At 40.3% G+C, this 131,609-nt stretch overlaps 1 protein-coding gene across 1 annotated transcript; it reads left to right on the forward strand.

Moving 5' to 3' along the window:
* Positions 1-35,760: 35,760 nt before the first annotated feature.
* LOC308643302 (uncharacterized protein) lies at positions 35,761-119,044 on the forward strand (the record flags this gene model as incomplete). The annotated part of the gene is made up of 5 exons (XM_081283203.1): positions 35,761-35,961; positions 44,652-45,089; positions 115,127-115,253; positions 115,466-115,523; positions 116,255-119,044. The coding sequence occupies 5 exons, from the start codon at positions 35,761-35,763 to the stop codon at positions 117,501-117,503; spliced, it is 2,073 nt and encodes a 690-aa protein (XP_081139329.1). The 3' UTR covers positions 117,504-119,044.
* Between the last annotated feature and the right edge of the window lie 12,565 nt (positions 119,045-131,609).

Consider the following 131,609-nt stretch of genomic DNA (forward strand, 5'->3'; position numbering starts at 1 on the left):
CACTGTGGAAAAGCCTTTAGTTCTTCAAGTTACATTAAAATCCATGAACGAATTCACAGTGGAGAGAAACCTTATATATGTAAACAATGTGGAAAATACTTTACTTTTCTCAGTTCTCTTCAAATTCACGAACAAATTCACAGTGGAAAGAAATCCTATGTATGTAAGCAGTGTGGGAAAGGCTTTAGTACTTCCTTTTTCTTTAAAATCCATGAACGAATTCACAGTGGAGAGAAACCCTATGCATGTAAGCAGTGTGGAAAAGCCTTTATTTCTTCCAGGTACCTCAAAAGACATGAACAAATTCATAGTGCAGTGAAGCCCTATACATGTAAACAATGTGGGAAAGCTTTCAGTCGTTCAGATTCACTCAGAATACATGAAAAAAAACATACTGGAGAAAAGCTGTATGTATGTAAACAATGTGGAAAAGGCTTTAGTACTTCCAGCCGCCTGAAAACACATGAACAAATTCACAATGAAGAGAAACCCTATACATGTAATGAATGTGGGAAAGCTTTCAGTCATTCTTATTTAGTCAAAAGACATGAAATAATGCACACTGGAGAGAAACCCTAGGTGTGTAAGCAATATGGAAAAAGCTTTAGTTCTTCTAGCCACATGAAAACACATGAACAAATTCATAGTGGACAGAAACCTTATAAATGTAAACAGTGTGGGAAATCCTTTCCTTTTCTCAGTTCCCTTCAAATTCATGAGCAAATTCACAGTGGAAAGAAACCCTATATATGTAGGCAATGTGGAAGAGGCTTTAATTCTTCCAGCTACATGAAAAAACATGAACGAATTCACAGTGGTGAGAAACCTTATGTGTGTAAGCAATGTGGAAAAGGCTTTAGTTCTTCTAGTTACATAAAGACCCATGAGCGAATTCACAGTGGAGAGAAACCCTATATATGTAAACAATGTGGCAAATCCTTTACTTTTGTCAGTGCCCTTTGAATGCATGAACAAATTCATAGTGGAAAGAAACCCTACATATGTAAGCAATGTGGAAAAGGCTTTAGTTCTTCCTATTACATTAAAATCCATGAACAAATTCACAGTGGAGAGAAACCATATACATGTAAACAGTGTGGGAAAGTGTTTCATTTCCCCAAATCCCTTCAAATGCATGAAATAACACACAATGGGGAGAAACCCTATGTATGTAAGCAATGTGGAAAAGGCTTTAGTTCTTCCAGCTCCTGTAGAAAGCATGAATGAATTCACAGTGAAGAGAAATCCTATACATGTAAACAATGTGGGAAAACACTTCATCTCCCCAGATCCCTTCAAATACATGAAATAATGCACAATGGAGAGAAACCTTATGTATGTAAGCAATGTGGAAAGGGCTTTAGTTCTTCCAGCTCCGTTAGAAAACATGAACGAATTCACAGTGGAGAGAAGCCCTATACATGTGAACAATGTGGGAAAGCTTTTCTTCATTCCTGTTTACTCAGAATACATGAAATAAGGCACACTGGAGAAAAACCCTATGTATGCAAGCAATGTGGCAAAGCCTATGGGGAGCCCAGTTCCCTCAGCAAACATAAAAGAATTCACAGTGGCATGAAAACATGCTTGTGAGCAGTGGGAAAGCCTTCAGAAATTCCTGTACCCCCTAAAATACATGAAAGAATGCACACTGGAGAGAAACTGTAAAGAAAGTCATGAAGCCTTTACCCCATCCAGTTACCTTCTCAAACATCAAGGGACTCACACTTGAGAGAATCTTCATGAGTGCAAGCAATATGAGAAAGCTTTTACTGTTTACAGTTCCTTTTGATAATATGAAAAACTTCACAGTGAGGAGGAACCTTAATGATGTCAACAATGTGGGAAAGCCTTTATTCTCCGATTCTTTCAAGTACATGAAAGAACACACTGGAAAGTAACCCAGAATACAGGAAAAATGGGAAGTCTCTTTAAAAAAAAATTTTTTTTTAGTTGTAGATAGACCTTTATTTTATTTATTTATATGCAATGCTGAAAATAGAAACCACATACCAGGGAAGTGCATTACCACTGAGCCCCAACCCCAGCCCAGGAAGTCTTTATTATCATGTGAACTTGTTAGCAGACACGAGTATGCAGTTGCAATATCTTATATTATTGCAAAGGATCTGGGGAACTCATCAAATTGGTTCAGTGTACCTACATAAATGAACACGGTATGCAGTGGAATCTACAATAGAAGAGATTTGCAATGATCTCCATTTGGTTCACATGTAAGAAATCACAGTTGGGCTGGGGATGTGGCTCAAGCGGTAACGCGCTCGCCTGGTGTGCGTGCGGCCCGGGTTCGATCCTCAGCACCACATACTAACAAAGATGTTGTGTCCGCGGAGAACTAAAAAATAAATATTAAAAAAAAATTCTCTCTCTCTCTCCTCTCTCTCTCTCTCTCCTCTCTCACTCTCTCTTAAAAAAAAAAAAAAAAGAAATCACAGTAAATAAAAACCCTGTGATTGTGAAAAATTCTTAGAAGGGAGTTGTCAGTTGTAACATAGTTTCAGAGGCCTATGAAAATTCCTCCTGTAGCAGAATCCTAAAATGTAATGAGTATGAAGAGCTTGATGCAAAATAATTTCTTTAGAAGTCTCCAGAAAATGTACTACCTGGAGGTTTCCCACAAGTTTTATATTGTGTTCACTAGTAATTTATTCTTCAAGTAGATCTCTGCACTGTGTGTGTGTGTGCGCATGCGCGTGTGGTTTTTGGGTGGTGAGGGGTACCACGGATTGAACTCAGGGGCACTTGACCACTGATCCACATTTCCAGCCCTGTTTTGTATTTTATTTAGAGACAGGGTCTTACTGAGTTGCTCTACCACCTCACTGTTGCTGAGGCTGGCTTTGAACTCAGGGTCCTCCTAACTGAGCCTCCAGAGCTTCTGGGATTACAGGCCTGTGCCACCATGCCTGGATGCACTGCATGATTCTAATTTAGATTCTTGTAAACAAAAGATTCAGGTGAAATACTTCTGTGAGTTTTGTTTAGGCTATACTATCTGAGTTTAATAGGTAGTATATTTTTGATTAAATCAGGTAGTGAGCCTTCTAACATATTGACCCCAGCCCCATCAATGTGTATTTCTAAGGTGCAATTAGGCTTCATTTGTATGTAGTTTTTAAATACTTATGGTTAATGGGCCAGGGAAGAATGAGGTTTTGTTCATTGTTGTAAATTTCTGACTGGCCTCACTTAATGGGTTATGCATACCCTTTTATTTATATATACACTCAGAGGTATGCATATGTATGTGTATGTTTCTTTTCAGGGGAAAAATGACAATTGTTCATGGATTTTATATTTTTCACAGTTGAATGGTATATCTTTCCCATATTACTGGTGCATTATAATTACACATAATGGTGAAATTCACTCACATATTTGTCCATGCCCATGATATAGCAATGAATGTATATTTTCTTCAAACCAGATTTCTGTGCATTACTTTTTTAAAGTTTCTTAAATATTTTCTAACAAATTACAGATTAACATATATTAGCTTTTTCTTTCAAAAATTTTTATTGAAAACTTTGTAATAGAGTACTTTGTAATACCAATTTACTACTGAGAAGAATGAAATTCTTCAGTGGGACAGCAATTTTGTTAGACTTCCATATTGAATTAATTACAGCTATCATCTTCACAACATTTTTTTTTTGAGAGAGAGAGAATTTTAATATTTATTTTTTATTTTTTGGCAGAAACAACATCTTTGTTTGTATGTGGTGCTGAGGATCGAACCTGGGCCGCACGCATGCCAGGCGAGCGAGCTACCACTTGAGCCACATCCCCAGCCCCACAACATTTCTTATAGTTCAAGGCCAAGCAGAATCAGATTGCTGTGTCAGCCCTCCAGACTAGTTCATGACTCAGAGACTTTTTCCTTTTTTTTTATTTTTTATTTTTTGCAGTTCCTGGCTTGTACTCAGGGCCCCACACTTTCTGAGTACTACTCAGCTATATCCTTGATTTTATTTTGATAAAGGGTCTAAGTTGCCCTGCCTAATGTCTTATTTGCCATCCTCCTGCCTTAGCCTTCCAGGAAACTGGGATTTTAGACTTGTGCCGCTCAACCCAGCTTATTAAGAGACATTTTACTAGGGGCAGGGAAGAGTTCGAAAACAAAAGAAAACAAATACATTTATACTCTGCTTTATATCACATCCCAATGTGCCTGATCTTGTTAGGCCAAAGGCAATCTATTTGCTTCAAGATGAATTAGAAATATTTTACAAAAGTCTGGGAGAGAAGGAATCTGTGACTCGACTTCCAAAATAAATTTTTTAAAATTTCCCAGTTATAAGATAGTATTTAAGTCTATCAGGTTAAGACCCTAACTATTTTGGGGGTAGGGAAAATACTGGGGATTTAACCCAGGAGTACTTAATCATGTAGCCATATCCCCAGCCCCCCCCCCCCCCCCTTTGAGACAGGGTTTCTAAATTACATAAGGCCTCACAAAGTTGTTGAAGTTGACTTTGAACTCAAGATCTTCCTGCCTCAAAATCCTGACCTGCTGGGATTACAGACATGCACCCCAGCACCCAGCTTTGTAAGATCATTTTAAAAAGGTCATTTACTTTGAGGTAGTGAGAGCCTCAGGGACATTACACTTGGGGTCAGCTTGACTTTTTTGATAGAGATATATTTATTATGCTTCGGATTTTTATCAGAAAAATATTTGGCTGGATCAGTCGGTGGTGGGGTGGTTGAGTGAAGAGTTTCCCATGAAAGCAGAGGGAAAGGGAAGAATTCACATCTGGTTAGTCGTTCCTTTTATCAGTTTATGAAAATAATAATATGAAAATAATAGTTTGATTGATGACATCTTTCTACTTTCAGAGGAATAATTGTCAGTTTTTAAAATCCATATAATGTATCTTGGATTTTTTTTCATATTAAAAATGTACTGTATTCACTATCTGTGTCATTGAACTCATCAGTATTGGTGTGAAGCAAGTGAGTGACCTGCAGGCTCATTTCAGTGGTCAGCTGGTACTGGAGTTTGGGAATATGTTTGACCTTCTGAATGGGGGGTCTTTGTGACCTTGGGTGAGGCTGGGGGCCTGTCTGAGCCATGTCAAGTATTTACATTTTTTCCTTTTTATTCTTTACAGAACATTGCTGCCATAAAATTTCAGTTTTTGTTGCTGATGTCGTACTAGGGATTCAACCCAGTGGCACTCTACCCTGGAACTACATCCCTAACCCTTTTTTGTTTATTTTGAGACAGATATTTGCAAAGTTGCCTAGGCTGTCCTTGGACTTGCTGTCCTCCAACTTGTCCTCCCAAATTGCTGGGACTACAGGTGTGTGGCATTGCATCAAGGTGACCCCAGTTTCTCCATGAAGTGAATAATAGTTATATAACAACAAAGGATGGGCAGATATAGATAGATGATCGGGTCAAATAGGGAAGATGAGGCTGGTTTGAAAGGAAAGAAAGAAAATGCTACTACCTTCAGGACACTTCCTCGCCCCTTTCAACCTGTTGCCAAGTTTACCTGCCTCCAGTGAAATGTTCCTCCCCAAAATTAGTGTGTGTTTGTTGGTACAGGGAATTGAACTTAGGGGCACTCGACCATTGAGCCACATCTCCAGCCCTATTTTGTACTTTGTTTACAGACAGGGTCTCACTGAGTTGCTTAGTGCCTTGCTTTTGCTGAGGCTGGCTTCTCCTGTTTCAGCCTCTGGAGCACCTAGGATTATAGGCGTGGACCACCACCCTGTGCCCCCAAATGAGTTGTTATTGAAGTACCTCCTGGATGGCTCCTTTCCTGACCCTTTCAGTAGACAGAAAGAGGCACCCCTGGATGATTTCTTTCCCAACTTGGGGCCACATAAACAATACAAGGGAGGTTGGGAAGTGAGAAGAAAGGATAAAAGGAGTAGGACACCCTCCTCTCATGGATTCCAGCTCTGGATCCTTTTCTCCGCCCCCACGAGCAGTCTGTCTCTATTCCTTTAAATAAAATCTCTTCTGTGCTTTAGTTGGCATTTCTCAGGGATTCATTCTTCCACACCAGGGGAATTGGGCCCTGATGGTTAGATCTGGACAAATGAAAACTTCACAGATCAGCTCAGTGCTTTATTCAGGAATGAAGTTTCACACAGGAGCAGGGAATGCAGGGATGAAATGACACCTTGGTGGGATTCATTTTCCTGGTGGAAAATGAGCCCCTGAACAAAGAAAGGGCCTGGGATTATATAGATTATCCTGAAAGGTGGTCTTGTAGATGTTTCAGTTTTCTTGGGCACCAAGGAATTTGGGGTTTGTTCTATCAATCAGTGAAGGGGTCAGTTTGAGCAATTAAGAACTTGAGCTCTTGGGTGAGGGGTCTGTGCTGAGCACCTGGAGAGGATTTACTCTGAGGAAGGTCAGTGCCCCTCAGTAGCTATCACTTTAGGTGTAATGAGACACTTCCTTCCTGCCTGCAATTAGCATCAGGAAAACATTTGTCTTGGGGGACGAAAGCTATCAGTGCATGGCTTTTTTTTTCCTCCTGTTTTTCTCAGGCCACATTATTTTGGGGATTTAAAATTTCCCATATCTATTACTGATCGGATTCACAATACCGGCATCATCTCTGGGAGCTCCTCCAGGATGATCAAGGAGATAAGGTCCTTCACGCCCACCGCACACCTTTCTGAGCTTTCTGTCTCTTTCTGGAGGACAATAATGGGTACCCCTCAACTAATTAAATGCAGTTAGTGCAAGCCACCATTCTACAAGACTCAGGTGATAGGATTCAGGGCCTAGGGGGTCCCTAATCACCTTTCCTGTGTGTCAGGCATGTCGGGTTTTGCCAAAGCCATTTCTCACTATCCTATCCAGGCTCAGAGGGCTTCTGGCATGAGTACACAATGTCTCTAATCCCAGTCTGCCTTTGGATGCATGGTGATGGATAAAGGGGAAAAACTGCGAGGTTTTGGCTGGGACACTCCCTGGTGACCCTCTAAGGTTCCTTCTCTAGTGCATTAAAATAGGTTGATTTCCATAATCTAGAGTTTATATATTATCACATTAACTAATATTAATTAATATAATTATATTATACAATCGTTCATTATAAAATTATATTTGTACTCTAAGTTTTTATAGATATTCCACATCTAGGATGATGGAACAAAATGGATTAAGTGCAGTAATCGTGGATGAAGTGCAATAATCCTTGGGTTAGGTCAGGTCCAGGCCCTGAGAAGAAGCTCATCCGGGAAGGGCTGTAGCTGGAAACGATTCACTTGGGTTCCATTCAGCCAGGTAGAGGTTCTATCCTGCTGTCATTCAGGGTTCAGGGGCGGGGCCTGGATCGCTAGCCAATCAGAGAGACGGAGTAGGGCTGCATGAACTGTCCAATCAGCACGGCAGCTGGAAGAGGGCGGGAACCTTCCACATTTGTGGAGCTTCCTTCTAGGCACCACCATAGGGTGTCCAGGGGGTCCTGTGAAGAGAACTTCTGAGTGGCTCAGCCTCGTCGCTGTGACCTCCACCCTCTGGGGGCTGAAGCGTCCCCGGGAACCCTAGAAGGCGGGCAGTGGTGAGTGTGGAGGGCGCCCTTCCCGCAAGGGGAGCGGGTCGCGGTGAAGGGGACGGATGAGTCGCTGTGGACGGACCCGGGCCTCCCGCGGCAGCTGCGAAGACTGCGGTCGGAGTCCGGCCGGGCCCGGGTCCCGCGCGGCGCTTTGCCGGCCGGAGCGTTCTGTGGGCAGCGCGGCCCCGCAGCCCCGCGTCCCCCCCTCTGCGGTGGCGGCGGGAGGGTCGCGGGGAGACTCCCGCCGCGGGTGAGGCGGGGCCTGGGAGGGAGGTGTGCGCGTCCCAGCCCCCCTGCTCCTCGGGGTCCCCCGGTTACTCCGAAGTCTGCAAAACTGGGGAAGCCGGTTCCCAAACCCACGCTCTGTCCCCGTGGTGCCAAGTTTCTTGAGGCCTGAAGTGATGTCCGCATACACAGGTGTTTCCCCGCAGCGCCACGCGGATCGGAGGGGAGATCCACAGGTACGTGTGGGTGGGATTGGAGGAGAAGGGGAAAGGTCTTGTCCTCTCTGAAATTATTGTCGTCCTTGGGCTGTTTGTAGGTATTGTTCTAAAGCAAAATGCTGATTGAGGTGGGACATGACTTGATTTAAAAAAAGTAGAGCAGGAGGAGGAAATCCTCAACTGTAAGGTCTGCACGCATTCAAGAGATAGAAAAGTGGGTTTTCCTTATAGAGAGGAACAAACAGGATCAGAAATGTCAGGGGACAGAGAGATGTGAGCGGTGGGACCATGAGATAAGGGCATCATGTTATAAAATGGGCCCATTGTGCAGACCCCCCACATGCTTTCACTTTTAGAAAGTAATTTACCTGCAGCCAAGTCTGGCTTAAGTTGACAGGATGTACTTTCCTCAAGGAAGTACCTGTTATCTTCAGGGGAAATGCTCATAAGAGGAACACAAGTTACCCTGAAGGGGGTGACGTTTGTGACCCTTACATCAATCAGGTCCTGCAACTCTGAGAAAATTCGGATAATTTTCTCTACCCATAAAATCTGTAAGAACCTGTTCCAATTAGAACCAGTCAGCATGGGCCAAAGTGACTTAGACTTGTCATGGAAGTGGGGACTTGAAAGTCTTATGTCGAGGGGGGATAGTAGGGGATAGGAAAGGTAGCAGAATACAACAATTACTAATAGGGCATTATGTAAAATTGTGGATGTGTAACCGACGTGATTCTGCAATCTGCATTTGGGGTAAAATTGGGGGTTCATAACCCACTTCAATCTAATGCATGAAATATGATATGTCAAGAGCTTTGTAATGTTGTGAACAACCAATAAAAAAAAAAAGTCTTATGTCATCCTGCTGTCAGTCAAAACTCAAGAGATGGGGCTGGGATTGTGACTCAATGGCAGAGCACTTGCCTCATTTGTATGAGGCACTGAGTTCAAACCTCAGAACCACATAAAAATAAATAAAAGTATTGTGTTCATCTACAAATTATATAATATAAGGAGATGGGAAAGCCTTGCATGATCCCCAGCGTTTCCAGAAGCATGAAAGAACTCACACAGCAAAGAAACCCCATGTGTGTAAGCACTGTGGAAAAGCCTTCAGTTCTTCCAGCTACATTAAAATCCATGAACGAATTCACAGTGGAGAGAAACCTTATAATTGCAAACAATGTGGGAAAGCCTTTACATTTCTCAGTTCTCTTCAAATTCATGAACAAATTCACAGTGTAAAGAAACCCTACATATGTAAGCAATGTGGAAAAGCCTTTAGTTCATCAGCAACGCTAAAGCACACAAACGAATCCACAGTGGAGAGAAACCTTATAAATGCAAACAATGTGGGAAATCCTTTACATTTCTCAGTTATCTTCAAATGCATGAATAAATCCACAGTGGAAAGAAACTCTACATATGTAAGCAATGTGGAAAAGGTTTTAATTCTTCTAGTCATGTGAAAACACATGAACAAATTCTCAGTGAAGAGAAAAATTATATATGTAAACAATGTGAGAAAGCTTTTCATTTCTCCAGATCCCTTCAAATACATGGAATAACACACAATGGAGAGAAACCCTTTGTATGTAAGCAATGTGGAAAAGGCTTTAGTTCTTCCTATTACATTAAAAAACATGTATGAATTCACAGTGGAGAGAAACCTTATAAATGTAAACAATGTGGGAAAGCCTTTTGTTTTCGCAATTCCCTTCAAATTCATGAACAGATTCACAGTAGAAAGAAACTCTTTGCATGTAAGAAATGTGGAAAAGCCTTTAGTTCAAAACACGAACGTACTCACAGTAAAGAGAAACCCTATACATGTAAGCAATCTGGAAAAGCTTTCATTCATCCCTATTTAGTTAGAAAAAAATGAAATAATGAACGTTGAAGAAAAACCCTGTGTATGAAAGCAATGTGGCAAAGCCTGTCATGACCCCAGTTTTCTCAGACAATAGAAGAATTCACAGTGACATGAAACATGCATGTGAGCAGTGTGGGAAGCTTCCAGCGATTCCTTCACCCTTAAAATACCTGAAAGAATTCATAGTGAAGAAAAATCCTGAGTGTGTGTGTGTGTGTGTGTGTGTGTATAAAGAATGCAGTGAACCCTTCACTCCATCCAGTTACCTTCTCAAACATCAAGGAACTCACACTTGAGAGAAACTCCATGAGTGTAAGCCATGTGAGAAAGCCTTTACTGCTTACAGTTCCCTTTGATACCATGAAACAATTCACAGTGAGGGGGAACTTTAATGATGTCAGCAATGTGGGAAAGCCCTTATTCTCAAATTCTTTCAAGTACATGGAAGAGCACACTGGAGAGTAACTCTGAATACAGAAAATTGGGAATTCTTTATTATCACATGAACTTGTTCACAAACATGAGAATGCAGTAGTAATAACTTATATTATTACAAAGGATGTGGAGACACTTATCATCTTGTTTCAGTGTACCCATATAAATGAGCACAGTATGCAGTAGAACTTGCAATAGAAGACCTGTGAAATGATCTTCATTTGGTTCACATGTAAGAAATCACAGTGGATCAAGACCCTGTAATGTGAAAAATGCTTAGATGAGAGGTGTCAAATGTAACAGTTTCAGAGGCCTATGAAAATTCCTCATGTAGCAGAATTTTATACATGCAATTAATATGAAGAGCTTGGTACAAAATGGTACAAAATAATTTGATTAGAAGTTTCCAGAAAATGTACGACCTGGAAGAAATGTTCCAAAACTTATATTGTGTTCGACAGTAATTCGTTCTTAAAGTATATCTCTGCACTGTGTTTCAAATGTGAATTATTGAAAATAAAGATTGAGGTGAGACAGTTCTGGGAGTTTTCTTTAGGCTGTACTATGAGAGTTTAATAGGTAGTGTGTGTGTGTGTGTGTGTGTGTGTGTGTGTGTGTATGTATCCTTTATTTTATTTATTTATTTTTATGTGGTGCTGAGGATCGAACTCACTGCCTTGCATGTGCCCGGTGAGCACTCTACTGCTGAGCCACAACCCCAGCTCTAGGTAATGTATTTTTAATAGAACCAGGTAGTAAGACTTCTAACATTTTGAAGCATGTTGGATCCAAAGAAAATTGATGTGTATTTCTGATATGCCATTAGCCTTCTTTTTATGTAGTTTTTAAATAATTGTGATAAAGTGGCAGTGAAAAAAGAGTTTTTGTTGTTGTCAATTTTCTACTGACCTCAAATAATGTATTATGCATATATATATATATATATATATATATATATATATATCTGTATATGTATGTATACATGTATGTTTTTTTAGAGGAAAAATGAGATTTTTACATGGATTTTGTCACAGTTTGGTGTGTACTTTCCCTATTATTGCTGTATCATAATTAAGCATAATGGTGAAATTTATTTACATATATATTTGTACATGCCCATGATATAGCAATAGATGTATATTTTCTTTAAAGTAGATTTCTGTTCATACTTTTTTAGGTTTTCTTAAATGTTTCAAATAAATTACAGATTAACATATATTAGCTTCTTCTTTTAAACTTTTAAATTTGAAACATTGATAATTTTTAATATAGTACATTTTTTTATAATACAGATCTACTCCTGAGAAAAATTCTTTTTCATTTGGATACCAATTGCCTTTAATTATAAATTCAAGTTTGACTTATATATTGAATTAATTACAGCTATCATCTGTAGAACATTTCTTAGAGCTCAAGTCCAGGAAAACCAGATTTCTGTATCAGCCCTACAGACAAGTTCAGGACTCAATGAGACTTTTTCCCTTTTTTTTGCAGTTCCTGTCTTTGAATCCAGAGCCTCACACTTTTTAAGTAATTGCTGTACTACTAAGCTTTATCCCCAGCCCCATTTATTTTATATTGATAAAGGATCTAAATAGCCAAGGCTAATGTCTAATTCACAAACTCCTGCCTTAGCCTCCCAGGAAACTGGGATTTTAGTCTTGTGCTACTCATATTCAGCCCAGCTTCTCAAGAGACATTTTACTAGGTCCAGGAAAGAGTTTTAAAATGAAAGAAAACAAAGACCAGCAATAAAGTACCTTTTTTCCTGAAATACATGAATATGCTGCTTTATCTCACATTCCAATTTACCTGATCTCATTTTAAGCAAAGGCCTCTATTTGCTTGAAGATGAATTAGAACTATTTTGCAGAAATCAGGGAGAGAAGTAATCTGTGACTATTGACATTCAAAATAAATGTTTTTAAGTTCTCAGTTATAAGATAGTATTAAAAGTATCAGAATAAGACATTACTTTTAAAAAATTGCTTAGAGCCTTGCTGTGTTTCTGAGGCTGGCTTTGAACTCAAGGTCATCCTGCCCCAATCTCCCAAGCTGCTGGGATTACAGGTGTGCTCCAGTGTGCACTGTGTAAGACCATTTTAAACAGGGCATTTACTTTGAGAGACCCTCATATGTTAAATGTGGAGCCACTTTGACTTTTTTTGATACAAATATATTTATTATGCCTTGGATTTTTAATGGAAATTTATTTGGATGGATCAGTCAGTGGTGGGGTGGTTGAGTCAAGAGAGTTTCACAATGATGAGCAGAATACTTCAAATCCCAGGCAGAGAGCACTGGTGACAACCATCAACTGGGAAGATGAGGAAAGGATGGAAGCAGAGGGAAAAGTATTCACATCTGAATACTTGTTCTTCTTATCAGTTTGTTACCATGAAAATAATAGTTTGATGGCATCCAAATGATGAACAGGATGCCTAGAAAATTAGATATTTCTGGACATTAATCCTTAAGACCCTCAGGAAAACCAAAAAATAACCTATTACTTATTCCAAGTTATCTGAGATTGTACAAAGCCTTAACAAAAGTCCCAATATTTTTATGGAGGAACTCAAGAGAGGCAAAGAGGAAAACACACCACTGTGGATCTTGAATCTACAGAGGGCCACCTACCATTAAAAGATAAATTTAGGACTGGGGTTGTGGCTCAGTTGTGGAGTGTCTGCCTAGTATGTGTGAGGCACTGGTTTCAGTCTTCAGCACTGCATAAAAATAAAGGTTGTGTCCATCTTTAACTAAAAAAGTATTTTTAAAGAAGTTAAATTTATCATTGCCAGCCCCATTCGGTTGAAATTACACAAATTGGCATAGGGCCCTCATCAATCCTCAGATGATATCCTCCAATTTGCAACTTTCATGTTTTCTAACAGAGATCAGGAGGAAAAGAAGGAAAGGGAGCCTTGATACATGAAAAAGGCTGAGGCACTGGTCATGGCCCTAAGAGCTTCCAGATAAGAGAGGAAAAGAACAGAATGAATCTTCAGCCACAAAAGGGATTTGTTTCCATTTTTAAAAGAAATGCCCGCAGGCCAAATTGCCATCTATGGAGCCCATCCTCAATGTCAAGGCAATCATTGGAGGAATGAATATCTGCAGATGTCCTCCAAGGTATGGGTTCTTGAGGCTGGATTCCTCTACACAGGCCTGATGAGGCTTAGAGTGGATTCTAAAGGCTGCCATAACTCATCACCATGCATGAGCCGTGGATATGGTTCTGCATAGAGAGTGAAGAGGTCAGTTTCCTCTTGGATACTGGCACTTTTCTGTACTCACCTATTACCCTAGATCTCTTTCCTCTAATACTATAATGGTGCAAGGGATTTCTGGACAGCCTTTTACCAAAAAGTTTATTCTCCCAATAAGTTGAGTGGGATGTGATGTTTTCTCATGTGTTTCTGATAGTCCCTGGGTGCCCTACCCTTTCATTGGCAAGTGATTTATTTTCAAAGCTCCAGGCTTCCATCATGATGAGTTTAGGACCACTGTCTTTACCTGTATTGGAATGCAATATAAACCCTGAAGTATGGACCACCGAAGGCAAGATTGGATGGGCAAAAAGTGCAGTCCCAGTTAAAATAGTCTTAAAGGATGCCTCTTTCTTCATCAGACACAATACTTCTGCACCCAGAGGCAAGAAGGGCTTATTGCAGATCATTTAGAACCTCAAAGGGCAAGGACTTCTAGTGCCCAGCAACAGCCCATGAACTACACCCTCTTGGGAGTTTAGAAGCCAAACATGGAATGGTGCCTAGTCCAAGACCTTAGAATGATTAATGAAGCAGTCATTCTCCATCCTGTAGATCCTAACCCATATATTCTGTTATCTGAGATCCCAGCTGCTGCTGCTTGGTTTACTGTATTAGATTTAAAGGATGCCATTTTGTATATACCTCCAGACTCTGAAACACAGTGTTGTTTTGCATACAAGGAAAAAGATAGTGGATCTCCTTTAGCCTGAACAGTGTTGCCTTGGGGATTTAAAGGTAGTCCTCACTTATTTGGACAAACCCTAGCCAAGAATTGAGAAAAGGATCATCTTGATGTTCTCCAATATGTAGATGACAACATCCTGTGTGCCACCACTCAGGAGGAATTTCAAAAGGCTACTACAGAACTCCTAAACTTTGTAGCTGGTAGAGGTTTTAAAGTCTCAAAAAGGAAAGCTCATTAGTGAGTTCAATACTTAGGATTAAAGATGTCTCATTGAATCTTCAACCTAGAAAAGGAGAGGAGAACCCTCATAGGGTCATATTATCCACCCCCAAACAGGAAGGCAATGTAGAGGCTTCTTAGGAATAACTACCTACTGAAGGCTTTGGATTCCTGGGTATCGGGTAATTAGCTAAGCCTCTTTACAGCCTCCTTAAAGAAACTACATCCTGGATCAACTGTCCTGATTTGAGACCAAGACCAGAACATACTTTTTAATGCCTTTTTGGCATTAAAAGAGGCCTTACTTAAAGGCCCTACCCTCAGCTTACCTATGTGTGGTGAGCCATTTTGCTGCGCTGCCTTGTGTGGGTGTTGGCTTAGTTCTTGGACAGTGACTCAGTTCCTTGTGGTCGGCCAGTTCCTGGAACAAGCCGATATGATAATGTGCTGAGTGTTCTAAGAACCGGTAAAAACTGGTAAGAACCGGTTGACCTGTACTTCCTGGCTCTGGGCGCCAGTGCTGAATTCCTTGCCTTATTGGCTGCTGCTGTGTTGCTATGCGCTTTTGTCCAATCGCGTGAGACTTAGGCCGCGGCTCTAGTATATTAGGGGTGGTCTTTTCGGGCTTGGGGTCCTTTCTCTCAACGAACCATAATGGATGCTCCCAATAAAGCGTGCTAAAGAAGAATCCTGTTTTGTTGTCGTCATTCCTGCTGGCGGGTAGACGCGACAAGTGGTGCCGAGACCCAGGACTTGTCATCTGTCGGCTACGAGGGGACCCCCGAAATTTTGCGGGAGGATTCAGAACTTTACACACGGAGCGGTGGCGCCGGTAAGTAATCCCCTGATCCGGTGGCTCTGGCTTAGTATAGTGCTCTGTCATGGGTCAACATCAGTCTGTCTTCTTGAAACCACTACATGAACTTTTACATCAGCATAAATTACGCGTCCCAGATTCTGTTATTAAAAGTTTTTTAAAGGAGGTGGAGGATGCTGCCCCTTGGTTTGAATCCACAGGCAGCCTAATGGTCCCTTGCTGGAACAAATTAGGCAAGGATATAGACCTTTTAGAAGAACAGAGAAAGTTACGCCCTGGCACAAAGCTGTTGTGGCGTTTAATTAAGGCATGTTTGGAGGATGTTCGCTGTGCTGATGTTGTAAAAAGGGGACAGGAGATTTTGATGGAGCATCAGGATAGTAGGTCAGAGTCAGAGGAATCTAAACAAGAAAGCCATGAAACAAAACAAAAAAGGGGAGCTAATGCAAAGTTAAGTGAAAGTGCACTCAAAGAACAAAGGGCTGTAACTCCAACACTAGGAGCGCGCCCGAAACTTTATCCAGATTTATCTGCCTTCCGCAAAGTAAAGATAGCTGATTCAGATGAGTCTGAATCGGAAGGCGAGCCAGAAGGCCTTACCCCAGGAGAAGAACAAAGCTTAGAGAAAATGGCGGCTGAATATGAACATGGCCGCTATGACGCGGCAATGGCCGCCACCCTTCTTCCTCCGAAGCCTCCAGCGTATCCTGTAGCCAAACAACTGTTGCCACATAAAGGGTCTCCGCCCACTGCTCCAGGCGGATCTTGCGGATTCATAAAACGCAGTACTTGGAGGAAGCTGGAGGAGGAGGGTGCATACCCTGTTGGTGCATATCCTGTTTTTGAGGATGCACAGGGACAGAGATATTTTGAGCCCATTCCTTATAAATCAGTTAAAGAAATAGCTGAATCTGTAAGGACAAATGGTGTCACAGCATCTTTTACAATTGCATTGCTTGAACGCTTACATCTTAGTGCTATGGCACCAATGGATTGGTATCATTTAGCAAAGGCTTGTCTCTCCATGGGGAAATATCTTGATTTTAAGGCATTATACTTGGATGCCGCTACACAACAGGCTCATCTAAATGCAGCTAATGGTCAACAAGCCTGGGATGTGGATATGCTGACCGGGACAGGTCAGTGGGCCCAAAATCAAAATGTTTACCCATTATTAGTATATCAACAGATTAATATTTTGGCCTTACATGCCTGGAAGGCTCTCCCTAATAGAGGTGAGACAACGGAGAATCTTACAAAAATTATACAAGGCCCTGCTGAGCCGTTTTCAGATTTTGTTGCCCGTATGTTTGAGGCAGCCTCCAAGATTTTTGGGGACATAGACCAGACAACGCCATTAGTACAACAATTGGTGTATGAACAGTGTACCTCGGAATGTAAAAGGATTATAACACCAATAAAAGGGAAAGGGTTGGATGCTTGGATAAAAGCCTGTCGAGAAATTGGAGGCCCTTTGACAAATGCAGGGTTGGCTGCGGCAGTAGTTGCGGCAACCAAAGGAAACCAAAATTTCTCTTCTTGTTTCAATTGTGGTCGTAAAGGACATTTAAGAAAAACTTGTCCTTTCAAAGAACAACCAAAAATGTCATCTCCTTGCATTCCAGGGCTATGTCCAAAATGTAAAAAGGGAAGGCATTGGGCTAGTGAGTGCAGATCTGTTAAAGACATACAGGGAAACCCACTTAATCCTGTGGCCGAGTCAAAAAACGGGCGTCGGGGCCCCCGACCTCAGGGCCCTCAAATATATGGGGCGCTGCAAGCGAATGCACAGTATCAACCATCTTTTCGCCCGACAGAACCCCGAGGAGAGCAACACAAGGGTCTGCAGGGTTGGACATCTGTGCCACCACCAGACTCGTATTAACACCAAGTATGGGAATTCAGCCAATCCCTTCTGACCTTAAAGGTCCATTGCCCAAGAATTCAGTGGGACTGTTGCTTGGTAGGTCATCATCAGCATTAAAGGGATTGGTCGTTACCCCTGGGGTGATTGATCCTGACTTTGACGGTCAGATAAAGATTCTATGTTCTGCACCCAGAAATATGATAGTCATATCCCCAGGAGATAGGATTGCTCAACTTCTTGTGTTGCCTAGTCTTCATGATTATTTCCCTTCTCAAAAGGATGTGAGCGGGGATAAAGGGTTGGGCTCTACAGGAGTACAATTAATAAACTTATCTTTACAACTAGAAGAGAGGCCAATGTTGGAATTGATCATTGAGGGCAAACAATTTCAGGGTCTCCTAGATACAGGAGCAGATAGAAGCATTATCAGTGCAAAATTCTGGCCACAGTCTTGGCCACTGCAGTCATCCTCCCATACATTACAAGGATTAGGCTATGCTAATGCCCCTCTGATCAGCACTAAGTCGCTTAATTGGACAACGTCCGAGGGACAAAAGGGTACAGTGATACCATATGTTATAGATGTACCCGTTACATTATGGGGACGAGATATTTTGTCTCAGATGAAATTAGTATTGACCAATGAATTTTCTCCACAAAGCCAGAAGATTATGAAAAATATGGGACATGTTCCAGGTAGAGGATTGGGAAAAAGGTTACAGGGACAAACAGAACCATTAATGCCTAGTGGAAACAATGGGACCCGGGGGCTGGGTTTTTCGTAGGGGCCACTGGGGAAGCAATTCCCATACCTTGGACCACTGATACTCCGGTTTGGATCCCCCAGTGGCCCCTATCCTTAGAAAAACTCAATGCAGCCAAACATTTGGTAGATGAACAATTGCAGTTGGGACATTTAGAACCCTCTTGTTCCCCTTGGAATACTCCTATTTTTGTTATCAGAAAGAAATCAGGTAAATGGAGATTGTTACATGATTTGAGAGCGGTAAACGCTCAAATGCAGTTGATGGGTTCTATTCAGAGGGGCCTGCCTTTGTTATCTAGCCTGCCAAGGGAATGGCCTATAATTATAATTGATATCAAAGACTGTTTCTTCTCTATTCCTTTATGCAAACAAGATTGTCAAAGATTTGCGTTTACTTTGCCTAATATTAACCATGAAAAACCTGATGAAAGGTATCAATGGAAGGTTTTACCTCAAGGCATGGCAAATAGTCCCACTATGTGTCAACTTTTTGTGGGAGCTGCCATACAACCTATCAGAGACAAATTTCCTAAGCTGAGAATATGTCATTATATGGATGATATTTTGCTTGCAGCACCTAATGATGCTTTATTAGAGGAAGCCTTCGCCTCTATGATTAAATATTTGGAAGGAGCTGGCCTTCATGTAGCACCCGATAAAATCCAGCAGGGTGCTGTTGGACATTTTCTAGGAGCTACAATAGACTCTAAAGTTGTTAGACCTCAAAAGATCACTATACGTACTGATCACCTGCAAACTCTTAATGATTTTCAAAAATTGCTTGGAGATATAAATTGGATAAGACCTTATTTAAAAATATCTACACATGAATTACAACCTCTTTTTGCCTTGCTAGAAGGTGATTCACAACTTTCCTCTCCGCGAGAGCTGACGCCTGAGGCTCGAAAGGCTTTACACCTTGTTGAACAAGCTCTTCGCTCTGCACATTTACTCCGAGCAGTGCCCAACCAACACATTCAACTATTGGTTTTGCCATCAAAGAATGCTCCTACTGGAGTTTTGTGGCAGGATGGGCCACTGCTCTGGATTCATCATTCTTCTACTGCTCATAAGACTATAGCTCATTATCCAACCATGGTGGCTAGTATTGCTTTACAAGGAATCAAATTGTGTGTTACTCATTTTGGTGTTGCTCCACAAAGCTTGGTGACTCCTTATAATGCTCACCAAGTAAAAATTCTAATATCTACTGTGGATGACTGGGCTGTTCTTGCTTGTTCCTTTTCTGGAGTCATTGATAATCATTTTCCTAGACATCCTTTGATACATTTCATGTCAGTTCATCCTGTGATTTTCCCAAAAATAACAGCCATGAGCCCGTTAAAGTGTGCTTTAGATATATATACTGATGGATCTAAGACAGGCATTGGAGCTTATGTAGTTTCTGGCAATACGCCGGTAACTTTTCAATTTACCCCTGACGCTCCTCAAATTGTTAAATGTCAAATTGTTTGTCAAGTTTTTGAGACTTTTCATTGTCCTTTTAATTTGGTGTCTGATTCGTTGTATGTCGTCAATGCTCTCAAGGGTTTGGAGACTGCTGGTATGATTTCTAACCACAGTCGTGTAGCTCCCCTCCTAAAATACTTACAGTCTCTCATTTGGAACCGAACTGCTCCTTTCTTTGTTCAACACATTAGAGCTCATTCTTCATTGCCTGGACCTATGGTATCTGGCAATGCTCTAGTTGACAAAGCCACTCGTGCCTTTGCCTTTATATCTATGAGTCCTAATGATAAGGCACGGGACTTCCATAGCCTTTTTCATGTTCCTGCTCACACCTTGCGACGTCAGTTTGTGATTCCACGTGCAGTTGCACGAGATATTGTTGTGAATTGTCCCGATTGTGCCCCCTTTTTACATCCGCCCCATGTTGGTATTAATCCTCGTGGGCTGCGTCCAGGGGAATTGTGGCAGATGGATGTAACTCATATATCCTCTTTTGGAAAGCTACAATATGTTCATGTCTCTATTGATACTTCTTCTGGAATTATGCATGCCTCTGCGTTATCCGGGGAACGTGTTAATAATGTCATCAGCCATTGTTTAGAGGCTTGGGCAGCGTGGGGTAAACCACGTATGCTTAAAACTGATAATGGTCCTGCTTATACATCTAAATCTTTCCAACAATTTTGTAATACCATGCAAGTACAACATTCATTTGGTCTGCCTTATAATCCTCAAGGTCAGGGCATTGTGGAACGAGCACATCGCTCTTTAAAAGAATGTCTAACAAAACAAAAGGGAGGAATTGGATATGATCAGACGGCTAAAAATAGGTTGTCTTTAGCCTTATATACTATAAATTTTTTACATCTGGATAATAATAATAGATCTGCAGCTGAACGACATACAGCAGAGGTTCCCTGTCATTTTGATGATGTGAAATGGAAAGATGTTTTGTCAAACTCTTGGCGTGGCCCAGACCCGGTGATAGCCAGGATCAATTGGAGCCAATTTGGGTACCTGAGAGACTTACTAGACTCATCCAAGGATCTTCAGAGAAGGAACAAGATAACACCACGGATCAACATGCAGCTGACTCGGTGGAGCCTCCTGGTGGGAACTCTCCTCCTGTACCTGAATTTCCAGGCGCAGGGGATTAAGGAGTATTATTGGGCCATTAGTAGAGCATGGCCGGTACCTGTTCCTGTACATTCTGACTCCCGAGTGCTGCCTGCATTTTTTTCTACTAATTGTCAGGGAGAGGTGCCTTGTGCACCCAAAATTGCATCTGAGCAAGGAAGATATAATGTTACTTCCTTTAACCTAACAAAAACCTTGTGCCTGTTTTGGGGCTCCCGATCTGACGCCCCTCCGTGTATTGTCCTGCGCAGAAAAAATATCAGTGCATGGAATGACCCCACGGAGTCCGCCAAGGTTTTACCAAGGGTCTTGCAGGCGGTCCTCTCACAGGTTGTCACTGGTCAACAGTCTGGCTCTGGAATTTCCTCTGATGGAGGATGTGTTGGAGTTACGACCCTACTTATGGTTAGTTATGTAACTGTTCCAACATATCAGGGGACACCAAATGCTACCAAAATGAGGCCTGGGCCACGGTGCTCACCCGATTATTCCTTTCCGCCAGAGTTTACTCCTTGTCAGAGTCCTCTGGTTCCAGAAAAACAAGTTGCCCCGGGGTTTCAATTGTCCCCTCCCCTCAAGGGGTTTTCTTTTAATATTAGTGGAAATTCTACTAGGACAAATTTGGCAGGATGGCCTTGGTACTCTTGGATATTATACAATGAGATGGGGGCGGGAACGGACTTCTCCGCTGTAGCCTATTTAAATGGGGGAGTTCATTGGATTAAGAATGTTTCTGGAAATACATGTCAGTCTGGAACCAAAAAATACTTATCAAATATCACTATCAATGAAGAATATCATAATACCTCCTTCCCTGCTGCTGAAATATGCGTTCAGCCGCCATTCATGTTCTTACTTGTTAATCATACTGATAATTCTACTATAGTTAATTGTACTGTAAAAGAGTGTTACTTAACCCAGTGTTGGAATACTTCCTTATCATTAGCTTTGGTGGTAAAGGTTCCGACCTTTGTGCCCATGCCAGTTGAGGCCAATCCTAGTTCTTTTCCTCTGGTACAGTTGGTCAGGGAGAGAAGAGATTTTGGCATTACAGCTGCTATAGTTACAGCCATTGTGGCGTCTGCCGCAGCAGCTACAACTGCAGCCATAGCTATGGCCTCTCAAGTACAAACAGCTCAAGTTATTAATAGTGTAGTAGATCAAACAGCTAAAGCTTTAACTACAATAGAAGAAATTAATAGACATCTTACTGCTGGTATTCATTTACTTAATCAAAGAGTAGACATAATACAAGAACAAATAGAGGAAGTTTATAAAATTACTCAGTTAGGATGTGTATCTCATTATAAGTATGTGTGTGTTACTCCTTTACGTTATAATATGACTGCTTCTGTAGAACAAAGTAACAGATTGTCTAGATTTTTACAGGGAAACTGGACTAAGGAAGGAGAACGGCTCACTCAAGAATTGCTGTCTCAGATTGCCAACTTGAATGGAACATGTGTGGAGCCCCTTTCTGTTGCAGACTTTGCCTCCTGGGCCTCTTCTATATTTTCCTACTTTAAAGAGTGGGTAGGGGTTGGGTTATTCGGTATTATGCTTCTTTTTGGCCTTGTCTTATGCCTTTGGATGATTTGTTGTATGCGGCGCACGCAGCAAAGTGATAGGGTCAAGGTGGTTCAGGCACTCGCTGCATTGGAAGCTGGGGCCTCCCCACAAATTTGGCTCGCCAGCTTGGCAAAATCCTAAGACCCCTGTTTTGATGTGGATGGCCTTTGCACACCCAGTGACCTTGTTGTCATTGCACCTTGGAAGGCTTCCATGTCTAAGGAAGACAGCCTTTGCACTCTGAAGGGTAAATGTTGCCCATTGCACTCAGAAAGGTGACTTCCTTGTTTGGCCTTTGGATGCCACCCTTGATCGGAGGGGTCATCATGAGGACACTTCCTAGATCGGGTGAATTTTAAATGGTTCAAACAAAATAAAAAAGGGGGAACTGTGGTGAGCCATTTTGCTGCGCTGCCTTGTGTGGGTGTTGGCTTAGTTCTTGGACAGTGACTCAGTTCCTTGTGGTCGGCCAGTTCCTGGAACAAGCCGATATGATAATGTGCTGAGTGTTCTAAGAACCGGTAAAAACTGGTAAGAACCGGTTGACCTGTACTTCCTGGCTCTGGGCGCCAGTGCTGAATTCCTTGCCTTATTGGCTGCTGCTGTGTTGCTATGCGCTTTTGTCCAATCGCGTGAGACTTAGGCCGCGGCTCTAGTATATTAGGGGTGGTCTTTTCGGGCTTGGGGTCCTTTCTCTCAACGAACCATAATGGATGCTCCCAATAAAGCGTGCTAAAGAAGAATCCTGTTTTGTTGTCGTCATTCCTGCTGGCGGGTAGACGTGACACCTATGGAGCAAAAATTTAACCTGGTTGTCATTGATAGAGAAGGATAGTCCTGGGAGTGGTCACACAAAAGAATGGACAGCTCAACAACCAGTGACATAGCTCAGTAAGGAGCTTGACAGTGTCTCAGAGACGGTTTCACTGCTTGGGAGTAGTGGCAGCAGTTGCCTTGCTAGTCCTTGAGGCAATCAAAATCACCCTGGGAAGACACCGCATTGTCTATGCCTCTCATGATCTCTCAGGGATTTTAAATACAAAAGAGGGATTATGACTCTCAGTCTGTTGAGAGCCACAGCTGAAGGGGCCCCAGCAAACTTCCAGCTGCCAGCAAACTTCCAGCTGCCAGCTGATGATTGGCTCACAGCGGGCCCAGCAAACTTCTAGCTGCCAACTGATTGGCTCCTCTGCGGTGATGCTCATTGGGCTATTTCCTCGCCCTTTCAGACCACAGAGCTGCTCATTGGGGGACTTTTTTTGGCTCTGCCCAGGAGACCCAGCCAATCAGCCTCAAGAGCAGGAGGAGTGTGGGAGGTTGAGAGGCTTGTGGGAAGCCGGTGGTGGCAGTTGGGCTCTGAGGGTTTTTCCTGAGGAGCTGTGTGGTGTGGTGTGTGTGTTCTAAAAATAAAGTTCGTTTCTTTTGACAAGTGGCTCCTGAATTGTGCCCAGCCAGACTGCGGCACAGTCGCTTCCTGAAATGCCAGGCTTTTCTTCTGGAAGGACCTGTAACTCAAATAAGGACTTGCTCTAATTGAAACCCATCCAAGTTCCTCCCAGAAACACAAGAAGAAAATCCTGAACCTGAGTCCTACTGAGAAACTGATGTGACTCCATTTTAAAAAATAAATAACAGCAGCTTCTACCTCAAGGCCTGTCCTAAGGAAGGGGACGTGACCCATGTCCTTGGAAAAACCCATAGAGCACTCCTAAGCACATTCCCACCCTGCTGAGTTGTTTGTCTGTAAATAACAGGAGAGGTCTGCAGCGCCAGGTGTCCCTGACTCAGTTAGGCTAGGTGAGGACCCATAGCAACTCCCCTAGCAACCTCCAATCAGCATGAGACAGGGAAAATACCTGGAATGCCAGATGACCCCCAAGTAGTTTATGGTGGTTGATAACATGTTGGAAAACCATGTAGTTTAGCACGTACACCCCTCGTGGCCTAAACCAATTAGTTCAAACGAATCCCCATCTTGTACTAACCAATCACCCTTACCCAACTTGTTCCTACCATTGAATGTGCTAATCAATGTTAAGAGTTGTTGTTTGATTTTCCCACAGTATGGAATGATTTGCTGTGTGATGTTGTGATGCATAGAGTACCCCCTCCCAAAACCTATAAAATCTCATTGAACAAAGGACCGGGACTCACTCCCTGGGACCACTGCGTCGGGAACAGTTGTGAGTCCAAGCTCCAGCTTGTAATAAAGACTCTTGTGTGATTGCATCGGATTCAGCTTCTGGAGGTCTATTGGGGTCCCATGAATCTGGCATTGCCCTACAAGTCCTAGCTGTAAACTACTCAGCCTGAGGAGACAGTGCTGTCCAGACAGCACCTTGTTTACACATGGGAGTTCCTTTATTGAACAAGTAATACACAAGGCTTGAATATGCCATGGTGACATGGTGACATTACATGATACTTTAGAGGCACAATCTTTACCCCTAGGCACAAGTGCACAGCTTGCAGAATTGATAGCCCTAAGGAAAGCACATAAACTAGGGAAACAACAGAGTTAATGTTTACATGGACTATAATACACCTACCTAATGCTGCTTGCACATGCAACAATTTGGAAAGAGGATTCAAAAAAACTGGGGGAACATCCACAAAAACTTTGAACCAATCTTAAAACTGTTAGAGGCTGTTTGTTCACCTAAAGAGGTAGTAGTAATGCACTGCCAAGGGCATCAAAACAATAGACAAGCAGATCAACAGGCCAAAGATGCTTCTAAGGGAGCTCTATGCCAACTGACAACCTTATGCCCTCTACTATGGACAGGGTCTCCCCCATAGATAAGATTTCCATACAGCCAAGAAGAGTCACATCAGGCCTTATATAGGGGAGACATTCTCTTACTTTCTGGGTGGATTCAGATGGAAGATAATAAACTTTACTTCCCACTAACTCTCAATTGAAAATTTTACACACCCTACGTCAATCTTTCCATTTGGAGAAAAACACTGCCCAGCTAACTCAAGAGAGATTTGACAGAAAAAAAATATACCAAGGAAAATCCATCAAATAATAGTCAAAGCCTGTGAGACATGCCAGAGAATTAACCCACTTAACTCTACCAAAAAGCCAGCAACTTGATTTTACCCACAGGCCTAAGAGCGGTGGATTCTAGTATTTATTAGTTATGGTCGATATTTTTACAGGATGCACTGAGGCCTACCCCTCCAAAACTGAATGGGCAGAAGTAGTAAAAGCCCTATTATAGGAAATAATGATGAACCCAACCTAATTACATTTTAAGATTGGTAGCCATCTTGTCACAAGTCCTGAAAAGTTAATTTCTGTTTTACTATAAATTACTACGATTTCTAGGCTTGTTTGGAATTCCTGCTGGTACCTTGAACTCACCCATGCCTGGCTTTCCCTGACCAGATACAACCCTCTCTAAAACCTAGTGGTGCCTCATAAATCCTGGCTCCCCCTGACCAGATAACAACCCTCTCTGAAACCTCAGCAGCACCTCATAAATTCTGATGTTGGGATCTGAATTTACTCCCTATCTTGAAATAGCATGTGGTGTAGATCATTAACCTGCTATCTTCCTTTGTATTATGCTTATCAAAATCTTGTTACCTGTAAGTTCTCAAGACACCTCACTTTGCAACTTTTTGTGCTATATAACTTTGTTCCTGGAGAGCTAGGGGACTGATCGCTAGTCCTGGCCAGCTCCTGTGTGAAATTCACTGTACACAGCTCTTCTGCTTTGGAAAACTGCAGCAAATTGGGATGACTGTAGAAGGCCTGTAGTTAACCCTGGGGTTGTAGGGGGAAAAGAAGGCTCCAGGGGCTCACGGAAATGGCTTGTGGTGACATATTTCTGCAAGTTTTGTTTAGGCTGATAGTTAAAGCAACATCCCGGGGTTTCATAAATTGACTTCCAGACTGCTCATGTATAATTTAATCAAGCCCATATTGAAGCACACCGGTGGCGACTGACCAGAACATACAGCTGTCTCCCTGATCAGCCCCAAACAATCGCAAGGGCGCCCCTTATAAGCCTGAAAACTACAAATGGGACAGGACGTTTGGGGGTCCAGCCAATGCTAGCTAGCCAGGTTACAGAAGCCAGAGAGTGCAGTCAGAAGGAGGGGCGCTTAGCCAATCACAATTAGCCCAGTCACCCCAGTTACAGAAACACAGCCCCGTTACCCTAGTTACAGAAACAATGCCCCATTAGGTAGTTCCGTGTTCTTAAGGGTTTCTAGAGCAAAAGGAAAAGAACAACTTGCTCCAGTCATGACCTTTCTAAATCCCCAGTACCAGAAATTAAAAAGTGAAATTGAAATGTTGATTGAGGATATGGCTTTATTTGAAAGGAGTACTGTAGTAGGGGGAAAGCCTCAACTGTAAGGTCTGTAGATATCCCAGTAGTAAGCAGAAAGGGCTACCCTGACCCCACCTCAGGAGGTAGATACAAGAAGAGAGCAGAAAGAATGGGAGAGCAAGGAATGATGGAGGGTGGGACATAAGATCCTGAACCAGAGAAAGTTTCCCCTGAAGATAGTCCATTATATAAAGGGAGGGTTGTGTGCTGGCTCAGGCTGAGATTGGGTCAGAGATCACAGGTCTAGAGGAAGGAGAGAATTTAAGTTTGATGAACAAGTATATGTTATTTATACTGATAAGTTCAGCTTAATCATATGAGGCAAAAATCAAGAATTTGAAAATACATGTCTGGTTTAAAAGGTGGGGGCAATATCATCTAAGTGTAATGGGAAGGGTGTTTTTTGCACTAGGCTGCTTCTCCAGAACACCAGGCAATGGGACTTGATTTCTTTTATTATTGCTGGATGCCTGGGCTTGAGTGACATTAAACTCTTAGCAGCCTGATTTTGCATCCACAGAGTTGGGTTAGTCAGCATAGTTTTTGCCAATTGAGAAAGTCTATGAATTTCTGATCCAGACACCTCTGGGTTCTGCTGGAGGAGCATTTGTGAATTTGAGAATTTCTTTGGGTCTGTGATATAATTTAAAAAAATATACTTGATCTCTGTCTCCAGTTTCTGGCGCATATGTCCTAAATCCCTTGGAATTTCCTGAGTGATAGGATGTCTTTGGTTGTGCATAAGGAGCTTCTTTCTGGAAATATCCCATTATGCTAATGGAATAACTCAAAGTGGGACCTCTAGATATCTGCTTCAGGACTGGTAACTAGACAGCTTTGGACTGGCATCTACAGTGGGGGTGGTGTGGTGAGATTGCGCATTGAACTAGTATGGTCTCTGTTAACTCTGGTGTCAGAGTAGAATTGGGGCACACTCAGTGGTGTTTGGTAAGTACCATGCATTTTGTACCTGAAGTGATGTCACAAGTCAGAGCTTTAAACTGGGTGAGTGGTCCTTGGTGAGAATTGGGACAATGGAGGACTGTGAGGAGAGGACAGTAGGGTGTATGGAGTCCCTAGAATTCATTTCCGAGCTGCTCAGGCTTTCCTCACTCACAGCCTAGATGTGAGCTACCCTCGGCCCAAGCTTAGGGGTGTGGGTTCTCTTGGGAATTCTGGCTAAAGTGCTCATCTTCTCTGAGCTGCTCCCTTTTGTTTCCTTTGAACAGCTCAGACTTAGTTAAGCAGTGAAGAATTGTATGTATTTCAACATTCAAATGTAAGATTTTTATTTTCTTGGTTTGAACCTGAGTGGATAGAATGATAAGGTCTGGAGAAGCAAAGAGAATTCTTGAAATAAACTGTTTCATACTAAGTTTAAGAATATAAGCACCCACGGCATCACCATCCAGGTAGAATGGTGGTTAATTTTGGAGTGTCTCCCTACTCTCACCTACCTCCGTACCCAGAGATGACAATAATTCCTACTTCTTGAAATTCTTTATAGCTTTACCCTGTATTTATCATGAGGTAGTTTTGCTGGGTTTTACCTCTTTGGGATTTTGAAGGTGTTAATAGTACACTTAAGATCCCATTCCTTTGTACAGAAAAGCTCTTGGTTCTTTGCCTGTCACACACATGCTGCTCCTAATGCTGAACCTAGATTCACTTATTTTGGGATTTGGATGGTTTGGGGTTTTGTTGTTGTTGTTGATGCGGGGTACCGGGGATTGAACTCAGGGGCTCTGAGTTAAATCTGAGTTCAACCACTGAGCCACATCCCCAGCCCTATTTTGTATTTTATTTAGAGGCAGGGCTCACTGAATTCCTTAGTGCCTTGCCAGTTACTGAGGCTTTGAATTCTTGATTCTCCTGTCTCAGCTTCCCAAGCCGCTGGGATTACAGACCTGCACCACCATGCCCAGCAGGGGTTTTATTTTTGATGTTGATAATATCATTCTCAGTTTTTGTTCCCAACTGCTAGAACACCGCTGATTTTTTTACACAATTGGGGAAAATGTTGCCTTTTACATTGTGACTAATTTAATCTAAGATGTCAGTAGTTGTTTATGGATGAATGCTCTGACCTTTCAAGCATATTATGTATGCTTGTGACTTACACTCGGAATGATCTAATTTATTTTATTTATTTATATCCTTTTTATCTGTATGATTCTATATTGCTTTTTACTGATCAGTATTGCTGTTTAAACCTTTGATTTTTATTTTTTTGGTATTGGGAATTGAACCCAGAGGACCTTAACCACAAGTCACATCCCCACCTTTTTTTATATTTTATTCAGAGGCAGTTGCTTAGGGCTCGCTGAGTTGCTTAGGCTGGCTTTGAACTCGTGATTCTCCTGCCTCAGCCTTCCCAGTCACTGGGATTACAGGTGTGCACCACTGTACTTGGCAAGCCTTTTTTTTTTTTTTTTGGCTCCCAGGGATTGAACTCAGGGGCACTTAGCCACTGAGCCACATCCCCAGCTCTATTTTGTATTTTATCTAGAGAGAGGGTCTCACTGAGTTGCTTAGTGTCTACTGGGTGAGGCCCCAGAGAGCCTCTTACTTTTTCATGAGGTTTATTGTTTTTGCTTTTTTCTTGTTTTGGGTATTATGTGAATGATGCTGTGGTTTTAAATTTCATATCCAATTGTTTATTGTTGATATATTACAAAATGATATACTTTTGCCCCCTCTATTTATATTCTCTCTCCTGGTATGAGTATTAGCAGATTGTTTCTTTCCAGGAATTGGTTAATTTCAGACAAGTTAGTAAATTTTTTGGCATGGAATTGTAATATTCCTTTGTGGTTTCTTTAATGTTTATGGAATTAGTGTCAGTGATCCCCTCATTATATCATTGTGGTTGGTTATTTGTGTGTTCTCTCCTTTTTCAGTTAGTTTGGCTGGGGTTTGTCAATTTCATTGATTATTTTTCCCCAAAAAAGAAACAGGTTTTGGAGCTCAGCGTGGTGGCACATGCCTGTAAACCCAGCAGCTTGGGAAGCTGAGGCAGGAGGATTGCAAGTTCCAAACCAGCCTTGGCAATTTAGTGAGGCCCTATCTATAAATAAAATACAAAAAGGGACTGGGTATATGGCTCTGTGGTTAAGTGCCCTAGGATCTGCTGAGGGCCATTGCCAAGTAGGAATAACGCATCAAAATTTCCTTGCTAGCGTACCCCATGTTAAATGGATTTCGCTGTTGACATTGCATGTAAGGTGACCTTGCTCAAGGACCAAGGCGGATCCGGGTTTAGAGCTGATCAGGTTTGAGGAAGTATCCCGGTCCTTGGGTTTAGGGCGTTCCTGGTTTAAGACAATAGGGGTTTTAGGGAAGTTGGAGGTTGAAGATTATTGCTGCCGGGATTAGGGTGTTCTTGCTGCTTGTTCCCGTTGAGTTCTCGTGAGATTCAAATGGGATATTGGAAAAAAAGCCTGGTGGAGTAGGTGAATTGGGCGGCAGCAGAACGGGATTGCCCCAGAACGTGTATAGAGGCCAGTGTGAGTTCGGGAATAAAAATTGCTGTTTGAATCTACAAAGCTGTGTGGTGGCTCGTGATTCTGTGCCCAGCCAAGATATTGGCAAGGATCAATTCCTGGTACCAAACAAGAAAAAGAAAAGAAATAGGTTTTGGTTTCGTTGATTTCTTTTTTCTTTTCTTTTTTTTTAAATATTTTTTTAGTTGACACAATACCTTTATTTTTATATGGTACTGAGGATCGAACCCAGTGCCTTGCATGCGCTAGGCAAGCACTCTACCGCTGAGCCACAACCCCAGCCCTATTTTTGAATTTTATTTAGAGACAGCGTCTTGCTGAGTTGCTTAGTACAAATAAAGGTTATTGTGTCCACCTAAACTAAAACAAATATTTAAAAAATAGATAAAATAAAGATATTGTGTTCATCTGCAACTAAAAACATTTTTTAAAGAAATCTATGGTTCAGTCTGTAGTAATTTGAAGTTTCTCCAACTATATTTCTGCTGTTGATTTCCACTTCAGTTCCAATATGCTCTGAGAGCATACTTTATATGATTTCTGTTCCCTTAGATTTGTTGTGATGTGTTTTATAGCTCAGAACATGGTCTATATTGGTGAGTATTCCATGTAATCTTGAGAATAGTGTACACTCTGTAGTTGTTAGGTGGAGTATTCTGAAATATCAAATGGCTTCAGTTAATGGATGATACTTAATTATTATTATTTTGTTTTTAGTTTTTGTTGGACCTTTATTAATTAATTAACTTATATGCAGTGCTGAGAATGGAACCCAGTTCCTTACACATGCCAGACAAGCACTCTACCACTGAGCTACAAACCCAGCCCTAATGGATACTTTTGAGTTTAATTCTGTTATGACTATTTTTGCTTTATCTGTCAATTACTAATATGTCTGTAGAAGTCTTCAAATATAATTATAGATCTATATTTTCTTTGTTTTAAGTTTGGGTTCACATAACGTGACTGTTTACTTAGGAGCATACATATTAAGGATTATTATGTCTTTTGGGAGAACCTACTGCTTTATCATTATTTGATCCCTGTATTCCTTATAATTTTCCTTGAACAGTTACTGCCTGATTAGTCTGAATTAATATAAGCACTCCAGCTGGTTTTTTAAAATATTTTTTTAGTTGTCAATGGACCTTTATTTATTTATATGTGTTGCTGAGAATTGAACCTAGTGCCTCACACATGCTAGGTAAGTACTCTACCACTGAGCCACAACTCTAGCCCCAGCTGTTTTTTCAGTTAATGCTAGAAACCTATCTCTCTGCATAACATATTTAATGTCTTTGTCTTTATTTTTATTTTGTTTAAACAATATCCATATACTTTTCATTGATACATAAAATTGAATTCTTATAATTTAAAACATCATGCTTTGAAATATGTATCCATTGTGGAGTGCCTAAGTTGAGCTAACGTATCTACCATTTTTTGGTGTGTGGAAAGGATGCTTAAAATGCAATCCTTTGATTTCCAGAATATATTATTTAGATTGTGATCAAATTCAAACAATAGGAAATACCAGTGGAGTGTGTCCAGTGATCTTCATTCATCATAATGACTTGCTGTGGACATTGACACTTGGCACTATCTTATTGGCTAAATTTTGTGCTTATGATTATGGAATGGGACCTACTTGACCGTTGATTTATTGACTACTCCTTCATTGTCAAAGACATGGATCTTTTTCCATGTATGGTATTTTTATGTACCATTAAATACATTATGATCATTTTCCCAGGTTGGTTGGTTGGTTTTTATGTCCGGGATTGAACCTAGGGGCGCTTAACCACTGAGCCACATCCCAGCTCTTTTTTAATATTTTATTTAGAGACAGGGCCTTGCCAAGTTGCTGAGGCTGGCTTTTAATTTGGGATCCTCCTGTTTCAGCCTTCCAAGCTGCTGGGATTTCAGGCACCACCCTGCCTGGCTTCCCAGTCTTTAAATCATGTGTTCGTTTGTTTTAACTTGGCAGAGTAATCCTTTCATTTTGCATGTGTTCAGGTTATTTTACTTCTGCTTTCTTGTTTACTTCCCTGTATTTAAAGTATTGAAGAATCTCTTCTTTCATCCAGAAAAATTTAACAAATTTTTATTGAGGACTAGAATTGAGCCCAGGGCCTTAGGCACGCTAGGCCGAGCTCTTGCATTGAGCAACATTCCCAGCCCCTCTTGCCCTTGTCCCACTTTGTTATGTTGAGATAGGATCTCACTATGTTGCCCACAGTGACCTCAAACTGGGATCCTCTTGTCTGAGCCTCCTGAGCAGCTGGAATTACAGGCCTGTGCCCTACATCTGCCTTCAAAAGATTTTTGACATCTTGAAGCCTCTGAGTTTTACTTTTCCCATTTGAATGTATAATGAATTGATTATTGTGCATGGAATGGATTGGGAGGTAATGCAGTTTCCAGTTAGATACCAATTTACCCCTTCCCATGAATTAAAGTGCTTTTGATTTCTGCCACTTTTCTATTTCATACCTGTGCTATTATTAATCTACTGTTCATGTATGTGAACATTATTTTCCTATACGTAGTCTACTGGTTTATCTCTATCCATTAGTGGCATGATGTTCTAAATATTATAGTTTCAAAACACTTCATGTATTTTAGGCAAGCTCTTTCCCATTTGGAAGATTTTCAGTTCTGTTAGAATTTATTATTCCTACTAGATTTGGTAAAATAGTTTTGTTGACTTCTAAAAGATCTATTTTGGGGGAATTTAGGGGATTTTATAGACATATGTGAGAGGAGACATTGAGTTCTTAAAAACCTATGCCTCTTTCACCTTATTTCATTTTCCTTTGATATCCCCCAATAAAATATAAGGCTATTTGATAAGTGTTTTTAATTTTTAATTAACCCATAATAATTATGTATATTATGGAGCACCATCTGATATTTCAGTACTTGTGTTCAGTGTGTGATGAGCAGATCAGGGTAATTGTCACATCTATCATCTCAAATGGTTACCATTTCTTCATGCTGGGATCATGCAAACTCCTCCTACCTATTTTGAAGTATACAGTAAATTGTTCCCACTGATAGTTACCCAGTTCTGCTACTGAGTATTTATCCTTCATGAGTCTTATCAAATATTTAATTAAATTAGATGTAAAGGATACTAGGTTCATGCTTCCAGACATCCCTTAATGTAACCATAGAGGATGTGCTGCATTCTCCAGGTGAAAAGTTGTCAACTACTAAAAGTTGTCAACCACTGTCCATTAGGGAAGCTCATTAGAGATCTAGCATTCATTCCAGGCATGGTGGTATACACCCATACTCCCAGCTACTGGGGAGGATGATTCAGGAGGATCTCAAGTTCGAGGTCAGCCTGGGCAATTTAAGATAAAACTTTATTGAAAGGGTGGGGATGTACCTCAGTAGTAATGTACTTACCTAACATGTGCGAGGTCCTGGGTTCAGTCTCCAGTGCTGCAAAAAGAAAGAGAGAGGGATTCATTACCTAAACAAGATTTTCAGGACTGATCAGGTATGCCCTTTCTATTAAGCAGGTAAGAAAAGTGCAAACTTTTAGAGGGGAAACAGGAGTGAAGCAACTTCCCATACCATTTGCATAAACCAGTTAGGCAAATCAAGCTTTTCCTGTTGGTTAGATAGATGAAGTCCATCCCAATTCCAGTTCCCAGCTACCAGTAAAGGAGGCAGAATGAGTGACTAAGTATTTCTAAGGATGAAGTCTCAAGACCACTGATATTAAGTCTGTTGCCTACACTATGTGGATAGATGCTATAGGTCCATGGTACAAGAAGATATTAGGGATGCCCCAGCAGTATATTTGAACTCCCCAATGTGACAAATGTTCTCGTTCTGCTATTTCTGTATAGAAGCATTCAAATCTAGCATCAGAAAAGCTATGTGAGAGAACATGGGTATGGGCAGAGAAAGAATGTAACAACCAAGTCATGCAATAAATGTTTGTAGTTTGCAGCTTTATGTGACCTTGTTATGAATTGAGTACAGGACCCCAGGAGCTGTCAGACTCACCCTTCCTCCTGAAAACATATTTGGGATTCTTTTAGGGGTCAGTGACCTCTGAGGATGTGGCTGTGAACTTTACCCGGGAAGAGTGGTCATTGCTAACTCATTCCCAGAAGAAGCTCTACAGAGCTGTGATGCAGGAAATCTTCAGGAACCTGGCCTCTGTAGGTAATGGTGAAATCATTCATTCACCTAGTCAGTTAGGGAACAAGTATTCATCAATGCTGTTTAAAGATTTGGCATATGAAAAGGGAATGCTTTGGTGAAAAATTCAACATGATCTCAATATAATGTGAACCTACGTTCTTAGAAATTTTCTGTGATAATAATTCATAATGATTTTTCTGGGTCTACATTTTAGGACAAAAATGGGGGTATCAGAACATTGAAGATGAGTACAAAAATCCGTGGAGAAATCAATTTTTAAGCTAATATATATATTAATGATTTGAACTCACAAGAGAAAGCAGCATTCCTCAAGAAATTTGGAGTGAGTTGGAAACATTAACATTAAAACATTGCAAACAAAACAAATAAGCCCAGTTTCAAAATTATTTTCTTTCAGAATATTTTCTCCAGAACTAAATCCAGATTGAGCATCCTTACTCCAAAAATTCAAAATTTAGATGCTGCAATATCCTAAACTACTTGAGCACCAGAATGATGCTACAAGTGACATTTTCTCATGATTTGATGTACAGAAACCTTATTTCATGCACAACATTATTTAAAATGTTGTATGGAATTACTTTCAGGCTTTGAGCATATGGTATATTATAATAACTAAATGAATTTGACCTTTTCTCTTGGGTTCCATCTCCAAAATATTTCATATGTATGTTCAAATATTTCTTTTTTTTTTCTTTTTAAGAGAGAGCGAGAGAGATAGAAAGAGAGATAGAGAATTTTAATATTTTATTTTTTAGTTATCGGCGGACACAACATCTTTGTTTGTATGTGGTGCTGAGGATCGAACCCGGGCCGCACGCATGCCAGGCAAGCGCGCTACCGCTTGAGCCACATCCCCAGCCCCTGTTCAAATATTTCAAAATCTGAAATTCAGTGCACTTCTGGGCCCATGCATTTCAGATGAGGAATACCTAACCTGTACTTAAATGTGACTTAGATGGTCAGTGTTTGCAAAATAGTTAAGTTGGAAATAGTATCAAGAAACCCCAGTGAGGGCTGGGATATAGCTCAGCAGTAAAGCACTTGCCTCACATGTGCAAAGTCATGCATTGGATCCCAGTTCCAAAAATACAATTCAAAAAGAAAAGAAAAAATCCTCCCAAAAATCCCAATCAAGAAACCCAGTGAATATCACTGCTTTGACAATATCTGTTGTTGAACCATCTTGCCAAGCAGTCAGTCCATTCAAGTTCCCCTGGTTCATATAGGTATAAAGCCTACACACTTCTTGATGGTGTTAACATGAAAGCTAATATATATTAATAAATGTAAAATCACCAATAAGCAAATCCTTTATATTGTGCTGCTTTTTTGTTACAGAAGTCAAGTGGTAGAGAGACTCAATGAATAGAAAAAAAGTAGACAGTGTGAAAAAATGTTCAGCCAGACTCCAGATCATATTCTGAACAAGAAAACACTTCTTGGAGTAAAGACTCATGAAAGCTGTGTGTGTGAAGTGGCCTTTGGTCATTCATCCCTTAAGAGGCACATCACATCTGACTCTACATGCAGACGACTTAAGTATCAGGAGTATAGAGAGAAATCCTATGAATGTAAAAAAATGTGATAAAGTCTTTAAGTGGCCCAGTTACCTTCGAGATCATGAAAGGTCTCATACTGGAGAGAAACCTTACGAATGTAAGCAGTGTGGGAAAACCTTCAGTCTTCCTGTTTATTGTCGAAGACATGCACAAACTCACACTAGAAAGAAACGTGTGTGTGAGCAATGTGGGCATGCTTTCAGATGTTCCAGTTTCCTTCAAATACATGAACGAATCCACACTGGAGAAAAACCTTACATATGTAAGCACTGTGGGAAAGCCTTCACTTGAGCCAGTACTCTTCGAATACATGAAAGAAATCACAGTGGAAAGAAACCTCATGTACATAAGCAATGTGGGAAAGCCTTCAGAGAGTTCAGTAAAATGCAAAGACATGAAGAGATGCACTCTGGAGGGAAAAACTATGTAAGCACTGTGGGAAAGCCTACAAGGGCTCCAATAATTTAGAAAAACATGAAAAGATTCACACTAGAGAGAACCCCTATTTGTAGCATGTGGGAAGGCTTCATTACCATACAACTATTGTAGCACACATGAGCATGCAGAGTGGAGAGGACTCAATGCCACAGCTCTCATCATCTTGGTTCAGTTCACTGATATAGAAGAACATAATGTAGAGACACTGCTTCAATAGAAGATGTGTGGAAGTTTTCAGTTGGCCTACATGTAAGGATGCACACTGGATCAAAGCCCTGTGAATGTGAAAAATATGAGAAAGTTGTCAGTTGTGACAAATAGTTTGAATATCCTATGAAAATTCCTCACGCTGTGAAATCCTATGAATGTTAAGAAATCCTATGAATGTCAAGTCACATGAAGAGCCTAATACAAAGTAATTTGTGTAAAATGCTGTAGAAAATATCCTCCTTGAAGCAAACTTTCTAAAAGTTGTGAGTATTGTGTTCATCAGTGGCTCATCTTTTTTTTTTTTTTTTTGTACCAGAGGTTGAACTTGGGGGCACTCGACCACTGAACCACCTCCACAGCTCAGTTTTGTATTTTATTAGAGAATTTAGAGACAGGGTCTCACGGAATTGCTTAGTGCCTTGCTGTTGCTGAGGCTGGCTTTGAACTCACAATCCTCCTACTTCAGCCTCCCGAGCTGCTGGGATTACAAGCATGCATCACTGCACCCAGCTAGATTCTCATATTCTTTAGCTCTAAATACTTGAGGGTTCTCACCCTGAATCCCTCTGTAATGCACTTTCCTAACTCTACCCACTAGACTCCATTACTCATGACACCATCTATTCCTCTCTAAAGTTCTATTATGTGACTTGCTTATTAGTACTTTTTGTGTCCCTGGCTCACCAGCTTCCCCTCTGGAATGTCCACTCCCTGGTACCTGGACACTTCTTTTGTTCTTGGCCCCATCCCCATGCCCTGGCACATACCTCCTGAATGGCTACTGGAGATTCCCAGGATGAGCCCATGGTGGGCTTCTTGGGAAGAGACCTGTAGAAGCCTCAGGCCCCTTTTAATTATAGAGATAGTCACACAGCCAACCCTGGGCAGGGTGGAATACCAGAATGTTGAATTTGGGTATTTTCCTGAATTGATCATGCAGTATGACATTCTTCCCAGTCAGCATTGTGATCAGGAAATGGTAAAGAACTGATGAGTCTTTGTTGTACTATATTCAGTAAATTACATGACATTTTCAACACTTCTGTAGAAATCAGGCCTTGTTTAAGCATTTTCCCCAGGTGAGGCTAATGGAAGTGCTCTGAGCATGTTCAAGGTATGTAGAGCTAAGCTGTGCTGTCCAGTAGATGAGATGTATTAAATGCATTTTTAACATGATGATGGGTTTATGAGGGTGTGACCTGGTCCTAAGGGAAGGAACTTCTGTCAGCTTGTTAGTCAGAGTCTTTAATGACATGGTGATCAGCACAGTGCCAATCTCAAGAGACTGTTTTCTGAGTTGCACGCCAGAGTGTTTATGAGTAGCTCCCAGAGTAGACTGAATGGTCAGTAAATAGTGGTGTCCTTGATCTGGGAGTGTGTGGCTGTTTAATTGGTTTTCCTGTGTTTGTAAGTGAAAAATCTTAGAACTGTAACTTCTTGGAAATAAAAGTCAGAGCTCAGATTCAAACTTAAAATGGACGTGTAGTCTTATGCTGTGGTCTCAGTGTTTTCCCCAAAGTCCTATGCGGGAAACTTAGTCCCCAATGCAACAGTATTGGGAGGCAGGGCCTTTGGAGAGGATTTTGGATGATGGGGGATGTGCCCTCATGAATGGATTGATGCCTCTCTAAGGGTTCATGGAAGTGAGTTGTTTCATCTTGCCCCTTTGCCATCTGCCGCATGAGAATGCAGCAGGAAGGACATGTCCAGGTGCTGGTGTCATGATATCAGACTTCCCAGCCTCTGAAAGTGTGAGAAAATAAATTTCTGGTTCTTTAGGAATTCCCCAATCTCGCATGAAGCTGACCAAAACAAAAATTGAATGGAAGAAAGAAATGGATTTTGCTGGAACAAATAACCTAAAATGTGGATGTGGTTGTGGAACTGGGTAGTGGATGGATGCTGGGACAGGTTATGTGTGTTTGTGTGGGGAGGGTGCTGGGGAACCAACCCACAGCCTCACACGTGCTAGGTAGACACTTTGCCACTGAGCCAAATTCCCAGTGCAAGGTCAGGCAGTTTTGAGTCGTCATCTTTGCTTTTCTTTTTCCTTTTTTTTTTTTTTAACCAGACAAAGGTCCTGCCAAGTTCCGGAGGCTGGTCTCAAATTTGTGAGAACTTGAGATCCTTCTGCCTCAGAGTTAATGTACACATATTTATAATGTGTCCAAATGGAATAATGTTAGAGAATTTTTTCTGTTTTTTGATGTATTCGGTCAGTATTGTTTACCAGATAACGTATATTGTGTGTCTTTACCTAGTTCCTGCCAGAGTAACATGTGAATGTGAAGAATAAAATACACAGAGAACAGGGTGAGAGCAAAAAACAAGATTTATTTGAATAATAGAAGCAGAGGTCCTGAAGAGGAAGGGGTCCCAAGAGAGGGATGCCAAGGGTTTCTGTTGTCTAGGGTGTTTCATGGGTTTGATCTATCCCTTTATTTGATTGGTAGAGAATAGGATTCAGAAAGGGGCCAATCAGCTCAGTATTTCAACAAATCTAGGAAAAGTAATTTTTAAGCCTTTATTAACATAAGGGTGGGGGTGAGGGTTTGTTGGCAAAAGAGGAAGGATTTTAGAGAAGATTAAGTGGTTAGCCATTGCTAGGGGTAGGGTTAGGCATAACTAAGGAGCTGTGTGGCTGAAGCTGTTAGGGGCAGTGACAGAACATTCCCAGGCCCCATGTCTCCTTCTAGGCTGGAATGGCCTCATTCCCTCTTTCCAGTCTCTGAGGCCCTTACCCTGTTGGCTTATGGGTGGTCTGTTTTTCTGCATCACCAGGGTCTTTCCTGCCTTCTACCCAGTAACAGTTCTCTCACTGAAAGAAATGCTTCTGGGAACATCGACTCCCATGCTGCCTTACAAACAGGTGTGAGAAGGCATCATAGAGGCCCAGAAGCACATTTCCTGGTATATAGTGCACATGTGCATTTCTGTTCTTAATTTCCACCACTCTACCCTCCCACTGGCAGTGTGCAAGAATTCCTTATTCCTCCTATCCCAACCCTTATCTGGAGTTGCCCTGAATGAATGCACCTTTAAGTCCCGATTCTCTGAGGCAGGAACAATTATTGTGTTCAGGAGGGCAAGGCTGCAAGGTCATGCCAGGTCACACTAACTTGGTCATTACTTACCCCAGCTCAGATAACAAGGCATGGCTCCAGGAGTAGGTGTCACCCACTGGGGTTGAGTTACACTCACTTGTTCCTTTGTAATCCTACCCCTTTGTACTTTTGGGGGGTACAGTATTCCATGGAACATCCTCCTGCCAATAAAACCCAGGTTCGAGGCGTGTCCTCTCTTTCTTGCCTGCCTTGCCTCCTTTGTGGGAGCTGGGTCAGAGGAGCTGTCACAGAAACTAAAGGAAAAGGTATTTCTCTGTCTCTGATTATTTCATGCCAGCCCTGTTCACCTGGAGTGACCCTGACTGGTTTAGTCGTGTGTTGTGGCAAACCATCACTGGGTGTTTTCTAATTTGGAGAAATTCATTGATAAACAGTGAAATGCAATGGCCATTTTTTATTTCCTTCCTACATTCTTTCCTGCCTCCCTCCCTCCTTTTCTTCCTTTTGTCTATCCTTCCTTTTGCTCAGGTAACCCTTCTGTCAATTATCTGCTCATATTCTTTTTTTTTTTTATTTTATTGTTGGTTGTTCAAAACATTACATAGTTCTTAATATACCCTATTTCACAGATTGATTCAAGTGGGTTATGAACTCCCATTTTTACCCCTATACAGATTGCTGTGTCACATCAGTTACATTTCCATTGATTTACAAATTGCCTTTCTAGTGACTGATGTATTCTGCTGTCTATCCCATTCTCCACTGTCCCCTCACCCCTCCCCTCCCCTCCCCTCCCCTTCTCTCTCCCCATCCCCTCTACTATAAATCGTTTCTTCCACTTATATAATTTTTCTCCTACTCCTCCTTTCCTCTTATATGTAATTGTGTATAACCCTGAGGCTCACCTTCCAATTCCATGCAATTTCCCTTAACTCTCACTTTCCCTCCCGCCTATCATCCCTGTTTAATGTTATTCTTCTTCTCCAGCTCTTCGTCTCTACCCTGTCCTTGGTTACTCCCCTTATATCAAAGAAGACATTTGACATTTGTTTTTTAAGGATTGGCTAGCTTCACTTAGCATAATCTGCTCTAATGCCATCCATTTCCCTCCAAATTCTATGATTTTGTCATTTCTTATTGCAGAGTAATACTCCATTGTGTATAAATGCCACATTTTTTAATCCATTCATCTATTGAAGGGCTTCTAGGTTGGTTCCACAATCTTGCTATCGTGAATTGTGCTGCTATGAACATTGATATAGCAGTGTCCCTGTAGCATGCTCTTGTTAGGTCTTTAGGGAATAGACCAAGAAGGGGAATAGCTGGGTCAAATGGTGGTTCCATTCCCAGCTTTCCAAGAAATCTCCATACTGCTTTCCAAATTGGCTGCACCATTTTGCAGTCCCACCAACAATGAACAAGTGTACCCATTTCCCCGCATCCTCGCCAGCACTTGTTGTTGTTGGACTTCTTAATGGCTGCCAATCTTACTGGAGTGAGATGGTATCTTAGGGTGGTTTTGATTTGCATTTCTCTGACTGCTAGCGATGTTGAGCATTTTTTCATGTACTTGTTGATTGATTGTATGTCCTCCTCTGAGAAGTGTCTGTTCAGGTCCTTGGCCCATTTGTTGATTGGGTTATTTGTTATCTTATTATCTAATTTTTTGAGTTCTTTGTATACTCTGGATATTAGGGCTCTATCTGAAGTGTGTGGGGTAAAGATTTGTTCCCAGGATGTAGGCTCCCTGTTTATCTCTCTTATTGTTTCTTTTGTTGAGAGAAAACTTTTTAGTTTGAGTAAGTCCCATTTGTTGATTCTGGTTGTTAACTCTTGCGCTATGGGTGTCCTATTGAGGAATTTGGGGCCTGACCCCACAGTATGTAGATCATTATCTGCTCATATTCTGTGCTCATTTTTTTATATTGAGGTTCCTATGTCTTGATATAACTGATTTCTTGTGTAAGATCAGGCGAGGCAGGCAGCAACCAAAGGAGGCAGATTTTAAAAGGCTGCCAAAGGAGGCTTCATTGAGATATCACTCCCTGGTGGAACTTGATCAGACGGACAGAGTGAAGGGTCTGAGGAGAAACTGCCTGGGAGCTCAACCCGGACTGGGGTTTTATGGAGCTTAGGCAGGAAGGGAAGGGCTTGGGACAGGAAAGGTACTTTTAGAGTCCCTTGTCCCACTGAAGTTGGTCCCGGGAGCTGGCTGAACTCCAGGATTGGCCAGGGGGTCCTGATGATTGACAGGCATTAGTCAGGAGATCCCTCTGATTGATAGGCATTTCTGTTGGCACTGGATAGGTGTTTCTTTCCTGAGGGCTGCTTTGTCCTAAGTCACCGCCACGGACCTGACATCTTGATTTTCAGTATTCTTCCCTTGTCACTTTTGGACAATGCAGACACCTTTTCCCAACTTTCCATCTGCCTGTTAATTTATCCAGGATAGTCTTTGTTGATCACAAATCCTAAATTTTGTTTTTCCTGTATCTTTTTTTTTTAATATTTTTAAAATTGTAGATGGACATAATATCTTTCTTTATTTTATGTGGTGCTGACGCATGCAAGGCAAATGATCTACCACTGAGCTATAACCCTAGTCCTTTTTCGTATATCTTTATAAAGTTAACTTGACATTTGTGGTTTCGCATATTTAAGAGGTCTTGTTGGGCTTGGTGGCACATGCCTGGAATCTCAGCTGTTTGGGAGGCTGAGACAGGAGGATCGTGGGTTCAAAGTCAGCCTCAGCACCTTAACAAGGCCGTAAGCAACTCAATGAGACCCTGTCTCTAAATAAAATCTAAAAATTGGTCTGGGGATGTGGCTCAGTGGTTGAGAGCCCCTGGGTTCAATTCCCACATAAATAAATTGATGCCTAAATAACTTTTTTATATTTCTGCTTTGATTCCTCACATAGTACATAGCAATAGTTTAGCCAAAGCAAACAAAAGTCCTTTAGAATCCTCCATAGTTATTGTGTGCACAAGGAACTGGAGAGTAAATGTTTGGGAGCTTATTTCTGAAATTAGGTGCAGAAGCTCATCCCTTGGAAAAACTGATCAGTGAGAGTCAAGTGTTGAGAATGAAAGACTTTATTGAGGATGCTACCAACTGGGAAAGGAGGATGACTAATGCCTCAATTTGTTCTTTCAAGGTCTTTGGGGAGATGGAGAATGTTTATATGAAGATCGGGGAATATGTGCCTAAATCAGCACTATCTCAGGAACTTGAGCCAGGCAGTCTGATTTGGGGTTAATTTTGTGATCAACAACCAGTTTCTGGAGTCAGCTCTGAAAAATAAACAAGATCACCAGAATGCAGATGAAGGCCCCATAGCTGGCCAATGAGAAAGGGAACTGGAATCAAGCAAGATGGGACCATTGATAGCAACAGTCTATTACAGGGTTCCCTTTTCTTTCTAGTAGGAATCTGACCCAAAGATTAAGACAGCAAAGGACATACAGAACATACAGAGAGGTTTCAAGCCTTTTCATTGCTTTCAGCCGAAGTGAAGAGGAAGTATTTTCAGCAAAAGCAGTCTCAATCCCTGAATAGTAACCTGAGCAATCATTGACATCATAACCTACGTGACAGATGTGATCTACAACAAAGCTAGTGGAGACAAATAATGTAGTACCCCACTATGCAACCTTTCAAATTATGTCAAGTAAGAAAATCTAAAGCTACAGGGTTTATTTAGGTTTTTCCTTGGTAGCAAGCTTTTTAATTTAATTTTATTTTTGGTACCAGGGATTGAACCCAGGGGTGCTTAACCACTGACCCACATCCCCAGCCCCTTTTATTTTTATTTAGCAATAGGGTCTCCCTAGGTTGCTTAGGGCCTTGCTAAGTTCCTGAGGCCCTCTTTGAACTCATAATCCTCGTGCCTCAGCCTCCCAGGTCACTGGAATTACAGACGTATACCACTATGCCTGGCTCCTAGAGTATTTCTTTATAATTTGTGTTGATATTGGAATCACTTACTTTTAAAAATTTTTTTTATTTATAGTTGGAAACAATACCTTTATTTTATTTATTTATTTTTACATGGTGCTGAGACTCGAACCCAGAGCCTCAGCTCTATCCTTGAGCCACAACCCCAGCCCTGGGAGCCACTTACTTTTATGTAAATAATATGTTGATATATTTTGAATGATATTTACTGGTGTAAAAGTATGTGAAATGTGATTTTTGGCAGTTGTTTTTGTCTCTGGCAACACTGTGTTCCCTGTTGTCATTCTAATATATTGCATCTTTATTTTCTTAATTAATTAATTTGGTTTAGGAGATTGCCCCCACAGGCACTTTACCAATGAACTACCTCTCTAGTTTTTTAGTTTTTCAGTTTTTCTTTTTTTCCCCATTTTGAGATAGGGTCTCCCTATGTTGCTTTGCTCCTGTCCCAGAGGCTGTGATTCTGACTGTCAGGGAGAATAGAGGGCTTTTAAAGAGGTAATGGCTACATTCTAGATATTCTCTGTTGATGTGTAATTAACTTGTTAATATGGGAGTGTCATTTCTTAGATCTTCTGGTACCATCCCTGAAGCCTGAATTACTTAGTTTTTGTGGTTGATGTGTGCTTAAGGACAGATGGCCCTGCCCAGGATAGGGAAGAAAGGTAATCCTGTTTCCCCTGAGATTAGGGATGTGGAGAGAGAGGAAGAGAGAGAAACTTGTCTGTTTTGAAAATAATTTATAGTAACAGCAGCAAGACCTATATTCAAAGCATAAAGTGAACCATTATTACACATTTAGAGGTTATAAGTCTGTTTTCTCTGTAGCTGTTTTCTGGACAACATTCTGATTTTGGCATGCATGGAGTTACTGTAGTCAACCTGTAATTTCTATGTAAATAAAATCTTTTTAAGGTCAGGCTTAGAGAAGGACACATTTAGGCACTATCCTGGAGAAAGTTTATGAATTTGACAGCTTCTTTCTGATCCCTGAATAACTTTGATATGTTTAACCTGAGTTCATGTTCTCTTTGTGACTCTGGACAGAACTGCCACAGAACTCTATAGTTTCTTTACCTATTTAATCTCTTATTGGCACCTTTATTTTCTTGGCTGAAAATAGGTAGGTTAGAAGGAGGAGTAAAAAGGCCTTGACCATGAAGTCAGCTGTCTCTGTTCCAGTGAGGCCTGTCCTAGGCACCCCTCCTTCTTGAGAACAGGGTTGTCTGCATGGGACACTGAGTTTGGAATCCCCTGAGCACACCTGTGGCCCTATTTCCAGGAGGAACAAGAAGGGCCCACTGAAGAAGCAGCCAGAGCCGCCGTGGAAAGCCAGGAGCAAGTTGTGCTTCTGTGCACCGTCTTGGGGCTGCTGCTGGTCGCGGCCTGGGAGAAGTGTGGCCTGGGGAGAGCTCTGGTTGGAACTCACAGACGTTCCAGGCAGAGAGGGGACGGGATCGCGGCTCGGTTCAGGCGGCGCGCTCGGGGCGGGTCTTTGACTGACAGTCAACTTCGGGGGCAGGACGGAGTTGCAGAGCGGGCCAATCAGGAGCGCCGGCGGGAGGCGGGTCCGCTCCGAACCGCGGGACCTTCCGTTCTGGCTCCGCCATCTTTGAGACTCTGTGGGCTCCCGAGGTTGCTCTTCCTGTTTGGCCTTGTGACCTCCTTTGACTTCGGCGGCCGTGAGGTGGACAGCAGGACACCCAGAAGCAGGGAGATGGTGAGTGTGCGGGGCCCAGGCGTCCCAGACGTGGGCACAGGGCCTGGCTCTGACGGGGGCCCAGCGAAACCCGCTCTGCTCCATAGGTGCCTGGAACCGCGCCCGGCCCTCGGTCCGCTGGTCCCTTCTGTCCCGCGGGGCGGGGACCTGCGTCCGCTCGGCCCTGCGCAGCACCTTTACCTGGTCCTGAGCCCTCTGCGGGGCGCAGGCCCGTCTCCCCAGGCTGTGAGGTGACGGCGGGGGTGGGGGACCAAGCGGGAACCCCCACGTCTCCTGGGACTCCCCACGTTACTAAGCTCGGTGGTGAGGGTGTCCCGCGGACTGGCTAGGAAGGGAGTTTCCCCCGTGTCATTGTTATAGACGGTTCCAGACGTTGTTTTTAAAAAGGAAACACTGATTAAAGGAGGACCTGACTTCATTTGAAAGGAGCATTGCAGTAGGGCGAAGCCCCAACTGTAAGGTTCCGAGCATCTCAGTGGATAAGTAGAAAAGGGACTTTTTTCCTTGGGAGAAGAAGATGGGAGTAGAAACTAGGTTGGAGGGGAAGATGGAGATGGCAACGTAAGCTCCTAGAAGCCACAACGTTTCTCCTGTTCTTAGGGTGACAATAAAGAGATTTTGTGCTGGCTCAGGTTGAGGGTGAGTCAGGAAGGAAGGAGAAACCACCAAGGAAAGTTTGCCTAACGGTTTTGTTTCTATTAATCACTTGAGCTGGCAATTTTTGAGGCAAAAAGTGAGAATTTGGAAACTCTGTCTGGCTTTGTCACAGGTAAGGTAAAGGGACATCAGGTAAGTGGAAGGAGTATAGTGTTGTTTGCAGTAGGCTGCTTCCCCAGGGTACAAAGCATTATACAGGGGATTTCTTTAATCACGACTGATTTCCAGGATTTCAGCAGTTACATGAAATTCAATCTCTTCAGCTGTTTTTGCATCTACATAGTTGTTCTTGTCAGAGTGTAATTTGTGTCAGTGAGGACCAGTCAGAGAAAGAAAACTTTGGGTTCTGCCTACTGGAGAATTTCATATTTCATTTTGATGTATAGAAGAATTTTTAAAAACAGGTCTTTGTCCCTGATTGTGGCACAGAAAACCTAAAACCCTGGAATTTCCTGAACAATAGGAGTATCTCTGGTTGCTTATCTTCATCCTCTTTTAGACAGTACCTGAATTTGTGCTCAGGAGTTGACTTGGTACTCCCCTTCTAGCTTCAAAATGGGGACTATTGACCACACAAGCAAACACTTGCTTTGTGTTCACATCTGCACTGGGGTCAGTATACTGGGACAGAGCCCTGAATTTGCAGGGACCGTATTAAGTCTTGGTGGTATCAGAATTTAATTGTTTGATGCCCAGTTGGTATTGAATTGGTTAGCATTCTGTAAACACAGATTTAGTGTCAGAAATGATGTTAGAAAAGTGCACAGATCAGAACCTTCAAATGACTGAGTGAATGCTCACTAGAATTGAACCTGTGTGTGAGGGAGCCTTTCCATGACTTGGAAAAGTGAAAAGCAGGGTATATGGAGGTTCCAGGATTCAATTTCCTGAATGCTCATGTTTCCCTCACTCACTGTCTGACAGTGGATGCCTGGGCTTCATCTGCGCAGTGAAGAATTCTGTAGGCTTAAGAATGTGTTTGCCTTCTGAGTTTAGATCCCCTTATGAACTGTGGGTGAAGCAGACTGCTGCCCTGAGCTGCTTCCCTTTTGTTTCCTGTGTAGAATCCTGTTTTTACAAAATAGCAGTGGTATGTTGGTGTATACCTGCAATCCCTGCAACTCAGGGTGTTGAAGCCAGAGAATCATGCATGGTTTCAGGCCAGTCTCAAAGTAAAATCTAGAAAGGATTGAGAATGGAGCTGAGTGGTAGTGTACCAGTGGATTCAGTCCCCAGTACTAAAAAAAAAGGGGGGAGGCAGTTGATTTACACATTTAAGAATTTTATTGAATGTAAGATGCCAACTTTCTTGACCTGAATGGATGGATTTAATGAGATGTGAGAAAGAGAATTATTGACATGAATTACTTGTTTATAGGAATTAAGTTTATAAAGGTACATGGAATCACTATGCAGGGGAATAAACAGACCGTAATCACTTCCAATGTGTTTCCCTGATCTCATGTAGCATGGCATCCTTAGGTGACTAGAGGATGTATTTTTTGAACCTTCCTTATTGGTTACCATCTATTTATCATTATGAGATTTTTTTTTTTTAGGGGGAAGGGATTACCAGGGATTTAACTCAGGGACACTTGACCACTGGGTCACACCCCATCCCTATTTTTTTATTTTGTTTAGAGACTGGCTTTGGGACATCCTCCTGTCTCAGCCTCCCAAGCTACTGGAATTGCAGGCTTGTGACACCATGCCCAGCACTATGAGATTTCTCTTTTGTTGTTGTATCTTTTCATTCATCTATTGCTGGTGTGATGATAGTTCCCTTGGTTCTCACTGCTTCTGGAACTTGGTTATTTCAGGTTTATTTAATTAATTTATTTATTAATATTTATTTTTTAGTTGTAGTTGGACACAATACCTTTATTTTATTATTATTATTATATATATATATATATTTTTTTTTTTAGAATTTTTAGTATTTATTTTTTAGTTCTCGGCGGACACAACATCTTTGTTTGTATGTGGTGCTGAGGATCGAACCCGGGTCGCTCGCATGCCAGGCGAGTGCGCTACCGCTTGAGCCACATCCCCAGCCCTATTATTATTTTTTTTAAATGAGGTACTGAGGATCGAACCCAGGGCCTCACATGCTAGGCAAGCTCTCTACCACTGAGCCACAACCCCAGCCCTTTCAGGTTTATTTTCTGATGTTTTCAACAATGTTTATTTTGTCCTCTAGTGCTAATATATCTTTTTTTTTTTTAACAGAGTGGGAAACCTTTTTGTAAATTACGGACAAATTGAAATTGAATAGGAAATTGTGTCTGTATAAATTTATGATCTTCTGACCTTTCATGTTTTTTGTGTTTATTGAAAGGTTTGCTAACATTTGCAATGCTCTAATTTATTTATATTTTGGTATTAAAGAGCATCACTATGGGATTGTATCTTTTTGATATGTTTTTCTAGGTGGTCTTCTACCCACCTCTTTTCTTTCTTTGTGCTATATAAACAGTTTTGTGATTTTTTTAAAAATTTCTGATCCAGTTATATAGTTGATATGAAATAAAATGTATATTTGTATATTTAGCAACTATCATGGAAACTTGCTACAATCCCTTATTAATTCCAGAGGTGCTTGATTTTGATTTTTTTGTTTTTTTTTTCCTACATAGACAATTTCACCTATGAAAAAAGACAGTTTTATTTTCAATCTCAGAGCTTTCTTTTCTTGCCTGGTGTTTTCTGTGTGTCAATGTGATTTTAGGAGTTTTGATATTTAGCTTGTAAATGTGATGGATTGCATGAATTTATTTATAAATCTTCTATTAGGTTTCCATACTTAAAATTCACAGTTGGTTGTGGTACATATTTCTGTTTATGCCTTAATGGGATTTACTCTTTTCTATGTTTGTTAGAAATATTTTCCTGTGGTTTGGGCTGGGGATGTGGCTCAAGCGGTAGCGCGCTCACCTGGCATGCGCGCAGCGCTGGGTTCGATCCTCAGGCACCACATACAAATAAAAATGTTGTGTCCGCCGAAAACTAAACAATAAATATTTTTAAAAAAAGAAATATTTTCCTGTGGTTTTTGTTTATTGTAATGTCTCTAATTTTGATATTGTGGCAGTATGGGCCTCAGAGCATGAAGTAGTGTTACTACCTCTTCTATTTCCTGGAAAAGTTTGTAGATGATTGGTGTCATATTTTGATTACATGTTAGGTGTAATAAACCAGTGAGAACATGTGGATCTGGTCTTTTTTGTATGATTATGTTTTATACTCTTTCAGTTTCTGTAATATACTCTATAATTTGCTATACTGGGGATGCAACCCAGGACATTCTACAACTGAGCTGCATTTGCAGCTCTTTTTATTTATTTATTTTTATTTTGAGACATTGTCTTGCTAAATCGCTAAGGCTGGCCTTGAAGTTGAGATCCTAATGCCTCAGACTCCTTATCACTGGGATTACTGGTGTGTGCCACTGTGCCTGGCTGTATAGGCTCTTATGTATATTGTTTATCACTTCTGTGAGTTGTGTAGATTATTTCTATCCAGGAGTTGATTCATTTTATTATGTTTATGGACATATAATTGTTTAGAATATTTGTTAGTGGTTCACTTAATATCCAAGGAATTAGGTGGAATGTACCACTTTTGTTACCAAGGTTAGTAATTTGTGTGTCTAACTAAGGCTAATTAAGACTTATCAATTTTGATGATTTTTCCAAAGAACCAGCTTTTGGGGGATATTTTGTTTTGGTGCTGGGAATTGAACCCATGTGTATTTTACTACTGAGCCACATTCCAGCTCTTTTTATTTTTTTATTTTGAGACAAGATCTCACTAAATTGCTTAGGTCCTTGCTAAGTTATTAAGGCTGGTGTCCAACTTATGATCCTTCTGCCCCAGCCTCCCAAGTCACTGGGATTACAGGTGTGTGCTTCTGCACCTGGCTTCAAATTTTTTAATGGTGCTTTGTCGTCATACATAGTGGTGGGATTTGTTTCATACGTGCCTACAATATGACCATATAACTGGGTCACTATCATTCCCCAGTACTTCCCCTTTTTCTCCCTTCCTCCTTCCCCTAGTCCCTTTTCTGTATTCTACTGATCTCCCTTCACTTTCCATGAGATCCCACTGATCTTTTCTTTTTTCCTCTCTAGCTATCACACCTTTTGAGTTTGACCTGTTTCACTTAACATAATGTTCTCAGGTTTCATCCATTTCCCTGAAAATAACTTTTTTTTTTTTTTTTTTTTTGGTACTGAGGATTGAACTCGGGGGCACTTAACCACTGAGGCACATCCCCAGCCCTTTTTTGTATTTAGAGACAGGGTCTCACTGAGTTGCTTAGGGCCTTGCTAAGTTGTTGGGGCTAGCTTTGAACTTGTGATTCTCTTGCCTCAGCCTCCCGAGCCACTGGGATTACGGACTTGCACCACCATGCCCAGCTCATTATTTTTATTTTAAGACGGGTATCTCACTAAGTTCCGAGGGCTATCCTGGAACTTCTGATCCTCCTGCCACAGCCTCCCAAGCTGCTGGTATCATAGGTATGTGCCACCGTGTCTTTCTATGTGACTCCATTTTTAGATATTCAATTCAAATTCACTATTTAACCTTTAACACTCCTTCTTCCCTTTGTGCCCCACATCAAGATAAGGTGATCAAAAGCCTGGCACTGCTCTACTTTGCATTGCCAGGAGCCCGAAACCACGCATACCTATGTCCTTGTAACTGGAGTGAATTCTCATCAAAACTTCTTTGTTAATAACGTATAAAACTCCCAGGCCAGACTCATTTCTTCCCTCTCTTAAGGCACTTGCTACTTGTTTGAGATGCTTATCCTACTCTCCCTATGCCCTCAATTATATGAATAGTGAGACTTTGGCTGTCCTTTGGTTTTGTATTCTTTCTCCTCATCAGTGTCAACATCAGAACCACACCTCTAACACTGACCAAAGCTATGACTACTTTCTGTGTCTGTCTTTTCTTGCTTTGATTTGCTAACCTGGTCTCCTACCTGATGGCCAACATATACTGGACCTCTGCTTCCTGTCTTTGAAGGGATTTTGTTACGTTAGACCTGTGCTTCTCTGTTGCTGCCCAGTGTATAAATCTTGACTCATGTTGCCATGTTGCAAGGAAGAAAAACATATAAATAAATATGTCTTTCCTAAATTTAATTTTTGTGTGTAGGGGGGAGGGTTCTAGGATTTAACCAAGGGTGCTTTACCACTGAGTTCCATCCCCAGCTTTTTTTTTTGCCTTTTTTTTTTTTTTTTTTTTTAGAGAGAATGAGAGAGGGGGGGAGAGAGAGAGAGAATTTTAATATTTATTTTTTAGTTATCGGTGGACACAACATCTTTGTTTTTTTTTGTGTGGTGCTGAGGATCGAACCCGGGCCGCACGCATGCCAGGCGAGCGCGCTACCACTTGAACCACATCCCCAGCCCCCCCCCCCCCCCTTTTTTTTAAGACAGGGTCTCACTAAGTTGCTGAGGGTGGCTTTGAACTTATGATCCTCTTGTCTCAGTCTTTCGAATCACTAGAGATTACAGGTGTGTGCCACAATACCTGGCCCAAATTTAATTTTTTGTTTAAATAAATCATCATGAAGTACATTTAAAAACCGTGAATAGCCAGGCATGCTGGACAGGGTAAGGGAAAAGGATCATAAGTTCAAGTCCAGACTAAGCAACTTCAGGAAACCTAGTCTCAAAATAAAAAGAGCTAGGGATAGAGCTCAGTAGTAAAGAACCCCTGGGTTCAATCCCCAGTACAAAAGAAGAAGAAGAAGAAAAAGAATAAAAAATTTGGTAAGATTTAATAATACAATATAAACTGGGAATCCTCGTTATGATTAATAACCTGAGGAAAAAGGGGGAAAGAAGATTTATAACTTGGATTGTCTCCATGTGGTCCTCTGACTGATCCTTTCCTGTCTTGCCCCAAAGGTATCTACTATCCTGATCCTTTGGCTATTTTTCCTATCTTTTAGCAAGTGTGATTTTTCACTCAGCAATTATTTTAGCATTGTCTCCTTGGAACTTTCCATAAGTGATTATTAAAGGAATCACAGAAAAAGGTATTATGTGTCCTTCACTTGCCTCAATGTTTCTCACATGCTAGTATCAGGAGGGGGGGCAAATTATTTCCTCATCAGTTCCAGTGGCTACTATGTCAAGCTACTTCCTCAACCAAATCTGCTTTTTGTTTTAATATGTGGTTTCTTCTTCCTAAGTTTCATGATTTTTTGATCCTTCTTTGTTCATATGTTCCTTCCTTGCCTTTTACTTCCCTTAATATTCATATACTAAAATTCCCAATCCATTTTTAGTGGCTTATCTCTCTTCTCTTTTTAATTTTTTTTCTTTTTAGTTGTAGATTGACTCGATGCCTTTATCTGTTTTTATGTGGTGCTAAGATTGAACTCGCTTGCTGAGCTACAACTCCATCCTTTTTTTTTTGTACCAGGGATTGAACACAGGGGCACTTTACCACTGAGCCACATCCCTAGCCCTTTTTATTTTGATTCAAGGGCTTGCTAAGTTGCTTAGGACCTTGCTAAGTTGCTAAGGCTGGTCTTGACCTTGTTATTCTCCTGCCTCAGCCTCCTGAGTCACTGGGGTTACAGGTGTGTACCACCATGCCTTGCTGGTTTATCTCTTTTTATGTAATTATTATTTCATCCAAAATATATTTGTTACTGACTTCTCAAAGAATTCAAGTTTTAACTTTCCCATTTTGTTTTATAATTTGATTATCATCCATGACATAGACAGGAATACTGTATAAAATTCAAGTAGACACCAGTTTCTCCCTGTCTCATGTATTGAGATTGTGATTTCTGCCATTCTTGTATTCAGCCTGGGCTATCATAAATTAATATTCTGTAATCTGTTAATCTGTGAGAAATGTAGTATCCTGAATAGTGTAGTAGGAAAATCTTTTATGTATTTTAGGTAAGCTATTAATTTCTAATCCCAATGATTTTGAATTAATTTTAAATTAATTTCTAGTTCCAATGATTGTTGGGCATTTATTATACCTACTAAATTGAGGAAAGTGGTTTTTGCTGACTAGTTAATGTATAAAAAGTGAGCTTTGGGAATTAAGAATTTTATTAATGTATGTGAGATATCTTGAAGACATTGAACTCTATATTCAAATGCTATCATTTCTTGTATTTCAGTTGTTCTTGGACATTGTCCAATAAAAAGTGTTTTCCATTAGCATAGTGAATTATTCTTCATGAGGCTTATTTAGTTTTTTTTTAAGAGAGAATTTTTTTAATATTTATTTTTTTAGTTTTTGGTGGATACAACATCTCTTTTTTTTTTTTTTTTTAATGTGGTGCTGAGGATCGAACCCAGCGCCCCCCACATGCCAGGCGAGCACGCTACCGCTTGAGCCACATCCCCAGCCCCTATGAGGCTTATTTAGTGTTTAAGGTTGTTTTGTAAGAAACAATGTACAAGCTTCCAAAGGTTGTCTCTTAGGGACTAGAACACATCCTCTGGTATTGTACTAACAAGCAAGTTGTGACAAGTGGTGTAAATTGTACCTGTCAGACCAATTCCTTAGAGATTCTTCATCCAGAATGTACTTGGAGGGCTGATGACCATTCTGAATATTGAAAACATTCAGAGGTACAACAGATTATGAATGAGAACACATTGTTGGCATATACTCTCAAATTTCTCTCAGGCATATATAAGAATATGCAGTGGGCTGGGGTTGTGGCTTAGTGGTAGAGTGCTTGCCTAGCATGTGATTCTCAGCACTGCATATAAATGAAAGAAAAAAAAATAAAGGTCCAGGGCTGAGGTTGTGGCTCAGCGGTAGAGCGCTTGCCTAGCATGTGCAAGGCCCTGGAATCGATCCTCAGCACCACATAAAAATAAATAAATAAAGGTATTGTTTCCAACTAAAAAAAAAATAAATAAAGGTTCATTGACAACAAAAAAATATATATATTTTAAAAAAGGATATGCAGTATCTGGACAGGTGGTGCTTACTGTCTTGGATGCACTCAAGATTTTGTTCTGAGAGGTATTACAAACCCACTGCATAATAAGATATTGGTGTGACCCAGGAGCACAGTGCGTGTTCCTATCCTGCTGTTAAGTTCCAGACTAGTATCAGAATTGTTGTATGAGAGGAGATGAGTGTGGATAGTGAATTAGAGAGTGATGATATGAAGTAAATGTTGAGGAATACAACATCATGTCAAATTTTAATGAAGTGATTTCCCATCTCTGGTACTGAGTCTTACCCTTCCTCTTGGAAATATATGTGGGATAATTTAGGAGTTGGTGACCTTTGAGGATGTGGCAGTGAACTTCACTGTGGATGAGTGGGCTTTGCTGGATCCCTCCCAGAAGAAGCTCTACCAAGATGTGATGCAGGAAACCTTCAGGTGTCTGGCCTCTCTAGGTAAGGATGACGTCATTCTCTTAATTATTTTATCAGAAATAAAGTGTTTCTTCCTTATGAGGGCTACTACATGATATGGAATATGTAAAAGAAATATTTAGTTGTTAGACTAGGTGTGGTCACAATACTCAATGAACCTAACTAGAATGTAATAAGGTTTCTATAGTGTTTACTAATTCATACTGATTTACTGGGTTTACATTTTAGGAAAAGAAAGAGACAGCCAGACCAATGAGGATGCATACAAAAATCCTGGGAAAAATCTAAGGTAATTTATATTTAGGAGAAAGCAATGTTGCTCAAGAATGTTGTAATGACAAGTAATTTTAAAAAACAAACAATGCAAATAAACACAGCTTTAAATTGATTTGATTTGAGGAAATTTTCCTTGACTTTTATTCAGGCTAGTATTGTTAATCAGAAAATCAGAAATTCAAAATGTTCCAGCATTAGAAACATATCAGGCACTCATATTGTCATATGTGATACTTTTCTGATGGATCCACCTAGAGAGACTTTGTTCCATGCACAAAAGTATCAAAAATGTTGTATTAAATTTCCTTTGAGTTTAGGTACAAGGTGTTTATGATATTAAAGTAAATTTTGGGTTTGAGCTAACTCCCTGGATATTTCTTTATTTGCAAATGTTTCAAAATCCAGATGCTTTTGATCCCCATCATTTCACATAAGGAGTAATGAATCATATTTAATTGTGATATTATATTCAGTATTGGCCAAATAGTTTATTTAGGAACAGTATTAAGATTTTTGCATTATAACATCACTATTTTGCCTGGTAGGGTGGCACACACCTATCATCCCAACAACTAGGGAGGCTGTATCAATAGGATCACGGTTTCAACATCAAGTCTCAGAATTTTAGTGAGGCCCTAAGCAACTTAGTAAGACCCTGTCTCAAAATAAAAAATTAAAAAGGGCTGGGGATGTAGCTCTGGTAAAGAGTTCCTGGGTTCAATCCCTAGTACAAAAAAAAAACAAAAACAAAAACAAGCAAAACCCCACTAACCCTACTTCGATGATATTTGTGATTGACCTATACCATAGTGCATGGTATCATTTTTTAAAATATATATAATATATGTATTGTTTTTAGTTGGACACAATATCTTTATTTATTTATTTTTATTTGGTGCTGAGGATCGAACCCAGGGCCTCGCGTGTGCTAGACGAGTAATCTGCCTCTGAGCCACAAACCCAGCTCTGCGTAGTATCATTTCATGTTCAAAAATTATAGGACATAAAACCAATACTTTTCCTTATAAGCCATAAAGAAACAAAAGCTTAATGATATACTTCTCATTTTTTTCCAGAAGTCAAGTATTAGGGACACTCTGTGAAGGTAGTGAACATGGAGACATCTTCAGCCAAACTCCACATTATATTGAGAACAATATAACTCTTCCTGGTGCAAAACCAGGTGAAAGCTTTGTGTGTGGAGAAGTCCTCATTGACGATTCATCACCAGATGTGCTTTTCAGATCTCAAACTGGACATAAACCATATGAATATCAGCAATATGAGAAGTCTGTTGTTTATTACCAGTGCTTACAGGAGCATGGAAAGACTCAAACAGGAGTGGAACAACATGAACATACGCAAGGTGGGACAATCTTAACTTGTCCTGGTTCCCTTCCAATACATGAAAGGATTGACACTGGAGAGAAACCATATATATGTACACCGTGTGGTATAGCCTTCAATAATCACAGTACTCTTCGATACCATGAAAGGGTTCACAGTGGCAGAAAACCCTATGGATGTCAGCAGTGTGGGAAAACCTTTAGTTGTTTCAGTAGTTTGGGAAGACATGAGCAAAATCACAATGGAAAGAAACCCCATGGGTGTAAGCAATGTGAAAAAGCCTTCTTTTCTTTGAGTCACCTGCGAAGACATGAACAAACTCACAATGGACAGAAACCTTATGTATGTGAGCAGTGTGGGAAAGCCTTTCATTTTCCCTGTTCCCTCAGAAAACATGGACGAACTCACACTGGAGAAAAACCCTATGTATGTATAGATTGTGGGAAAGCCTTCAGTGACTCTAGTTCCTTTTATAGACATAAAAGAACTCACACTGGAGAGAAACCCTATGTATGTGAACCATGTGGAAAAGCATTCAGTTGTTTCAGTACCCTTAAAGTACATGAAAGAAGTCACACTGGAGAGAAGCCCTATGTATGTGAACAATGTGGAAAATCACTCAGTTGTCTCAGTTCCCTTAAATTACATGAAACAATTCATACTGGACAGAAGCCCTATGTATGTAAGCAGTGTGGGAAAGCCTTTAGTTATTCGAGTTCCTTTCGAACCCATGGAAGAACTCACAACGGAGAGAAACCATATGTATGTATGCATTGTGGTAGAGCCTTTAGTTATTCTTTTTCCCTTAAATATCATGAAAAAACTCATACTAGAGAGAAGCCCTCTGTATGCAAGGAGTTTGGAAGAACCTTTAGTTCTTTCTGTTACATTAAAATATGTGAAGGCATACACAATGGAGAAAAATCCTATATATGTAAGGAATGTGGAAAAGCATTCAGTCAAACCAGTCATATCATCAGACATCAAAGAACTCACACTGGAGAGAAACCCTATGTTTGTAAGCAATGTGGAAAAGCTTTCAGTGACTCTAGTTCCTGTCACAGGCATAAAAGAACTCATACTGGAGAGAAACCTTATATATGTGAACAATGTGGAAAAGCATTCACTTGTTTCAGTTCCCTTAAATTACATGAAAGAATTCACACTGGAGAAAAACCATATGCCTGTGAACAATGTGGAAAAGCATTCAGTTGTTTCAGTTCCCTTAAATTACACGAAAGAACTCACACTGGAGAAAAACCCTATGTATGTCAGCAATGTGGAAAATCCTTTGGTTATTCTGGTTCCTTTCGAGACCATGCAAAAATTCACAGTGGGCTAAAACCCTATGTCTGTAAACAGTGTGGGAAAGCTTTTAGTTACTCTAGTTCCTTTCGAAAACATGAAAGAACTCACACTGGAGAGAAGCCCTATGTTTGCATGCAATGTGGGAAAGCCTTTAGTTCTTCCTTTTCCCTTCAAAATCATGAAAGAACTCACACAAGAGAGAAACCTTCTATACGCAAGGAGTATAGAAAAGCCTTTAGTTCTTCCCGTTACATTAAAAGACGTGAAAGAACTCATACTGGAGAGAAACCCTATATATGCAAGGAGTGTGGAAAAGCATTCAGTCGATCCAGTCACGTTCTCAGACATCAAAGAACTCATACTGGAGAGAAACCCTATGTATGTAAGCAATGTGGAAAAGCCTTTAGTTCTTCTAGTTATATTAAAATACATGAAAAAACACATACTGGAGAAAAATCCCATGTATACAAGGAGTGTGGGAAAGCTTTCATTCAGTCCAACTATGTTCTTATAGATGAAAGAACTCAAGGGAAAGTAGCGCTGACCAAAGACTGTGGTAAGACTTCTTTCTTGAACTTTCTGTCAAACGTGAACAGTGGAGAGAACTTGTATTAATGTTAAGTATGTGGGGATGCCTGCAGTCATTTTGTTCAGTATATACATATAAATGAACATAGAAGAGATGTGCAAAAGCCTTCAGTTGACCCATGTGTAAGTATTTGCACTGAACAAAAAGGCTGTGAATGTGAAAAATACAAGAAAGTTGTCATTTAACAGAAAAAGTTTCACTGTCCTCTAAAAAGGCCTCTGGACTGGAATTCTAAAGGTGTGATTACTGTGAAGACCTTGATGCAAAATAATTTTGAGTAGAATGCTTCAGAAAATGCACCACCTGAAGGAAATGTACTAGTCATGAATTGATTGTGCTCATCAGTGGCTTTTTTGGGAGAGGGGAGCATCTTGTCTTTTACATGTAGTGTTTATTTTCCCAAATGAATGCAAGCTGTGAAGGGCATGGACATATTTTATAAATATTTCTGCCACCCTCAGTTCCAAAGCCTCAGGGGAGTGCTTGCTTTTGGAGGGATAAAAGAACCAGCCCTGGGACTCCAGTCTGAGTCATCTCTGCCTCTGATGACTGCAGGACCCAATAATTCTATTAACTTCCTTAGGCCTCACATGAAATAGAGGTGAGGTTTTGTTTCACCAAACTCTTTTTTTTTTTTCATTGTTCAGTTTTTGGCAGACACAACATCTTTATTTGTATGTGGTGCTGAGGATCGAACCCGGGCCACACGCTTGCCAGGCGAGCGTGCTACCGCTTGAGCCACATCCCCAGCCCTCACCAAACTCTTAAACAACAGAATGGATAAGAAAAAGCTTTTGTGAGGCAGGATGCAAACATAAAGGAATTGATATTGTTCTCTTTCATCAGGCAGAAGTGGTGATACACAGAATTGGAATGCTCTCGGTGGAAAATGAGTGACACAGGAATTTAGATACTTCAAGTAGACATTGAGACTTCAACCAAAGAGATTCAAGTTTAGAATATATCCTGAATTTCTGATTTTGTTTTAGTAGTCTGCCCACCTAGGCTTGGCTCCATTTTGGCCTGATGTAAATTCTTTTAAAAATCTTTGGTTTGATTTGTTAGTGAGTAAAGCATTCTGATTTGAACCATAATTGAGCCTAAAGACTCTGTACCCAGAGTCTGTCCCCCTTAGGAGGTGGACTTCTACAAGGACCTGCTGAGGACTGGGTAGAAGAGGTCTGCATCCTGAGTGTCAGTTACCACAAGGTTGAAGTCTCCCTTGGCCCAGGTGATGAGGGTCAGCAAAATGTGAGGCTCCTGTACTACTACTTATTATTTTAGCTTTAGCTTGGGCCCACACTGACTTGGGTAAAGTTCCTGCTGTCGACTGCAGGAAAGATGCGCAAATGGAGATGGTTGCAGTAACAAACCAGTCTGCCATTTCCACTGACTACAGATCTCTGCTTAGGGTGGCTCCATTAGGTTGGCTCCACTGAGATGTTTCTGCCTGGCTTGGATTGTGGGACAAGCATGGGGGAGCCATGGCTGAGTTCTGGGGAGTGACCAGTACCATGCTGTTGTGGTTCTTTTCTAGTGTGAATGTCTTAGGGATCTGGCAGCTTGAGAACAGAGTGGCCAGAACATCCAGATCATCCACTAGGAGATCCTTACTATCCCAATACAGGGCACTGCTGGACATGGTGAAGGTGTATTCATCCTCATTATCCTGGCATCTGTGGGACTGCCTTTGGTGTGATCCTGGAAGGCCAGAATCCGGCATGATCATAGCTGCCATCTCTACACTCTTGTACCATTGTGGTAAGAGGAAGCTGCAAAATCCTCAGTTTTGACACAGACCCCACTGGCACAGTGCCCGCTGCCGTGGGAAACCTGTATGGCCATGTTGTTCCTCTTGAAGAATGAGGTCCTGGAGCCCTGAGAGAAACTGACACTCCTGCAATTTCTTCTCTTCAGCTCCTGCACTGGTGCAAGTGGAGAGCCTTCTGTGGCACTATGCCTCTAGCTGAGCTGTGCATCCTTCCACACGAGGATTGGATGTGAACAAAGTGGGTTAATTGCAGTGTGATGAGGCAGAGCATTTTCTGTCTTGAAGGAGATGGTAATTGGAGCTGCTAAGCCCAGCTGAAGAAGAGTAGGCAGTTCTGAGTGACCTGAGTAAATGTTTCTCAGGGAGTTAAGTACCTTAGGTACTTTTTAGACAGTGATTTCTTCAGACACCTGAGAACATCACATGGCTGGGGTTCATTTTCCATTGGTGAACATATGGCTTGAGGGCAGGAACCTAGGCCAGGAGGTTGTCTCCTGTTTCACGAGCATGTGCTTTCCCAGTCCAAACCCTGGCAGCCCGCCTAACCCAGGCTAGACTCTCACACACAGTCCTTAACTCCCAGGCTGCTGCAAAAAATGCCCATCTTTGGAAACCCCAGGCAAATTGGGAAGACCACAGAAGGCCCTGGCCATCCCCAGTGTGGTGCAGGTGAAAGGAAAGGGCTCCAGTGGCTCGTTCTTAATGTATCTCCACCCTGTGTGTGTCTAATTTTTACTCATGAAAGTATAAAGTTGTGGTGACATACTTTGTTTTGTTAGGCAGTGGTGGATGAATTTAAATTCAAACCAGGTAATGGGGTTTTTCTCCTTTTATTTTGAATCACGTTGGACTCATAGGCAAATTGAAGTATATTTCTAATGTCAGAGGACTTAATTTTTATGTAATTATTTTTTTCGCTTTTTGATGGACCTTTATTTATTTATTTGTGATGCTGAGAATCAAACCCAGTGCCTCACACATGCCAGGTAAGTGCTTTACCACAGAGCCGCAACCCAGCCCTATTTTGTATTTTATTTAGAGACATGGTCTCACTGAGTTGCTTAGCACCTCGGGAGTTGCTAAGGCTGGCTTTGAACTCTTGATTCTCCTGCCTCAGCCTTGTGAGCTGCTGGGATTACAGGTATGTGCCACCACACCTGGCTCTGTGTAGTTTTTAAATAATTGTTTTTAATGGACCAATGGAAAAATTAAATTTCATTATTGGGGTTTTCCTAAGAGTCACGTGACAAGTTTTTACCCCTTTATACATACATACATATATAAGTACATATATATACATACACACACACATACATATATGTATGTACATACACATTTGGTTTTGGGGAGACAAAGGACTTTTTACATAGATTTTGTATTCACTTTTTGATGTAGATTTTCTTCAAACACAATTTTTTTTAAAATTTGTTTTTTAGGTATACATGACAGTAGAATGTATTTTTACACACTATACATATATGGAGTATAACTTCCCATTCTTGTGGTTGTGTATGATGTGGAGTTACACTGGTCGTGTATTCGTGTGAACCTTGGGAGAGTTAAGTCTGATTCATCCCACTGTCTTTCCCATTCCCATCTGCCAAAAAATTATTTCTTGTACATTGTTTTTTTTTAAATACTTTTATCAGTGTCCCAAACAACTTTAAGAAATGTCCTTTTTCCCCATTTTTATATTTCCACACAATTTTGTGACAAAATTCAAAATGTAGTGATGATAATAATTGAGTATAATTTTTTTGGATACAAGTCTACTAATGAGAAGAATAAAGTTCTTTTCAGGGGTAAATTTCCTTAACTTTTAAAATTCTAAGTTTAGCTAAAATTTTAAGTTTACCTATCAAATATACCATCTGTGAAGACCATTATAGCTCAAGAGCCATGCAAAATCAGATGACCAGATTTGACCATGCTTTGGTGACTAAAAGACATTTTATTGGGACCATGAAAGAGTTAAAAAGCAGAAGTAAGGGCTGGGGTTGTAGCTAGGTCATAGAGCACTTACCTAGCCCGTGTGAGGCACTGGGCTCATTCCTCAGCACCACATAAATAAATAGATAGATGGATTGATAGATAAAATGTGTTGTGTCTGACTACAACTAAAAATATTTTTAAAAAGAAAGAAAAGCAGAAGTAAGCAAAGATTAGGACTGTTAGGTTTTGTAACTTTCCTGGTTTATATGCTTTATTTCACATTTCATCTTTCCTTAGTGTATACAGGACATCTATTTGTTTGGACATGTGTTAGAATTAGCAGAGCCAGGCATGGTCGTGCACGCCTGTTATCCCAGCAGTTTGGGAGGCTGAGAGAGAAGGATCATGATTTCAAAACCAGCCTCAGCAATTTAGCAAGGGCCTAAGCAACTCAGTAAGACCCTGTCTCTGAATAAAATGTATTTTTAAAAAGAGCTGGGTGTGTGGCTCAATGGTTAAGTGCCCCTGGGTTCAATCTCCAGTACTCCCCTTCCCAAAAGAATTATTTGGCAAAGATGAAAAGACACTGAAAGAACCTATGTTTAGTTTTGATTACCAAAATAAGTATTTTTTAGTTCCATGTAAGACCAGAGTATTGAAGTCAAACAGAAGTAAGAGAGTTAAACTTTTTAGAACTATGTACATGTGAAAAACTTGGTTAGAATGACTCATTCCCTTGGTTTCACTACGCCATGGGAAGAAACTTAAGCGTTTTCAGGACTTTTTTTTAAAAATTGTTTTTCATTTCTTTCAAAAATTATATATATTTTTTGTTTGTATTTGCTTTTAAAAATCTTAGCTGGAGTACAAAACCATAATACATAAGAATGGGATAATGTACTATCCCATACAATATATACACTGTGTGATATTTAAGCCAGATTAAATATTGAAATATTTTTTCCCTGTAAGCCTTTTTTATATCTTTGCAGTGGAACCTTTCAAAAGTCTTCTAGATTTTTAGTATGTATAATACATACCTATAGTTAGTAGTACTTCAGAGCTTCTGATTATATGTAATTTTAACTTACTGCCCATTGATCAACCTTTCCCCATACACCACATCTTTCAGCAGCGTTTGGTAATCTGCACTTAAATGTCATCTTCTATGAAATCAGCTTTTTTAGAATACACATATGAGTGAGGTCATGTGATACTTGTCTGTGTCTGGCTTATTTCACATAGTGTCAAAATCTCCATTTCCATCCATGTTGTTGCAAATGACAGGATATCTCTCTCTCTCTCTCTCTCTCTCTCTCTCTCTCTCTCTCTCTCTCTCTTTAATTCTTCCTTACTTCCTTAGGGCCTCTTGCATTGTTAGGCAAGTGCTCTTCCACTGAGCTGCATATTCAGCCCTGATTTCATTCCTTTAACGGGTGAATAGTCTGCCATTGCAAATAGGAACCTTTTTTTTTTTAAGTACCAAGGGTTGAACCTAGGGGCACTTAACCACTGGGCCACATCCCCAGCCCTTTTTATTTTTTATTTTAAGGTAGTGTCTCTCTAAATCACTGAGGCTAGTTTTGAATTTACGATCCTCGTACCTCAACTTTTTTGAGTCACTGGGATTATAGGCATGCACCACTTCACCTAGCATGCAAGTATATACCACATTTATTTTATCCATTTACCCGTTGATGGACTCTTAAATTGCTTCTGTAACTTTGCTATTGTGAATAGTGCTATGATGAATATGGGAATAGAGATGTCTCTTCCAAATTCTGATTTAATTTCATTTGGATATAGAGGCAGTAGTGGGATTGCTGGTACATAAGTTCTTTTTTTTAATTCTTTGAAACACCTCCATCCTCTTTTCCATAATGGCTCTACTAATTTACTTTCCCACCAAAAGTTTGCAAGGATCTTGTTTCTCCACATTTGGGGGTGAGGGACAGGTACTTGGGAGTGCTCTACCACTGAGCAAAGCCCTTTTTGTTTTGAGAAGGTCTTGCTGAGTTATGGGCCTTGCTAAGTTGATGAAGCTGGCCCTGAACTTCAGCCTTCCCTCAGCCTCAGCAGTGGTGCACCACCATGCCCAGTCATTTCTCCACATTCTTGTCAGCACTTGTTTTCTTGTGCCTTTTACATCTTAGCCATTCTTACTGGCTTGAGCTAAAAATCTCACTGTGGTTTTGATTTGCATTTCTGTGATGACTAGTGATGTTGAGCATTTTTCCATGTACCTGTTGGCCACTTCCATGTCATCTTTTGAGAACTATTTAGATGTAATGACAACTTTTGAATTGGGTTGTTTTTTTCCTGTTGAGTTTTTGTGTGTTGCAAATATTTTCACACATTATGTTGGTTGAGTATTCTGTGATTCATGTTTCCTTTGTTGTGCAGAAACTTTTAACTTCAAGTAATCTCATTTGTCTATTTTTGCTTTCATTTCAATGCTTCTGGGTTTTATCCAAAAAATATGTGCACTCCAGAGTCATGAAGCATTTCCCCTGCATTTTCATCCCGTAGTTTCAATTCTTATGGTTAGGTCTTAAAGCCATTTGGAGTCGATGTTTATGATTGGTGAGAGAAAGTGACAAACATCTATAGCGTCACTCTGCATCTGAAAATTAAGTTTTTTCATTAACATGTTGAAAGACAGCCTTTTTCTAATACATATTGTTGCATTGATAAATGTGTCTCTTGTGTGCCTCTGCCATGCTATTTTAATTACAACAGCTTTCTCTAGTATGTTTTAAAGTCAGGTAGCTAACTGCCTCCTGCTGTATTCTTTTTTGCTCAAAATGCTTTTGGCTGTTTATTAATAGATTTTTTTTTCTGGGTACCATAAAAATATTAAAATTCTTTTTTATATGTGAAAAATATTTTGATATGGATAGTATTGAATTTGTAAATCACAGTGGGTAGTATGGACTTTTTAACAATATCAATTCTTCTGATCCATGAATGTAGGTTATTTTCCTGTGTGTGTGTGTGTGTGTGTGTGTGTGTGTGTGTGTCCCTTCAATCTCTTTCATCAATGTCTTATAATTTTTAATTTTAAGGCTCTTTTCCCTCTTTTTTTTAAAAAAGTCATTCCTAAATATTTTTTTTCTTTTAGCTGTTGTAAATGAGATTGTATTCTTAATTTTTATTTCAGATAATTCATTGTTGGCATATAGCAAAGTTTTTTTATGTTGAACTTTTAAAATCTATAACCTCTTTTTTTTTCTTTTGGTTGATTTGGATTTTCTATGTATAATCATGTCATCTGTAGACAGTGTCAGTTTTATTTTTCTAATTTGAACACCCATTATTTCTTTTTCTTTCCTTGTCTCTGGCTAGAACTTCTTGCTGTTATGTTGCATAAAAGTGAAACTGGGCATCCTTGATCTGTTTTGTATCTTAGAAAGCCTTTAGCTCTTCCCCTACTCAATATAATGAAAGCTCTTGGCTTATTGTAAATGATTTTATGTTGAGATACCTTACTTTCTGCTTAATTTGATCAGTATTTTTATGATGAAGGAATGCTAAATTTAATCACATACCATTTTTGCATAAGTTGAGATGACCATGTGGTTTTTGTCCCGTTGATGTACTGTATCAGCTTTATTTATTTAATATTAATTTTTAGTTGTAGATGAATGCAATACCTTTTTATTATTTATTTTTATGTGGTGCTGAGGATTGAACCCAGGGCCTCGGACGTGCTAGGCGAGCACTCTACCCCTGAGCCACAACCACAGCCCTTACTGTATCAGCTTTATTGATTTGTGTTTATTAAACCATCGTTTCATCCCTGCAATGAATAAAATGTGATCATGGTGAATAATTTTTTAATGTGCTGTTGAATTCCGTGTGCTGGTATTTTGTTGAGGATTTTGCATCTGTGTTCAACACAGATGGATACCAACCTGAAGATTTTTTTAAATTGTTTTAGCTATCAGAATAAAGCTGGCCTCGGAGAATGTCTTTGGCAATAGTCTTCCTATTTCTTCTTTTTTTTATTTTTTATTTATTTGGAATAACTTAAGGAGAATTGGTAAAAGTCCTTTAAATATTTGATAAAATTTAACAGTGAAGCACTCTGATCCTGACCTGTTTGATGGAAGGCTCTTACTCCCCACCCCACCTCTGCTTGAATCTTGTTCCCGTTTGTTTTTTTTTTTTTTTTCTTTTTTTTTTTTTTTTTCTTTTTTTGAAGTACTGGGGATTGAACTCAGGACCTCGCTCATGTTATTCTAGTATACTACTACTGAGCTGTAGCCTTAGCCCCATCAATCTTGCTACTTGCTTTTGGTTAGTTCATGTTTTCCTAATTATTTAATTATTATTTTTTTAATTTAATTTATTTATTTATTTTTTTTAGTTGTAGATGGACACAATACCTTTATTTATTTACTTTTATGTGGTGCTGAGATCGAACCCAGTGCTTCACACATGCCAGGCAAATACTCAACCCCAGCTCCAGGTTTTCCTAATTCTTTGAGAGTGAGTCTGGGCAAGGTGTTGTGTCTAGGAATTTCTTTTAGATTATTAACTTTGTTTGCATATAGTAGTGCTTAACAGTGTCTAATGATGTATTATATTTTTGTGGTATCAATTGTAATGTTTCCCTTTTCATCTTCAGTTTTATTTGAGTTTTCTCCTTTTCTTAGTCTAGCTAATGGTTTGTCTTTTCTTTTTGAAGAACCATCTGTTTGTTTCATTGATTTTTTTTTCTTTTTTGTATTTCTTTAGTGTCCCTTTGATTTATTTATGATCTGATATTTGTTATTTCTTCTACTAATTTTGGGTTTAGTTCTTTTTCTGGTTGAGATGCAGGAATAGCTTGATTATTTGAGATACTTGTCCATTTTTTTATTTGGGCATTGACTGCTATAAACATCTATGTTGTTGATATGTTGTGTCTTCATTTTTATTTGTTTCAATGGAATTCTTAAAATTTCCTTCTTAATTTCTTCAATACATTGGTTGTTCAAAAGTTAAGTCATTTAATTTCCACATGTGTGTATAGTTTTCAAAGGTTTTTACTTTTTTGTTACTGATTTCTAGCTTTACTAAATACATTACATTTTTAGAATTTCTTGTGACTATTTTATGACCTCTCACCTCATTTATTCTGTAGAGTGTTCCATATGCTACTGAGAAAAATTTTTCAGCAGTTGTCAATCGAAGGTTCTGTAGTGTGTTAGGGCTAATTCTCTTTCTTTGTTGATTTTCTGTGGGTGATCTGTTCAGTGTGGAAATATTATGGTATTGGATATTATTTCTTACTTTAAGTTTAGTAATACTTTATATGTTTGATATAAATATATGTCATACTGGGTGCATATAAATATATTTAGAATTGTTTTTCCTTTCTGAATTGACACCTTTGTCATTATCTAATACCTTTGTCTCTTTACTGCTTTTTATTTAAAGTTTATCTGAAATTAGTCTGGCCACTGCTGCAGTCTTTTGGCTTCCACTTACTGAGGTGGAATATATTATTCCATCCTCTCACTTTCAGTCTTATGTCTTCTTACAGTTTAAATGAGTTTCATATAACATATTGGGCATTTTTTAATCCATTCATTCTTTCTTTTAATTGAATATCAAACTTATTGTTATGGTAATTATCGAGGGTTTTGGTTTGTTTGTTTGTTTTTTTTTTTTTTTTTTTTGGTTTTTTTGGGGGGTTGTTTTTTTGTTTTGTTTTGTTTTTTTTGTACCAGGCATTAAATCCAGGGGCCCTCAGGGGCCCTCTAGTTTTTTATTCACTTATTTTGTGGAACTGGGGATTGAACCCAGAGGCATGTACCACTGAAGTATATCACAAGCCCTTTTTATAATTTTATTTTGAGGCAGGGTTTGGCTAAGTGGCCAAGGCTGGCCTCAAGCTTGTGATCATCCTGCCTCTGCCACCCAGTTTTTACGGTTTTGGATATTATTTCTTACTTTAGGTCTACTAATACTTACTTTATATGTTTGATATAAATATATGTGATACTGGGTGCATATAAATATATTTAGAATTAGGATTACTGGCATTCACCACTACACCAGGCTGTTGTTTTCTAGTTTTGTTGTAGTTCCTCACCCCTCCCCCACCTGTACTGGGAAATAAACCTGGAGCCCCTTTCACTTAGCCACATTACCAGTCTGGACTGGCTTGGAATTTGTAATGTACCTTCCTCAGCCTCCCAGCTCACTGTGATTATACGTGTGTGCCATCATGTCCAGCATACTGACTCTCTGCTTATGTTAGAGACTTGCTTGAAGGTTAACCAAAGTATTCAGATTCACTGTTTTTATTACTTGCTTATTGTTTTCTTCCCTGTTATGGATTTTTGTTTTTGTCAATTCTGTGAGTAATAACAAAAACTATTGAGGCCGGGGGGGGGGGGGGGGGGGGCAATGGCACACTCCTGTAATCCTAGGGGATCGGGAGGCTGAGGCAGGAGGATTGCAAGTTCAAAGCCACCCTCAGCAATGGTAAGGCACTAAGCAAATCAGTGAGACTCAGTCTCTAAATAAAATATAAAATAGGGCTGAGGATGTGGCTCAGTGATTGAGTGCCCCTGAGTTTAATCCCCAGTATCCCCCCAAAAAATTTATTGAGTATAAAGCTACCTTGAAATGATTACAACATTAACTTTGTCATAAGGATATGAATAGAGACTAACAAAAGGAGAAAATGTAGTCATAACAAAACTCTGCTAGAGTGTTTTCTTTACAATGTTTTATTTACTGAGAGAATACCTGTAAATAGCCCATCATAATCACTGATAAATCAAGTGTGTGAGTTTTATTTCCTTTCATGTCAATATACATTATCATGTGTATACAACTAAAGATTATTTTCCCACCTAATTTTCATTCTTCCTGCTTATATGTTATAGTTTTATAGCTTTTCTTTTTATCATAATTTGTCCTTCACTCAACAAACCCAAAAAGACATTTTGATATTGTGAGTGGACTCTTGCCAGAGACTGCCAGAATATACCTTTGTCATATAGAATGTATTGAATTGCAGTAATTACTTTCTTCATCACAAATGATTATTTATGTGGTTCATTAGTAAGAGCATTCTCCTAGAACTCCTGACAGGATTTGCTGTTTTTCTAGGGGGACTGATGACTTTTCAGTGTAGTGAGGCATCTCCATCTACTAGATGCACTGGAAGGGTTGAGTGCACTCCTGTCTGGTAACCATAATAGTTTCTGACTTGGAAGGCAGCAATAATGGGGTGAAGGAAACCCTAATTCGTGAGATGTACCAGTCACTTCAGTGAGAAAAGGGAAACTTTGCTCCTTTTCATGATTCAGAATATGTTCTGTTTCACCAGTTTTACAGGCACATTGTCAGAAGTATGTGTCATAATTGGCTGGAATATGAATTTGACTCCAGGTTTCAGGATCTGGTTTTGCCTTTCTTTCTTACTATCTAAATAGTAATTTCCTACAATGTATTGTACAGTGTTCTCCATAAATATAAATTAACTACTGATATGGTTCCATTCTGATAAACCCATGGTAAGTTAACACATAAGTGAACAAATGCATTTAATACACCTAGTGAACCTCAAAGCTGAGCCAAACCTATCTCACATATACTCACATGCATCAGCCTACAGTTCACTGCTATTGCCCAACAACTCAGGAGGCTGAGATATGAGGATCCCCAGGTCAAGGTCCTCTCTGAAAAACTAATTAATAATTCCGGGCATGTAGCTCAGTTGTAAACTGTCCCTGGATTCAATCCCCATGCAAGGGGGAAAAAACAGTGTGATGCATATTGCTACTGGAGATTGTAGCCAGGGATGCTTTACCACTGAGCTATATCCCCAGGCCTTTTTACCTTTTGTTTTGAGACAAGGTCTGCTTAAGTTTCAGGCTAGTCTTGAACTTGGAATTCTCCTACCTCCCAAGTCGCTAGGATTATAGGTGTGTGCCACCATGCCTGCTCCAGTAATTCATTCTTAAAAGTAGATCTCTGTATTGTGTGTTTCTATTTTTATTCTTGGAAATAAACTTTGAGGTGGTATACTTCTGCAAGTTTTGATTAGGCATTAGTATATGAGTTTAATAGGTAACTGTCTTTTTAAATCAAACTGGATGGTAAGTCTTCTTTCATTTTGAACTATGTGTGTGTGTGTGTGTGTGTGTGTGTGTGTGTGTATACATTTTCAGGAAACAAATGACATTTTTACGTTTTAGGTTTTTTACTTTTTGATAATATATTTTCTTCAGATTTCTGTAGATTTTTTATAAAGAATTTCTTAACTCTTTCAATTTGTAGATTAATATATTTTTCCTATCTTTTTTTTTACACTCTCTAAATTTTATTGGAAAAATTCAAATATATATACTTTTTTTGTTTGTTTTGTATCATGGCTTGAACCCAGGAGTGCTCAAAAAATAAGCCACATCCCCAGCCCTTTATTTTTTTGAGACAGGGTCTCACTACATTGCTTAGGGCCTCACTAAGTTGCTGAGGCTGACTGAATTTGCAATCCTTCTACTCACCCTCCTGAGCCATTGGGATTATAGGCGTGCACCACCACATTCAGTTCTCAAAATATATTGATAATAATTGAGTACTATTGGGGTGGGTATAGATCTATTGAGAAGAATGAAATTCTCAGATACTAATTCCCTTCCCTGAGTTCAGAATTAAGTCTTCCCTGTTATCAAATTGATTACAGGTATCTGTGAAACCAATCTTAGCCCAAGGGCCCTGCAAAATCAAATTGCCATATTTACCCTGTAGAGCATATAGTTTGATGACTAAGAAATGTTTTTCTTTCTTTTTTCTAGTACAGAGGCCTCATACTTTATAGGTAAGTGCTATACCACTGAGTCATATCCCCAGACCTGTTTCATTTTGGAATATGTCCAAGTTGTCGAAGCTCAGCCTCCCATGTAGCTGGACTTTCAGGTGTGTACCACTGGCTCAGCTAAAACTTTTTGTTGGGGCCATACAAGAGTTCTTACCTGTCAGGCAACTGCATTATGTTCCTTCTCAACTGTAGTTATGGGGATAGGTGTAGATTCTGCTAGCACCAGGCTTGGATCCCACTGATATCAGACCTCCTTTTCAACCACAGATATCTTGTTAGCTTGTAATTGAGCAAAAAGATATCCATACAACCCCAGATTGATAACACCTTTGAGCCAGCACCAAATAGTTTCTCAATGTAACCTCTACTTTACATTGTTGCTTATTATGGCTCATTACCATATGTAATCCCTCCCCCTTTAGCTGAATAATTATATGCTAATGAGTTGAGTGGAGTTCCATGAAGTTACCTCCCTATTCCAAATAGTCAACCCCTGATGTTACTATCAGTTCTAAACAACCACAGCCCTTCTAACACTGGAGCTGCTCAGCTTTCGGGTATGCCTGCATGCTGTTCCTAGTATGTGTACCTTTCCTTTGCAACAAAACAGTTGTTCTTTTGCTATAACCTGACTTGTCCTTAAATTCTTTTTGGTGGTTGGGCATGCCTGTAATCCCAGTAGCTCAAGAGGCTGAGTCAGAAAGATCACATGTTCAAGACCAGCTCCAGCATCTTGGTCCCTAAACAACTTTAGGAGACCCTGTCTCAAAAAATACAAAAGGATTAGGGATGTAGCTCAGTGATTAAATGCCCCTGGATTCATTCCCCAATATAAAGACATAAATAAAATTGTATTTGATGGCATAGTCAGAAACCTAGAAAGATTTCAGTGGAGGTCTGCTCTGTCTCTGGACAACTCTGCAAACCCCTAAACTGGTGACAGTTTTCCTTCCTTGGCAAGCCAACAGGTAGTAAATTGAAGGCAACAGCACAAACTGGTGAGTGGCCAACTTTTTTCTAGCATATTCTATTTAGTCTGCTATCCCTCCACTAGATAAATTTTCTGCCCCCCCCCCCCTTTTGCCTGTTTTGTTTCCTCTTAAATCATTGTAGCCTTGCCTCTTCTAGTTTGGGACGTCTGTGAGTGCCTGATTGTAAGCAATCATTCCTTGCAGCTCAACAGGGAGAACATGTGAGGGGGAACACCCCGCATGTGCAGCACCCTCTCAGGGAAGCCCCAAAGGAACACTTCATTTCTGGGTGTGAGGAACATCTCTGGCTCATCTGGGAAGGTACACACAGGTTGATCACCAGTGTCTTGAGGGAAAGAAGACGTGTCCATTAAATCAGGTTTTTTTTTTTTTGGTTTTGTTTTGAGGTGTAGATGGACACAACACAATGCCTTTATTTTTATGTGATGCTGAGGATTGAACTGGGTCTCACCCATGCTAGGCGAGCGCTCTACTGCTGAGCCACAATCCCAGCCCCTAAATTAGTTTGTTGTTGTTTGTTTGTTTTTTAAGGCATCTAGAGAAAATGTACATGATCCTGTTCAATGGATGCTGCTCACGTTGCTCTGACTCTGAAGCTCAACCTTTTCTAGCTTTTGCATTTACTTGCAAAGGCTTGTTACTAAGCTTTCAGGAGGACAATCTCTTTTGACTTTCCATGGTCATCTTTGGAATCACCCTCACCCTAATCTTACAGAAGATAACTCTCCTCTCTCACACACTAAAGGTCTCTGCCCTTGGACTCATTTTCTGGTAGATCCCTGCTCTCACCTTATCCAGGAGTTAGCTTCCCTGCCCACTTCCTCTCCTTCCATCACGACACCGGCCGACTTGGCATCCTCGATTGCTCTGGCAGTGGTGTGTCCAAATTTTTTCCATTAGAAAGCTCCTATTTTCCTCAAACCTCTCACCAAATATTTGGGGGAGTGTTCAGGGTATTTGTCCTTTTACCCTGCTGAACCATATGAATAATTATGAGGATGAATATAAATTATTTCCATCACTGAAAATTGCATTCAAGATTCTTATAGGGCCCACCAAAACTGACTCTTTTATTCTGACATTGTTCTTTTTTCAAGAACCCTGATGGAGCTTTGTGGCTCTTGTAAATGGGCTTTGAGAATGCTAAGCAGATTCTGGGTCTCTAGGAGTACTTGGGTACCACAGTATTATGTTTAGGGATGCCTAACATCCTTAACCTTCAGGAGGATTGCAAGCCAGACCTGTGTAGGCCAAATCCACAGTAGATTGCTCTTGAACTTTGTCCATAGGGGCAAGGATCTCTTCAGGAGATGATCATTTTTTGTTGTTGTTGTTGTTGTTGTTGTTGTTTTTTCTCTTTCAAGCCTAAGAAGGTTTAAATACCAGTTCATGACCAAGCTGAGCTTTTTCAAAATGGTTGATGCCTCACCTCACCCATCCTAGCCAGTTCCCCTTTGGGGTTTTGTTTTGTTTGTTTTTTGTAGTAGGGATTGGATCCAAAGACAGTAAGTATACCACTAAGTGGTATATTCCTGGGCCTTTTTAGTTTTTTATTCCAAGACAGATCTCACTAAATTACAGAAGGTCTTGCTAAGCTCTGGCTTTGGATTTCCTGCCTTCCTGCCTCAGCCTTTCCAGTCACTGGGATTACGGACATATACCACAGTGCCCAGCTCCTTTGGGATTGATTAGAAAAGTAAACCACAGGTCAAGTAAAGTCTGTCAGCTACATGTAAGATAAATGGCTCATCATCTAAGGCTCACAGATTCAAGAAAAAGGTTGGTTTTGTCTTACAGTACTTCAAGATCTCAATACAGATTGGGAATTGGGGAAATTTGACCTCCCAATGGTTCTGTGAATTAAAATACAAGGCTGCAATTGAATGTCCTGCAAGGGAGAGGAAAACTGGACAGAAGTTCCTTATGTCCAGACCTTCATGGTCTTGTACCAGGACTCTGGGCTGTAGTCATGTTCCTTGCCAGAAGCCAGGAAGAATGTTCTGAGTGAAAATGCTGTGTGTCAACACAGCAGGCCTGTGGAGCTGGGAGTCCAGCCTCTCCCACATAAAGGGACCCCCAGTCACTTCTCAGTGCCATTCAATCCAATTGCCCCACCCATTTGTCCTCCCTAGTTGCTTATCCTATCAGAGAAAAGCAGGCAGACATATACCTCACTCCATGGTGGGGCCCCAGAACAACTACCATGTGTCCACTCTAGGAAGTCTCCAACGCAGATGGTATCACTTGGGTATATTCCCCTTTCTCTAGTTTAGACTTGATGCAAACAAAAACTAATGATGACTCTGATGGGATTGAGGCATATTGATTAGTTACAGGTGCTGTAACCTTTAATCTTACCTGGGGTGACCTGTTTTTAGTGTTGTCCGCCTACTGTACCCTAGAGGAGAAGGTTCATACCTGGGGCAAGGCTCAGGCTTATGCTGAAGGTGTAGTGGCCCTGGATTTCAGTCAGGGAGCAGGAACTACTGCAGGACACACCCAGGATCCTAACTGGATTGGGAGCCAGGGTATACCACCCTGTTTCAGTACACAACCACACCAGCCAGGGTCACTCGAGATGAACTAGGCTGACACGAAAGAATCACACAGAGTCAGAGAAATACCTTTTCCTTTGGGTTCTGTGATGGCTCCTCTGACCCAGCTCCCACATAGGTGGCAAGACAGCATGCCTCGAACCCAGGGTTTATTGTAGGAGGCTGTTCCATGGAATATTCTATCCCCAAAAGGGCAAAGGGGTAGGATTACAAAGGGACAAGTGAGTGTAACTCAACCCTGGAGGGTGACACCTACTCCTGGAGCATGCCTTGTTATCCAAGCTGGGGTAACGCCCCCCAAGTTACTGTGACCTGGCACTGTCGTCCAGACTGAAGGTAATAATTGTTCAGTGGTTTGGGACATCAGGACTTAAAGGCATCTGCATCCAAGACAGCTCCCAACACCAACCTTTCTCATTGGAATTACATGACATTTAATTAAAGGAATGAAAATGTGCATGAGCAAACAAATAAATAATGAAAGGTCACAGAAATAACTTGGGAAAGGGATGACATTCATTGCCAGTCTCCTGATTCTATCAGCACTAAAACCAAATGGGGAATATCTGCTACTCCAAGGTTTTCCTTCAATTAAGGAGGCTGTTATCCCACTCCATCCCACAGTCCCAAACCTATACACTGATTTGACTTGTTTACCAGTAGGCCTGGGTGAGTCAAGTGTCTCCTTGACCTCAACAATAATAAAACCACCTTTCTTATTCCATTATACTCTGACTCGAAATACCTGTTTGCTTTGAGTGGACTGACCCTTCCCCAACAGAAACCACTAAATACACTTAGGTGGTGCTGCTTCAGGTACTCAAGCACAATTCCCACCTATTTAGAAATGGCCTAATAAGAGAACTGAAGCTTCCTAAGTAATAGAAATGGAGCTCTTCAATAATTATCTCCTTATCTGCAGCCCTACAAAAATTGCTGTCAGTTCTTAGTTTCTTTCTTTTGTACCAAGGATTTAACCCAGGGATGGTGAACCACTGAGCCACATCCCCAGCCTTTTTAATATTTTATGTAGAGTCAGGGTCTTGCTGAGTTGCTGAGGCTGGCCTTGAACCCATGATCCTCTGCCTCAGCCTCCTGAGCCACTGGAATTACAGGCATGTGCCACCATGCCTGGCAGTTCTTAATTTCTTAGGGGTCCCGGTGTACTGGTATCTCCACAAAATCCCCAACTCTCCCAGCAAAAACTAAGATATGTGGGCCATATCCTAACTCCACAGGAAATAACTCTTCACCCCTGAGTCCTTTAAATGGTAGAACCACTCCACACCAAGAGAAAACTCGGAGCCTTCCTAGCAATGACGGGATTTTGTAGAAGGTAGATCCCTGGTTTTGAACTTGGCCAAGCTACTCTGAGGTTACTCTGGGTCCCAACTGAACTGCTGGGCTGGACATGGAAATGGAGCTCAAAAACTTAACTGCTTTCTGTTGCAGCTGAGGGGATCCTGACTTGGATGAACCCTTTCTCATACATACCTGAGAGGGTCCTCGACCTGTAACTTACTTTTCTAATCAGTTCGATTCTGCATCCCGTGCATGCCTCAATGCCTATGTACCATGGTCACCACAGGACTTCTGGTGGAAAAGGTCATTAAACTAACCCTGGGATACACACTGGAGGTTCAGACCCCTGACTGGATGATGACTGTCCAAGCCCCAGGCCCCCTATTGGAATCCCCTGTGGTTATTCCTAATGTTTGCCTAACTGAAAACCTGGCAACCCTGGTTCCCTCCCCAGAGGAAGAAGATGACTTCATTCATCCCTGTATGGAGACCCCAGAAAAGGTTCACCCTAGAAGGCCTTGCTTCTGGGATGGAACCAACATTTGACCAACTCTGATGTGGACTGGTTGACACAAGGAAGTATTCCTTGGGGGAGGGAACAGGAGGGCAGACTGCCACTCCATTCCAGAAGCAAGACCTCTTCCCCCAGACTCCTCAACAAAACAAAACTGAAATAACCAGCTTTCCTGCAGCTGAGTCAGAAATCTACACTGACTGTAGGTGTGCATTCCTAGGTCTTCATGCTCACATGACAATATAGAAGGAACGGGGACTCCTGACAGGAGGAAAAAAAAAAAGCCCAGTCGAACATAAAAACATGGATCTGAAACTGTCCCCCTCCTGGAAGCAGTATGGTTACTCAGGCAGCGTCCATGCAGGTCAGGGGACCCCCAAGATGGTGGTTCACACAGAATGCAGGGTGTACATTTATAGATCCCAGTGCTTCAGAAATGGCCTAATGCCCGTGGCCCCAATCTCGTGTGCATCCTGCTCTTAGTCAAAGATGGAGGAGGGATGGGCAAACAGTAGGGACAGAAGCAGCAGAACATGGCTGGGGGACTAAAGAGATCATAAAACATGACTTGTTGCTTAGGGAGGCACTGATGACTTTGGTCACTCAGACCTTTGTGGGGAAAGATGTCACCTCTACCATTCAAGATGCTATAAAAGCTTGTTCCACACCCGTGTAATACCAGCAGAGTCGGGGTGTGGGTGACCAAACCACCCCCTTTACCTAACCTCTGCAGGAATGAGGTGCATTCCCCATTTCCCTCCCCCTTGGTAAGGATGTGAACACCTTCTTGGTTTTGCTGATAACCTTTTCTGGGTGAATAGCAGCATACCCCACCTGAACCCAAAAGGCCCAACAGGTCACTAGAGCTCTATGAAAGGAAACTATCCTCAAGTTGGATCCCTGGGTCACTCCAGAGTGATCCCGGGCCTCTATCTCCTGGGTGATGCAGGAGACCTAATGGGCATTGAGCACCTCTTACATCTTTACACCCTTACCTCAATTGTCAGACGAAGTGGAAAGGGACAATCTACTGATTAAAATCACCTTGAAAGAAACCCCCAAACCCTTAGGACAACTTTGGCCTATTGGGCTGTGAATAATCAGAGTGGCCCCCCAAAACTTCTCTCCAGCTGAGCCATTGTGAAATACTGTGTGGGAGGCCATTTGTGACTTAGACCCTTTCACTGATCCTAAGATACAAGAAGCCGTCAGATATATAATCAATTTGAAAGAAGTGCAAAAGGCCCTTTGGAGTTCAGAAATAAAGTCCACTCAGTTTCTGACTCCAGCCCTGCTGTACCACAAATTCAACCAAGGGATGTCATTGTTTTAAAGATTTGGAAAAGGAACTCATACACCAACCTGTTAAGTAAATGAACTTGTGACACTTCAGTGGCTCCTATGATAAGACAGAAGCTGTTCCTGAACACAGGCTTGTGTGCTTACCTGGGAAAATGTTTTTTGTTTTTTTTGTTTTGTTTTGTTTTGTTTTGTGACACATGCACAAAACCTTGGAGGCTTCTATGACATGGAAACCATAACACATTATTGAAAAGAGGTGTCTCAAACATGGGGAGTAGGATGTATCTTCTCTTCAGCTTGACAAAATACACATTTTCACCAATGACCACTGAGATACCATCTCTATGCTACACAGGAACTGGACAAGAAAGGTCCAAGTCTAACTGTAGCTGGGGAATCACCTGAATTAAATCACTTTCTGGATTGATGACACCTCAGAAACCACAAGAGACATTGCCATCGAAACTGGACAAGACATTCAATTGCTACCAAATTCCATGGTCTCGTTAACTCATCTGGTGTTACAAAATAAGAGATTATTTTTTGCCTCAGGAAGGTGGATTTGGGCTCTGGCAAGTACCACCTGCTGTTTTCATGTCAGTGTGTCTGAACCCAGAAACCAGTGCTGATAGCTGATAAGACTACAAAGTAAATCTTTGTAAATACTTGGCTTACAACTGCTTCCCCAGGCAGTGCTGGGCTCTATGCCAAACTATGAGGCTTCCTTGACTAGCTTCACCTGGCTCTTACCATGATTAGGATTAGGTTGCTATATTTCTCCTACTTTGGGCTCTGATCTTCTTCATCTCCTGGTAAAATATGTCTCTTGGAGACAGAAACTTGAGATTAAGAAAATGCTGGGTCAAGGACTTAGGCTTCCCTACACCAGAGACTCCACCCTCACCCCACCCCACAGCTGCCAGCATCCCCTCCACCGAGTCCAGGCAATTGGACACCTTTGGTTCCTGGCTAGGCAGGGATATTGTCCTACTCTAGCCAGAGGCATCTCTGGAAGATGGACCATCCCCCTTTATCAAATCCTAAATAAGATATCAGAGTCTCTGGAGAAGGGAACGAATGAGGCAGGAAACAAGGAAGTAGGTGCAGGCACAGAGTCTTGCTCAGTGGGCAGTTACTCGACAACAGAAATTCCATTGGCATAAGGCTTCCTGCTAGATTCTAAATATGGGGAGTGGTTGGGAATCTTGCTGGCATCAGGCCTCCTGTTCATCCACAGGTATCCCACCTGCATTAGTTTGGAAAAGACAATAGTCTCCCTAGCTACAAGGGACCACACCTTGAGCAATGTGTACCTTGAGCAAGCCTTCAATTGCTTTTCCGGGAGGTGCACTAAGAAGAAAGCTGACCTCTACATTTTGCTTATTATGACTTGTTACCATATGTCCTCCCACACCCCTTAGCTGCATAATTACATGCTAATGATGTTGAGTGGGGTTCCACAAGGGCCACCCTATTCTGAGGCACTGCATCCATAATCAACCCTACTTGTGAATATTAATATGAAGATCAACCCTAAATTTCATAAGGAGACAGAAATAGAGACCACCCATAGGCAACCAGAAAAGGGTCTGAGAATAAAAGGAGGAAGAGACCATGCCATCCTAGCCTGGGGGATGTATTGTTGCTGCCCTTGACAGCTTCAACTGCAACAGCTCATCCTGAGTTCCTCCTCCCGCTATGCCTAACAACATAAATCACATAACCTTCTCTACATCACTTTCTCTAGTGCCAGCAAACCCTCACCCCAACCCTTATGCTAGGAAAGGCTTAAAAACTATTGTCTCTGTGTTTGTTGAAGAAGACAAAATAGAGTTGATGAGCCCCCTTTTAAATCCTGTATTTTTATGTCATCTAACCAATCTCCTATAGGGACAGATCAAGATCATAACACCCTAGACAACAGCCACCCATTGGCTTCCCTCCCTCTTTAGGAGCTCTGCCCAATGAACTTGTTGCTTTGCTCTCAATCCGTTCTGTCCATAGATTTCATTCTTAGAATTCATGAGACAACCCAGACCCATGCTCTGTGTTATAATAGTCCACAGTCTAACTGTCGAGCTGCTCAGCTTTTGAATAAGCCCACTTGCAGCTTGGAATATGTATTTTTCACTTTGCAATAAAGCATTTCCTTTCTTCCTACACACTGGACTGTGTCTAGCCTGGAAAGAGAAGGCACTGAATTCCCTTTGGTGCTTCCTGCAGCAGCCCTTTCCTGTAGGTGTCCTGCTGCTGCTGAGCACAACACCAGAGGGCGAGGTGACAGTGAGAAGCTGCAGAGCTCTGAGAAGCAGGAGCCCCCTTTGTAGGTGGACTTGAGGCTGCTTCCTTTCTGAAGTTGAGACTCATGATTCACTGTGGCTGTTTTGGAGACAGTGATTTTGGTTGGTTTATGAGTTCAAATGTGTAGCTTGCTGGATATGGTCTGTAACTTGTTCATATGAAGAAAATGTATGAGGAATAGCATTAGAGAAAGAAGATTTAAAGATCTCCTGAGAAAGGGTCATGAAAGTGAGTCAAGTGACAGTGTCTAAGGTGAATATTCAGGTCTTGAAGGATCGAGAGTTTGCACACCATGAGGAGGGGACAGCTGGCCATGGTGGCTCCCCAAGTGAAATCCTTAGGTATCCTGCCTCAGAACTCAGGAGTGTCCCACTCTGAAAACTTGGATTCAGCAAGCTATCAGCCTGGCCCTCAAGCTTGTGAACATGTTTAACCTTCTGAGACTAAGTTTTTCTTATGGCCTCATGTGGAGCAGGCTGGTGTCTGAGTTCAAATGTTTCCTTCTATTCCCTCTTGATTCCTTTGTAGAACGTTGCTTCCATATAAGTCCATTTTCCTCCTGAATTGAATAAGTATACTTCCCTGTAGGTATGTTTTTATTTTCTTGGGTGAAAGTGGGTAACTAAAGAAAAGGCAAAGAAAGCCTTGGCTATGAAGCCAGCTGTCTCATCCCAAATGTCTGACCTCTGACAATATGAGGCACTGCCTCATTCCCTTATGTTCCATTAAGTCGTGGTAGTCTGGGTGGATGTCCTTTTATTTTTTTGGTACAGGTGATTAAACCCGGGTGCTTAACCACTGATCCACCTGCCCAGTTCTTTTTAAAATTATTTGTTGGGGAAAGAGTCGCACTAAGTGGCTGAGGCTGGCTTGGAATTTGCAGTCCTCCTGCTTCAGAGGCCCGGCTGTGGGGATTAAATGCATGTGCCACCGCCTCTGACAAGATGTCCTTTTCTAACATGGGATGTTATCTCCATGGACATTGCTTCTGGAACTGCCTGAGTACACTTTGTTACCTCAATCACAGGGGCAAGAAACAGGAAGAGCCCACTGGGTATGCTGAGAAGACAACACCCATTCTGAAGGGCTAAGATCGAATTTTGCTTAACCAATTAAATCCAAAATTTTCAATTTTATAATGATTTTACATTAATTAAATTATGTAATATTAGTTAACCATATTAATATAATATGGTAGTATTTTATAAAATTACATTACATATTGTATACTATATTTATCTTTTATAGGTGTTTCCAGACCTGGGAGGTGGACCTAAATGGATCCATGCAATTATCCCTCCCGTTAGCTCAGATCCAGGCCCTGGGAAGAAGCTCAGGCTGGGAAGGGCTGCAGCTGGAAACCATCTCTTGGGTTCCATTCAGCCAGGAGGGAGATTTTCTTTTACTGTCACTCAGGGTTCAGGGGCGGGTCCTGGGTCACGACCCAATCAGAGGCATGGGGTGGGGCTTCAGGAACTGTCCAATCAGGAGCGCAGCTGGAAGAGGGCAGGAACCTTCCACTTTTGAACAGCTTCCTTCCTTCCTGGAGCCACCGTAGTAGGTGTGTCGCATGTGTTGCGAAGAGAACTTCTAAGTGGCTGAGCCTCCTCTCTGTGACCCCCGCCTTCTGCGGGCTGAGGCGACCCCGGAACCCCAGAGGGAGGGCAGTGGTGAGTGTGGAGGGCCCCCTTCCCGGAAGGGGAGCGGGTTGCGGTGGAGGGAATGGGTGAGTCGCTGGGGAAGGACCCGGGCCTCAGTCCCTAACCCCAACCCTAACCCTTCAAATACATGAAATAACGCACCCTGGAGAGAAACCTTATGTATGCAAGCAATGTGGACAAGGCTTTAGTACTTCTAGCCACATGAAAATCCATGAACGAAATCACAGTGGAGAGAAGCCCTATACATGTGAACAATGGGGAAAAGCTTTCACTCATTCCTATGCCATCAGAAGACAGGAAAAAACTCACACTGGAGAAAAACCCTTCATATGTAAGCAATGTGGAAAAGGCTTTAGTTCTTCCAGCTCTGTTAGAATACATGAACGAATTCACAGTGGAGAGAAGCCCTATACATGTGAACAATGTGGGAAAGCTTTCAGTCGTTACAGTTCAATGAGAACGCATGAAAAAATTCACACTATGAAATAAACCTTAACATATGTTAGCAATGTGGAAAAGGCTTTAGATCTTGCAGCTCCGTTAGAATACATGAACAAATTCACTGTACCTATAGTGAATTCACTATAAAATTCACTATACCTGCAAACCCCGTGGGAAAGCTTTCATTCATTCCTATTTAGTCAGAAGACATAAAATAATTCACACTGCAGAAAATCCTTATGTGTGCAAGCAATGTGGAAGAGCCTAACCCTAACCCTGAGAAAAGTGATCAAGGTTTTCTTAACCAAGAGTTTATTTTAGGAAGAAATAACTTGCCCCTGAGGAGAAGGGGATAACCACTTAAGAAATATTAATGGGGATTCTGGGGATTCATTCTCTTCTGGATAGTTTTTGAAAATGTGAGTTGAGTCAGGTTTTCCAGATATCCTACTCTGCCTATACTGCCTGGAAAAACAAAAGAAAATGGGCTGGGGATGTGGCTCAAGCGGTAGCGCACTCACCTGGCATGCGTGTGGCCCGGGTTCATCCTCAGCACCACATACAAAGATGCTGTGTCCGCCGAAAACTAAAAAATAAATATTAAAAAGAATTCTTTCTCTCTCTCTCTCTCTCTCTCTCTCTCTCTCTCTCTCCCTCTCCCTCTCCCTCTCCCTCTCCCTCTCCCTCTCCCTCTCCCTCTCCCTCTCTCTCTCTCAAAAAAAAAAGAAAAAGAAAAGAAAAACAAACAAACAAAAAGAAAACACCCAACACTGATGAGTAACAATTTGTGCAAGGCTTGAGCTATAAAATATTAAAGTGTGATGTCCATTACTTTTAGGATTTTTCTTTGCTAGAGAAGCAGATAACTTACAATTTTGGCCAGGCTTGACTTTTTCATGGATAATATATGAATATATGTGACTAGAGATGTGTATGCATCTGAAGCTAAATAGGTTTGTCTAAGTCTTATTTAAAAGTTCTGTAAAAGTTTATAAAATGAAATTTTATGTAGGTTTCACCAATAAGTGCTATCTTTTATATATTGCATCTGGCATAAAAGGGCCACACTGCCATTTGAGAAAGTTATATAAATCTGTCTGCTTTAGGTAAATCTAGTTTTGATCATTAATGCTGTTCCCAAAATCTATAAGAGATTTAAGGGGTTTTTCTAGTACTGCTAAACTCTGCAAACCTGTAATAATCTATGAATTTGGAATTTCAGACCTAGTTAATATAAGGACATCTGTGTAATGGTGATGCTATTACTTCTTTGTATATTAAGTATACTCATGTTCTTCTAATATACAAGTTTTAAAATATAAAGCTTGATTTTCCAAGCTGATGTTCTCCAAACTAAAATTGTCTGAAATGGTAATTTTAAACTTAATGAAATAACAAATTTAGTTGGTGATTTCTTTATGTCTTTTAGTGAATTCGAAAATTACAACAGGTCTATAATAGGACCTGTTACTTTTTACACTGAGATAAATGTACTTCTAAGATAATGAGAGCTGGGAAGATGGCGGCTGTGGGCTTGACGGCTGTGGCTGCCTGGGTACCCTGTCAGAGCTGGGGCTGGGCAGCCGTCTCCTTTGGCCCACACCGTGGCCTCAGGGCGTTACTTCCACGGAAGCCCCAGCGGGTGCCCCGGTGGCTCCCAGTTTGCAGACAGAAGACATCAGTCTCTTTCCTTAATCGACAAGACCTCCCCAAACTGGCTTATAAGAGGCTAAAAGGCAAAAGTCCAGGAGTTATCTTGATTCCTGGCTATCCTTCTGATATGAATGGTACAAAAGCAATGGCAATTGAGGAGTTTTGCAAATCTCTAGGTCACGCCTGTATAAGGTTTGATTACTCAGGAGTTGGAAGTTCGGATGGCAAATCAGAAGAATGCACAGTGGGGAAATGGAGAAAAGATGTTCTTTCTATAATTGATGAATTAGCTGAAGGACCACAGGTGACTGTTTTTATTAAAGATGATAATTATAAATTATAGTCTCATGATAGATATGAAAATTTAATATTTTAAATGTTTAACAATGTTTTATGAACAATTTTGATTTAACATTTTCCATCATTTTTAACTTTCTAATAAAAAAAATTTACTTTAAAAAAAAAAAAAAGATAATGAGTGCCTGATCTGGTTAAAATTGGATATTGTAAAACATGAAAATATTTTACCACTTTCCCACGAGAAAAGGGTTAAAAGCTCTCTAAGCTTTTCTTGGATTCATATTTCAGATGTAATGATGTATTGAGTTATTTGTGAAGAACCTCACCTTAACTAAGATAAGGCTCTGCTTCCCACCTTATTCCATCTTAGAATGTCTCCAAAAGAGGCTGGACTTCAGCTCATTTAAACCTGTGTTCAAAAAATTGTTTTTTGTTGTAAAGATTACTGTGATCTTGGGCTGGGGTTGTAGCTCAGTAGTAGAGCACTTGTCTCGCATGCATGAAGAACTGGGTTTGATTCTTAGCCCCACGTATAAAAAATAAATAAACAAATATCCATTGACAACTAAAAAAATTAAAATTTAAAAAAGATTACTGTGATCTCAAACAGGATATAATGTACAATGAAGTAAAGGTTCAAGATTATAAAAGCATTTTTCTTGGTTCATAGTGTAAGGGTAAAATTTCTAAGCTGATTCTAAGCTGCAAAAGTCTGAGTTAAAGTGTAAAAGACTAGGGCATTGTAAAGCTTCTAGATTGCAAGGTCTGGGCTAAAAGGTAAAAGCCTATTGTTACAATTCCTCTGCTATCCCCGGAACCTGTAAGTTGTTAGGACAATGCAGGAGCTGCTCAGTAAATATCTCCATTGATTCCCTGGTTGTTTAATAGCTAAGGGCTCCAGGTAGCATGGCACGTAGGCATCCAGGCCCCAGAACCAATCAGTTTGAATGTGTACCCCACTTAGCAGTGACCAATCACCCCTGCCCAAACTGTTCCCGCCAATGAATGGACTAATCATGTATCAGAATTGTTGTTCAATTTCCCCGCGCCTCATGATGATTTGTTCTGATGTATGTAAAGCCCCCCACCCTCTCCAAAAAGTGTACTTAAGCTCTGCTTGACCTCTGCTCTGGGCTCTGGGCTGCTCTCCCTTCTTGAGTGAGCTCAGAGTCCCAGCGCGCTGGAACGGATCCCCCTAATAAAATCCCCCTTGCAATTGCATGAAGTTTGTCTCGTGTGGTCTCTCCTTCTCCGACGCTTCGCCGGACCCTTACATTTGGTGCGTTGGCCGGGAACTGCGCATCGCCGGACAGGGAGACCCAACGAAACTGCTTTGGGGGTAAGTAAGGCGCCTTTCTCTCTCTTTCTCTCTCTCCTCTCCTTCTTCTCCTTTTCTCCTCCTTGTTTGCTCAGGTGCGATCGCTCAGGTTTGGTCTCTGGCGGCTCAATGGTGGGCGTAAGTCCCCAGAGGGCATAATCTCTCAGAGCCTCGGGTGGGGTTGGCAGAGTGTGTGTGTGGCTGTCAGAGGAGAGCGTAAGCTCCCCCTGGCGGTGGCAGGCAGACGTGTCTAGGGAGCCACAGGCCACGCCCCCAAGGGACGCTTTGGGGGACTCGGGGGACGGAGGTTCCCCCCATCAGGTAGAGGGGTGTATTTTGCTGCCAACCCGTCTGGTTTTGCCGGCAACTCTTTCTGTTGAATTCACTGTCTGTCTTTAATTTTTGCCTCTGAATTTGTGTTAAACGTTTACTGTGTGTCAGTGTTTGCGTCACGTTTGTATCGTCTCTCGGCGCTTCAGAATTGCCCACCCTCGGAGTTGATATTGTCTTTCAGTTGGGCCGCATGGCCATCTAGATTATGGCTTCTAACCTTTCAGGACCTTTGGGAATCTCTTCCTGCATGGGTGGGGTCCGCGCAGTCCGCTGGGAGGATTCCACCCGGCGGTATGGCGGATCTGTCCTGTCCCTGTTCCTCCCGGCCCCTCCACCCACCTGTCCTCTCCGCCCCCTGGCCATCTCCCCTCCCGGGAGGGGAGAGGGGTGCTCCAGCGGGCGCAGTGGACGGGCAGACGGAATCGAGGTGAGGTCGGCGGGGGACCGCCCCTCCTCCCCCTCCTCTGCTGGCAACCGGCTGCCACCGGGCGTATTTCCACCACAGCGGGGCGGGTGGGGTTGGAGTAGGAGTCCGCAGGGGGCTGCGCCCCCCCCCCCAGTGTTACAGCCCTCCCGGCCGCAGTGATATTAAATTGGTGTTAATTGGCTTTAGAGATGGGAACCAAATTTTCAGTCACAAATTTTAACACTCCCGAGGAGACTTCTAAGGAGTCTCCACTCAGTTTTCTTGAGGAAGCCTAGCACTTACAGCCTAACTGTAGGCAGAGGATGAGCTTTTTGGGAGCTGGCTACTAAAAAGTTAGGGAAGAAAAGAAAAAAAAAAAAAAAAGCCTAGTGCCTAAGGTCAAACCAAACTGGAGGAGCTAATCCTGTGGGTGGGAGATAAGACTAAGGGACTCCCAGCAGCTGCCAGAGCCATTTTGCTCTGGGGAACTCCCTTATCTCTTATCTACATTTTAAGGATTACTCCACCTTTGTTTACTTAAAAAGAAGGGACACTGAATGCAGTAAAGCCAGTCACACTGAGACCCTTGATTTTATACTAATAGTTGCCCCTACGTGAAAACATCTGGTCCACTCGTGGGAAAGTCTATGGTGCCACTGATGGGAGTCATAATTAAATGAAAGTTCAAAACTTGGAGGGATATATTCTTATCTGGTTGTCTGATTGTTTCTTAAAGACAAACTAGGTTAAATGTGTGTCTAAAAAAATAATTTTTTATTGTAACAATCTGGTATCTGAATGGGTTTCTAAAGCATTGCACTATCTTGCAGTTAAAAGTTGGGTTTAAGCAATTGTTTAGTTTGATTTCAGGTAGTTCTAAAGAGTTTCAATTTTGAACTGGGAAGCCTAAGGAGATTTCACTAGGAGTACAGTGCATTGATTTGGGCAAGGATAAGTAAATTATGATTTAGTATCTGTTTCTCTCAGTGTATAAGATTTAGGAAAAAAAGTGTTAAATTAAAACGTTGGTCTGGCTTATTAAAATAACATTAAATAATTAATTAACAACAGTCTTGGAAATTCTCAAAGCTTAATTTCAGATATACATGGTAGTGTGTAGGCAAATTTAATGTAACTTAATGCTACTTTAGAAACTTCAGAACAAGGAAAGTGGCTTAGAGGTCTTAAAGAAATTTCTTCTGATGGCAGAGATCCTATTTCCAGTTTTATGTGAGCAAGTTTTTCTAGTGTAAAAGATATAAAATGTCGGGAATTGCTTCTTAAATTTGTATCATAATTTTCAACATCCAAACCTGGAAATATGACTTATGGCTAAAATGCCTCAGGCCTAAAGTGTCTGCTCAAAATAGCAGTTTTTCCCTGCTCCTTCCAGACCTTAGCCAGGGCTTAAGCTGATATGCAAACAGAAGCAGCTTGGAGCTCAGGCCCAAGAGAAAAAAAAAGAGTAAAAGTGTCTTTTTACCTGAACTCAAACTAGACCAGACCAAGAAGTAAATTGTATAATATTTACTAACTACTGGCCAGTCATCTTTTTTTAGGACTTTTGCCTTTTCTCAGATTCTGTGTTGTTTTGAGCTCATGATTTTTATCCTACAGACAAGTTAATGTTTTTCTGATAAGTTCTATTTTTTGATCAACTGGAGTTTTTTTTAAAAAAAACATTGCAATGGAGATTTCATCTGCGAAAAACTACGAGGCCTTTATTATTGTTATGTGTACACACTCTTGTTATGTGTTGTATGTCGGTATGTCTGTATGTGTGTATGTCCATATATCCTGCAGTGATATGACAATTAACAAATGTGGAGCGCTCATAAAAAAATTAAAAATGGATCCAAATATCTTTGATTCACGTGATTCAAATGGCTCAATTTAAATTGGGTAAACAGATGAAAGTAAAGAGGTCTTAAATTAAGCTTATAAGTTTTTCTAGGTGTTCAAAAAAGAGGCCCTAATAAAATGTTAACTCTGCTTAAATTTAAAAGTTTACAAGTAATGTTTCAAAATGTGAACAAAAGGAGGATAGTAGATAGAAGAAGAAACTAAAAGGTTCTAGGTATGGAACTGATGGAGAGAAAAAAAAATTATGTTTCTGGATAAGAGAGTCTATGTGATTAAGTAATTAAGAGGGTTTAAGTAAGTGATAAAAAAGGTCTGTGCAAGTTGGTTATAAGTAAGTTTTTAAATAAGTTACACAACTATGGTTAAACAACAACTGTTGTTTTTCAATACTTTTCTTGTGCTCTCTTGCTCTGCATAATGAAGTTCCTTCAAATCCGATTACTTCCAACCAGCTTCTGCTTAGGCACTACCAGCCTCTGATGACCGATGGACCCTCAACATCTTCAAGAGAACAATTCACTCAGTGCTGAAGCTCACTACCAGGCACGATGGAATGCAACGGACATGGGACAGCGGGAAACAACAAGTTCAGAGAACCTCTTAATCTGCCATCCTGGATTCATGAGTCTTTATGTCCTATTAAGCTTCCTCATGGCCCTTGGTCTCTTTTCTGTCAGCCCCCCAACATGGAACTTCTGCCAGAAATTGATCTTTGCTCTAATTTTTATCTTCATCCTGTTTTTGTTTGCTCTGATCTTCTTCAGGTGTTGGTGATGATATCTGGAAAAACCTGCCAATAGACGGGTAGCCTGCCATTTATCTAAGCCCTGCTATCTCCCCCTTAGTCATTTCTTTAAAAGCTAAACTTGGTTAATATAAAAACATCAATGTAATTATGGTGTTATTAATGTGTTCATATCTTTCAGGTATACAAGTCTGTAAGGTAGAAGCTTCAAAAGAACATTATATCAAGCTGGTGTTCTAAAGTTGTATGGTAATTTTAGGCTTAAAAAAACATGTTGGAAATTTATTTATCATTTGTGTTCTATAACTGGACTTGTTATCAGTAAGATATGTAAAGTTCTATGTTGCTTTCTACACTGAGATACAATTTAAATGTATTTTTAAGTCAATAAGAGCCTAATCTGGGTGAAAGTTTTATTGTAAAACACAGAAATACTTTGCTACTTTCCAACAAGAGGTTAGAAGCTTCCAGCCTTCCTTTAATTCATGTTTTAGATGTGATATTATGTTGTGTTAGCTAATATTCATGTGAACTTGAGCAATAATTTATATAGGCTTTGTAAAATGATGTCTAAAAAACAAAGATCAGCTTCAGAACTATAGTATTTAAGACTTATAAAGAGCCCCACCTTACTTGAGATAAGGCTCTATGTCACATCTCACTGCATGTGAAAGTGACTATGAAAGAAGTAGGCCAGATTTCAGTGCATTTAAAGTTGTGCCCAAAAGTTGGTTTTTGTCACGATTGCCAGGATACCAAACAGGGGATGTACTCTGCCAAAATTCTAGGTAGCTATTACATAGACTAAATATGTTTTTACCCTAGTTAGTTTTGTTTTGTAATTTGCTTTTAGATGAACTAAGGATTGCCTGTTAATATTTTAAAGAGGTACTGCTTTAAGAACTCACAACCTGGGTTAATTTAAGATAATGAGTTATAGGGAGTTGCCACCTACAGGATAGAGAGATAGACATTAAAGTTTAGTACCCTTAATATAAGGCTGTTGACTCATTTTGCTAGATGTTTAAGATTAAGTCTTAAAATTAAAAATTTGGCTCTTGCCCTCTGAGTCAGTCTGAATCAGGGAATAGGGAACTGAGCAAAGGGCTCTGCAACTCTAGGCCACATAACTTCCCGAGCAGGGAGATTAATGAGACCAGTGGAGGGCAGAAGGCCAATCAGTGCATTTGCTGTAAAGAGGAGGGTCATCAGAAAAGGGAGACATCCCTGATGCTTCCGAGGGAAGCCACATGGTCAAGCAAGGCCTGGACCCATCCTAGCGCAAATGACACTAGCAGAACTGAGAAGCTGCTGTGAAGTTCCCGAGGACTTCCCAGAGACTCAGCTGACTGTTAACAATAGGTAGAAACAGAAGTCAGTTTGACTTGCTTCATCTTAAACACTTAGCAAAGACAGTCAAAGCCAGAGCACAGCTGTTCCTGGATATCTTAAATGATAATAATAGTTAAATATAACCTCCAACAATAAGTAGACTGGAGGCTACAAAAGAAATTCTTAGACAGAAATGCCTGATAACTGTCAAAGGGACTGCTAGAATAGTTTTAGTCTAAGGCCTTTGTTTCTAACCAACGCAGGTAGGCTTGACGTTTGCTAGTATGGTTATTCAGCCCTAAGTAACAGAATTAAAGATTTCTCTATTAGACACAGAGGTCATACTAGCAAAGGATTTTGCAGGATCAGATGGCATTAAACTATTAGACTATATCTTAAGGAAAAAGACATCTATAAACCTAAATGTTAGTTGTTGTGTTTACATCCCTGACATTTCTGACAATGTGACAAATATCCTTAAAGATTTACATGCTCAGATAGAAGCCATGTCCTCAGCAACTTTGTTGTGAAAACAATATCTTAGCTCCTAGTTCCTGGTACTGCCTGATGGAAAACATTGTTAATCTTTGTCTTGGTCATTATACTCATTGGCATATTTCTATGCTGTGGCATTTATTACTGCATTAATATGGTTCCAGTACTAATGAGTTCTTGTTTCTCTTATAGACCACCTATCACTCGAATGGCCCTCCAGCCTATTACTTCTCAATTGGACTTTTAGCATGGACCACTCGATAGACCCGATATTTTTCAGGGGGACTCCAAACTGCTTGCCCCACGCCGTCCCTTTTCAGCCTGAAGAAGCCAGAAAGATTCTCTTCGTCCCCCTTCCTCACAGCAGTAAGGAGTTCCCAAATTAGAGGGGGGAATGAAGCCAGATTTAAAGTTAGGTAGTCAGTGTAGTTAGATAAATCAGGGTCTAATATCGGGTGAAATCTAAAATGGAGGCCATGCTGAAATCGATTCTAGGAAACGCAGGACAACACATAGTGATCAGACAACAATATGCTCCACTGGCAGAAATGAAAAATGAGACCTTCCAATAATTATGATTCAGTACTTTTAAGATTAAAAGTAGTCAGAAAAAGGAGTGGGGAATGTAAGGGTAAAATTTCTAAGCTGATTCTAAGCTGCAAAAGTCTGAGTTAAAGTGTAAAAGACTAGGGCATTGTAAAGCTTCTAGATTGCAAGGTCTGGGCTAAAAGGTAAAAGCCTATTGTTACAATTCCTCTGCTATCCCCGGAACCTGTAAGTTGTTAGGACAATGCAGGAGCTGCTCAGTAAATATCTCCATTGATTCCCTGGTTGTTTAATAGCTAAGGGCTCCAGGTAGCATGGCACGTAGGCATCCAGGCCCCAGAACCAATCAGTTTGAATGTGTACCCCACTTAGCAGTGACCAATCACCCCTGCCCAAACTGTTCCCGCCAATGAATGGACTAATCATGTATCAGAATTGTTGTTCAATTTCCCCGCGCCTCATGATGATTTGTTCTGATGTATGTAAAGCCCCCCACCCTCTCCAAAAAGTGTACTTAAGCTCTGCTTGACCTCTGCTCTGGGCTCTGGGCTGCTCTCCCTTCTTGAGTGAGCTCAGAGTCCCAGCGCGCTGGAACGGATCCCCCTAATAAAATCCCCCTTGCAATTGCATGAAGTTTGTCTCGTGTGGTCTCTCCTTCTCCGACGCTTCGCCGGACCCTTACAATAGCTATTACATAAACTAAATATGTTTTTGCTGTTAATTTTATTTTGTATTGTGTTTTGTGGTGGTACTGCTTCTAAAGAAAAGGAAAAGAAAAAAAACAACTTGGGTTAATTTGAGAGAATAAGTTATCACCTACAGGACAAATAGTATATAATGTTGACTTGCAATACTAATACTAACCCAATTAAATTAAAGGGGTAACTGTAAAATTATAGATATTAAAGCTATAACCTGGGGGCTGGGATTGTGGCTCAGTGGTAAAGGGCTCACCTAGCACATGTGAGGCTCTGGGTTCGATCCTCAGCACCACATAAAAATAACATAAAGGTCATTGTGTACACCTACAACTAAAATAAATATTTTTAAAAAGCTATAACCTGTTATTCCCTCTTTAAGACTGGTAAAACTGGCTTGCTGGGTGTTTAAAACCAAAAATTTGAGACCAAAGTCAAGGAAGTAAAAGGATAAAGGAAAAAGCAGCCAATATTTGGCCCTTGCCCTGTAAGATCAGCCAGCAGCCAGAGAATGATGGGGCCCCTCTAAGTGCTCTGAAACTCCAGTGAGCCAACTTGTCTGCACTAAGAGAGATGGAGAGGACCCTAGAGAACAGAGAGCCACCAACTGGTGGTGCATATTCTGTGAAGAGGAGGGTCACTGGAAAATAAAATGCCTGAAGCTTCCAAGAGAAGCCACATGTGTGGTCATCAAGACCTTATCCTGACCCATCCTGGCACATGGCACCACTGATAGAGGAAGCCTAAAGGAGCCAAAAGGCTTCACACCTTTCCCCAAGAGTGATCACTGATGAATCTCAGCTGACTCGTAAGAATAGATAGAAACAAGGTCAGTATTGACCAACTTGGTCTTGAACACCTGAGCACAGTCCCACATGGACATTTAAAAGGAAAAATAATGTTTTTTTTTAATGTAACTTAAGATGTACACTTGTGTCAGCCTACCAAAGTAACATTGGAGGCTACAAAGGAAGGATATTTATGAAAATACCTAATATTTGACTATCACAAAGGACTGTAGGCTGCCTGCACCACTACCACCAATGCTGTAGCCTCTGATTCCGCTATTGCCAGCCTGAGGTCGCCTGGAGGTCTTCTTTCTGCGTGCTGCTGCCACAGAAGAAAGTAGTTGTAGTTGGACACAATACCTGGATGCAACTGAAGCTGACACTATTGCTGACTCCTGGAGATTTTGCCTGGTGACTCTGCTCCCATGGCTGCAGTTGCAGCTCTAATTGCACCCACCACTACTGCTGACCCACCGCCTGCTGCTAACAACCACCCCACTACCGCTGCTACCACAGCCTACGGGACTGCTTTGGGGGAGACTCCAGGTTTGGTTGTACGTGGCTGCACTTATTTTGGGACACCAACCAGACCTGGGGCCTGGGGCCTGGGTGCCAGCAAGTTTATCACCACAAGAGCCTCTGTCTGGGGACTCCATCTGGGACCTTCAGATCCAGTGTTGGGGTACCTGTGGGTTTGGAGAGTCTGCTGTCTTCCTGCTGAGAGTGCTGGTGGTTCTTGTCTTGCTGATGCATCTCTGGGTTGCTCCTTTGCATGAGTGTATCCCTAGTGGTCTCTCTGCAAATAGGAGCAGCATTGAGATCTTGGGACTGCAGCGTGGCTGAGCCTGCAGTATCTGAAGCCCAGATCGGTGGGCTAGAAACTGGGTTTGGGAGGGCTGTTCTGGGTTTGGTGATCCCGAAAGACATCAGAGACAGGGTTGAGAAACTGTTGAACACTGACAGAGAAAGTTCAACTTTCCAGCAATATTTATTTTATTTTTTGATTCACTAATCTCTGACATATTTAAACAGGATGTTTTTTTATGCATCAGTGTATGGAGGACAATGATATATGAATGGTGTTTTGCATTTTTGTTGTACTCTTATGTTTTTATTTTTTTCTCTTTGTTCATATCCTTCCTCCTTTATTTTCTTTAACTTTATTTATTTTAATTTTTTTTAGTTGTAGTTGGACACAATACCTTGATTTTATATATTTATTTTTATGTGGTGCTGAGGATTGAACCCAGTGACTCACACATGGTAGGCGAGCATTCTACTGCTGAACCACAACCCCAGCCCTGCCCCCCATCTATTTTCTTTCCAACTTTTCTCCAACCAACAGCCAATCTCTGTCGGCTCCTTTTCCACTCTTCCTGTGAATTTTTACTTTTAGCCTCTCTCCTTCTCCCTTATGAATATTGCTTACTACACTACCTCTGTTCTCACATCCACCATTTGAAGTTGTAAATTGTAACAAATATTCTGCTTGTACTATAGATAGTTATTGAACTTATCATTTTGTTTTAATGTGAGAAAGCAGTAGACGCCTTAGTGGGAGCTATTGGGTTTAAGGCTATATATTGTGTACACTTATTCTGCCTTAGATCCATACTTTTAGATGGGAAAACACACTAACAACATGAAAAAACAAGGGAATAAAGTGCCCCAAACATACCAAGAGGCTTCAACAACAGAAGCCACTGATAACACAGTAGAAGAAATGTCCAAGAAGGAGTTCAGATTGTATATAGTGGAATTGATAAGGATAGTAAAAGGAGTGAAATCAAACAAAACATACAGGAAGTGAAAGACCACTTCAATAAGAGTTAGGGAACATGGAAAACAAAAAGCCGAAATCTTTGAAATGAAGGCATCAGTAAACCAAATTATAAATTCAATAGCAAGCATCACCAACAAATTAGGCCACTTGGAAGATAGACCCTCAATAATGAAGACAAAATATATAATCTTGAAAGTAGAGTTGAACATGCAGAGAAGATGGTAAGAAACCATGAACAGAATATCCAAGAATTATGGGATAACATGAAAAGACCAAATTTAAGAGTTATCAGAATAGATGAAAGAGTAGAGATACAAACCAAAGGAATGCACAATCTTTTCAATGTATGATAGCAGAAAATTTCCCAAACCTAAAGAATGGAATGGAAAATCAAATACAAGAGGCTTACAGGACCCCAAATGAACAAAATTACAGCAGACCCACGCCACAAAATATTATAATAAGAATGACTAACACGGAGAATAATGATAAAATCTTAAAGGCTACGAGAGAAATAAATTGAATTATATATAGGGGGAAACCAATTCGGATTTCAACTGATTTCTCATCCCAGACACTCAAAGCTAGGAGGTCCTGGAATAATATATTTCAAGCTCTGAAAGAAAATGATGTCAACCAAGAATTTTATATCCAGAAATATTAAGTTTCAGATTTGAAGATGATATTAAAACGTTCTCTGATAAACAAAAAAATTAAAAAGTCACAACTAGAAAGCCTACACTACAGCACATTCTCAACAAAATATTCCATGAGGATAAAGTGTGTGTGTGGGGGGGGGAGTGAAAACCAGCAAAGAGAGGATCTACACTAAAGGGACATTCAACCAAATGAGAATCTTAAGAAAAATAAAAACCAGAAATAAATCAAAATGACAGGGAATACAAATTATATCTCAATAATAAGCTTGAATGTTAATGGCCTGAACTCATCAATCAAGAGATATAGAATAGCAGATTAGATTAAAAAGTAAGACCCAACAATATGCTGTCTTCAAGAGACTTACGTCATGGGCAAAGACATCTACAGGCTAAAAGTAAAAGGATGGGAAAAAAACTTATCATTCATATGTATTGCATAAATAAGCAGGGGTTTTCATTCCCATTTCAAATAAAGTAGACGTCAAAGTTAATCAAAAGATGCAAAGAAGGACATTTCATACTTTTTAAGAGAAGTATATATAAGCAGGACATAACAATTATAAATATTTATGCCCCAAACAATGGAGCATCTATGTACATCAAACAAACCCTTCTCAATTTCAAGAGTCAAATAGACCACAATGCAATAATACTGTGTGACTTTAACACACCTCTCTCACTACTAGACAGATCTTCCAAACAAAACTAAATAAGGAAACTGTAAATCTAAATAATATAATCAACATTTAGACTTAACAGACTTAGATAGAATATTTCATCCATCAACAAGCAAATATAATTTCTTCTCAGCAGCACATGGCTTCTTCTCTAAAATAGACCATATCTTATGCCACAAAGCAACCCTTAGTAATACCAAAAAAAGGGGTGGGGTGGGGAATAATGCCTTGCATTCTATCAAACCACAATGAAATGAAATTAGAAATCAATGATAAAATAAAAAATAGAAGCTACTATAACAAATGGAGACCAAATAATACACAATTTAATGAAGAATGGATAGTAGAAGAAATCAAGAATTAAATAAAAATATTTCTAGAGGTAAATGAGCACAGTGATACAACATATCAAAATCTCTGGGACTCTATGAAGGCAGTACTAAGAGGAAAGTTTATTGCACTGAGGGCATTCATTAAAAGAATAAAAAGTCAACAAATAAATGACCTAACACTACGTGTCAAACCTCTAGAAAAAAGAAGAACAAATCAACATCAAAAGCAGAAGATAGGAAATAATCAAAATCAGAGCTGAAATTAATGAAACTGAAACAAAAGAAACAATTGAAAAAAGTGACCAAAAAGTTGGTTCTTTGAAAAAAATAAATAAAATAGATAAACCCCTGGCCATGCTATTGAAAACTTAAATTACTAAGTCAAGGTGAAGAAGAAAATATCACAATAAACATGTCTGGAAGAGAGAAGATAATTAGAAACTTTTTTGAAAATTTATACTCTAATAAAACAGAAAATATCAAAGATATTGACAAGTTTCTAGAGACAAATGACCTACCCAAACTGAACGAGAAGGTCGTACATGATATAAACAGATCAATTTCAAATAATGAAATAGAAAATGCCATCAAATGCCTACCAACCAAGCATAGCCCAGGACCAGATGGATTCTCAGCTGAGTTCTACAAGACTTTCAAAGAAGAATTAATACCAATACTTATCAAAGTATTCTATGAAATAGAAAAGGAGGGAACCCTTCCAAACTCATTTTATGAGGCTGATATCACCCTGATACAAAAACCAGACAAAGACATGTCAAGGAAAGAAAACTTCAGACCAATATCCCTGATGAACATAGATGCAAAAATTCTCAATAAAATTCTGGCAAATCACATACAAAAACATATTAAAAAGAGAGTGCACCATGATCAAGTGGGATTCATCCCAGGGATGCAGAGTTGGTTCATCCTATGGATATAATAAACATAATTCATCATATTAATAGAATTAAAAACAAGAATCATATGATCATCTCAATAGATGCAAAAATTTTAAAAAAGCATTTGACAAAATTCAGCACATGCTCATATTCAAAACACTAAAAAACTAGGGATAACAGGAACATTTCTCAACATTGTAAAAACTATCTATGCTAAGACCCAGACCAACATCTTCCTAAATGGAGAAAAATTGAAAGCATTCCCTCTAAAAACTAGATTCCCTCTTTTACCACTTCTGTTTAACATAGTTATTGAAACTTTACCCAGAGCAATTACGCAAACAAAAGAAATTAAAGGGATATAGATAGGAAAGATGAACTCAAACTATCACTATTTGACCACAAATAATGATTCTATACCTAAAGGATCCAAATAATTCCACCAGAAAACTTATAGAACTAATAAATAAGTTCAGAAAAGTAGCAAGATATAAAATCAACACCCATAAATCAAAGGCATTCCTGTACATTAGTGACAAATCCTCTGAAAGAGAAATTAGGAAAACTGCTCCATTTACAATAGCCTCAAAAAAAGAAAAGAAAAAGAAAGAAAGAAAGAGAAAAAAGAAAAAACTTGGGAATCAACAAAAGAGGTGAAAGACCTCTACAATGAAAACTACAGAACATTAAAGAAAGAAATTAAAGAAGACCTTGGAAGATGGAAAAATCTCCCTTGTTCTTGGATAGGCAGAATTAATATTGTCAAAATTACCATACTTCCAAAAGCATTATACAGATTTAATGCAATTCCAATCAAAATCCCAATGACATTCTTCATAGAAATAGAAAAAGCAGGGGCTGGGGATGTGGCTCAAGCAATAGCGTACTTGCCTGGCATGCGCGGGGCACTGGGTTCAATCCTCAGCACCACATAAAAATTTTAAAAAATAAAATAAAGATATTGTGTCCACCTAAAACTAAAAAAAAGAAAAAGAAATAAATAGAAAAAGCAGTCATGAAATTCATCTGGAAAAATAAGAGTCCCAGAATAGCCAAAGCAGTCCTTACCAAGAAGAATGAAGCAGGAGGCATCACTATATCAGACCTTACAATATACCACAAAACAATAATAACAAAAACGGCATGGTATTGGCACCAAAATAGACTTGTAGACCAATGGTACAGAATAGAGGACACAGAGACAAACCCACATAAATACAGTTATCTCATATTAGAGATACGGTATTGGCACCAAAAACACATTGTATAGAAGATAACCTCTTCAAAAAAAAAATGGTGCTGGGAAAACTAGAAATCCATCTGTAGCAAAATGAAACTATACTTCTATCTCTCACCATGCACAAAACTCAACCAAAAGTGAGTTCAAGGACCTAGGAATTAAATCAGAGACCCTGAGCCTATCAGAAAAAAAAAGTAAGCCCAAATCTTCATCATGTTGGATTAGGCCCCGATTTCCTTAATGAGACTCCTATCGCACAAGAAACAAAATCATGAATCAATAAATGGGATGGATTCAAACTAAAAACCTTCTCAGCAAAAGAAACAATCAGTGAGGTGAATAGAGAGCCTATAGAATGGGAGCAAATTTTTACCACATGCACATCAAATAGAACACTAATCTCTAGGATATATAAAGAACTCAAAAATCTTAACACCAAATCATCATCATCATCATCATCATCAATAAATGGGCCATGGAAGTGAACAGACACTTCTCAGAAGATGATATATAATCAATCAATAAATATATGAAAAAATGTTCAACATCTAGCAATTAGAAAAGTGCAAGTCTAAACTACTCTAAGATTTTATCTCACTCTTGTCAGAATGGCAGCTATTATGAATACAGGGAACAATAAATGTTGGCGAGGATGTGAGGAAAAAGGCACCCTCATACATTGCTGATGGGATTGCAAATTGGTGCAACCACTATGGAAAACAGTATGGAGATTCCCTAGAAAACTTTGAACGGACCCAGCTATCCCACTCCTCAGTTTATACCCAAAGGACTTATAAACAGCAAACTACAGTGACGCAGCCACATCAATGTTGACAGCAACAAGATTCACAATAGCTAAATTTTCAACCAACCTAGATGCCGTTCGGTAGATGAATGGATAAAGAAAATGGTATATTACACAATGGAATGTTACTCAGCATTAAAATCAAATCAAATCATGGCATTTGCAGGTAAATGGATGGGGTTGAAGAATATTATGCTAAGTGAAGTGAGTGAATTCCAAAAAAACAAGTGCTGAATGTTTTCTGTGATAACTGGATGCTGATCCATAATGGAGATGGCAGGAGGTGCCGCCCCCAACCTGAGCGTCAGCTTAACTTAAAATTGCTTGTGTGAATGTGTAGGGACACCAAATAAAACACAGACACACTTTACCTTTATACAAGCTTCAAGAGAGCTTCCCCGCTCTTGGCCTAAGGCTCCCCAAAAGAGAGAGCAAGAGAAAGTCATGAGAGGCTGGCGAGAGAGAGCCAGCATGTTCAGAAGTGAGTTTTTATTGAGGAGACTTTAGTTCTTAGAAAGTTCTATCCAAAAAAGGCCAGAAGGGGCAGGGTTAGGAGGGACATGTTTTCCCTACACCTGAAAACCCACCTCTCTATCCAAACCAGGATAAAGCCCAAGTCACCACAAATGTAGTGATTGGTCAGAGCCTCTTGCTTCAGGACTGGAAGGCGTGGGTCATTCAGAGTGGCTCCCAACAGGGAGGGGCATGAGAGAAATGGAGGAGCTTTAGATAGGGCGAGGGGAAGGGAGGGGACAGGAGGTAGGAAAGATGGTGGAATGAGATGGACATCATTACCCTAAGTACATATATGAAGACATGAATGGTGTGAATCTGCTTTGTGTACAACCAGACATGAAAAATTGTGCTCTATATGTGAGAGGCACACTGCTGTCATGTATAACTAGAATAAATAAATAAATTTTAAAAATAAAATACATAAAATAAATTTATTAAAATTTTTTTAAAAAGAGAGGTGAGGATTAATTAAATTTGTTAGAGCTAGGAAACAATTTTCCAGTGTCAAAACAGGATGTGTTCTCCTAAAATGCCAGGAATCATACATCTTAAGTATGCAGCAAGTTAAGTAGTTAGGACCTTATTTTCCTTAATCAAGGCCATCTTCCCCCATTCAAATTCATGGTGCACTCTCCATGATCTCAGGGGTCTGGGTCCTCTGGTGCATAGCAAGTATCATTAACTTTTGAACCACAGTTTCCTGATGTTGTAATGTCTCCATCCCGCTTTACAGGCTATGTAAAACAAGAACAGAGACAAAACTAACTTCATAGTTATAGCTTGTAATCCAACTACATGTGGAGAAAAATATTTAAAAGGATTAAGTGAAGAAATTCCTTCAGCTAAACTGCCCCAATCTTCTTCATTATTAAAAAAAAAGAAAAGAAAAAGAAAAAAAATAGGTGTTTTTGCATTAGCCATGGCCAGAACTTGAGACTGTAATTTTAACACATCCAAAGAGGCATTATGGAAAAGGATCAAGTCCCGTTAGGTGATTACATACATCTTGCCATTGAGTCTCAGTATCATTATATGGAACTCTTAACACAAAACTGAATGATTGTTGAGAGCCATCTGTGGGCTGTGTGGGGACTACGTCACACATCACAGCCTAATGAATAGGAGAATCTGGTGACTGGGAACTTCCAGTGGACATTTCCTCTGGCTGACTGCCCAGACACATTGTGAGCCTTATTCAAGCTCTGCCAAATGTCCCTCACAGCCCCTCTGAGATGGGTGTGTCCTGCCAAGATGCCAATCAATCTGCTGCCTTCAAGACATGAAGAGGGCTGGGGTTGTGGCTCAGCGGTACAGCACTTGCCTAGCACATGTGACATGCTACCACATGAAAAATAAATACACCACATAAAAATAAATAAATAAAGGTATTGTATTCAACTACAACTAAAAACATTTTTTAAAAAAAGACATCATGAAGTAATTCTTCACCCCTGAAATGTTATCTCTCTTTGATGTACCCCCTTCAATAAAGGTCAGGAGCAATTTTCTTTCTTTCTTTCTTTCTTTTTTTTTTTTAGTTGTCAATGGACCTTTATTTATATTATGTGGTGCTGAGAATCAAACCCAGTGACTCACACATGCTAGGCAAGCGCTCTACCACTGAGCCCCAGCCCCAAGGAGCTATTTTCTAATTGTTTATCTTCAGCTCCTGGGTGGACTGGACCTATCAGGTCTCCATCTTTTGAAATTATCTTTTTGACTTAATCTTTTGTTCTTCACTAATTATTCTAGACTTTAATTTCTTAGGTGGCTTATATTCTCCTGAGCAGGAAGAAGAACCCACTTAACAAGACTCTGGCTGCCTCCCCATAGGTAATGTTATAAAGACATTGGGAGTCTCTGAGCCTATTGTAAATCTTGTACTTGTTCTCCTAGCCATGTAACAGAATCTTTTAGTTGCGAATTTCACTCAAAATTTCCTGAGCAATATGTCATTTACTTTGCCAGGTTTCCTTTACTTTGATTTTGTAAAGTCAGTACCAAATTGGTGAGCTGTTGGGTATCTGCAATAAGTGTGCTGACAATTTCTTTTGAAATTGTTGAAGGTAGATGCAGAAGCAATTATCCCAGCCAAGATAACCATGCCAGCTATTGGCCACCAGATAAAATGTTCAGCACTTTGTAAAAGTGCCAGGTGGCTCCTGGCCTTTTGGGAATCATAACAACTTCTCATGGACTCGGCCATATAGTCCAATTGACACATTGTTGTAATACACAGTTCTCACATTTAACATAATTTATGTTTCATGAGGCATTGTATTGTTCTTGAATAGGTCCAGATAATAAAACATAGGGATGTAATACACATTCTGTGTATGAAAGGAAATATTGAGATGGGTAACATTGTTAAACTGATTATATTGAAAATCACCATTCCAGATCCAAAAAGTCTCCTGAGTCAGACCCTCCTTCCATATTCCAGATGGTCCTGGAGCCATTCTTACCCCATCTCTTGCCACTCCTGATTGGTTTACGTAGAAACAGCATTCTTTCCCAACCAGTTTTGCCGGACTTCAGATGTCCAGGTGATTTTGCAAAGTCAGTACCAAATTGGTGACCTGTTGGATATCTGTAATAAAGTGTGCTATTTTTATAGTGAATAGAATCCCATTGTTCCTGTGCCAATACCAATGTATGTTTTTAGCTCTATGAGTAAAGGGATAACTTGCAGGGGGCCCGGGGGTCTCTCCTACATCTGGTGTGTGCTTCTGTTACTCAGGGCTGGATAATCATACTAGCAAACATCAAGCCCACCTGTGTAGGTTAGGAATATCTGTAGGCCTTAAACTAACTAAAACCTTCTGACTCTGCCAGTTTCTCTTGATAGTTTCTTCTGATAGTTTTCAGGCATTCCTGCCTAAGAATCTCTTTTTTGTAGCCTCCTGTCTTGCTTATTTTGGGGGGCTAACACAAGGTGTACATTTATCTTTATTATTATTATTATTATTATTATTATTATTAATTATTATTTTAAATACCCAGGAATGGCTGTTTTGGTTTTAACTGTTTTCACTGGGGGTTTAAGATGAAGCAAGTCAATTGTTAACAGTCAGTTAAGTCAATTGTTATCTATTGTTAACAGTCAGCTGAGTTTCCATGGGAATAACTCCTGGGGGAATTTGAGAGCGGCTTCTTAGTTCTGCTAGTGCCATTTGCACTAGGATGGGTCCAGATCTTGCTTTACCATGTGGCTTCCCTTGGAAGCATCAGGGATGTCTCCCTTCTCCAATGACTGTCCTCTTCATAGCAAGTGCACTGATTGGCTTTCTGTTCTCCAGGGGTCTCATTAATCTCCCTGATCAGGAGGTCATGTGGCCCAGAGTTGCAAAGCTCTAGAGAAATTCCCTGTTCCCTGGATTCAAACTGACTCAGATGGCAAGAGTCAAATATTGGTTTTCTTGGTCCTTTTAATTTAACTTTAATTTTTAAGTCTTGAGCTTAAACACCTAGCAAATCAGCTCACCATTCTTAAATTAAAGAGTACTGGGCTTTAACTTTAATATCTATAACTTTAGAATCATAAACCCTTTTTATTAACTGGGGTCTGCAATATCTTATCTGTCCTGTAGGTGATGGCTTATTATCTTAAATTAATCCAGGTTGTGTTCTTGAAGTAATATCTCTGCAAAACATTAATAGGCAACTGTTAGACAGTTTATAAGGAAAATACAGAATAAAATTAACTACAGTTAAAAACATTTAGTTCATATAATAGCTACCTTGAATTTTGACTGAGTAATATATTATACCCCCTGTTTGAGATCCTAGTAATCTTCTTTTTACATACCTTTATTTTCTTTTTTTTATGTGGTGCCAGGGATTGACCCAGTACCTCACGCATGCTAGGCAAGCACTCTACCACTGAACCACAATCCCACCTCCCCGCAAGATCCTAGTAACCTTAATAAAAATCAATCTCTGAACACAACTTTAAATGAACTGAAGTTTGGCCTACTTTGGCGTCATTCTATCATGTAGCAAGATGGGAGACAGAGCCATATCTCAGGTAAGACAGGGTTCTTTATAAATCTTAAGTGTTCTAGTTCTGAAGCTGATCTTTGCTTCTTAAATATCATTTTTACAAAGTTTACACACTTGTTGCTCGAGGTCACATGAATACTAGCTAACACAATATGATATTAAAGCACGAATTAAAGAAAGGCTGAGAGCTTTTAACCTTTTGTGGAAAAGTAGCAAAATGCTTGTGTTTTATAATATTAACCTTTACATAGATTAGGCTCTCATTAACTTAAAAATATATTTAAATTGTTTTATAATATTAACCTTTACATAGATTAGGCTCTCATTAACTTAAAAATATATTAAAAAGTTACATAAAACTTTATATCTTATTGATAAGAGGTCCAGTTGTAGTATATTAAATGATATAAATAAATCTCAATATGTTATTTTTATTTATTTTTTTAAAGAGAGAGAGAATTTTTAATATTTATTTATTTTTTTTTAGTTCTCGGCGGACACAACATCTTTGTTTGTATGTGGTGCTGAGAATCGAACCTGGGCCGCACGCATGCCAGGCGAGCGCGCTACCACTTGAGCCACATCCCCATCCCCGTATATATTATTTTTATAAGCCTAAAATTACCATACAACTTTAGTTTGGAGAAAACCAGTTTGATATAATGTTCTTTTAAATCTCCTGCCTTAAAGACTTGAATACCTGGAAGATATGAACACATTTAATATACAAAGAAGAGTAATAGCACTGCAATTATATTGATGTTTTTATATTAACCAAATTTAGCTTTTAAAGAAATAACATAATAAAATGCTCTAAAATAAAAGTTGTTGTTTAATCCTTAAGTCTTTCAAGATTATTTGCTTTAAAAAAAGACTTAAAACACAATGTTATGGGTAAATTAATGTTTTAAGAAATCTTTGTCCTAGGGCTGGGGTTGTGGCTTGGTGGTAGAGCGCTCGCCTCGCACATGTGGGGCCCTGGGTTCGATCCTTAGCACCACATAAATAAATAGAATAAAGCTACCCTGTCCAACTACAACTAAAAAACAAAATATTAAAAAAAGAAAGAGAGAAAGAAATCTTTTTCCTTTTAATACATATATTAAAGTTTGGTTTATATCAGTATATTAACATCTGACTTTAGGAAAAACCTTAAATAGCTTTGATTGTTTCACATATATATAACCAACTTATACAGACCTTCTGTATAACTTACTTAAACCCTCTTATTAAAGAATTTCTTATCCAAAAGTACTTTCTTTTCCTTCTATTAAATATGGTTTCCATACCTAGAACCTTTTAATTTCTCCTTCCTATCTGTAAATCTCCTTTTCTGTTCACATTTTGAAACAATCCTTGTAAATTTCTGAATTTAGGCAAATTATTTCATTTTAAAAAAAAGAAATATTTTATGTTACTTATAGTACTCTTTTTTTTAATATTTATTTTTTAGTTCTCGGCAGACACAACATCTTTGTTGGTATGTGGTGCTGAGGATCGAACCTGGGCCGCACGCATCCCAGGCGAGCGCGCTACCGCTTGAGCCACATCCCCAGCCCACTTATAGTACTCTTAATTGGAACAGTTGGAAACTTTTGAGCCTTTGTATATAGAAATCTTCTATAAACTTTTGTATCTAGAATCACATCTGTTTACCATTTCATGAAAACACAATGTTTAAGTATATAGAATTATACTGTGGGACTTTAAATTTTTAGTAAAACCTTTTTTAGTGATGACAAAGCAACTTTAAACCCTATTTTTCTTCATTTACCAATTTATAAAAACATTAATAATATTACCCAATGGAATTTAAGAAGTTAAGAGTACTTGATAGTATATTTACAGCATTTTAACCTTGTAAATTAATCAGATGTCTAACAAACAAAATTACTCAGAAATATGAGTAATCCCATGTCAAATCTACTTTATTTATTTTACCGAAATATCAGGTAAGTATATTGAACAGTATTAGCCATTTCTTCCTTGTTGAAGAAAAGTCCTATAGCCAAGGGAAATTAGACATTTTATAGGCATCAACATTTAATTAGTTCTTTGCCCACCTAGAGAGACTTGTGAGTTAAGTTTAATTTTAAAGACATCTTTCTTTCATCTGTTTACCCAATTTAAACTGAACCATTTTAAATCATGTGAATTAAAGATATTTGAATCCATTTTTTAAAAATTTTATGAGTGTTCCTTATTTAACTGCCAATTTTCATGCTATGTACATGATATACGGACATACGCACATATAGGCATACAACACATAACACAAGTGTGCATACATAACAATAGTAAAGGCCTTGTAGCTTTTCACCTTGTAGCTTTTCTGTTGCAATATTTTAAAACTCCATAGTTGGGGGCTGGGGGTATAGCTCAGTTGGAAAAGTGCTTGTCTCTCAAGCCCAAGGCCCTGGGTTCAATCCCCAGCACCAAAAATAAATAAATAAAAATAAAAACTCCATAGTTGAATAAAAAATAGGACTGATAGGAAAGACATTAACCTAGGTCTGTAGGGTCAAAATCATGAGCTTAAAAAAAAAAAAAAAAAAACAGAATCTAAGAAAAAGCAAGAGTCCTAGAAAAAATGACCAGCCAGGAATTAGTAAAGTAACATACAGCTTACTTTTTGGTTTAGTCTAATATAAATTCAGTTAAAAAACACTTTTACTTTTTTTTCCCTTGGGCCTCATATTAGTTTCCTACTGAGCCTGCAGGCTTCTTCTGTTTGCATTTCAATGTAAGCTCTGGCTGAGGTCTGGGGAAAACATCTCATGTCTAACATGTTTTAACTATTTTTTTCTAGTTGGTAATTGGACAGGTTTGGATGTCTAAAATCATGGTACCTTATTTTCTGTTACCTTTGAGAACAAAGCTACAATGTTAAGCTCCTTCCTAAGATAAGCCATTTACTGTTGAACAGGTGCTTGGCATTTCCTTGCCATTCCTAGGGTTAGTCTTCCTCTCTCAGTGACAAAAAGGTTAAATCTGGCTCCAAAGTCTGTTCATAACTCACGGGGAGTAAACCTTTTGGCTGTTCGGATATTTCTAAGAGTTCTAAGGTAAGAGGAGAGAACAGAAAAGCTGGTGCTTGTATTGTAGGGGAAATTGACTTCTGGCTCCTTACAGAGACGCAGGAGAAGCATACCTGGGGCATTGAAGGAAAAAGCTTGGCTAAGTTTACCTCCATGGGGGCTGGGGATGGGGCTCAAGAGGTAGCGCGCTCGCCTGGCATGCGTGCAGCCCAGGTTCAATCCTCAGCACCACATACCAACAAAGATGTTGTGTCCGCCGAGAACTAAAAAAAAAAGATAAATAAATAAATATTTAAAAATTTTTTAAAAAGACTCCTTATTAATTATTTTATCTCTGACAAATCAACTTTTAACTGCAAGATTGTACAATGCTTCAAAAAAAACATTCAAATACCAGATTGTTACAGTAAAACATAGTCTTTTTAGACACATTTACATCTCTAGGTGGCCCATTCAGCCATGATTATTCCCAGGAAACAATCTATAATATCAACACATTGCCCATGTCTTAAAGGGCCAGAAACAGATACAAACAAAAACACAATGACAGACAGGAAGAGAGGAGCTCCAAACTTGGCCAACAGGCAGAAACCTTTAAAACAGACAGACCAGGTAGGGGGGAAATCTCCTCAAGTTCCCAACTAACACTTAACTATGACTTCTACACAGGTGGCACCACGAATGTCCCCATGAGTTGACCAGATGTTCCCACAAAGGGGAACCAGAAGTGTAAAATGAAGGGTCTTGGTGTGGTGACTTTACTGCATTAAGTTTTCTTTTCTTTTTTTTAGGAAGACAGAGATGGAGCAATCCTTACAGTGTGGGGTGGTGGTGGTGGTGGGGGTGTTCCCTGAAGCAAAAGGGGCTTTGGCAGCTGCTGGGAGTGGCACAGCTCCTCTGGTTCTGGTTCTGTCTGACCCCAGGCACACTCGCCTGTCTCCAACTTTCCAGTAGTCAGCTCTCAAAAAGTTCATCTTACATCCTAGGTATCAAAGTGCAGTTGCTTGGAGTGCTAGGTTTCCCCAAGAAAGAGGAGCGGGGGATGCTCTGAAGTCCCACTGGGGTGTCAAAATTTGTAACTGTTTTCTCAAAACCATGTCCTCATTATTAAATTGGCATTAACTGGCTTTGGGGATGGGAACTGAGTTCAAGGCATGGGCAGGAATTCCAAAGAAGTTTAGAAATCTCAGTAATTTATAGAAAAACAGAGATTAACTTTTCATGACTTTGTGACAAGATGGCTCCAAATCTTAAAATGGAATTAGGCTGGGTTCATCTGTTTCTCTGCGGCCATGTTGGAGACAATGATTGGGGATGTGTAGCCTACTGGAGTTTGATCTGTAATTTGTCCATGGGAAGGAAATATATAAGGAACAGGATTAGAGAAAGAAGAGCTAAAGATCTCCTAAGAAAGGGTCATAAAAGTGAGTCAACATGAGAGTGTTTATGGTGAATGTTCAGGTTTTGAAGGATGGAGAGTTTGCACACCATGAGGAGGGGACAGATGGGCATGGTGACTTCCACCATGAAATCCTTATTCAATCTGCCTCAGCACCCAAGAGTGTCCCATTTTGAAAACTTGGATTCAGCAAGATGTCATTGTGGCCCTCGAGGTTGGGAATATGTTTAATCTTCTGAATCTAAGCTTTTCCTACATGTGGAGCAGGCTGGTTTCTGAGTTCAAATGTTTCCTTTTATTCCCTCTTGATTCCTTTGCAGAACTTGCTTCCATATAGCTCCATTGCCCCCTGAACTGTACTCCCCTGTGGGTATGTAGGTAGGGTAGATAGACAGCAAAGGCCGTAAGAAAGCCTTGGCTGTGGAGCCAGCTGTCTCATCCCAAATGTCAGACCTCTGACAATACAGGGCACTGCCTCACTCCCTTCTGTTCCATTATGTCCTGCTAATACTGCCAGTTACCTGTGACAAGTTCTGCTACCTCAAATGTTGAAGTCTGAACATTAGAGAAGCATGCCGAGAGGCAAGCATACAAAGCGGGTTTATTTAAAAAGGGGTAACATAGACTTCTCCCAGGAGAAAGAAGGGGGCTGTAGCTGGTATCCTGGTATCTCCAGAAGCAAGGTGTTCTGCCCTTTTTCTATGTCCTAGGCTTCTTTTGTTCTCCTGCCTTTATCCCCTTATATTTCTCCTTCCTGCATATGTGACTAGCCCAGGACTAGGACTAGGCCCAGGAATGCTCAGTGGAACAGACCAAAGGTGGGAAAGTGTGGGCTGAAGGGGGAAGGGCAGGATGAAGCAGCCCAGGACAGGTTGATTAACAATCTTATAGCTCCCTGTAGGGACGGGCAATATCTGGGACAGGTTACCTTAGAGCAGGGGCTGATAAGGGTGGAGGAAGGGCTCTGAAGAAATTAACATTTCAATCCCTCAGGGGATAGTCTCCAACTTGCCTCACTCACTCAAAATTGGCCTCCTTGATCTGACCTGACTCAACTTACCTATCTATGCTGACTACCTGTCTGATTCTGGCTTCACTAGCAGTCTGGGTAGATGTCCTTTTCTTTTTTGGTACCAAATTGAACCCTGGGGTGCTTAATCACTGAGCCACTTCCCAGCCCTTTTTCTTTTTTTTTTTTTTTTCTGTTTTTATTTTGAGATTGGTTCTTGCTAAATTGCTGAGGCTGGCTTGAACTTGCAATCCCCCCACCTCAGCCTCCAGAGCTGCAGGGACTCCAGGCATGTGCCACCATGTTTGACAAGATGTCCTTTCCTGAGGTGGGATGTTATCTCGTGGACATTGCCTCTGGAATTGCCTAAGTACATTCACTGGTTCCCTCAATTAGGGGGCAGCAACAGAAAGAGCCCACTGATTACAGTGAGATGACAACACCAGTTCTGAAAGGCCAGGATCGAATTTTGCTTAAGCAATTAAATCCGGATTTTTCAATTCTGCAATGAATTTCATTTAATTATATATTATAATAATTAATATAGTTAAGAATATTAATATCTCTTATTGGTTATATTTAAAATGGCCTTTTAAGGCTGGGGCTGGGGCTCAGTGGTAGAGCGCTGGCCTAGCATGCATGAGGCACTGGGTTCGATCCTCAGCACCACATAAATAATAAATTAATAAAATAAAGATATTGTGCCCACCTATAACTAAAAAATAAATTAAAAAATAATAAATAATAAATGGTCTTTTATAAAACTATATTACATATCATATACTATATTTAGTTTTTATAGGTGTTCCCAGACCTGGGAGGTTGGTTCTAAATGGACACATGCAATAATTCCTCACCTTAGGTCAGGTCCAGGCCCTGGATAGTTGCTGGGGCTGAGAAGGGCTGTAGATAGAAACCGCCTCTTGCGTTCCATTCAGCCAGGTAGAGGTTCTATCCTGCTGTCACTCAGGGTTCAGGGGCGGGTCCTGGATCACTAGCCAATCAGAGACACGGGGGTGGGGCTGCAGGAACTGTCCAATCAGGAGCGTAGCTGGAAGAGGGCGGGAACCTTCCTCTTTTGAACAGCTTTCTTCCTGGGACGCAGTAGTGTGCCTCGCGTGTTCTGTGAAGAGAACTTCTAAGAGGCTCAGCCTCCTCTCTGTGACATCTCCGTTCTATAGGCTGAGGCGACCCCGGGAACCCTAGAAGGCGGGCAATGGTGAGTGTGGAGGGCGCCCTTCCCGCAAGGGGAGCGGGTCGCGGTGAAGGGGACGGATGAGTCGCTGTGGACGGACCCGGGACTCCGGCGGCAGCTGCGGCGACTGCGGTCGGAGTCCGGCCGGGCCCGGGTCCCGCGCGGCGCTTTGCCGGCCGGAGCGGTCTGTGGGCAGCGCGGCCCCCCAGCCCCGCGTCTCCCCCTCTGCGGTGGCGGCGGGAGGGTCGCGGGGAGACTCCCGCCGCGGGTGAGGCGGGGCCTGGGAGGGAGGTGTGCGCGTCCCAGCCCCCCTGCTCCTCGGGGTCCCCCGGTTACTCCGAAGTCTGCAAAACTGGGGAAGAGGGTTCCCAAATCCGCGACTGACCCTCAGCCCGGGGCTTGTGGGGGCAGGAGGCGGACAGATCTGTAGACCCTTCTGCCAGGGCCCCCCGACTGGAAATCAGCGCCGCTGGACATTGATTTAGAAAATGCGGATTGAGGGAGGCGCAGCTGCATTTAGGAGAACCGCAAAGCAGCGAAGCCCAGCTGTGAGGTCTGCAGACCCCTCAGTGGGTGGCAGAAAGGACTTTTCTTTCTAGAGGGGAGCAAGTGGGGTGCCAAGAAGGCGCTAGTGATGGAGGACGGGAGAGGTTGGGCACCCGGGAATCCGTGGGAATTTTCGGGAAGAAGGTTTATTGACTGTGGGGCCCAGAGAGGCCGTTGCCTAAAGCATTCTGTGGGCGGCAGAGTCTGGAGTTCTTGACTTTGTCCCTCTGAGAGGAGGGGTTTGAAGGTTTACAGGACAAGTGCTTTTTTGTTCCATTTTTTGAGACTAGAAGTTTTACAATTTTTTTTTTTCCATTGGCAAACCTACAGTTTCCAAAAAGAGGAAACTACCATCACAGTGCTCTATGCTGCTATGCAGAAGTTTTTGGTTTTTGTTTGTTTTGTGGTTGTTTTTGTTGTTGTTTTGTTTTTGCTGACATCCTGCGTAAAAAGCTTTGTGAGAAGAATAGGAACTCATATGTTATGTATATGGTGGGGGTTTCTGCTTAATTATGGTAAGGGGGTTTTCGTGGTGGGAGGTCTCTGGGCTGCTTCCCTAGATTAGAGAAGAGTTCACCCTGCTGTCAGCCTTCTTTGTTACCAGGTTGTTGTTTGTTTGTTTTGATACTGTCATTGAACCCAGGGTCCTTAAGCACTGAGCCATATCCCCAGCAACAAACCTTCTTCTTCTTCTTTTTTTTTTTTTTTTTTTTGTATTGGGGATTGAACCCAGGGGTGGGGTGCTTCACCACTGAGTTACATCCCCAGCCTTGTTCATTTTTATTTTGAGACAGGGTCTCACTAAGTTGCTGAGGTTGGCTTTGAACTTGAGATCCTCCTGCCTCAGCCTCATGAGCCACTAAGATATAGCTTGCTTTTATTGATTACCTCATGTTGAGAGCCACAGCCAAAGGGGCCCCAGCAAACTTCCAGCTGCCAGCAACATCTAGCTGATTGGCTCCTCTGCTGTGATGTTCATTGGGCTGTTTCCCTGCCCTTCAGACTGCCAGCTGATGATTGGCTCACAGTGCCCCAGCAACATCTAGCTGATTGGCTCCTCCACGGAGCTGCTCATTGGGGGACTTCTTTGGCTCCGCCCACACGACCCAGCCAATCAGCCTCAAGAGCAGGATTGTGGGAGGTGGTGAGGTTTGTGTGGGGGTGAGAGGCTTGTGGGAAGTCGGTGGTGGCAGTTGGGCTCTGAGGGTTTTTTCCTGAGGAGCTGTTTTGTTTGGCATTTGTAGTTCTAAAAATAAAGTTAGTTTCTTTTGACAAGTGGCTCCTGAATTGTGCCCAGCCAGACTGCGGCAACCTCTGGCCTTGATCTTTTTTTTTTTTTTTTTTTTTTTTTTTTTTTTTAGTGTTCCTTTATTTTTGTGAAATTGTTTCTTTGTCCAAATTCTTGTTCTGTATAAATAGTGTTTTAAATTTGAAGTTGATTTTTTTTATACTTGATATATAGAAAAATGATGAGTATTTGCATGTTTATGGTAAGGGTTTTCAGGGTAGGAGGTGGCATGTGTGAACAGTCATTTTTTATTTGTTTCTTCTCAGTCTGAATGCCTATTGTTATTATTTCTTATGCTTTCTCTGTACCTATTGATATGATCATAGGATTTTGTTGTTTAGCTGGTTGAGGTGATCAATTACATGAGTTGACTTTTAAATGTTTAGTCATTCTTAAATTCTAGACTAGGCAGGTACTATACCACTGAGCTAAGCTCTCTTCAGTTTCTTTTCACCTGTATTTTAGAAGCAGTTTGTCTTCTCTCCCTCTAATCTGTAATGGGATTGAAACTCAGGGCACTCTCACTGAGCTACACTCCTTCCCTTTATTAATTTATTTTTGTTATTTCTTATAATGTTTATCTAGTTTTATATTTTGGCACTGTGGACCTCATGCATTATGAAGTAGTACTTTTGCATCTCTTACCCGGAAGACATTGTAATGATTGATATGCTTAAATGTTAGAATATGCCCAAAAGACAAGGTGGGCCTGGTTCTCCCTGTTTTTGAGTTTCTATTCTTTCAATTTGTGGAATACATAGAGCCTTATTTATATTGTTTATCTTTTCTCATGTGAGTTTTTCTGGATTGTTTCTTTCCAGAAATTGTTTGACTTCTTCCAAGTTCTTTTTCTGTGGCTTAAGAGTATCTTGCTCTTCTTTTGTCAGTTATCCAATGTGGTACATTAAACTGTTGAGTTGAAGTTTTTCGTCTTTTCGAATAAACGCATTCATTGTTGTAAATTTCTCCCTACGCACTGCTTTTTCTGTATCCCATAAGTAATATTAGCATGTTTGTTCAAGTTCACATAGTTTGAAATACTTAAATTTCTTTGGTGTTCTTTCTTTCTATTCATATGCCATTGTTTGTTTGTGATGCTGGGGATTGAACCCAGGTACCTTGTACATGTGAAGCAAGCACTTTACCAACTAAACTATATCTGCATCCCTTAGCCATTGCTGAATGGCTGAATTGATCTGATTACCAAATACATTGCTTTACATATATTTTGTGTGTGTTTGGAGTGAGGGCACTTTAAACATACTTCTCTAATGATTTCTCACAGTACTAGATTTCTTGAATTTATTTCTCATATATAAGAAACATTTTGACTCCTGACCTGATGTCTTGATAGTTAAAACTGTTTTTTTTGTTGTTGTTGTTGTTTTTTCTCATAAAGTGCACAAGGGTGGAGCACAGGGTGGATCTTGTTTTCTACCAGTCTGTCTGTATTTAAAGGGATTATTGATACAATGGGATTAATATACACCATATTTGTAACTAATTTCTGTTTTACTTTATGTAATCCCTGTTCCTACATCTTTTTTCTTCTCTCTAAAGAACTTTCCAAAAGGCATGATAAGGAGATACACTGGTGAAACAGTCTCTGACTTCATCTTAGATGATTCTTTGTTCTCCTTGCTTCATTATGTCATGGAACACCTATAGTGATGGCTTCATGTGACTTGTTATAATTGCAAATTACTCTATGGGTTTTTGTTTGGTTGGTTGGTTGCTTGCTTGCTTTTTTGTTTGGTGATACTGAAGATTGAATCTTTATCACAGTTAGATCCCACCCTTTTAAATTTTTTGTTTAGAGTTAGGGTCTTGGTGCATTGCCAAGGCTGGGCTTGAACTTGTGATCCTTCTGCCTTAGCCTACTGACTCAGTGGGATTTCAGGAGTGTATCACTTGCCCAGTGAATGTCTTTGTTGACTGAATTCAAATTCTGAGGTTTCTCAGAAGTGGCTTTTCTCTCTCTCTCTCTCTCTCTCTCTCTCTCTCTCTCTCTCTCTTTCTTTTTTTCAATTAATGAGCCCTGTTTCCCTTTTCTTTATTACTATGATGATTAATGAGCCCTGTTTCCCTTTTCTTTATTACTATGATGATTAATGAGCCCTGTTTCCCTTTTCTTTATTACTATGATGATTAATGAGCCCTGTTTCCCTTTTCTTTATTACTATGATGATGATGATGATGATGATGCTGCTGCTGCTGCTGCTGCCGCCGCCGCCGCCGCCAAGGAGTGAACCCAGGGGCGTTAAACCACTAAGCCACATCCCCAGCTCAGTTTCTTAAAGCCTTGCCAAGTTGCTGAAGCTGGCTTTGAATTTGCCATCCTCTTGCCTCAGCCTCCCAAATCGCTGGGATTACAGGCATGCAGCAGTGTGTCTGGCTCTTTATTATTCCTTGATTGTTAGACATTAAATATGCATAGAGGATTTGATAAGCTAGGTTTTTTCCTCTGTTGTTTTTTCCTTTTTCAATTTTTTTTTTTTTTTAATTTTTGGTTTGGGGGATGATGCCAGAAGCCCTAAATCACTCAGCCATATCCCTTCCTATTTTTAAAAACTTACTAATTTTCTTTATTTCTTTATTATTTTTGAGACAGGGTCTTGCTAAGAACAAGTTGCTGGGATTATATGCATGTGCCAATGGAGTAGGCACGAACAATTTTTTGTTTTCTTAGGAAAAGCTTTTGTTATTGACATTTTGCAATTTTATAGGTCAGTGTATAGGTGACATCTTGGTGAAGTAAAATCTTTCTAAGAACACATGCCACTTTCCCCCTTGTTTTATTGTGCTTTGACATTCTCCATCAAATCTTTATTGATTACCTATTAGTCTACTGAGTTATCCCTAATGAATCTTATTTACTATTTAATTCTAATGACTTACAGGAACCTGGTACAGGCTTCTGGTTGTGGGCCCTTAGTGCAATCCCAAAGTATGTACTAAATTCTCTAATGTTTTGCAAAAGAGGTTTCAAATTTGGTCTGATAGTCCAGTTCATTGGAGATTCATCACTCTTAGTGTATTTTGGGCATTGATGAGATAGGCCACCTCTTCTCTTTTATTTTTTTTTTATTTTATTTTTTTTAATTTTTTTAATATTTATTTTTTAGTATTCGTCGGACACAACATCTTTGTTTGTATGTGGTGCTGAGGATCGAACCCGGGCCGCACGCATGCCAGGCGAGCACGCTACCGCCTGAGCCACATCTCCAGCCCCTCTTTTATTTTTTTTTATTCATTTTTTTTTTTTAAAGAGAGAGGGAGAGAGAAGAGAATTTTAATATTTATTTTTTAGTAGTTGGCAGACACAACATCTCTGTATGTGGTGCTGAGGATCGAACCCAGGCCACACGCATGCCAGGCGGGCGCGCTACCGCTTGAGCCACATCCCCAGCCCAGTTCTTCTCTTTTTTAAAATATTTTTTAGCTGTAGATGGATACAATATTTTAATTAATTTATTTATTTATTTATGTATGTATGTATGTATTTTTAGGTGGTGCTGAGACTCAAATACTGTGCCTCATGTATGCAAGGCAAGCATTCTACCACTGAGCCACAGCCACAGCCTGAGATAGGCAACTTCTGACAAGCGTATCAAACTATTCCAGTTAGAGGACCAGCAGGATTTAAACAGGCTGCATTTTGTTGGGATAACCTGCTTGGGAACCCCAAGCCCTTCCTTGAAGTTAAGCTGGTGAGGTTCATCCCGGCAGTAATTGCTAGATACCAACAAAGTTCAAAGTATATTCTCAAGCATTCCTAAGAATGTGCTGTCTCAGGACAGCTATTGTTACTAAGCACTGTACATAGTTGGACTTTGTTGTGAGAAGTGCTTGAGACCTGTGTAGAAAGAGAATTGGAGAGACCTAGCAGTACCGCAAGTGTTCCTGTTCTCCCTGGGAGGACATAGTATGATGTGAAATTCTCACAAGTGAATGAGGTCTCTAGTGCTGTGTGTCTCATTTTCCTCCTGGGAAAACCTGTGGGATATTTCAGGAGCCAGTGACCTTTGAGGATGTGGCTGTGAACTTCACCCTGGAGGAGTGGGCTCTGCTGGATCCTTCCCAGAAGAAGCTCTTCAAAGATGTGATGCAGGAAACCTTCTGGAACCTGATCACTATAGGTAAGGGTGACATATGACATACTTTTCTCACTTAGTCAATCAGAGAACTGTTGTTCAGTTATCAGTGCTGTTCCATGATTTGGAATATTCGAAGCCCACATTTTGATGACTGTATTGGCATGGTGACATTATACAACAGATCTGCTATACTCTTACAGTTTTTATATAAGTTTGAAATGAATCATTATGATTTTTCTGGGTCTGTATTTTAGGAAAACAATGGAAAAATCAGGCCATTGATGATCACTACAATTCCAGGGGAAATCTAAGGTAATTTAACTCACAAAAGAAGGCAATGTTCCTCACAAATCTGGGAGTAACTTATTAAAAAAATCATAAAAATAAGGAAAAGATACACCCCAAGGTACAGAATGATTTATCTCCATTTGTTCACTTCAGTGCATACAGGTTGAACATGCATAATTGGAGAGCGCAAAACCCAAATGTTCCAGTACAGACACCCTCTGAAACAGTGCCTTGATGTCTTAAGTGACACTTTCTGGCAGTTTATTATATACAGACTGTTTTCCATACACAGTTTATTAGAAATGTATGAAATTATCTTCAAGTGGGACTCATTTTGAAGATATTTTACTGTGTATACACAAATATCACAATCCCATCTGAATTTTTTCCCACGCATTTCACATAAGCAGTACTCAATTGTATTTACAAGTGTAAGCATCTTCAGAGTTAACAAAATCGTAACTTGGCAGGATTATTTAGAAAGCTGATCTGGGCAGTGATGCACACCTCTAATCCCAGCCACTAGGGAGTCTGAGGGAGAAGGATCACAAGTGGGAGGCCAGCCTCAGCACTGTAGTGAGGCTCCAAGCAACTTACTAAGATGCTATCAAAAACAAAAAAAAAAAAAAAAAAAAGAAAACTTTAAAAGGACTGGAAGGTAGCTCAACAGTAAAGCTTACACAGCATAAAACCAATTCTTCTGCTAAATCATTAATATTACAAATACTTAGTAATGTGCTTTTCATTCTTTGCAGAAGTCAAGTGTTAGAGAGACTCTGTGAACAGAAAGAAGATGGTCAATGTGGAGAAATCCTCAGCCATATAATAGATTCTCTTGTTAACAAGAGAAGTTCTGGAGTAAAACCAAGTGAACACCATATGTATAGAGAAGTCACCATTGCTGATCCATCCCTAGCCGTGCCCCTGACAGCTCATACTGGACACAAAGCACATGAGTATCAGGAACATGAAGAGAAGCCATATGAATATAAGGAAGATGGGAAAGCCTCGCATGATCCCCAACGTTTCCACAAGCATGAAAGAACTCACACAGCAGAGAAACCCCATGTGTGTAAGCACTGTGGAAAAGCTTTCAGTTCTTCTAGCTACCTTAAAATCCATGAACGAATTCACAGTGGAGAGAGACCTTATGTGTGTAAGCAATGTGGAAAAGGCTTTAGTTCTTCTGGTGACATGAAAAGGCATGAACAAATTCACAGTGGAAAGAAACCCCATGTGTGTAAGCACTGTGGAAAAGCCTTTAGTTCTTCCAGCTACATTAAAATCCATGAGCAAATTCACAGTGCAGAGAAACCCTATGTGTGTAAGAAATGTGGAAAAAGCTTTAGTTCTTCTAGCCAAATGGAAACACATGAACAAATTCACAGTGAAGAGAAACACTATGTGTGTAAGCAATGTGGAAAAGGCTTTAGTACTTACAGGTATATGAAAAGACATGAACAAATTCACAATGGAGTGAAACCCTACACATGTAAACAATGTGGGAAAGGCTTTAGTACTTCTAGATACATGAAAAGACATGTACTAATTCACAGTGGAGAGAAATCTCATGTATGCAAGAAATGTGGAAAAGGCTTTAGTACTTCTAAGTACTTGAAAATCCATGAACGAAATCACAGTGAAGAGAAACCCTATACATGTAAACAATGTGGGAAAGCTTTCAGGCATTCCAAAGCAATCAGAAGACATGAGAAAACTCACACTGGAGAAAAACCCTATGTATGTAAGCAGTGTGGAAGAGGCTTTAGTTCTTCTACCAATTTTAAAACACATGAACGAATTCATAGTGGAGAGAAACCCTATGTATGCAAGAAATGTGGAAAAGGCTTTAGTTCTTGCAACTCAATTAGAATACATGAACGAATTCACAGTGGAGAGAAACCCTATACATGTAAACAATGTGGGAAAGCTTTCAGTTATTACGGTTCAATCAGAAAACATGAAAAGTCTCAAGAACACTGGAGAAAAACCTTATGTATATAAGCAATGTGGAAAAGGCTTTACTACTTATAGCCATACCAAAACTCATGAATGAGTGGCTGGAGTTGCGGCTCAGTGGTGGAGCACTTTCCTAGCATGTGTGAGGCACTGGGGTTTGATTCTTAGCACCACATATAAATAAATGAATAAAATAAAGGTCCACCAACATCTAAAAAATATTTTTTTAAAAACACATGAGTAAAATAACAGTGCCAAGAAACCTTATACATGTAAGCAATGTAGGAAAGTTTTTCAATTCCCCAGAACCCTTCAAATACATGAAATAATGCTCAATGGAGAAAAACCCTATGTATGCAAGAAACTTCTAGCTCTTTGGAACTTCCAGCTCTATTAGAATATATGAACGAATTCACAGTGGAGAGAAATCCTGTACATGTAAGCAATGTGGGAAAGCTTTCAGTCTTTACAGTTCAATCAGAAAACATGAAAAACCTCAAAAACACCGGAGAAAAACCCTATATATGTAACCAATGTGGGAAAGACTTTAAGCACATGAAAACATTCACAGTGAAGAGAAACCTTATACATGTAAATAATGTAGGAAAGCTTTTTATTTTCACAGATCCCTTCAAATACATGAAATAATGCACAATGAGAGAAATGTTGTGTATGTTAGCAATGTGGAAAAGGCTTCAGTTCATCTACCATATGAAGACTTTCAGAGTGAAGAGAAACCCTATACATGTACACAATCTGGTAAAGCTTTTCTTCATTCCTATTTAGTCAGAAGACATGAAATAAATCACACTGGAGAAAAATCCTATGTGTACATGCAATGTGGCAAAGCCTATGGTGATTCCAGTCCCCTCAGACAACATCAAAGATTTCACAGTGCCATGAAACATGCATGTGAGCAGTGCGGGAAAGCCTTCAGTCATTCCTCCACCCTTAAAATACATGGAAGAATGCACACTGAAGAGAAACCCTGTGTGTGTAAAGAAGTGCAAAGAAGCCTTCACTCCATCCAGGTACCTTCTCAAAATTCAAGGAACTCACACTTGAGAGAAACCCATGAGTGTAAGCCATGTGAGAAAGTGTTCCTGTTCACAGTTCCCTTTGATACCATGAAAAAGATCATAGCGAGGAGGAACTTTAATGATGTCAGCAATGTGGGATAACCTTAATTTTAAGATTCTTTCAAGTACATAAAACACCACATGGAGAGTAACCCTGTATCAACAGAAGAAATGGGAAGTCTTTATTATCACATGAACTTTTGAGCAAACCTAATAAGCAGATGCAATAACTTGTATTTTTGCATTGGAAGTTGTGACCCTTGTTGCCATCTTGGTTCAGTGTGCCCATATAAATGAGCACAGTATGCGGTGGAACCTGCAATAGAAGGAAGACCTGTGCAACAATCTCTCTTTGGTTCGTATGTAAGAAATCACAGTGAATGAAAAACCCTGTGAATGTCTGTAATCCCAGTGACTTGGGAGGCTGAGGTAGGAGGATTGCAATTTCAAATTCAGCCTCATCAATTTAGAGAGGTCCTAAGCAACTTAGTGGGACCCTGTCTTAAATAAAATGTAAAAACAAAAAAAAAAGGGCTGGGGATGTGCTGGATGGTTTAGTGCCCCTGGGCTCAATTCATGGTACAAAAACAAAACACACCAAAAAAACCCTATGAATGTGAAAAATTCTTAGAAGAGTGATAACAGGTGTAACATAGTTTCGGAGGCCTATGAAAATTCCTCATGTAGCAGAATTATGTACATGCAATTAATAGAAGAGCATGGTGCAAAATACTTTGATTTGGTGTCTCTAGAAAATGTACTACCAGGAGGCATGTCCCAAAAGTTATATTGTATTCACCAATAATTTATTCTTTTTTTTTTAAAGAGAGAGAGAGAGATGAGATGAGAGAGAGAGAGAGAATTTTAATATTTATTTTTTAGTTTTTGGTAGACACAACATCTTTGTACGTGGTGCTGAGGATTGAACCCAGGCCGCACGCATGCCAGGCGAGCGCACTACCGCTTGAGCCACATCCCCAGCCCTAATAATTTATTCTTAAAGTAGATTCTCTGCACTGTGTTTCTGATTTGTATTCTTGAAAGTAAAGATTGAGGTGAAACACTTGTGCAAGTTTTGTTTAGGTTGTTTTTCAATGTTTGTGGATAACAGGCCACTGAAGAATGAGTCTTTGTTCATTGTTGCCAACATCCTACTGACCTCACATGATGGGTTATGCATACCCTCTTTTTATATATACACAGACAGATATGTGTACATGTATACATGTAGTTTCTCTTCAGGGGAAATATGACATTTTTACATGGATTTTATATTTTTCAGAGTCTGGCATATTTTTCCATCTTATTGCTGCATCATAATTACACATAATGTTGAAATTCATTTTTCATATTGTACATGCCCATGATATAGCAATAGATGTATATTTTCTTTAAACCAGATTTCTGTGCATACTTTTTAAAAGCATTTCTAACAGGTTTCAAGCAAATTATAGGTTAAAATATATTAGCTTTTTCTTTTAAAAATTTTTATTGGAAACATTGAAAATCTTGTGATAGAGTGCTTAATTTTTTTTTCAGTAGGATAGTGATTCTCTTTAATTGGGACATTGAAGCTAGACTTTCTTATTGAGTTACAATTGTCATCTCTGCAACATTTCTTATAGCTTGCTAAGAGCCACAGCCAAGTAATATGATGCATGGACTTTTGGTTGTAAGGTGACGACAGCTAGCCATTGAGATGATATGATTATGTTAAGATTTGCATTCATATGGATATTGGACTCCTGCTGTTCACCTTGGCCTGCTACGGGACTCCTGAAGAGTTCCCATTGGTTGGGGAAGTACAGTAGGAGGGAATTCCTGGGGAGGAACTTGTGTTCCCGGGGTTCCGGTAGAACACGACCGCGTGGGTGGACCGGTTTCTTCCCGGACGTGTACGGGGTATTGGTGGCATTTTCAAAAATAAAGTTTTGTTCCTGCTTGAGTGGCTCATGATTCTGTGCCCAGCCAGACTGTGGCAATAGGTGGCCCGTGCGGGGGACGCCTGAAGCTTGGAGGTGAGTAAAATTGCTCGCCCCTGAGGGAAGGCGACAGAATGGGTAACCATTTCAAAAAACAATGTGTTCTTGTTTTGATTTATTTTTATTTATTTATTTATTTTAGAGAGAGTGAGAGAGGGGAGGGAGAGAGAGAATTTTTAACATTTATTTTTTAGTTCTCGGCGGACACAACATCTTTGTTGGTATGTGGTGCTGAGGATCGAACCTGGGCCGCACGCATGCCAGTCGGGCCGCACGCATGCCAGTCGAGCGCGCTACCGCTTGAGCCACATCCCCAGCCCTGTTTTGATTTATTTTGTTTTTTGTTTCACGCTCCGTAGCCCTAGAATTTTCTCAGGCAAACTGGGAAAAATGGTTGGCTCAAGGTTTGAAGTTATTCGGCCCTGAGAAAGAGAAAATTGATACATTGATACAACCATTCTCTGTTCCGTTTTTGTTTCATTCTGTTTGGCTTTGTTTTATGCTATCTTATTGGGTTGCGTTACCTTTATAGTAGATTAGAATCTAGTAAAAAACAAACCGAAAGACTGTTAAGTAAATTGTTAGAGGTCCAGACTATGGTAGAAAACATGTTAGGTCAAGCAAAAGAGAAGGTCTCTTGAGCTAGTCAGACAGGAAAATTTGAAGAAAGAAAGCTTAGAGGAAAAACAGCCATCAGGTGGAGAACTACAACAGGAGGCTGCTACTAACTCCATTGTATCACCAGAGGGTGTAATTCAACCAACAGCTCCATCTACAGCTGAGCAGCCCTCAACTCCCGTAGTTGATGGATGGAATCCTGAGGCAGGACCCCTGTACTTGAGCAGGCAGGAGAGCAACGAATTCACCATGCTTTAGATTTCAAAACAGTAAAGCAATTAAAGGAGGCTGTAACAACCTATGGTCCGCAAGCACCCTTTACCATAAGTATGGTCGAATCTATTACCAATTTGGACATGACACCAGCAGATTGGGCTAACATGTGTCGATCTGTGCTAAATGGAGGACAATATTTGTTATGGAAGGTTGCCAATGAGGAATTTTGCATGGAGACAGGCGAAATGCAGCAGCCGGTTACCCTCAAAGAAATCTAGATATGTTATTAGCAAAGGGACCTTATGAGGGTCAAAGACAACAAATTGAATATGATCCTGGCGTATACGCACAAATTGCTGTAGATGCAGTTGGGGCATGGAAAACTTTACAGGGGCATGGAGATTTACAAGGTCAATTATCTAAGGTAATACAAGGAACTAATGAACCTTACGCTGAATTTGTAGTTAGGCTTATTCAGACAGCTTCTAGAATATTTGGAGATACAGAACAGGCAATGCCATTTATAAAACAACTGGCTTATGACCAAGCAAATCGTTGCTGCAGAGAGGTCATTAGACCATGGAGACATGAAGATTTAAACACATATATTAAATTATGTAGAGACATTAATGAACAAGGGCAAGTCTTAGCAGCAGTACAACAGGCTTTAGATGCCAGGCCAAAAACATGGTATAATTGTAATCAAACAGGACATTTTAAAAGGAGTTGCCCCATAGGAGGAGGGTTTAACAAAGCTAGGTATCAAAGGAATAGAATACCGGCTATTTGCCCACAATGCCATAGAGGGAGACATTGGGCTAACGACTGCCATTCTCAAACCACCATAGAGGGTATTCTGTTATCAAAAAACGGACAAGGACTAAGTGTTTACCCACAATATCATGGAGAAAGGCATCAGGCTCCATTGCCAAAAATGGACTGGAGGGCCCAATGCCCCGGGGCCCAAAACCACAAATATACGGGGCAATGGAGGAACCCAGTAGCACCATCAAGGTAGTGCCCAGGACGCATTATCCATTAAATCCCTCATCAGACAAACTAGAGGAAGCGCAGGGTTGGACATCTGCGCCTCTGCCAGAGCAGTACTAACTCCAGAAATGGGAGTTCAAATCATTCCCACAGGAGTAAAAGGACCTCTTCCCCAGGGAACAGTAGGCTTATTATTGGGACACAGTTCTTCTACACTAAAAGGACTTATGATAAGTCCTGGGGTAATTGATCCCAATTATGAGGGTGAAATAAAAATTATAGCTAGTTCTCCAAGAGGTATATCAGTAATTTCACCAGGAGATAGAATAGCACAGTTATTAATAATACCCAGCCTGCATGATAAATTTTCCAGTTGTAATGTAGAAAGAGGTTCCAAGTGATTAGGCTCCACAGGTGTAGATTGGGCTATGCTGTCTTTAAATTTAGATTCTCGCCCCATGTTAAATATTCAAGGACATGACTTTAATGGGCTACTGGACACAAGTGCTGACCTTAGCATCATATCTCGTCAAGAATGGCCAAGACATTGGCCATTACAACAAGCCACTCAAACACTTCGAGGCCTAGGAGTGGCAATTAATCCCCATAGAAGTGCAATGGTATTCGATTGGAAGGATCCTGAAGGATGTGAAGGAACTATACAGCCCTATGTATTGGACCGTCTTCCTATAAATTTATGGGGACGAGATGTCCTAGATCAATTAGGATTGACATTAACAAATAACATCAATCCTAACGCGCCCACTACTAGGGCCAGACAAGGCTTTAGGAAAGAAAAAGGATTAAGAGAACAAGAACAAGGTATGACAGCACCAATTCAAATAGATCAAGAAATAAATAAACATGGATTGGGTTTTCAGAAAGGGCCACTGAGACAATCAAAATTACTTGGAAATCAGAAAGACCAGTGTGGGTTCCTCAGTGGTCCCTGACTAAAGAAAAGATACAAGTAGCCCATGACCTGGTCAAACAACAATTAGCGGAGGGACATATACAACCTTCCGTATCTCCCCATAATACTCCCATTTTTTTCATTAAAAAGAAATCTGGTAAATGGAGATTATTACAAGATTTAAGAGCCATTAATAATGAGATGGTTATTATGGGACCTGCTCAATCAGGGATTCCCCAATTGTCTGCTTTACCAAAAACCTGGCATGTTTTAGCTATAGATATTAAAGATTGTTTCTTTTCAATTCCAATTCATCCCGAGGATAGTCCACATTTTGCATTTACTATCCCTGCACTAAATCATGAAGGTCCTGATCAGAGATATGAATGGAAAGTACTCCCTCAAGGGATGGCTAATAGTCCAACTATGTGTCAAATTTATGTTAATAAAACAATCCAGCCACTTAGAAATCAAAATCCTGAACTACAAATATTTCACTATTTGGATGATGTGTTTTTGGCACATAAAGATAAAAACACATTGCTAGAATGTTATGCCACACTTACAAATTTATTAAAAAATTATAATCTAGAGATAGCAATAGATAAAGTACAATTAAATCTTCCAATTAATTATTTAGGAGTTCTATTATCCTCAACCATGGTCCGTCCACCAAAAATTCAAATACGAGTAGATCAACTCAAATCACTTAACGACTTTCAAAAGTTATTGGGAGACATAAATTGGATAAGGCCTTATCTAGGCATACCAACAGCAGAGTTGGGACCTTTATTTGATATTCTAAAAGGTCCATCAGATCCAAATTCACCCCGCATGTTAACTCCTAAAGCTAGAAAGGCATTAAAAATTATTGAAACATATATGGAAAATATGCATCTAGATAGAATTGATATAAGTTTGCCTTTATTATTTATTGTACTACCAACAAAAAATATTCCTACAGGAGTATTTTGGCAAGAAGGTCCATTATTGTGGATACATTTATCTTATTCTCCTAACACTATTCTTACTAGGTATCCTGAGGCTGTAGGACAATTAATACTCAAAGGAATAAGAGCAGCAAAGGGAGTGTTTGGAATTTCTCCCAATCAAATTATTACTTCATATACTATGGATCAAATTGATGAGTTAGCTAATGAGTTAAATACTTGGGCAATAATCATGTGTAAATCTAGTGTTTCATTTGATAATCACTTACCATCTAATCCTTTGTTGTCTTTTTGGTCTAAGCATCCTGTAGTTTTTCCAGAAATGACAAGAAAAACCCCTATCATGAATGCTCCAAATATATTCACTGATGGGTCAAACAATGGTACAGCAGCAGTAGTTACTCCTGATCAAACTTTTACATTTTTAGTACCCAAACAATCAGCTCAAAAGGTAGAGCTTAATGCAGTACTACAAGCTTTTATGATGTTTAAAGATTCTGTATTTAATTTATTTTCTGATAGTCAGTATGTAGTTAATGCTATAGTATCCCTTGAAGATGCTGGTAAGATTTCCCCTTCTCCTACTGTTTTCTCTTTGTTTTCTGCTATACAAAGTCTAATCTGGGACAGAAAAGATCCATTCTTTATAGGACATATCAGGGCACATACAGGATTGCCTGGAGCCCTTAGTTTGGGCAATGAACTAGCAGATAAATCTACACATGACATACATATTTTCTCCACAATAGAAGAAGCTATAAATTTTCATAAAAGGTTCCATGTCAATGCTAATACTTTACAAAAGCGTTTTAAAATAACTAAAGAACAGGCCAGACATATAATAAAACTATGTCAAAATTGTGTGACCTTTTTACCACAAGTTAATCTTGGAGTCAATCCTAGAGGACTGATACCTAACCATATTTGGCAGATGGACGTCACACACTTGCCAGAATTTGGAAAATTAAAATATCTGCATGTTACAGTTGATACGTCTTCTGGATTTTTGATGGGCTCCCTTCATGCCGGAGAAAAAACTAAAGATGTTATAGCTCATTGCTTACAAAATTTTGCCACTGTGGGCGTTCCAAAACAGTTAAAAACGGATAATGGTCCTGGTTATACTTCTACCTCTTTTAAACAATTTTGCTCATCATTTGGCATTACTCACATAACAGGAATTCCATACAATCCACAAGGACAAGGCATAGTTGAAAGAGCTCATCAAACTATTAAAATGTACTTATTAAAACAAAAGAAGGGAATTGGAAAGGGATATATATCCCCCAAAGATAAAATAACCCTTTTTACTCTAAACTTTTTAAATTTGGATTCATTGGGGCTTAGTGCTGCGGAAAGACATTTGTATCCAAAAAATGTACATAAGCCTAAGGTACTTTGGAAGGATATTCTAACAGGACAATGGAAAGGTCCGAACCCAGTGATAGCCTGGAGTCGGGGCTCTGTCTGTGTTTTTCCACAGGAGGAACAGCAGCCGATTTGGATTCCAGAGAGGTTAACCAAAACAATTTCTACAGACCAAAAGGAAGATGATTTGACTCAAATCCATAACAGCTGATATCCAGAGCTCCAGCTTGGCTATTCTTACATCTGCGACAGTGATTAACCAGGATGCTTTTTTCAATATCTATTTTATTATTGCTTTTTCCCACATCATAAAGTTCCATTTTATTTTTGAGCTCATACAGACCTAGATTAATGTTTTTCTGATCAGTTTTATTTTTTGACTATGGAGTTTTTAAACATTGCAATGGAGATTTCACCTAGGTAAATCTACAAGGCCTTTACTATTGTCTTATATGTTGTATGTTATGTGTGCACATTTCTGTTTTGTGTTGTATGTCTGTATGTGCGTATGTCCATATATCATATATGAGTAGCGCTCATAAATATATGGATCCAAAATTTTTTTTATTATTCACATGATTTTAATGGTTTAATTTAATTTGGGTAAACAGCTGTTGAAGATTGTTTTAATATGTGTAAAAAAAAGCAGGTTAACAGATCTGTTTGTTTACTTTCACCTTTCCTTTTCATTATATTTAATAATTCTGTTCAAGATAATGTAAATTGTTCTAAAAATTGTTTTCTTAATACCTGTTGAAATGTTACATTTTTTTTCTTAACATCATTGTCAAAATCCCTATTTTCATCCCAGTGCCAGTGAAGACAAAGATGAAACCAAACTACAACTTTTTCAATAATTATCACAACAAACTGTACAAACTGATGCATCAATGAATAATAACTCAACAAGTAATGCTCAATCACTGAGTTGATTTATTTTGGGAGGAAATGGACATATTGATAGATTCCTCCGCTTTGAACTGCTTACAAAACTTGCCTGGACTATGTATCACTTGTATGCATTGTGCTCTATTTGTTGATACATCGAACTATGGTAGTGCTGGCGTATCTTTGCTGATGTGTCACCAGTGATGCAATTTTTCCTAAAGAGCCATCTGTTGACTTGATGTCGTGGCATTTCTGTATCCTCCTCCCTTCTACTAGTGATGGTCTAATTTGGGGGGCCAACAGAGGTGAGGCAAAGAACCTCACCCCCCACTGGTGCATAGGCCTATCCACAGATATGGCTATATACTGGACCGGTAGTCAGTGACGGGTATGATTCAATTGCAGTGGTATCAACCTAAGACAGGAGGCTGACGCCTAGAGGTCAGTTTTCCGATGACGGGTAAGAACCATATGTTGAATTGGACATACCTAACAGGCACGGTCCCTAGCCACATTGCCTGTTGCTTAATTAAACAGAAGGGGGCAGATGCTAAGAGCCACAGCCAAGTAATATGATGCATGGCACTTTTGGTTGTATGGTGACGCCAGCTAGCCATTGAGATGATATGATTATGTGAAGATTTGCATTCATATGGATATTGGACTCCTGCTGTTCACCTTGGCCTGCTGCAGGACTCCTGGAGAGTTCCCATTGGTTGGGGAAGTACAGTAGGAGGGAATTCCGGGGGAGGAACTTGTGTTCCTGGGTTCCGGTAGAACACGACCGCGTGGGTGGACCGGTTTCTTCCCAGACGTGTACGGGGTATTGGCGGCATTTTCAAAAATAAAGTTTTGTTCCTGCTTGAGTGGCTCATGATTCTGTGCCCAGCCAGACTGCGGCAATAGCTTAAGTCCAGGAAAATGAGATTGCAGTATCAGGCCTACAGACTAGTTCAGCACTCAGAGACTTTTTCTTCTCTTTTTACAATTCTGGGCATTGAACCCAGGGCCTCACATTTTCTAAGTAAGTGCTCTACTACTGTGCTATATACCCAGCCCCATTTATTTTATTTTTATAAAGGATCTAAGTTGCCCAGGCTAATGTCTAATTTGCAATCCTCCTGCCTTAGCCTCCCAGGAAACAGGGATTTTAGGACTGTTCCATTTAGCGCAACCTATTAAGAGACATTTTACTAGGGGAAGGGAAGAGTTGAAAAACAGAAGAAACCAGAGACTGGCAATAAATTACCTTTTTTCTGAAATATTTATATGCTACTTTTTCTCACATTCCTATGTATCTGATCTTTTTAAGCCAAAGGCATCTATTTGCTTAAAGATGAATTGGAAATATTTTACGGAAATCAGGGTGAGAAGAAATCTATAACTATTAACTTTCAAAATAAATTTTTTGTGTTCTCAGTTTAAAGATAAATTAAGAATAAGTGGGATTGATTCAAGCAAAAAAAAAAAAAAAAGCTTCCTCTTAGCAAAAGAAACAGTCAATGATGAGAAGTGGGAGGCTACAGAGTACAAGAATATCTTTATCACATGCACATCAGATAGAGCACTAATCTCCTGGATCTATAAAGAACTCAAAAAATTTAACAACAAAAAACAACCCAATCAATAAATGGGCTAAGGAACTGAATAGACACTTCTCAGACTATATACAAGTGATCAACAAATATATGAAAAAATGTTCAGCATTTCTAGTAATTAGTGAAGTGCAAATTAAAACTAAGATTTCATCTTACTTCAGTCAGAATGACAGTTGTTAAGAATACAAGCAATGGGATTGCGGTCGTGCTCAGCAGTAGAGTACTTGCCTAGCATGTGTGAAGCCCTGGGTTTGATCCTCAGCACCACATAAAAATAAATAAAATAAAGGTATCATATCCAACTACAACTAAAAAAATACATATTTTTTTAAAAAATGAATACAAGCAATAATAAGTGTTAGCATGGATGTGGGGAGAAAGGTATACTGATACATTGCTGGTGGGATTGCAAATTGGTGCAACCACTTTCGAAAGCAGTATCGAGATTCTTCAGAAAACTTGGAAAGGAACCACCATTTGACCCAGCTATACCACTCTTTGGTCTATACCCAAAGGACCTAAAATCATCATACTGTAGTGATGTGGCTACACTGATGTTTGTAGTAGCTCAGTTTACAATACCTAAATTTTGGAAACAACCTCAATACCCATCGATAGATGAGTGGATAAAGAAACTGAGATATATATATATATATACACACATACATACATATACATACATACATACACACACAATATGGAATATTACTCAGCGTTAAAAGAATAAAATTATGGCATATGCAGTGGATGGAGTTGGAGAACATGCTGATTGAAGTAAGCTGATACCCAAAAAACAAAGGCTGAATGTTTTCCCTGATTAGTGAATGCTGGTCCAAAATGGGGAGGGGGTAAATGGAGGAACTTTGGATTGGGCAAGTGTATGGGTGAGTAGGGGAGGGGCCATGGGGCAGGAAAGATGGTGGAATGATATGGGCATCATTACCCTAGGATGCACAAATGGTGTGGCTCTACATTGTGTAAAAGCAGAGAATTGAAACATTGGGCTCTATTTATGTACAATGGATTGAAATGCATTTTTCTCTCATGTATAAGTAAAAAGGACAAATTTTAAAAAATGGAAAGAAAGTCTGCAAAAAAGTAGAGGGAAGGCAATGGGGGAGGGTTGAGGGGAGGTTAAGAGTAAGTACTGGGGACTGAATCAGAGCAAATTATATTCCATGCTTGTATAATTATGTCAAAATGAATTCTAATGTTATGTACAACTAAAAAGAACCAATAAAATTTATAGAAAAAAATTTTTTAAATATAGTAGTATTATATTATTTTAAAAATATAGTGTTATTATATTATATTCTCTTGGAATAAGGCTCTTTCTTTTTTTTTTTTTTTTTTTTTTTGACAATGAGATTGGACCCAGGGGTGTATAACAACTGAACCACATCCCCAGCTATTTTTGTATTTTGTTTAGAGATCATGTCTTGGCAAGTTGCTCGGAGCCTCTCTAAATTGCTAAGGCTGGCTTTGAACTTAAGGCAGTCCTGCCTTAACCTCCCTCGCTGCTGGGATTGCAGGTATGCACCACTGTGCCCCACTTTGTAAGACCATTTTAAATGGGTTATTTGAGGCATGTGAAGGAGCCTCAGGAATACTGAGACTGGGGCCAGTTTGAGGTTGGGTTTTTTGTTTTGTTTTGTTTTTTGAGATCTATATTTAGTGTGCTTTGGATTTTTTATAGAAAAATATTTGGGTGGATAAATCTGGTGGGATGGTGGAGTCTAGGGAGTTTCACAGTGGTGAACAGAATATGCCAAACCCCAGACAGAGAGCACCTGGTGACAAACATCAACTGGGAAGATGAGAGTACCATGGCAGCAGAGGGAAAAGGCAAGAATTCATATTGGTATAGAGGGCCTGAGGCAGATTCATCCACACAGGCCTGACAGGGCCAGGCCTGTGTCTCTTCTAATGGCTCCCATAACTCTATCACCACACATGAGCCCTGTGTATTCTTCTCCAAAGAAAGCCAGGAGGTCAGTTTCCTCTTGGATATTGGTGCCATCTTTTTTGTACTCACCTCTTACCCTGGACTTGTTTCCTTTAATACTGTGATGGTGCAAGGGGGTATGAATAGTCTGTTACCAAAAAGTTTATTCCCCCTCTGAGTGGTGAGTGGGTTAGGGTGATGTTTTCTCATGCATTGTGGATAGTCCCAGAGTGCCCTACCTCTGTATTAAGGAGAGATTTAATTTTAAGACTCCAGGCTCCCATCAAGATGGATTTAGGACATTTACATCTATTAGAATGCCACATAAACCTTCAAGTAGGGACAGTGAATCAAGGTTGGATGGGCAAAATGTGCAGGACCAATTAAAATGTTCTTAAATGATCCCTCTGTCTTTCTGCATAAGAGACAATATCCCCTGGGACCCAGAGGCAGAAAGGGACTTATGAGAGATCATTCAGAACCTCAAAGGGCAGGGACTATTATTGCCCTGCAACAGCCCATGCAATACACCACCGTAGAAGTTCAGAAGCCAAATAGGGAATGGTGCCTAGTCCAGGGCCTTAGGATGATTAATGAAGCTGACATTCCCCTCCACCCTGTAGTTGCTAACACATGCCCTCTGTTATCTGAGATCCCAGCTGCTTGCTGCTTTTTTACTGTATTAGATTTAAAGGATGCCGTTTTCTGCATACCTCCAGACTAAATCACAATATTCGTTTGCCTTCGAGGAACCAGATAGTGGATCTCCATTAACCTGAACAGTGTTGCCTCAGGGATTTAAAGGTAGCCTTCACTTGTTTGGACAAACCCTAGCCAAGGACCTTGCAGAATTGAGAGAAAGGTCATCTGTGGTTGTTCTCCAATATGTAGACATCTTGTGTTCCAGGATGAATGTCAAAAGGCCACTACAGAACTGTTAAACCTTTTAGCAGAAAGTTTATAAGGTATTAAAAAGGAAAGCTCGATTGTGTCAACAACAGATTCAATACTTAGGATTACAGTTGTCTTCTCGAATCTGCAAGCTAGGAAAGGAGAAAAGAACCCCCACAGGGCCATACCTCCATCCCACACGGTAAGGCCATGTAGAGGCTTCTTAGAGATAACTGGGCACTAAGGTTTTGGATTCCTGGGTATGGGGGATTAGCTAAATCTTTTTACAGCCTCCTTTAAAAAAAAAACAACTGCACACCAAGGAACAACTGTCCTGATATGGGAACTGGGACACACTAAGCCTTGTAAGGTATTTAAAAAGGCCTTACTTAAAGCCCCTGCCCTCAGGTTACCTACACAGCAAAAAAAATTTTAACCTGTTTGTCACTGAATGAGGAGGAGTGGTCTGGGAGTAATTAGTCTCCCAAAAGAATGGAACAGCTCAACAGCCAGTGGCATAGCTCAGTAAAGCATTTGACATAGAGTCTTAGAGATGGCCCCTCTGCTTGGGAGTGGTATCAGCAGTTGCCCTGCTAATCCATGACACAATCAAAATCATCCTGAGAAGACACCTCATTGTCTATACCTCTCATGCTCTCTCAGGGATTTTAAATACAAAAGGCGGGTTATGTCTCTCAGATAGTCATCTCTGA

Source organism: Spermophilus citellus (genome assembly GCF_964194105.1).
Source record: "Spermophilus citellus genome assembly, chromosome: 3".
Classification (NCBI taxonomy): domain Eukaryota; kingdom Metazoa; phylum Chordata; class Mammalia; order Rodentia; family Sciuridae; genus Spermophilus; species Spermophilus citellus.